Here is a 115,481-nt window from a genome sequence, read left to right on the forward strand (position 1 = left end):
AGAAGGTCAGCATCCCGGAATCGCCTCTTCACTGTTGACGTTGAGACTGGTGTTTTGCGGGTACTATTTAATGAAACTGCCAGTTGAGTCTGTTTCTCAAACTAGACACTCTAATGTATTTGTCCTCTTGCTCAGTTGTGCACCGGGGCCTCCCACTCCTCTTTCTATTGTTTCTGGCCATTTTGAGCCTGTAATCGAACCCACAATTGCTGATGCTCCAGATACTCAACTAGTCTCAATAAGGCCAGTTTTATTGCTTCTTTAATCAGCACAACAGTTTTCAGCTGTGCTAACATAATTGCAAAATGTTTTTTTTAATGATCAATTAGCCTTTTAAAATGATAACCTTGGATTAACAAACACAACGTGCCATTGGAACACAGGACTGATGGTTGCTGATAATGGGCCTCTGTACGCCTATGTAAATATTCCATTAAAATAATAATAATAATAATAATAATATGCCATTTAGCAGACGCTTTTATCCAAAGCGACTTACAGTCATGTGCGCATACATTTTTACGTATGGGTGGTCCCGGGGATCGAACCCACTACTCTGGCGTTACAAGCGCCATGCTCTACCAATTGATAATTGATAAATCAGCCATTTCCAGCTACAATAGCCATATACAACATTGACAATGTCTACACTGTATTTCTGATCAATTTGATGTTATTTTAATGGACAAAATAATTGCTTTCCTTTCAAAAACAAGGACATTTGTAAGTGACCCCTAGCTTTTGAATGGTAGTGTACATGTATGTGTATACACACACACAACAGAACAGGCTGTCTGAAGAAAAGTGTAGACAAACTTACTGTTTGAGTAAATCAAGCTCGTCCATTTAACACCGTGAGAACACTACAAATCATCAGAGCTGAAGGACGTCAAGTCATATGCTAATAGTCAAGCAAAAAAATGTGAACACTACAAACCCACTTTCACATACTGTAAACCAGGTGGGGGCCATTCTGGCCAATATTACCAGCAAAAAGCCAGTGTAGGTGACAGCTTTTGTCCCAGCCCAGCAGTAACAAATGTTATTCAACTAATCAAAGTTTTAATGAAAGACTATGACAAGTTGATCATTGAATCAGATGTGTTACAGCTAGGCTGGAACAAATACCTGCAACCCCACCGGCCCTTTGCGGATAAGTTTGGCCATCCCTTCTGTAAACAAACCTAGAGACTGACCATAGCGGACAGACGGAGAGACAACAGGGAAACAAATCCATTGATGGGACCCCAAAATGCAAAGGAATCTCTTATATCTCCCTCTACCCCTCCTCTCCTCTCCTCCCCATCTGTTCTGCTTCTCTTGGTGCAGAAGTTCCGCACTGCCGTTCTAACTCATGTTACCAAAGGAGGCGTGGCTTGCTTCGATGCATACAATACAGTTGAGTTTGGTGAGGGAGAAAATGGGGAAAGAGAGACAACATGAGTACAGCTTTGGTAGAAGAATCGTAGAGAACACTGAAGCGCACAAGAGCAGACATACAGACAGTAGACACAAAGGTGCTCGCTACATCATGTTATGTTACTGAGTTACAGCATAAAACTCATTTTACAAGACATCTTTTATGGATTGATAAGAATGGCCTTTCTTGTTTTACCCCTTAAACTTCATATCAGAATATGACATCCACTGAGTGTACAAAACATTAAGAATACCTTCCTAATATTGAGTTGCACCGCCCCCTTCTGTCCTCAGAACAGCCTCAATTTTTCGGGGCATGGACTCTACAAGGTGATGAAAGCTTTCCACAAGGTTGCTGGTCCATGTTGACTCCAATGCTTCCCACAATTGTGTCAAGTTGGCTGGATGTCCTTTGGGTGGTGGACCATTCTTGACAAGCACGGCAAACTGTTGAGCATGAAAAACCCAGCAGCGTAGCAGTTATTGACACAAACCAGTACGCCTGGGAACTACTACCACACCCTGTTCAAAGGCACTTAAATCTTTTGTCTTGCCCATTCACCCTCTGAATGGCACACACACAATCCATGTCTCAAGGCTGAAAAATCCTTCTTTGACCTGTCTCCTCCCCTTCATTTACACCGATTGAAGTGGATTTAACATGTGACATCAATAAGGGATCATAGCTTTCACCTGTATTCACCTGGCCAGTCTATGTCATGGAAAAAGCAGGTGTTCATAATGTTTCGTACACTCAGTGTATATACTTAATCGAAACTCAACAGACTGCAGGAGTGAGATTGTCTACTCAACCCGTCCAGGACCTTCACGACAAGAAGCACAACGACCAAAACAGCATGGTCAGAACACGGGGAAGCACACACACCACCACACCACTTACACAACCACAAAGAGAAACAATGGGCGAGAAAGCACCAGTCTCCTGCTGATGGGATGCGGCGAGAGAGAGAGACTACACATGCCAGGGGAAGAGCTTTATGGATGCATTAACTTAGGTTAAGGTTTTATGGGTTAGGCTTTGAGCACTTGAGCATTTCTGTGGTCATATTATGGCCATTGTAGTGAGTCCAGTCTTTAAACATTGTGTGTTGTTAGCCATTGCTTCTGTCTGTCTGTCTGTGTGTGTGTTTGTGTGTGTGTACGTGTGTACGCACGTGTTCGTGCACAACTAGGTTGTCAACTCGGCAGACAACAGAATCAGATTTTTTTTTATTGAGTATGAATGACAGAGCAACCAGGCTAGCAGCTAATTTGAGCAGTGTAATGTTATTGAGTCAAGCCTCAGGGGTTTTGGTGGGGGGGCATTTAAAAGGCTATAAAGTCTGCAATTCATTTATTAAGACCAAATTGGTTTCAGTGATAGTGTAATATGTAACTTATTAACAACGCTGCTTGCTCTACTTATACAGCAGCTTTAGATAAATTCAGTCAAGCAGTAACTTCAACATGTCTCCTTTTTCACTACCCATAATACTCCAGGAAATGTACACTGGATACAATGAGAGTGTCTGTGTCCCAAATGGCACCCTATTCCCTACGTAGTGCACTACTTTTGACAAGGGCATCCATAGGGTCAAAAGTAGTGCACTATATAGGGAATAGGGTGCCATTTGGGACACAGACACTCTCATTGTATCCAGTGTACATTTCCTGGAGTATTATGGGTGGTGAAAAAGGAGACATGTTGAAGTTACTGCTTGACTGAATTTACCTAAAGTTTCTGTATAAGTAGAGCAAGCAGCGTTGTTAATAAGTTATCCATTCATATCCCTAATTACTTACTGTACGTCTGTATAATTTCATATGAAAAGGAGCCCTAGCTAATGAGTAACCACTAGTATTATTTTTAACATGAATAAGACACTCCCTAATGAGGTAATGGGTGTTTTACTATTGGCACTGTATCAAATGATGGAGTGAGGTGGGTGAACACATAAGAGCTTGTGTGTCCCAATAGTTTTAATACGCTTTCTCTCCTTGTCTCCTTCCCTTCAAGAGGCTTTCTCTCCTGATGACCATTGATTTGAAAGGCCTTGGACAGGTTAAAATGGCAAGGTGATGGAAACCCATTAAGTGTACGTTTATCACCGGTCATGATGGAAAGAAGACAAACCAAGGAAGCCTTTTAAGAGAACCAGGACACGTCAAAGAGTCATCACAAGCAGATGATTTTGCATTGCTTCTTTGGTAGGTCGATGATACAGGATGATAGTGGAGGAGGTGGGCCGATGGGGGCTTGCAGTGGGTGTGTGTGCATGTGCCTGTCTGTGTCTGTCTGTGTCTGTATGTGTTTTGTGCATTTATTTAACCAGGTAAGTCATGACAAATGACAACACATTATCTTTTGCAATAACGACCTGACCAGCACAATGATTCCGTGCAGCAAAACAGTGTGTGTGTGTGTTGAGGGTGTGTGAGCATCGCCGTGTTCCACTAACCTTGGCTGGAGGCCAGACCTCGCTGACTCACCAATAGTGCCTCCTGATTGTCGGCCAGGGCCTGTTTGGCCAGGTAGCGCTCCCTCTTCACCTTCAGCTCCAGAGACTCAGGGACGTCCGGCACCATCCAGTCTATCGCTCGCAGGACAAAGAACACCACATGCTGAAGATAGGGAGGGAGGGAAAATAGAACACATTAGGGGTGACAGGAAGGTAGAGAATAGAGAGAGAGAGAGAGAGAGAGAGAGAGAGAGAGAGAGAGAGAGAGAGAGAGAGAGAGAGATACAGAGAGAGTCAGAGAGAGACAGAGAGAGTCAGAGAGAGACAGAGAGAGTCAGAGAGAGAGAGAGAGAGAGAGAGTCAGAGAGATGGAAAAGAGGACCGAGGGTGAAATTACAGAGAAACCTCAGTGGAAGAAGAGGAATTCTGAGAAGAGCAGTATCAACAAAGGTGCTAAAATATTAAAGACTAAAATATCATGTGAGGACTGAGAGGCAAAGATTAGCAGGGAGCAAGCAAGCTTCAAAGGATCACAGGTACACAATAACATACACAGGTAGTAGATAAGGGGGTAAGAACAGGACAAGACAAGTAATGAATAGAAAGGTGGACATGGCACAGTATAACAGAAATAATACAAAAGGCACATACAGACAGAGAGCTGGACAGAGAGATGGACAGAGCGACGGACAGAGCGACGGACAGAGAGACGGACAGAGAGATGGACAGAGAGACGGACAGAGAGACGGACAGAGAGATAGAAAGACAGATCCTTGCGTACCTCGAAAGCGATGATGAAGCCTAACCTAACAGCCAGGAGTTCCCAGTAAACCAGAGTGTAATTTCCATTGTTGTCCCTAAAGGCTTTATATCTACAGACAACACAGGGCACACAGCCAGGGTAAGAACAATAGGTCAGGGTTGTCAACATTAATTGTGCCATCTACTGGACAGACTTGGGCATTTACATTTACATTTTAGTCATTTAGCAGATGCTCTTATCCAGAGCGACTTACAGGAGCAATTAGGGTTAAGTGCCTTGCTCAAGGGCACATCGACAGATTTTTTACCTAGACGGCTTGGAGATTAGAACCAGCGACCTTTCGGTTACAGGCACAACGCTCTTAACCACTAAGCTACCTGCCGCATTACATTTAAAACATAATGAACATGGGAGTTTGACTTTCATGGAGTTTTGGTATGAAAATGCTTATAGCATTTGTTGGCAGTTGGCTAGTTTAAAGGGATAGTGCAAGATTTTGGCAATTAAGCCCTAAGTATGTAGATCAGGGATGGGCAAATGGAGGCCATGCAGTCTGCCCATGTTGTAGGCCCACAGATCAATTTCACATAAAAAGTCATATATTTTATGTACATTGAGTATAGAAAAAATTAAGAACACCTGACATAGATTGACCAGGTGAATCCAGGTGAAAGCTCCGAACCCTTATTGATGTCACTTGTTAAATCCACTTCAATCAGTGTAGATGAAGGGGAGGAAACAGGATAAAGAAGGATTTTTAAGCCTTGAAACAATTGAGATATGGATTGTGTATGTGTGCCATTCAGAGGCTGAATGGTCAAGACAAAATATTTAAGTGCCTTTGAACGGGGTATGGTAGTAGGTGCCAGGCGCACCAGTTTGTGTCAAGAACTGCAACGCTGGTGGGGGGTTTACGCTCAACAGTTTCCTGTATGTATCAAGAATGGTCCACCACCCAAAAGACATCCAGCTAACTTGTCACAACTGATGGAAGCATTGGAGTCAACATGGGCCAGAATCCCTGTGGAATGCTTTCGACACCTTTTAGAGTCCATGCCCTGACGAATTGAGACTGTTCTGAGGGCAAAATGGGGGGTGCAACTCAATATTAGGAAGGTGTTCCTAATGTTTGGAATACTCACTGCACAAAAATATAAACGCAACACGCAACAATTTAAAATATTTTACTGAGTTACTGTTCATATAAGGAAATCAGTCAATTGAAATAAATTCATTAGGGTCTAATCCTATGGATTTTACATGACTGGGAATACAGATATGCATCTGTTGATTACAGATACCTTTAAAAAAAAAGTAGGGGCGTGGATCAGAAAACCAGTCAGTATCTGGTGTGTCCACATTTGCCTAATTCAGCGCGACACATCTCCTTCGCATAGAGTTGATCAGGCTGTTGATTGTGGCCTGTGGAATGTTGTCCCACGCCTCTTCAATGGCTGTGCGAAGTTGCTGGATATTGGTGAGAACTGGAACACGCTGTCGTACACGTCGATCCAGAGCATCCCAAACATGCTCAATAGGTGACATGTCTGGTGAGTATGCAGGCCATGGAATAACTGGGACATTATCAGCTTCCAGGAATTGTTTACAGATCCTGGCAACATGGGGCCGTGCATGATCATGCTGAAACATGAGGTGATAGCGGCAGATGAATGGCACGAAAATGGGCCTCAAGATCTCTTCACGGAATCTCTGTGCATTCAAATTGCCACTGATAAAATGCAATTGTGTTCGTTGTCCATAGATTATGCATGCCCAAACTATAACCGCACTGCCACCGTCGGGCACACTGTTCACAACGTCGACATCAGCAAACCGCTCGCCCACACAACGCCATAAACGCTGTCTGCCATCTGCCCGGTATAGTTGAAACCGGGATTCATCCGTGAAGAGCACACTTCTCCAGCGTGCCAGTAGCAGTCAAAGGTGAGCATTTGCCCACAGAAGTCGGTTACGATGCCAAACTGCAGTCAGGTCAAGGGTGGTGAGGATGACGAGCACGCAGATAAGCTTCCCTGAAACGGTTTCTGACAGTTTGTGCAGAAATTATTCGGTTGTGCAAATCCACAGTTTCATCAGCTGTCTGGGTGGCTGGTCTCAGACGATCCCGCAGGTGAAGAAGCTGGATGTGGAGGTCCTGGACTGGTGTGGTTACATGTGGTCTGCGGTTGTAAGGCCAGTTGGTGCACCTGTGTAACGATCATGCTGTTTAATCAGCGTCTTGATATGCCACACCTGTCAGGTGGATGGATTATCTTGGCAAATGAGAAATGCTCACTAACAGCGATGTAAACAAATCTGTGCACATAATTTGAGAGAACTAAAATATTGTTGTGCGTATGGAACATTTCTGGGATCTTTTATTTCAGCTCATGAAACATGGGACCAACACTTTACATGTTGCGTTTATATTTTTGTTCAGTATATATTTTTGTTCAGTATATATATATATATATATATATATATATATATATATATATATATATACAGTGGGGAGAACAAGTATTTGATACACTGCCGATTTTGCAGTGTATCAAATATCCAGAAAATCACATTGTATGATTTTTAAGTAATTCATTTGCATTTTATTGCATGACATAAGTATTTGATCACCTACCAACCAGTAAGAATTCCAGCTCTCACAGACCTGTTAGTTTTTCTTTAAGAAGCCCTCCGGTTCTCCACTCATTACCTGTATTAACTGCACCTGTTTGAACTCGTTACCTGTATAAAAGACACCTGTCCACACACTCAATAAAACAGACTCCAACCTCTCCACAATGGCCAAGACCAGAGAGCTGTGTAAGGACATCAGGGATAAAATTGTATACCTGCACAAGGCTGGGATGGGCTACAGGACAATAGGCAAGCAGCTTGGTGAGAAGGCAACAACTGTTGGCGCAATTATTAGAAAATGGAAGAAGTTCAAGATGACGGTCAATCACCCTCGGTCTGGGGCTCCATGCAAGATCTCACCTCGTGGGGCATCAATGATCATGATGAAGGTGAGGGATCATCCCAGAACTACACGGCAGGACCTGGTCAATGACCTGAAGAGAGCAGGGACCACAGTCTCAAAGAAAACCATTAGTAACACACTACGCCGTCATGGATAAAAATCCTGCAGCACACGCAAGGTCCCCCTGCTCAAGCCAGCGCATGTCCAGTCCCGTCTGAAGTTTGCCAATGACCATCTGGATGATCCAGAGGAGGAATGGGAGAAGGTCATGTGGTCTGATGAGACATTAAATAGAGCTTTTTGGTCTAAACTCCTCTCGCCGTGTTTGGAGGAAGAAGAAGGATGAGTACAACCCCAAGAACACCATCCCAACCGTGAAGCATGGAGGTGGAAACATCATTCTTTGGGAATGCTTTTCTGCAAAGGGGACAGGACGACTGCACCGTATTGAGGGGAGGATGGATGGGGCCATGTATCGCGAGATCTTGGCCAACAACCTCCTTCCCTCAGTAAGAGCATTGAAGATGGGTCGTGGCTGGGTCTTCCAGCATGACAACGACCCGAAACACACAGCCAGGGCAACTAAGGAGTGGCTCCGTAAGAAGCATCTCAAGGTCCTGGAGTGGCCTAGCCAGTCTCCAGACCTGAACCCAATAGAAAATCTTTGGAGGGAGCTGAAAGTCCGTATTGCCCAGCGACAGCCCCGGAAACCTGAAGGATCTGGAGAAGGTCTGTATGGAGGAGTGGGCCAAAATCCCTGCTGCAGTGTGTGCAAACCTGGTCAAGACCTACAGGAAACGTATGATCTCTGTAATTGCAAACAAAGGTTTCTGTACCAAATATTAAGTTCTGCTTTTCTGATGTATCAAATACTTATGTCATGCAATAAAATGCAAATGAATTACTTAAAAATCATACAATGTGATTTTCTGGATTTTTGTTTTAGATTCCGTCTCTCACAGTTGAAGTGTACCTATGATAAAAATTACAGACCTCTACATGCTTTGTAAGTAGGAAAACCTGAAAAATCGGCAGTGTATCAAATACTTGTTCTCCCCACTGTATAATTGCAGGAAATGAACTCTTAAACTTCAAAATGTTCTCTCCGCTGCCAAGAGGGGGGGTCGGTAAAATGTTTTTCTCGCAAGGTGGGGATGGATGTGGGTACGCAGACCCACGAGCCACTGCGGCCCCTCATGATGAGTTCAGATGTTTTGTGTGTCATGAATCCCACTTCCTGAGTCTGTTTTTGCCTGAGTTGCCTGTTTTCTGTCTTGGAGTCTGTTTCCTGAAGGTTCCTGAACGCACCCTGTCTGGTTGCCGGGCGACGAAGCTAGGCGGGAGATCTCTCGATTACTCGCACCTGCATCTCATCAGCTGTCTGCACACCTGGTCCTGATCATCACCTCTTCATAAGCTCTGACCTGACATCCATTCCCTGCCGGATCGTTAGCCATGAACAGTATGTTGTGTCAGCGTATCAGCCTCAAAGTTACTAGAGTTAGTTTTGTTGTTTTGTACTTTTTGCTTGCCGTGTACTTACCTTCATTTACTCTGTCTACAGTCATTCTCCTGGAACATTCACCCAACCCCTGCCTGGTCGTCGGTGGCTTCTGTGCCATCATTGGATCTGCCTATTCACTCCCACCAACTCACCTCCGCTGCCCGCTCCGTCTCCTGGATTATTCTGCTTCTACATTTGAATCTGTAAATAAATACTCACCTTCGTTCTACTCACCTTGTCCTGGTCTGCTTCTGGGTTCTGCTTTAGAGAATCGTGACAGAACGATCCGGCCAAGGATGAACCCAGCGGACCTGGACTCTGTTCGCCATGCCATTACCCATCAGGAGAAGATGTTATGACAACACAGCACGGCGCTACAGGAGATAGCGTTGTTGGTTCGGAACTTTTCTGCCAGTCTGACGAGTATCCAGGCTCAGCTCAGTTTGCCGGCGGAGAATCCACCACCTGTTTCACCCCTCTCGCCTGCCGCTTCTGGAGCTGTTCCCTTCCGTGAGCCCAAGGTTCCGACGCCAGATAAGTACGAAGGGGATTTGGGAAGATGCCGTTCATTTCTTATGCAGTGTGGATTAGTGTTTGATCTGCAGCCCCACTCTTACGCTACAGACAAGGCTAGGATAGCATTTGCTATTGAACTGCTGCATGGTAGAGCTCTGGAGTGGGCTTCAGCCGTATGGGAACGACAGGACACCTAAATGGCGTCATACCAGGAGTTCACAGCAGAGATGAGGAAGCTGTTTGACCATCCAGTCCGAGGTAAGGACGCAGCTAAGCGTTTGTTTTCTCTTCGCCAAGGAGCTCGCAGTGTTGCCGACTTTGTTATTGAAATCAGGACATTGGCTGTGGAGAGTGGGTGGTATGAGGAGTCACTACAAGCGGTTTTTTATCAGGGGTTGTCGGAACAACTCAAGGATGAGTTGATCTTTTATCCTGAGCCTAGTGACCTGGACCGGTTGGTAGCATTATCTATTCGGGTGAATAACAGAGTCTGAGAGAGAAGGAGGGAGAAGCAATGGGGCCCGTCCAATCAATCAGCTACTCGGTTACCATTCGGGTCAGGAGTGGACCAGAACGAGTCGATCGTTATTCACCTCACGGGATTAGTGGAGGGGTCCTGCCTCCAGATTCTGAAACCATGCAAGTGGGGTGGCACGGGTTAACCAAGGAGGAGCGCCAACGTAGACGTGAGACCAACAGCTGCCTCTACAGTGGTAATTCGGGACATTAGCGAGTTTAGCGATTAACGCTTTTATCGATTCAGGTGCCGATGGCAGCTTTATGGATGCCGACTTGGTGGAACAGCTGGGGCTTTCAAAGGAGCAATTACCGGAAGCCATTGAAGCTACCCCTCTGAACGGCAGTAGTCTGGCACATATCACTATGAGGACTGAACCTGTTAAGATGCTGTTGTCAGGGAATCATTCAGAGGTTATCTCCTTCTTCATTCTGGCTTCTCCCCATGTTCATCTGGTTCTTGGATACCCCTGGCTGAGAGAACACAATCCCACGTTTGATTGGGTGACTGGCAAGGTAACTAGTTGGAGCATGGAATGTCATGCTAACTGCCTTAAGACTGCCTGTTCCCATTCTGTTCCCAGTCAGGTCATTGATCCTACCCCCCCAGATTTGTTCCTGGTTCCTGAAACATATCACGATTTGGGTGAAGTGTTCAGTAAACAGAAGGCTCTGTCACTTCCTCCCCACCGACCATATGATTGTGCGATTAACCTGTTCCCTGGAGCTGCCTATCTCAAGGGACATTTATACAGTATCTCTCGACCTGAACGTGAAGCTTTGGAGACCTACATAAAGGAGTCTCTAGCTGCTGGTCTCATTCGTCCTTCGTCATCACCCCTGGGAGCAGGTTTATTTTTTGTGAGTAAGAAGGATGGCTCTCTTCGACCGTGTATTGATTATCAGGGGTTGAATGATATTACGGTCAAGAACAAGTATCCCCTGCCTTTGATGAGCTCTGCTTTCGACTCCTTACAGGGTGCTACTGTGTTCACTAAGCTGGATCTACGCAATGCGTATCATCTGGTCCGGATCAGAGTGGGGGACGAGTGGTTGACTGGGTTCAATACACCTATGGGACACTTCGAGTACCAAGTGATGCCGTTTGGATTGACCAATGCTCCAGCAGTGTTCCAGAGCATGGTAAATGACGTTCTGAGAGATATGATCAGTCTATTTGTGTTCGTGTACCTGGATGACATTCTCATCTTCTCTAAGGAGCTTTCCAGCCACGTCCAGCATGTCAAGCAGGTTCTGCAGCGATTGTTGGAGAACCGCCTGTTTGTGAAGGCAGAGAAGTGTGATTTCCACGCCCACACTACATCCTTTCTCGGGTACATAATCTCCAGGGGAGAGATTAGGATGGACCAAGAGAAGGTTAGGGCGGTTCTGGATTGGGCCCAGCCCGGTACGAGATTGCAGCTCCAGAGGTTTCTGGGGTTTGCGAATTTCTATCGTAGATTTATCCGTGATTACAGCCGTGTGGTCGCTCCATTAACTGCCCTGACTTCTAGCACCAGAACCTTCTGTTGGAATCCTGAGGCAGACCGAGCATTTCTGGATTTGAAGAGTCGATTCACCAATGCCCCGATTCTCTCTCAACCTGACACTGCCCGTCAGTTTGTCGTTGAAGTGGACGCGTCTGATGTGGGGGTTGGCGCCATCCTGTCCCAGCGAAGCTCCACTGACGGAAAACTCCATCCCTGCGCCTTCTACTCTCGTCATCTCTCGTCTGCGGAGAGAAACTATGATGTGGGTAACCGGGAGCTTCTCGCGGTGAAACTTGCCTTGGAGGAGTGGCGTCACTGGTTGGAGGGGGCGGAGCAACCGTTTATTGTCTGGACTGACCACAAGAAACTTGCTTACGTGCAATCGGCTAGATGTCTCAACTCCCGTCAGGCCAGGTGGGCTTTGTTTTTTGGACGCTTTAATTTTTCCCTGACTTTCCGACCGGGTTCTAAGAACGGCAAGGCGGACGCCTTGTCCCGGATGTTCTCCAAGACGGAGGAGGGTGGGGCCAAGACTGAGACGATTCTTCCCCAGAACCTCGTTGTGGGAGCAGTTACGTGGAGGATTGAGGAGGAGGTTATGGCGGCCCTTCGGACGCAGCCCGGTCCCGGTAACGGTCCACCCGGTCGGTTGTTTGTGCCTGAGTCCGTCCATTCTGCTGTCCTCCAATGGTCTCACGCCAGCAAGATGGCTTGTCACCCTGGCGTGGCTCGGACGATGGCGTTACTACGCATACGATTTTGGTGGCCTGCCATGGGAGAAGATACCCGGAGGTTTGTTGCTGCCTGTCCAGTTTGTGCGCAGAATAAGAGTACCAATCGGCCCAGCTCTGGACTTCTTCACCCCCTACCTATTCCCCGGCGACCATGGTCGCATCTGGCCCTGGACTTTGTCACTGGGTTGCCCCCTTCTGATGGGAACACGGTCATTCTGCCGATTGTGGACAGATTCAGCAAGTTCGCCCACTTTGTGCCCGTCTCCAAGCTTCCCTCTGCCTCTGAGACATCCAAGATCCTTGTTAGGGAGGTTTTCAGGGTCCACGGGTTGCCCAGTGACGTAATTTCCGACCATGGTCCTCAGTTTACCTCTGCTGTCTGGAAATCCTTCTGTTTGGCCATTGGAGCTACAGTCAGTCTCACATCTGGATTTCACCCCCAATCTAATGGTCAGGCGGAGAGAGCCAACCAGAAGATGGAATCCACGCTGCGCTGCCTTGTCTCCTCCAACCCCACCTCTTGGGTCTCTCAGTTGCCATGGGTCGAGTATGCCCACAATACTCTCCCTACATCTGCCACTGGGATGTCTCCCTTCCAGTGCCTGTACGGCTACCAACCTCCCTTGTTTCCTTCTCAGGAGAAGGATCTCTCGGTTCCCTCTGTCCAGGCCACATTCGTCAATGCCACCGGACTTGGCATCGGGCCAGAAAGGCCCTCCTTAGAGTTTCTGACCGGTATCAGCTCCAGGTGAATCGTCACCGTATTCCAGCCCCCGCTTATGCCATCGGAGATAAGGTCTGGTTGGCTACACGGGATCTTCCTCTGCGGACTGAGTCGAAGAAGCTGTCACCGAAGTTCATTGGTCTGTTTGTGGTGGAGAGAGTGATTAATCCTGTTGTGGTTCGACTCAAATTGCCTAGGACGCTCAGAGTCCATCCCACCTTTCATGTCTCCTGCCTCAAGCCTGTTCTCCTCAGCCCTCTGCTGCCCCCTCCGCCTCCTGCTCCTCCTCGGATGATCGGAGGTGGTCCTGTCTACACGGTGCGCCGCATCATGGATTCCAGACGGCGGGGTCGGGGTTTCCAGTATCTCGTGGACTGGGAGGGGTATGGTCCTGAGGAGAGGAGTTGGTTTCCTCGGCGTCAGATCCTTGATGCTGACCTCCTTCGTGACTTCTACCTCCTCCATCCTGGCGCTCCGGGTAGTCCGCCCGGTGGTGTTCGTCGGAGGGGGGGTACTGTCATGAATCCCGCTTCCTGAGTCTGTTTCTGCCTGAGTTGCCTGTTTTCTGTCTTGGAGTCTGTTTCCTGAAGGTTCCTGAACGCACCCTGTCTGGTTGCCGGGCGACGAAGCTAGGCGGGAGATCTCTCGATTACCTGCATCTCATCAGCTGTCTGCACACCTGGTCCTGATCATCACCTCTTCATCCATTCCCTGCCGGATCGTTAGCCATGAACAGTATGTTGTGTCAGCGTATCAGCCTCAAAGTTACTAGAGTTAGTTTTGTTGTTTTGTACTTTTTGCTTGCCGTGTACTTACCTTCGTTTACTCTGTCTACAGTCATTCTCCCGGAACATTCACCCCACCCCTGCCTGGTCGTCGGTGGCTTCTGTGCCATCATTGGATCTGCCTATTCACTCCCACAAACTCACCTCCGCTGCCCGCTCCGTCTCCTGGATTATTCTGCTTCTACATTTGAATCTGTAAATAAATACTCACCTTCGTTCTACTCACCTTGTCCTGGTCTGCTTCTGGGTTCTGCTTTAGAGATTCGTGACATTGTGGCCCCCACCCCAATCAAAGTTGCCCATCTCTGATGTAGATAAAGGGCTGAATTGCAAGAATCTCGCACTATCCCTTTAACAAAACCAAAGTGTGGATTGCAGTCACTCCTTTTCCATAGACTGCTGCCAAGCTATGGAATCACATATCTAAACATGTTATTTCACTGAACTATGCCTTTAAGTTTGTACAACAGCTATACTGTATCCACTATATTGTGTTCCAGTGTGTATTTATGATCACAATTACCTGCACATGGGATGGCTGGTGTAGCTGGGAGGAGCATAGGCCAGAGTGAAATTAACATATCCGTTCAGATCGTTGTCAAACTTGTACTGGTAGAGCAGTCGTGGTAAGAAATCCGACGTGAAGGCGATCAAGAAAGCCTGAAAGGGGTAGATTGATATACAAAAGTATTTTATGGTACAGTAAATTAAAATGAACACAAATGATAAAAACTCTACATAATAATATTGGAATCATTTTAATATACTGCTTAAAGTGACATTACAAAATAAAAGTTGATCAGATTTTTGAATTTAAAAGAATACAGCACACGGGTAATGATGAGGTCATCACTGTGCGACTCACGTTGACGATGACGGACAGGTGCGACAGGGCCTCCAGGATGTTAAACCACACGCCGATGTTCTGGGCGCGCTCGGCCACAGGCCGCCGGTACTCACACACAAACTTGTGGGCGTCCAGGCGCACCTCGGCCCAGTTGTTGAGTAGGGCGAAGAGCGGCGCCAGAGGGAACGCTGCCACAAAGATTGTGATGAAGCCAAACTGGAGCACTGTGGGACGGATTGAGAAGGTCATACGTTAGCAACCCTACTGAGGAAGTTGGGGGATAAGGGTGGGGGGAGTAGACAGGGGAGAGATTGTTCTTTATTATTATGATAATATAAGACAAAGTAATGCATTCACAATACATCAACAATATCCACTTGTAAGAACAAAAAAGTCATGAAATATTGATAGCAAGATTTACTAATTTTTATGTAATCAACCCAATTTGGGTTTGTTCTTTGTTTGTGTAGTTTTGAGTTCTATTAACTTGATGGATTTGTTAACTTTTATAACACTTTATGTAATTAATTTCACTTTTAGCCTTCAAAGATTGTATTGCTTGTATGCAACAGAAATAAGTACAAATCCACTGAATCCATAAGGAATCTATTTCGGGTCGGAAAATGACTCCTACTGCTAACTCTCAGAGTGTTGTTGTTGTCTTACCGATCTCCAGGTACTCCTCAAACAGGCCCTCACACTCCACCAGCTGATAGTCCTCCTCCCACCGCCGAGGCTCCTGGCAAGCCTTCGTTCCCCGCACCTTATTCAGCGCCCTCTTCTGTTGCCACGCCTTCACCTTACTAAGGAGAGGAGGACAGGAGGAGAAGAGAGGAGAGAATGAGCAAGGAGGGGTGTAGAACAATGCAAATAGAGAGAGCATTTCTCAGCACCTACAGCACTCCCACCATAGCTCCTTTGCTGGCTGGGCCAATACTGCAGTACAGTATACTAAAGCCACACTGTACCACCCACACAGAGTTCCTATCATTATACAGAAACCATGCAGACTCTCACACGCTAGAAAAAAAAATCTGAGGCAAACACTACTAGACACATCTCTTTGTGCTTAAGACAACTCTTCATTGTAAATAATAAAATAATATGCCATTTAGCAGACGCTTTTATCCAAAGCGACTTACAGTCGTGCGTGCATACATTTTTGTGTATGGGTGGTCCCGGGGATCGAACCCACTACCTTGGCGTTACAAGCGCCGTGCTCTACCAGTCATGCTACAGTGCCTTCAGAAAGTATTCACACCACTTGAGTTTTTCCACATTTTGTTGTGTTACAAAGTGGGATTAAAATGGATTTAATTGTCATTTTTTGTCAACGATCTACACAAAATACTCTAATGTCAAAGTAGACAAAAGATTCAACATTTGTATAATTTTTTTAAAATAACACTAATATACTGTATCTTGATTAGGTACAGTAAGTATTCAACCCCCTGAGTCAATACATGTTAGAATCCCCTTTGGCAGGGATTACAGCTGTGAGTCTTTCTGGGTACGTCTCTAAGAGCTTTCCACACCTGGATTGTGAAACATTTGCCCATTATTCTTTAAAAAAAGTCTTCAAGCTCTGTCAAAGTTGATCACTGCTAGACAACCATTTTCAGGTCTTGCCATAGATTTTCAACCAGATTTAACTCAAAACTGTAACTCGGCCACTCAAGAACATTCACTGTCTTCTTGGTAAGCAACTCCAGTGTAGATTTGGCCTTGTATTTTAGGTTATTGTCTTGCTGAATGGTGAATTCATCTCCCAGTGTCTGGTGGAAAGCAGACTGAACCATGTTTTCCTCTAGGATTTTGCCTGTGCTTAGCTCCATTACGTTTCTTTTTTATCCTGAAAAACTCCCCAGTCCTTAATGATTACAAGCATTCCCATAACATGCTGCATCCACCATTATGCTTAAACATATGGAGAGTGGTACTCAGTAATGTGTTGTATTGGATTTGCCCCAAACATAACACTTTGTATTCAGGAAAAAACATTAATTGCTTTGCCACATTTTTTGCAGTATTACTTTACTGCCTTGTTGCAAACAGGATACATGTTTTGGAATATTTGTATTCTGTACAGGCTTCCTTCTTTTCACTCTGTCAATTAGGTTAGTATTGTGAAGTAACTACAATGTTGATCCATCCTCAGTTTTCTCCTATCACAGCCATTAAACTATGTAACTGTTTTAAAGTCACAATTGGCCTCATGGTGAAATCCCTGAGCGGTTTGCTTCCTCTCCGGCAACGGAGTTAGGAATGACGCCTGTATCTTTGTAGTGACTGGGTGTATTGATACACCATCCAAAGTGTAATTAATAACTTAATTTTTTTTTTTACCCATCTACCAATAGGTGCCCTTCTTTGCAAGGCATTGGAAAACCTCCCTGGATTTTGTGGTTTAATCTGTGTTTGAAATTCACTGCTCAACTGAGGGACCTTACAGATAATTGTATGTGTGGGGTACAGAGATTAGGTAGTGTTGGATTCTAACTTGAAATATACATATTAGAACTTATTGATTACATTACATGGGTGAATAGGAACTTTGTGTATGGAAAGTTACTGAGTGAGACGAGAGGCAATATTCCAAAACATGTTATTGTTGAATATTACATTCCTAAGGAAGGAGGTAAAGAGCAACAATCTAGTCAGTTCCTGATAAGGCAGGCCAGTTTTGGTGAAATTAGTACCAGGAGGGATGTGGAACTTAACTCGAGATAAGGTCAACAGTTGAAGAGAGAAGAAACCTCTGGGAGGGGGGCCAGAGAGGCCCGCTACAATGACCCTTTAACTATAGTCCACACACACACAATACCAATGAGAGGAACAGACTCAGTGTTCTTGCCTAGCAACACAGACAGATTGTTTATCCTAGTCATATAAGGAGGTGACTCCGCCTAGTCGGAAAAGTATAAATATATGCTTGTGTGACTTGTATGTGTGTCTGCAGCTAAAGCACCTAGTGGGTTGAATAGACTTGGTTTTAGCTTTTTCTAGTCGTCCGTTTGAGTTTTTACTCTATTTGTTCAGACCTAACAGTAGGCATTCAAAAATCATGTTAAACACTATTATTCCACACAGAGTGAGTTCATGCAACTTATTATGTGACTTGTTAAGCAAATGTTTACTCATGAACTTATTTAGGCTTGCCATAACAAAGGGGTTGAATACTTATTGACTCAAGACAGTTCAGCTTTTCATTTTGAATTAATTTGTAAAAATGTCTAACAACATAATTCCACTTTGACATTATGGGGTATTGTGTGTGGGCCAGTGACAAAATAATCTACATTTAATCAATTTTAAATTCAGGCTGTAACATAACTTAATGTGGAAAAAGTCAAGGTGTGTGAATACTTTCTGAAGGCACTGGTCGTGGTCAAAGGTTTTGAGTATTACACAAGTATTGGTCTTCACAAAGTTTGCTGCTTCAGTGTTATGAGATATTTTTGTCAGATGTTATTATGGTATACTGAAGTATAATTACAAGCATTCCATAAGTGTCAAATGCTTTTATTGACAATTACATTACGTTTATGCAAAGAGTCAATATTTGCAGTGTTGACCCTTCTTTTTCAAGACCTCTGCAATCCGCCCTGGCATATTGTCAATTAACTTCTGGGCCACATCCTGACTGATGGCAGCCCATTCTTGCATGATCAATGCTTGGAGTTTGTCAGAATTGGTGGGGTTCTGTTTGTCCACCCGCCTCTTGAAGATTGACCACAAGTTCTGGGGAGTTTCCTGGCCATGGACCCAAAATGTCGATGTTTTGTTCCCCGAGCCACTTAGTTATCACTTTTGCCTTATGGCAAGGTGCTCCATCATGCTGGAAAAGGCATTGGTCGTCACCAAACTGTTCTTGGATGGTTGGGAGAAGTTGCTCTCGGAGGATGTGTTGGTACCATTCTTTATTCTTGGCTGTGTTCTTAGGCAAAATTGTGAGTGAGCCCACTCTCTTGGCTGAGAAGCAACCCCACACATGAATGGTCTCAGGATGTTTTACTGTTGGAATGACACAGGACTGATGGTAGCGCTCACCTTGTCTTCTCCGGACAAGGTGTTTTCCAGATGCCCCAAACAATTGTTAAGGGAATTAATCAGAGAAAATGACTTTACCCCAGTCGTCAGCAGTCCAATCCCTGTACCTTTTGCAGAATATCAGTCTGTCCCTGATGTTTTTCCTGGAGAGAAGTGGCTTCTTTGCTGCCCTTCTTGACACCAGGCCATCCTCCAAAAGTCTTCGCCTCACTGTGCGTGCAGATGCACTCACTCCTGCCTGCTGCCATTCCTGAGCAAGCTCTGCACTGGTGGTGCCCCGATCCCACAGCTGAATAAAATTTAGGAGACGGTCCTGGCGCTTGCTGGACTTTCTTGGGCGCCCTGACGCCTTCTTCACAACAATTGAACCTCTCTCCTTGAAGTTCTTGATGATCCGATAAATGGTTGATTTAGGTGCGATCTTACTAGCAGCAATATCCTTGCCTGTGAAGCCCTTTTTGCGCAAAGCATTGATGACGGCACGTGTTTCCTTGCAGGTAACCATGGTTAACAGAGGAAGAACAATGATTTCAAGCACCACCCTCCTTTTAAAGCTTCCAGTCTGTTATTCTAACTCAATCAGCATGACAGAGTGATCTCCAGCCTTGTCCTCGTCAACACTCTCACCTGTGTTAACGAGAGAATCACTGACATGATGGCAGCTGGTCCTTTTGTGGCAGGGCTGAAATGCAGTGGAAATGTTTTTTTTGGGATTAAGTTCATTTTCATGGCAAAGAGGGACTTTGCAATTAATTGCAATTCATCTGATCACTCTTCATGACATTCTGGAGTATATGCAAATTGCCATAATCAAAACTGAGGCAGCAGACTTTGTGAAAATTAGTATTTGTGTCATTCTCAAAACTTTTGACCACGACTGTATATGGACAACAGAAGGGTTGGCTAAAGCAAAGCAGATCGTGCTGCCAAATAAATAGTACTTTCATGCCAAAAAAGTGAGACAAAGGATGACATAATCATAACTTCCAAATGTTCACTTAGTCATGCATTGATGTCAATGGTAGACTAAGAGAAAATTAGACTTAAAGCTGCAATATGTAACTTTTTGGGTGACTTGACCAAATTCACATAGAAATCATTTCAATGTCATTTTCATTGAATGCAAGTCTAAGAAGCGGTTGATCTGTTATATGTGTACTATTTCTATGCTTCCCGTTTTTGCATCTTTTACTTTCAGTTTTGTACACCAGCTTCAAACAGCTGAAAATACAACATTTTTGATTCTCTACCCTATACTTGATTGTTTTGTCACATAAACTGAAATTAATAGAATTATTAAGCGATTTCTGCATAGTGCATCTTTAAGTGGAAGTTAGGATTCGCCCCAGAGTTAGAAGTAGGAGAGTCAGGAATGAAACATACGGGATGACAAACTCCTGAACATTGCTGATGAGCTGTTTCCCCACCATGATGATGAAGAGCTGCTCAGCCAGTTCAATGAGACAACCCCCTGGACCACACTGAAACACACACACACACACACACACAAAGCAGAGACACACACAGAAATGCACAACATCAATATACTGGTACACACTTACATCAGGTAACATGAAAAGGTCTGTATGAGAACATAGCTCTTGGTATGCAAAATGGGTTGTAATTTCTGAAAACTTACATCTTCGTTTCTCATGCCAAGCAAGGTACCATAGTGTCCAGGATAACCCACAAACCTGCCAAATAGAATAGGGTTTTCAAACCAGTCAGATACATTACATTTACATTATTTAGCAGACACTCTTATCCAGAGTGACTTACAGTTAGTGAATGCATACATTTTCATACTGGCCCCCCGTGGGAAACGAACCCACAACCCTGGCGTTGCAAGTGCCATGCTCTATCAACTGAGCTACAGGGGACTATACCAGCTGCATCATCCAACAATAAACACTACCTTCCATTCTCACCTTCCCTTGAAGAATGCCACATAGAAGGGAGAGGAGTAGAAGTTGACAAACTGGAACACAAACACCTTGAAGGTAAACGCATCTTCGTACTGGGTCTGTGTTCTGTGCATCTCTGTCCAAACATCCCAAAACAATCAAATCAAACAATAACAAATCTTTAAACAAATATGAATCCATGAAAGTAAGAGAAAAACCTTTGAGGGTAAGATTATACATTAAATGCACTTTACAGGAACCCATTTGCATATACTGTACTGTAATGACACTACCACTTTCAATATACTACTTAATACTTAAATAGTCTTCACACTTATCTGATAGACAATGTTTTTTTTATTTTAGGCCACTGTGATTGATGCAGACCCTTAATCTAATTCCAAGGAAGTGGATTTCCCTGTGGGTAGATGTATTAGGTGGAAGTGTATTGACTGAGGCAGAGGGAGAGGTGGCTGAGGGCCGTGTTCTTACCCCATTTAGTGAGCTGCAGTGCCAACGCAGTATAGACCTGCCCCATCAGCAGAATCAGGGCCAGATTCACCATACTGCTGGAGATATTAGCAATGTTCCCTGCCTGAGGGAACACACACACATAAAATCTAAGCTAATGTATCCAAGCTAATGTATCAATCCGAGCTAATGTACAGCATCTGTTAGCATTAGCTAAATGCAGGATGTCAGCCATTATCAGGTGTTTTGAAGGGTATTCTGATCCAGTGTCAGCAGCTTTATTCATCAGAGCACAGTGTATTGTACTGTACCTGAGTGCGCAGCACAACGCTGCCTGTGCGGTACATCATCACACTCACTATCCCACGGTACATGATCACTGTCACCAGGAAAATCATCACCACACACAGCTGGGGACAGGGGTAGACAGAGGAAAGAGGAGTGAGGAGAATAAAATGAATATTAGTCCAAATACACCTTATTTACACACTCGTGTCTCAAATACAGTAAACTAAAATGGCATCCTTTCCTGGCCTTTTCCTCATCAGTAGGGTATGACGTTTTGCCAACTCCTTTAGTCATTGAAGCGCTTTGAGATTCTTTGAAAAGCGCTATATAAGTTGAATAAATTATTATTATTGTCATGTCAGTGACAGATCTGGGACCCGGCTACCCCTGGCGTACTCAAACACGTCAATAACCATAGAGCAAAGGACACGAAGAGAGTAAAACTCAGTCTTACCATGATGATGATGACCATGGAGCCAGTGAGCATGCGGGACAGCCGGGCCTTCTTTGGGAAGTAGGGCTCTTTCACTCCCGTCACTGGGTTGTGCTCTATAGAAGGAGCCATGGCCGCAAACTCAGGCCGCGGACGCTCCTAGATACACACACACGCACCAATGGGGGACATATGTTCAGTGGTGTAAAGTACTTAAGGAAAAATACTTTAAAGTACTTAAGTAGTTTTTTGGGGTATCTGTACTTTACTTTACTATTTATATTTTTGCCAACTTTTACTTTTACTCCACTACATTCCTAAAGGAAATAATGTACTTTTTACTCCATACATTTTCCCTGACACACAAAAGTACTCGTTACATTTACAATGCTTAGCAGGACAGAAAATGTGTCCAATTCAAGACAACATCCCTGGTCATCCCTACTATCTCTGATCTGGCAGACTCACCAAACACAAATGCTTCATTTGTAAGTGTGCAAAGCTGTCATCAAGGCAAAGGGGGGCTACTTTGAAGAATCTCAAATATAAAATATATTTTGATTTGTTTAACACTTTTTTGGTTACTACATGTTTCCATATGGGTTATTTATTACAATGTAGAAAATAGTAAAAATAATGAAAAACCCTGGAATGAGTAGGTGTGTCCAAACTTTTGACTGGTACTGTATTTGTTCAGTATAGTATTTTACTGGGTGACTTTCACTTTTACTTGAGTCATTTTCTATTAAGGTATTTTTACTTTTACTTAAGTATGACAATTGGGTACTTTTTCCATCACTGCATATGTTAACAAGCAGTCTCCATATCTGTGAACTATACTACAGTAAAACTGGATAAAGATGTGCCCTTTTTCAAGAACTGGGTTACTTTACAAATATGTGACCAATCATGTGAAATGAGGCTCAACAGTTTTGTTGATTCTCTGTTTTTATAGTATGTACAGTAACACATATCACAGAATTATGAAAGTATATAAATTGAAATGAATGAAAATCTTTTAATGAATTGGCTATTATCCAGACCTCTTCCTCCTGGAAGTCCATGCAGTCCCAGTGGTGAGCCAGGGTGGCCATTTTGCGTTTCCAGTACTCCAGGAAGGTGACAGACCAAAAGGACATGAACACACTGAAGAAGACTGTCCCGGGGTGGTCAAACAGGTAGCCCACCTGCCAACACACAACATGGGCCTGTCATCTATGGATTCATTATAGTGGGACGGCTAAGCTATCCATAATGATTGTTCATTATTGTGATAAAAGCAACACATTTGGCATAGTGGTGGATTTATGTATCCTGAAAAGATTTCAATAAGCACATCAAACAGTCATCCCCTTGTTACTGTAAATGTCCAGCATACAATACCTTAGCCATGGGGCAGATATCAGACATGTTCCAGGGCTTGCAGGTCTTACAGAGAGGACACATCAGGTAGCTGGCCCCACTATTACAGATCTCCTTGCTGTGGACAGCCAGACACACAATCACAGACACAGACTTCACTACTTTTAGTCCAGTCTGTGTCCGAAATGGCACCCTATTTCATATATACAGATGTTGGATCTTAATTTGACCCCTTTCGTCGCAGGAGGTAAATAATCCTGAAGCAGGAGGATTTTAATACCTGAAGAAATATTTAGAATCGATGCCAGGGGGCAGCTGGAAGCAGTGTTTGTATCCAATGCAGTACCGTACCTACATTGTTAACCTGGCGCATACGAAGATGGCGGCCTCGCGACTAGCTCTTAGGAAACTTTGCAGTATTTTGTTTTTTTATGTACAATTTTTTTACATTATTAGCTCAGAAAGTGTTTTGCATCATTACATACAGACGGGAAAAACTATTGGATATCAGAGCGGCGGTAACTCACCAGCATTACGACCAGGAATACGACTTTCCTGAAGCAGATCCTTTGTTTGCTCTCCCCAGGGCAACTGAACTGATTCCAGCGGCTGACCCAAAACATCGCCGGCGGTGGAGAGGCACTCGGAGCGGCCTGCTGGTTCGACTTAGGAGGCGAGCACACCACCCACCGCTTCCGAGTATATTACTCTCTAATGTTCAATCTTTGGTTAACAAGGTCGATGAACTACGAGCAAGGATTTATTTCCAGAGAGACATCAAGGCATGTAACATACTCTGCTTCACGGAAACATCGGTCCAGCCAGAGGGGTTCTCAGTTCATCGCGCAGACAGGAATAAATATCTCTCCGGGAAGCAGAAGGGCGGAGGTGTGTGTTTCATGATTAACGACTCATGGTGTAATTGTAGTAACATACAGGAACTCGAGTCCTTCTGTTCACCCGACCTAGAATTTCTCACAATCAAATGCCGACCGTATTATCTCCCAAGATAATTTTCTTCGGATATAGTCACGGCCGTGTATATCCCCCCTCAAGCCGATACCTCGACGGCCCTCAAAGAACTTCACTGGCCTTATGCAAACTGGAAACCACATATCCTGAGGCTGCATTTATTGTAGCCAGGGATTTTAACAAAGCAAATTTGAGGACTAGGCTGCCGAAGTTCTATCAACATTTTAAAAAACATTTTTTGTCATTTTTGCAGACGCTCTTATCCAGAGCGACTTACAGAAGCAATTAGGGTTAAGCACCTTGCTCAAGGGCACATCGACAGATTTTTCACCTAGTCGGCTGGGGGATTAGAACCAGCGACCTTTCGGTTACTGGCACTACGCTCTTAACCCCTAAGCTACCTGCCGCCCTATCGACTGTTGTACTCGCGCTGCCATAATCCTCAACCATTGCTATTCGAACTTCCGGGATGGTTATAAGGCCCTTCCCCGCCCTCCTTTCGGCAAATCTGACCACGACTCCATTTTGCTTCTCCCTTCCTATAGGCAGAAACTCATACAGGAAGTACCCGTGCTAAGGACTATTCAACGCTGGTCTGACCAATCGGAATCCACGCTTCAAGATTGTTTTGATCACGCATACTGGGATATGTTCAGGGTAGCTTCTGGAAATAATATAAAAACATCCCTAGCCACGTCCTCAGAGCATGCGCAGACCAGCTGGCTGGTGTGTTTTCGGACATATTCAATCTCTCCCTTTCCCAGTCTGCTGTTCCCAGATGCTTCAAGATGGACACCATTGTTCCTGTACCCAAGAAAGCAAAGGTATCTGAACTAAATGACTATCGCCCTGTAGCACTCACCTCTGTCATCATGAAGTGCTTTGAGAGACTAGTCAAGGATCATATCACCTCTACCTTACCTGTCACCCTAGACCCACTCCAATTTGCTTACCGCCCCAATAGATCCACAGACGATGCAATCGCCATCACACTGCACACTGCCCTATCCCATCTGGACAAGAGGAATACCTATGTAAGAATGTTGTTCATTGACTATAGCTCAGCATTCAATACCATAGTACCCTCCAAGCTCATCATTAAGCTCGAGGCCCTGGGTCTGAACCCCGCCCTGTGCAACTGGGTCCTGGATTTCCTGAGGGGCCGCCCCCAGGTGGTGAAGGTAGGAAACAACATCTCCACTTCGCTGATCCTCAACACTGGGGCCCCACAAGGGTGCATGCTCAGTCCCCTCCTGTACTCCCTGTTCACCCATGACTGCGTGGCCAAGCACGCCTCCAACTCAATCATCAAGTTCGCAGACGACACAACAGTAGTAGGCTTGATTACCAACAATGACGAGACCGGCCTACAGGGAGGAAGGAGGTGAGGACTCTGGGAGTGTGGTGCCAGGAAAATAACCTCTCACTCAACATTAACAAAACAAAGGAGATGATCGTGGACTTCAGGAAACAGCAGAGGGTGCACCCCCTATCCTCATCGACGGGACCGCAGTGGAGAGGGTGGAAAGCTTCAAGTTCCTTGGCGTACACATCACCGACGAACTGAAATGGTCCACCCACGCAGACAGTGTGGTGAAGAAGGCGCAACAGAGCCTCTTCAACCTCAGGAGGCTGAAGAAATTCGGCTTAGCACCTAAAACCCTCACAAACTTTTACAGATGCACAATTGAGAGCATCCTGTCGGGCTCTATCACTGCCTGGTACGGCAACTGCACCGCCCGCAACCGCAGGGCTCTCCAGAGGGTGGTGCGGTCTGCCGAACGCATTACCGGGGGCAAACTACCTGTCCTCCAAGACACATACAGCACCCGATGTCACAGGAAGGCCAAAAAGATCATCAAGGACATCAACCACCCGAGCCACTGCCTGTTCACCCCGCTATCATCCAGAAGGCGAGGTCAGTACAGGTGCATCAAAGCTGGGACCGAGAGAATGAAAAACAGCTTTTATCTCAAGGCCATCAGACTGTTAAATAGCCATCACTAGCACATTAGAGGCTGCTGCTGCCTATTGAAATCACTGGCCACTTTAAGAAATGGAACACTAGTCACTTTAATAATGTTTATATATCTTGCACTACTCATCTCATATGTATATACTGCATTCTATTCTATAATATTCCCTGTATTTTAGTCCATGCCGCTCTGTCATTGCTTGTCCATATATGTATATATTCTTAAATCCCATTCCTTACTAGTTTTGTGTGTTTTAGGTATATGTTGTGAAATTGTTAGATATTACTTGTTAGATATTACTGCACTGTCGGAGCTAGAAGCACAAGCATTTCGCTACACCCGCTATAACATCTGCTAAACACGTGTATGTGAAAAATAAAATTTGATTTGATTTGATTTGAACATTATGTAGGCTACGTGCAAACTACAGCACATCTCGTGTGAATTCTTATGTGGATTATAATAAATGGACATATTTGTAGGGGGTATATGTATTTTTCGTTAGGGAAAATCAGTTTTTTTAGATCAATCGTTTTATTATATGTTGAAGGCAAGCAATAGGCAGAATACATTATTGGTTACCTCAGTGGCTGATTGAACTCTTTGGCCTGAATGCCAAGCGTCACGTCTGGAGGAAACCTGGCACCATCCCTACGGTGAAGCATGGTAGTGGTAGCATCATGCTGTGGGGATGTTTTTCAGCGGCAGGGACTGGTAGACTAGTCAGGATTGAGGGAAAGATGAACGGAGCAAAGTACCGAGAGATCCTTGATGAAAACCTGATCCTGATCAAGTTAAGATCCGACATCTGTAGTGCACTAGTTAAGTATTAAGTAGTGCACTATAGTGATTAGAGTGCAATTTCAGACACAACCCCAGTCTGCATTTGCATGTAATGCAAAGATTATTATCACTTGATTTCCTGCTACACAGTACATTACCAGAGACTAAAGCTCTCTGGCTTGTATACAGTACAGTGATTGATAGCACTAATCCACAATGAACAGGAGGAATTACACTAATGTCCTTGGGCCTGTAAGAGGATCAATGGTATTCTTCCTTCTCTCTATTATAGCATCTTTAGTCTCACTTTCTCCATGTTCACTCTATCTTCATGTAAATCTTCTGTAATTCACCACCAAGCCATCAAACACTGGTGCCCGAGGAAGCAATGGTCAGCAGTTGCCATGGAAACACATTTGAGATACAGGAAACACTGACTACACACACACACACACGTCTTACTATACTTGTGAGGACTTTTTGGGGACCAACAATTGATTCCCATTCAAAATCCTATTTTCCCTAACCCATAACCCTAAATTTAACCCTAACCTTAACCCCTAATCCTAACCCTAAATCTAACTCCTAATCCTAATTCTAACCTTAACGCTAACCCCTAAAATAGCCTCTTTTTTTTTATTGAGGACCGGCAAAATGTCCTCACTTCTCTGAATTTTAGTTGGTTTAATATTCTTGTGAGGACTTCTGGTACTCACAAGTATAGTAAAATGTGCAACACACACACACACACACACACACACACACACACACACACACATACAGCACAGTGAAGCAATGCAACAGACTAAGTGCTGCATGAGTACACTGAAGAGGACTCTTGTGGGTCATGCATTATGTCTGAAGACTGGTACAGGCAGCCTGCGTGACATTTGCAGAACCCCAGACTGTGCCTTACACTAGGCCACTCTGTTGCACAAATTATACTGTAATTATACTGTTACAACATTTGATCTATCCTTTTGCCTCTATTCATAGTAAAGATGATTTATAATCTGAGCTCTATTCTGTACAGTTTCCAAACCATGAACCTTGATTACAGCCAAAGGAATGAATATGTTAGAAAAGCATTGTAAGTGAAGGAGTTTCAGGACTCACGCAGGAGTGTTGGTCCCCATGGACATGACTCCTGACACAAAGACAAAGGCCCCCACCACCGCCGCAGGGAGCAGCCAGGCTGTGTAGAACCCTACAGGAGGACCAGAGAGACAAAAACCTCCTCAACACCTCTCTATGTCATACAGTACAATGGGGGTTACTCACAAAACTGTACTGTTGTGGTAAATGTACTCACAAAACTGTACTGTTGTGGTAAATTGACTACATATCTTAACAAAAATGGACATGGTATAAGAGTGAAAAGATATTGATATCTCTTTCATCTAAGTCTTCTTAAGTATGATGCTTGCCTCTAAATCTCTGATTTTTCTGATATGTGTTCAGTTTCATAACCCCCCCCCCCCCAAAGTATAACCATAAAAGCATTACAGAACAAAATAATGGTACTGTATCAGATTTACTATATGAGGAATCCTGCTTACCCAGCCAGGCAAAGTAAAGGGCTATTTTCTCTCCAAAGTATTCTCTGATGTGGTCCAGTGGCTGGTACTTGTACCATTTAGACCAGCGGGCCCAATACTGGAACAAGACCTGCCTCTGGTTCAGCTCATCTGGATGCACCTCATGCTCTGGCAGCTCAAAGGGGCCCTGACAAACACACACACATGTAAACTCAGCAAAAAAAGAAACGTCCTCTCACTGCATTTATTTTCAGCAAACTTAACATGTGTAAATATTTGTATGAACATAACCAGATTCAACAACTGAGACAAACTGAACAAGTTCCACAGACATGTGACTAACATAAATTGAATAATGTGTCCCTGAACAAAGTGGGGGGGGGGGGGTCAAAAGTAACAGTCAGTATCTGGTGTGGCCACCAGCTGCATTAAGTCCTGCAGTGCATCTGCTCCTCTTGGACTGCACCAGATTTTCCAGTTCTTGCTGTGAGATGTTACCCCACTCTTCCACCAAGGCACCTGTACGTTCCCAGACATTTCTGGGGGGAATGGCCCTGACCCTCCGATCCAACAGGTCCCAGACATGCTCAATGGGATTGAGATTCGGGATCTTCGCTGGCCATGGCAGAACACTGACATTCCTGTCTTGCAGGAAATCACGCACACAACGAGCATTATGGCTGGTGGCATTGTCATGCTGGAGGGTCATGTCAGAATGAGCCTGCAGGAAGGGTACCACATGAGGGAGGAGGATGTCTTCCCTGTAACGCACAGCGTTGAGATTGCCTGCAATGACAACAAGCTCAGTCCGATGATGCTGTGACACACCGCCCCAGACCATGATGGACCCTCCACCTCCAAATCGATCCCGCTCCAGAGTACAGGCCTCAGTGTAACGCTCATTCCTTCGACGATAAACGCGAATCCGACTATCACCCCTTGTGAGACAAAACTGCGACTCGTCAGTGAAGAGGACTTTTTGCCAGTCCGGTCTGGTCCAGCGACGGTGGGTTTGTGCCCATAGGCAACGTTGTTGCCGGTGATGTCTGGTGAGGACCTGCATTACAACAGGCCTACAAGCCCTCAGTCCAGCCTCTCTCAGCCTATTGTGGACAGTCTGAGCACTGATGGAGGGATTGTGCGTTCCTGGTGTAACTCGGGCAGTTGTTGTTGCCATCCTGTACCTGTCCTGCAGGTGTGATGTTCGGATGTACCGATCCTGTGCAGGTGTTGTTACACGTGGTCTGCCACTGCAAGGACGATCAGCTGTCTCCCTGTAGCGCTGTCTTAGGCGTCTCACAGTACGGACATTGCAATATATTGCCCTGGCCACATCTGCAGTCCTCATGCCTCCTTGCAGCATGCCTAAGGCATGTTCACGCAGATGAGCAGGGACCCTGGGCATCTTTCTTTTGGTGTTTTTCAGAGTCAGTAGAAAGGCCTCTTTAGTGTCCTAAGTTTTCATAACTGTGACCTTAATTGCCTACCGTTTGTGTCTTAACAACATGCACCTTGAGAAATCTCAAATATTAAATATATTTTGATTTGTTTAACACTTTTTGGGTTACTAGATGATTCCATATGTGTTATTTCATAGTTTTGATGTCTTCACTATTATTCTACAATAATTGTAAAAATAAAGAAAAACCCTTGAATGAGTAGGTGTTCTAAAACTTTTGACCGGTAGTGTATATAGACAGACACACCCTATGTGTTTAAATAAAATCAACTACATATGCACTGAGCTTGTCTGATGGTTTAAGCACACTGTTTGGTTAAATAATGAAGACACACAAATGACTCAAGAAAGAGTTGTCTCGCTCTCCTCCCTACTGCAGCGAAAAGGCACCACAGCATAGCAAGTGTTTATTGCATTGTCCGTGCTGGAGCTGCAACATCATTTCAGCCATTTAGTATCTTACTTGTTTCTGACTGAAAAGTTCAGTTACCGAAATCCCTAATTTATTTAGGAAAAACATTCCCTATTCCCTCAACCCTTGCTCTCTTTACGTGAAACATGTAAGCATTGCATGCATGTGACCAATAGGGCCTGACCTATAGCCTATCATAATCATATCAATAAATTGGTTATAACAAATTCCGAACACAGTAGCACGTGACAGCAAAATGGATGCGAAGGACGCAAAAAATAAACTTGAAATGGGCGAATGTTCGCTGGTTGCTCAGGAGGGAAAGGGGAAGTCAGATCTGTGGAAGACATATGACTTAGTTGTGGAAACTACTGGAGATCAAGAAAAATAAGGGTATAGGAGCGTTGTGTTGCGTTGCGTGAGTATTATGTGCCAAACAGTTGCTCTAACTTTACAATATAATTTTTTCTGACCATTTGGAACAGTGTAAACAACACTAAATAAATACAGTGGGGTTAAAAAGTATTTAGTCAGCCACCAATTGTGCAAGTTCTCCCACTTAAAAAGATGAGAGAGGCCTGTAATTTTCATCATAGGTACATGTCAACTATGACAGACAAAATGAGAAAATAAATTCCTGAAAATCACATTGTAGGATTTTTAATGAATTTATTTGCAAATTATGGTGGAAAATAAGTATTTGGTCAATAACAAAAGTTTCTCAATACTTTGTTATATACCCTTTGTTGGCAATGACACAGGTCAAACGTTTTCTGTAAGTCTTCACAAGGTTTTCACACACTGTTGCTGGTATTTTGGCCCATTCCTCCATGCAGATCTCCTCTAGAGCATTGATGTTTTGGGGCTGTCGCTGGGCAACACGGACTTTCAACTCCCTCCAAAGATTTTCTATGGGGTTGAGATCTGGAGACTGGCTAGGCCACTCCAGGACCTTGAAATGCTTCTTACGAAGCCACTCCTTCGTTGCCCGGGCGGTGTGTTTGGGATCATTGTCATGCTGAAAGACCCAGCCACGTTTCATCTTCAATGCCCTTGCTGATGGAAGGAGGTTTTCACTCAAAATCTCACGATACATTGCCCCATTCATTCTTTACTTTACACGGATCAGTCGTCCTGGTCCCTTTGCAGAAAAACAGCCCCAAAGCATGATGTTTCTACCCCCATGGTTCACAGTAGGTATGGTGTTCTTTGGATGCAACTCAGCATTCTTTGTCCTCCAAACACGACGAGTTGAGTTTTTACCAAAAAGCTATATTTTGGTTTCATCTGACCATATGTCATTCTCCCAATCCTCTTCTGGATCATCCAAATGCACTCTAGCAAACTTCAGACGGGCCTGGACATGTACTGGCTTAACACGTCTTGCACTGCAGGATTTGAGTCCCTGGCGGCGTAGTGTGTTACTGATGGTAGGCTTTGTTACTTTGGTCCCAGCTCTCTGCAGGTCATTCACTAGGTCCCCCCGTGTGGTTCTGGGATTTTTGCTCACCGTTCTTGTGATCATTTTGACCGCACGCGGGGTGAGATCTTGCGTGGATCCCCAGATCGAGGGGAGATTATCAGTGGTCTTGTATGTCTTCCATTTCCTAATAATTGCTCCCACAGTTGATTTCTTCAAACCAAGCTGCTTACCTATTGCAGATTCAGTCTTCCCAGCCTAGTGCAGGTCTACAATTTTGTTTTTGGTGTCCTTTGACAGCTCTTTGGTCTTGGCCATAGTGGAGTTTGGAGTGTGACTGTTTGAGGTTGTGGACAGGTGTCTTTTATACTGATAACAAGTTCAAACAGGTGCCATTAATACAGGTAACGAGTGGAGGACAGAGGAGCCTCTTAAAGAAGAAGTTACAGGTCTGTGAGAGCCAGAAATCTTGCTTGTTTGTAGGTGACCAAATACTTATTTTCCACCATAATTTGCAAATAAATTCATTAAAAATCCTACAATGTGATTTTCTGGATTTTGTTTTCTCAATTTGTCTGTCATAGTTGACGTGTACTTATGATGAAAATTACAGGCCTCTCTCATCTTTTTAAGTGGGAGAACTTGCACAATTGGTGGCTGACTAAATACTTTTTTCCCCCACTGTAAGTGTACCAGAGAGTCTGTTCTAACGGAATATATATATATATAAAGCCTTTATTACAGCAGACTAAAAACTGTTTGTGAATTGTGAATTAAGGTTTAATTATTTGTTGGTTAGGCTAATTATTCAAAGCTCCCTTTGTTATTAAATTTTTATACTAAAATGCTTGATTGCATTTCAAAGCATGAATGTCTCGTATGCTGCGTGATGGCATGAACGAATGAATGATTGATACAGTAGCTTATATATTGAAATATAGGCTTAAGTAAGTTACGGTATTAAGACTAAACAGGACACACTCTTAGGCCTACAGCTCGATGGTGGTTATACAATCCTACTATACAAAGCCTACTAATGATAACATGACTTATTATTATAATAATTGTAATAATAACAATAAGAAGGAGATCAAGAAAAAGGAGGGTATAGTAGCGAGAGCTGTGTGCATATTATGTGTGACAAACAAGTGCTGTTAGATTACAACAACAACCAATTCTGCCTGTTTGGAACAATGTAAACAACACTAAATAAATTATAAGTAATACCAGTCTGTTCTAACATAAAGTATTGTAAAGCCTTTATTACAGCATAGCAAAGACTAAAAGTTCCTTTATCCGACATTTTGCCGTTGCATGAGGCTTGGTGCTCACGGAATCAGTAGGCTATTAAACAAGCATTCAAACAGGCAACAGAAGCAAGATCTGTCTTATTTCTGTAGATATATATGGATGATTTATAAAGCCAGACACATTTAACAGTTAGGCTATTGATTATAGACCTAATTAAATTGGGGTTTCCTCTCTCCTCAATTTTCTTAGACAATTAGGCTAAGGCAAGGGTTGTTTCCTCATCTCTGCTGCTGCTGCCTCCGCCACATTGTTCTCAATCCCAATATGCTGGTTAACTTTGCTATTAGGCACATAGCAACATAGGGAAAGGGGCCAATTCTACGGCGCACTGAAGATTATGTTTCAGAACCGCGGACATCGACCGTATCCAACACGGGAGAAAGCTAATTTGTTATACCATTATTTTTACATAATATAACTAATACAATTTCAGTATCACATGTCTTAGAGTGATGGACTGTGCCATCTCCGTGGCCTCCGCAATGGATTAGTTCACTGAGACAGGCGCGAATCAGACAGGTGTCTTGTGCACCATGAAAAAAATATACAAATTGCGACTGCTCGACTAAAGAAATCTCAGTCGACCAACAGCCTATTGACCAAACAATCGACCAGTCGACTAATGGGGTCTGCCCTACTGGCGGTACATTTAGAATGTGTCTGACCTCATGCAAGGGAAATGCTGCAGTGTATGCCCGCTCATTGAGCAGTCGAGCCACGCCAACCTCCGCTCTCTTCCTCTTGCCGTACACCGTCCTCGCCAGAATCTCATACACCTGCCATGGACAGCCAATTGACCATATGAGAATGACATAGTCTGAAGTAAAGCATTTCTGACCATATATACAGTACCAGTCAAAAGTTTGGACACACCTACTCATTCCAGTTTTTTTTTTTTTTTTACTATTTCTACATTGTAGAATAATAGTGAAGCCATCAAAACTATGAAATAACACATATGGAATCATGTAGTAACCAAACAAGTGTTAAACAAATCAAAATATATTTTATATTTGAGATTCTTCAAAGTAGCCACCCTTTGCCTTGATGACAGCTTTGCACACTCTTGGCATTCTCTCAACCAGCTTCATGAAGTAGTCACCTGGAATGCATTTCAATTAACAGGTGTGCCTTGTTAAAAGTTAATTTGTGGAATTTCTTTATTCTTAATGCGTTTGAGCCAATCAGTTGTGCTGTGACAAGGTAGGGTTGGTATACAGAAGATAGCCCTATTTGGTAAAAGACCAAGTCCATATTATGGCAAGAACAGCTCAAATAAGCAAAGAGAAACGACAGTCCATCATTACTTTAACTTACTATTTTTTTTCAATTATCGCCTAAAATGACATACCCAAATCTAACTGCCTGTAGCTCAGGACCTGAAGCAAGGATATGCATATTATTGGTATCATTTGAAAGGAAACACTTTAAAGTTTGTGGAAATGTGAAATGAATGTAGGAGAATATAACACATTAGACACATAAAAGATAATACAAACAAAAAAACGTGTTTTCTATTTATTTTTTTGTTGCATCAGCTTTGAATTGCAAGAGAAAGGCCAGAGAGTGATGTAGAAATTTAGATGGCATCATCGTGTGTGCAAAGTTTCAGACTGATCCAGCGAAGGATTACATCACTACACAATATTTTTTATCAAGTCTGCCAGGAGTTTTCCCAAATGTTGCGAATTGGTCAATTTATACCTTTTCAAGTACATAACTATAGAGAACAGACAAAAATCCTATGGTAATATTTAATTTTTGTTTACACACTTCCAGGAATGTCATACATGATGGATCATTAGCTTCCCTACAGAAAATACACTAACCTTCACACATCTAGATGGCCGGGGGTAATCGCTACTGTAAATTGGACACTGCAGTTAGATTAACAAGAATTTAAGCTTTCTGCCCATATAAGACATGTCTATGTCCCGGAAAGTTGGCTGTTGTTTACAACGCCATTCTAGTCACATATCGCATATTGAGCAGCAACTGTTCCGGTATAGGGACACCGATCCTGTAGAGGTTTAAGACATGAAGGTCAGTCAATCCGGAAAATGTTAAGAACTTTGAAAGTTTCTTCAAGTGCAGTCGCAAAAACCATCAAGCGCTATGATGAAACTGGCTCTCATGAGGATTGCCACAGGAAAGGAAAACACAGAGTTACCTCTGCTGCAGAGGATAAGTTCATTAGAGTTACCAGCCTCAGAAATCGGCAATTAACTGCACCTCAGATTGCAGCCCGAATAAATGCTTCACAGAGTTCAAGTAACAGACACATCTCAACATTAACTGTTCAGAGGAGACTACGTAAATCAGGCCTTCATGGTCGAATTGCTGCAAAGAAACCACTACTAAAGGACACCAATAAGAAGAAGAGACTTGCTTGGGCCAAGAAACACGAGCAAAGAACTTTAGACCGGTGGAAATCTGTCCTTTGGTCTAATGAGTCCAGATTAGAGATTTTTGGTTCCAACCGCCGTGTCTTTGTGAGACACAGAGTAGGTGAACCGATGATCTCCGCATGTGTGGTTCCCACCGTGAAGCATGGAGGAGGAGGTGTGATGGTGGGGGTGCTTTGCTGGTGACACTGTCTGTGATTTATTTAGAATTCAAGGCACACTTAACCAGCATGGCTACCACAGCATTCTGCAGCGATACGCCATCGCATCTGGTTTGGGCTTAGTGGGACTATCATTTGGTTTTCAACGGGACAATGACCCAACACACCTCCAGGCTGTGTAAGGGCTATTTGACCAAGAGGGAGAGTGATGGAGTGCTGCATCAGATGACCTGGCCTCCACAATCACCCGACCTTAACCCAATTGAGATGGTTTGGGATTAGTTGGACCGCAGAGTGAAGGAAAAGCAGCCAACAAGTGCTCAGCATATGTGGGACCTCCTTCAAGACTGTTGGAAAAGCATTCCAGGTGACTACTTCATGAAGCTGTTTGAGAGAATGCCAAGAGTGTGCAAAGCTGTCATCAAGGCAAAGGGTGACTACTTTGAAGAATCTCAAATATAAAATATATTTTGATTTGTTTAACACTTTATTGGTTACTACATGATTCCATATGTGTTATTTCATAGTTTTGATGTCTTCACTATTATTCTACAATGTAGAAAATAGTACAAATAAAGAAAAACCCTTGAATGAGTAGGTGTGCCCAAACTTCTGACTGGTACTGTAGGTAGGCCTATATACAGTATGTCCATCTATTCCTGGTGTACATCCATCGTTATCCAACAAATGGGTAAAGATGCAGAAAGTAAATGGATGCACTCACTATACGGTGTCTCTGTGTGTTAGTAAAGTAGGTGTCATGGTTCTCACAGCTGAGGAACCTGAGAAGTGACCAACAGAGCAAGGTTAAACCTGTAGTTATTTACACATGTACAGTAACAGAGTCTTTTATAAGGGTCAGGACACAATGTGGCTCAACTAAATGTTGAGGATACGCAATCAAAACTGATATCAGGAAGTTTCCGAGATCGATGTAGGGACTCACTTCTCCATCTTTGACTTGCGAAAGGCACAAGTGTAGTAGTCCAGTGGCCTGTTGGGCAAGGACTCCGCCATGATGTTGGGAATGTATAGTTTCTGAAGGATCCGGTCAGACGTGTTGAAGTCTGGGTTTGGTTGAGCCTGCGACACAAAAACAACATTCTGTAACATGCTGACCAGACCGCTCGTGTGCATGCGTCCGCCATCGCGCGCATGTTAATTATGTCCACCCACACCAGACACGATCAGGACACGCAGGTTGAAATATCAAAACGAACTCTGAACCAACTATATTAATTTGGGGACAGGTCGAAAAGCATTAAACATTTATGGCAATTTAGCTAGCTAGCTTGCTGTTGCTAGCTAATTTGTCCTGGGATATAAACATTCGGTTGTTAATTTACCTGAAATGCACAAGGTCCTCTACTCCGACAATTAATCTACAGATAAAAGGGTAAACCGAGTTTGTTTCTAGTAATCTCTCCTCCTCTTGGCTTCTTCTTCTTCTTTGGACTTTATGCTTTGCTTTATCTTGGCCAGGTCACAGTTGTAAATGAGAACTTGTTCTCAACTGGCTTACCTGGTTAAATAAAGGTGAAATAAAAAAAATAAAGTTGGTTGGCAACCAACTTTAAGGTGCATTACCACCACACACTGGACTAGAGTGTGGATCATCTTTCAATCACCCACGTGGGTATATGCTCCTAAAAACCAATGAGGAGATGGGAGAGGCTGGACTTGCAGAGCATCAAGTGTCACGAATAGAACCAAGTTCTATTTTAGCGCCTGGCTACGCAGACACTCGTTGATGCGCGCGAACAGAATGGGTGCAATGATTGAATAACATATATGTGTACATTTAATTTGCAACGCGAGCGGTGTGGTCAGCATGTAACACTCCACACCATAGTATCGGGTTTACCGTATTTTGCACTACTGTATTTTGCACTGTCATAAAGTAGTAATTAGCACTGACCTGTAGCGGTGCTCTTAGAATTAGCTCCTCTGCGTAATACACCAACACATCCCAGGGGGCGCTCAGTTTCAGATAATGGATGGTTTTTTTCTCGCTCGCTGTCTCCTCCTAGTGCCAAACATCAATCATTACAGAACATTCATAAAATTATGAATTATATGGTACAGTGTGCTGCCGCATATAAGCATTATTAGATCGACCAGTAAGACTGTCAACAGAGCTTTAGCATTAAGAAGGAACGATTGTTAGTGGGAAAGTAGAAACACTAGATCCAACCACTAAGTATTGTGGAGCTAGGTGAGTTAGTAGTGTATATTATATTACCTTTTCCAGCAGCAGGCCGGCATTCTGCAGGTTTTGGGTGAACTTGTCCCTCCATCGAGCCAGCTGAGCCTTTCTCCGCTCAGACCTGCTGCTCCCCTCCTCTGGCCCTGCTCCGACCTCCCCCGGACCGCTGGTCTCAGATCGGCCCCTCCCTCTGGAGCGATGCTTTCTCCGTTTCACCTCCCATACTAGAACAAAGTCTGATTCAGGATCAGTCAGACAAAGCCACAGGTTAGAGTTTGATTGGTGGCTTGTTCTTTATACTGTCTGTTACCAGGGATCTGCCACTCTGTTCGTGGAAAGCTACTGGGTGTGCAGGCTTTTATTCCAGCCCTGCACTAACACACCTGATTCAAATGATGAAGGTCCAAAGTGAAAACCATAATTATTTCATTATTTGAAAAAAGGTGTGTTAGTGCTGGGGTGGAAACATTCAAGTCAAAGCAACTTAAAGTAAAATGTAATACTGTATAGATATACAGAAAGCCTAAAAGCACCTATTTTGGTTCTTCCATCTCTAAAGTAGTTCCCCCCTAGGGGTTGTGCCGGTCGTCTACTCATTTTATCGCAGTGCATATAGACGGGGTCATCATCATCATCGTCATTATCGTCTGAAGCAGCCGCTGCAGCTGAAAGCTGAAAATATTTCCGTTATATAATGTATATCAATATAAAGACCATTTACATAGCAGATAAACAAATAGGACTGGAAAATGGCTGTAATGACATAGTAGTGAAATCTAACTATTGTGTCCTCTTGTGTTACTATTTTATTTGTATTATTATTTTTTAACTCTGCATCGCTGGGAAGGGCTCTTAATCAAGCATTTCACGGTAAAGTCTACACCAGTTGTATTAGACAAATAACATTTGACTTTGATTTAGAATGATCTGTAGCTACTGCAACAGGCAACAGCACAAAAGCTTATATTGGCAATATTGATTTTAGATTTCATCGCCATAAAATAATATTCTAGTCAAAATGAAAACACTGCTTTTAGTGAAAATGATTTTTCAGATCATATTGACATCAATACAACTATGAGGAGAAAGCTTGAAGTCAGCACTAACCCCCATTCAAGATGCTTAAGATGCACTGCAACATTCAACATTCTAGGTAAGTCATCATCAGAGAAGCAATAGGATGAGACCAAATCAGGGAGGGAGTGTGGGATACTTACATATCTAGGTGGGATGAAGCCCCCGTTCTGCAGACTCCCATAGCTGTCGGTGGTTTGGGGTTCGCCCCGATTGCCCGTCGCGTAGTCCAGATACAGCAGCACCTCCCTGTCACCTCCTGTGGCCAGGAGCAACTCCGAGCCCTTCCTCAGCATGGTGAAGAAGACGGGGAGGGTCTCTGTGTGTCAATCTGTAGTCAGTCTGTCTGTAGACAGTCAGTCTGCTTAGAAAACCACAGAACACAACATACATGCAAAAACATGCAAACTGTATGTCACATGTACCGTATATATACACTCATAAACTCTGGTATTCATGCAATGTTCTCATGCAGGTTCATCATTCAAATGAATCAAATCTGATCAAAATGAAGAGGAAGAATGGATACGGTATTCCAGCAAGAGATAGAGGAGTGGAGGGGGGAAAGGATGATACTTCTACCTCAGTGGAGAGGGGGCTGGGAATGGGAGAGAAGAACGGGTGGATCTGCAGTAATCTCTGCCTCTCTCGCTCTCTGCATTCCTCTAGCTCCTCCTCTCCACAGGGAGAGAGCCGAACAGAGTGGGATACCGTAATCCTCCCAGCAAAGAGGCAGCAGAGGAAACATGCACATGCCCCCATGCCAATAAATAATATAACACCCACTAAGGGAGACGACCAGCATTATCTTAGGGGTGGTGATGGATGTAGGGCATATGAGAGGGGAAGGGACTTATCCAATCTTCCTGTCGGAGTGTACTGCCCCAGTCTTAATTGAATTTAGAATTTTATTAGGATCCCCGTTAGCTGACGCCATAACATCAGCTAATCTTCCTGGGGTCCAACACAGAGCGGGAGAGGGGGAGACAGTGTCAGTGTATGTTCCACTCACGCTGGGACTCCTGCTTTTACAACAGACGAGGAAAGACAGATCCTTCGTGCTCATTAAAAAACAATGAGGTCATATTTTATACAGTAAGTAGTTACCATGACACCAACCACCAGCCAAGATTGAGGAAACTAGCCAAAGCATACACAGTGCAACTGCATTCTCATGCATTATTCTGCATTCTCGTGTCAGAAGAAGCTACTTGTTTCCAGTAAGTCTCAAACTGGTTCATGATTTATGAGTCCTGAATGTTGCTGCACTTCCTGAAAGGTAACGTTACAGTTGCTAAACTTTTTGCTGAACCGTTGTTATAAACCACAGTATTTATAATTTTTTATTCACTCTGACATAATTGCCTCTAAGCCATGGAAAAGGGAAGACATCAGCCTGACAGACCCTACAACTCATCCAAGTGGACACAACTTCTGCACCGACTGCATCAGCAAATGCTGGGATGAGAGTGGAAGCAGCAGCACTGAGGTTTCCTGCTGCCCCTACTGCCGGGAGACGTTCAACAGGCGCCCCACACTGACGAAGAACTTAATGCTGGAAAAGATGGTGGAGAAGCTAAGGAAGATGACTCTACTCGATAGCCCTCTTGGGTATCCGTACGCCGGGCCTGAAGACGTGGTGTGTGACATGTTTACTCTTCTAGGATCCAGGAGGAAGGCAAAGGCTGTCAGGGCCTGTCGGGAGTTTAAGTTGTCCTACTGCCAGTCTCAAGATGTCCCTCTGTTACATAAGCACACTCTGGTGGGTGTGGTGGTCAAGGAGCTGCAGCTGGAGAAGTTGTGTCCCCAGCATGACTGTCACGTCTCCTCCTGTTGCTCCCCTCCGGCGCTCTGATTTGCCGGTCTACTGAGCCACCGGTCTGAGTGCACCACCTCGGCAACACTGGAATGGAAACCCAACGTACCCTAATCACCTCCAGCGCACCTGCACTTCATCATCTCATCACCACCCCTATATAGCCCTGGACTGTTCAGTGTTGTGTTGTGGGTGATTGTTAGTGTCATGTCGTTTACTCTCTCTTTGTTGTTCTCTTGCTCAGTGTTAAGTAAACCTTTACATTGTTGATTCCTGCATCTGTGTCCTGCCTCTTCGTATCCACAGTACTCGTCACAGAATCACACACCAATCACGAAGATGGATGCAGCAGGTAATCCTCCTGGAGTTTCCCAGCGCCTCGACCAGCACCAACAGCAGATTGCACAGCTGAACACCGCCATGCAGGAAGTGCTCCAAACGCTGCATAAACTGACCATCGCTCCGGTTACCTCAGGGAGCAGCGAGTGCACCCAGTCCACCTCCTCCCGTGCTATCACCAACGTCTGAGGGACCCATCGCCCTGACGTAGCGCTATGATGGGAAAACGACGAAATGTAAAGGCTTCCTGCTACAGGTTTCACTGTATCTGGCGCGTCAGCATGGGGCATCTCCATCGGACCAAGCCAGGATAGTGCTGGTGATTTCGCTACTGAAGGGAAAGGCGCTGGATTGGGCCTCAGCAGTCTGGGAAGGAGGTGAGGCCGCGGTGCTTCCCTACTCCACCTTCCTCGCTCGGTTCAGGGCGGTGTTCGATCATCCCACGGAGGGAAATGATGGGGGTGAGCGTCTCCTCCGGCTACAACAGGGAGAGGGGGTCGCGTTCGAGTACGCCCTGAGCTTTTGCACGGTGGCGGCGTCTTCTGTCTGGAATGAGCGTGCTCTGCGCACGGCCTTCAGGAGAGGCTTACGGGAGGACATCACGACGGAACTCGCATGTCGGGACAACGAGATGGACCTTGATACCCTCATCGCCATGTCCATTCGTCTTTACGACATGTTGAGAGACCGACGGCGTTCCCAACACCTCCCGGAGCCTCGACGCTCACCCCATCTGAGCTATGGAAGCCACCCTGCCTCCAAGTCCTCACCCATGGAGGTGGGCAGCACCCCCTACACCACCACGGACCACAGATCTCCTGGCGGCTCCCTATCTAGGCGGTATGACTCCCATCGCCGCTCCGTGAGTGTTCCATCATCACCTGTCACCAAGCCATTGTTTTTAGTTCCCCTAACGGTGAATGGTTCTTCCTTCTCTTCGATTTCCACGACAATGATAGATTCCGGATCAGCGGGGAACCTTATAGATAGGGAGCTGGTCTCTGAATGGGGGTTGCCCACCGTGCCACTGCCTTCTCTGCCACAACATCTCAATTGGGATTAGGTCTGGACTTTGACTAGGCCATTCCAAAACTTCCAATTTGTTGCATTTTAGTAATTTTCATGTAGACTTGATTGTGTGTTTTGGATCATTGTCTTGCTGCATGACCCAGCTGCGCTTCAGCTTCAGCTCCAGCTCACAGACGGATGGTCTGACATTCTCCAGTAGAATTCTCTGATACAGAGCAGAAATCATGGTTCCTTCTATTAAGGCAAGTCGTCCATGTCCTGAGGCAGCAAAGCATCCCCAAACCATCACACCACCACCACCATGCTTGACCTTTGGTATGATGTTCTTACTGTGGAATGCAGTGTTTGGTTTTCGCCAGGCATAATGGGACCCATCTCGTCCAAAAAGTTGACTCAAGTTTGCCAAAAAGCACCTGGATGATCATCAAGACTCTTGGAAGAACGTTCTATGGACAGATGATTCAAAAGTATAACTTTTTGGACGACATGGTTCCAATAATGCCTGGCGAAAACCAAACTCTGCATTCCACAGTAAGAACATCATACCAAAGGTCAAGCATGGTGGTGGTGGTGTGATGGTTTGGGGATGCTTTGCTGCCTCAGGACCTGGACGACTTGCCTTAATAGAAGGAACCATGAATTCTGCTCTGTAGTAATTGGCAGAATCTACCACACACCCAAAACCGACTAAAGAAGGTGCTGGAGGCAAAATGCAAAACTTGGTTTTAGGGTTAAGGTACAATCCCCTTTGAAAATTGCCAATTGGAGAGAGAATGACAATTGAGAGGAGATAAACATTCCAATCACTCTTTCCAAGTGATTTGTGAAATGTTATTATTGTTATTACATGTTATTAGCCTATTTGTCATTCTAAACTATACTGAACAAAAATATAAACGCAACATGTAAAGTGTTGGACCCATGTTTCTGAAATAAAAGATAAAAGGGGGGGTAGAAGGATTAGTTTATCCTATCCCAGGTATTCCTTAAAGAGGTGGGGTTTCAAGTGTCTCCGGAAGGTGGTGAGTGACTCCGCTGTCCTGGCGTCGTGAGGGAGCTTGTTCCACCATTGGGGTGTCAGAGCAGCGAACAGTTTTGACTGGGCTGAGCGGGAACTGTGCTTCCGCAGAGGTAGGGGGGCCAGCAGGCCAGAGGTGGATGAACGCAATGCCCTCGTTTGGGTGTAGGGACTGATCAGAGCCTGAAGGTACGGAGGTGCCGTTCCCCTCACAGCTCCGTAGGCAAGCACCATGGTCTTGTAGCAGACGCGAGCTTCAACTGGAAGCCAGTGGAGTGTGCGGAGGAGCAGGGTGACATGAGAGAACTTGGGAAGGTTGAACACCAGACGGGCTGCTGCATTCTGGATGAGTTGTAGGGGTTTAATGGCACAGGCAGGGAGCCCAGCCAACAGCGAGTTGCAGTAATCCAGACGGGAGATGACAAGTGCCTGGATTAGGTCCTGTGCCACTTCCTGTGTAAGGCAGGGTCGTACTCTCCGAATGTTGTAGAGCATGAACCTACAGGATCGGGTCACCGCCTTGATGTTAGCGGAGAACAACAGGGTGTTGTCCAGGGTCACGCCAAGGCTCTTTGCACTCTGGGAGGAGGACACAACGGAGTTGTCAACCGTGATGGCGAGATCATGGAACGGGCAGTCCTTCCCCGGGAGGAAGAGCAGCTCCGTCTTGCCGAGGTTCAGCTTGAGGTGGTGATCCGTCATCCACACTGATATGTCTGCCAGACATGCAGAGATGAGATTCGCCACCTGGTTATCAGAAGGGGGAAAGGAGGAGATTAGTTGTGTGTTGTCTGCGTAGCAATGATAGGAGAGGCCATGTGAGGATATGACAGAGCCAAGTGACTTGGTGTATAGCGAGAATAGGAGAGGGCCTAGAACTGAGCCCTGGGGGACACCAGTGGTGAGAGCACGTGGTGCGGAGACAGATTCTCGCCACGCCACTTGGTAGGAGCGACCTGTCAGGTAGGACGCAATCCAAGAGTGAGCCGCGCCGGAGTTGCCCAACTCGGAGAGGGTGGAGAGGAGGATCTGATGGTTCACAGTTTCAAAGGCAGCAGACAGGTCTAGAAGGACAAGAGCAGAGGAGAGAGAGTTAGCTTTAGCAGTGCGGAGAGCCTCCGTGACACAGAGAAGAGCAGTCTCAGTTGAATGACCAGTCTTGAAACCTGACTGGTTTGGATCAAGAAGGTCATTCTGAGAGAGATAGCAAGAGAGTTGGCTAAAGACGGCACGCTCAAGAGTTTTGGAGAGAAAAGAAAGAAGGGATACTGGTCTGTAGTTGTTGACATCGGAGGGATCGAGTGTAGGTTTTTTGAGAAGGGGTGCAGCGCTCGCTCTCTTGAAGACGGAAGGGACGTAGCCAGCGGTCAAGGATGAGTTGATGAGCGAGGTGAGGTAAGGGAGAAGGTCTCCGGAAATGGTCTGGAGAAGAGAGGAGGGAATAGGGTCAAGCGGGCAGGTTGTTGGGCGGCCGGCCGTCACAAGTCGCAAGATTTCATCTGGAGAGAGAGGGGAGAAAGAAGTCAAAGCATAGTGTGAGCAGGACCAGCAGTGTCATTTGACTTAACAAACGAGGATCGGATGTCGTCAACCTTATATGAACTGAAATTTAGTAAAATCCTTGAAATTGTTGGGTTTATTTTTTTGTTCACTATACAATTATCCCAATCTGTAACGTAACAAAGTTGTTCTGTGCCATATACCTAGCTACCTAATCCTTCCTGATCTACAAGTGCCAATGGGGTGGGGCTTCTGTACACGATATCCCTCATGATGTAAGTCACGAGGGTGCTTAAGCACTAACGACTCAGTTAATCCTGTTACATACAGTGCCTTCAGAAAGTATTCACACCCCTTTGACTTTTTCCACATTTTGTTGTGCTACAAAGTGGGATTAAAATGGATTACAAATATATATATATATATACTTGATTAGATAAGTATTCAACCCCCTAAGTCAAAACATGTTAGAATCACTTTTGGCAGCGATTACATCTTTGAATCTTTCTGGATAAATCTCTAAGAGCTTTCCACACCTGGATTGTGCAACATTTGCACATTATTCTTTTCAACATTCTTCAAGCGCAGTCAAATTGGTTGTTGAGTATTGCTAGACAACCATTTTCAGGTCTTGCCATAGATTTGTAAGCAGATTTAAGTCAAAACTGTAACTTGGCCACTTAGGAACATTCCACTGTCTTCTTGGTAAGCAACTTCAGTGTACAGTGAGGGAAAAAAGTATTTGATCCCCTGCTGATTTTGTACATTTGCCCACTGACAAAGAAATGATCAGTCTATAATTTTAATGGTAGGTTTATTTGAACATCGAGAGACAGAATAACAACAAAAAAATCCAGAAAAACGCATGTCAAAAATGTTATAAATTGATTTGCATTTTAGTGAGGGAAATAAGAATTTCACCCCTCTGCAAAACACGACTTAGTACTTGGTGGCAAAACCCTTGTTGGCAATCACAGAGGTCAGACGTTTCTTGTAGTCGGCCACCAGGTTTGCACACATCTCAGGAGGGATTTTGTTCCACTCCTCTTTGCAGATCTTCTCCAAGTCATTAAGGTTTTAAGGCTGACGTTTGGCAACTCGAACCTTCAGCTCCCTCCACAGATTTTCTATGGGATTAAGGTCTGGAGACTGGCTAGGCCACTCCAGGATCTTAATGTACTTCTTCTTGAGCCACTCCTTTGTTGCCTTGGCCGTGTGTTTTGGGTCATTGTCATGCTGGAATACCCATCTACGACCCATTTTCAATGCCCTGGCTGAGGGAAGGAGGTTCTCACCCAAGATTTGACGGTACATGGCCCCGTCCATCGTCCCTTTGATGCGGTGAAGTTGTCCTGTCCCCTTAGCAGAAAAACACCCCCAAAGCATAATGTTTCCACCTCCATGTTTGACGGTGGGGATGGTGTTCTTGGGGTCATAGGCAGCATTCCTCCTCCTCCAAACATGGCGAGTTGAGTTGATGCCAAAGAGCTCCATTTTGGTCTCATCTGACCACAACACTTTCACCCAGTTCTCCTCTGAATCATTCAGATGTTCAATGGCAAACTTCAGACGGGCCTGTATATGTGCTTTCTTGAGCAGGGGGACCTTGCGGGCGCTGCAGGAATTCAGTCCTTCACGGCGTAGTGTGTTACCAATTTCTTGGTGACTATGGTCCCAGCTGCCTTGAGATCATTGACAAGATCCTCCTGTGTAATTCTGGGCTGATTCCGCACCGTTCTCATGATCATTGCAACTCCACGAGGTGAGATCTTGCATGGAGCCCCAGGCCGAGGGAGACTGACAGTTATTTTGTGTTTCTTCCATTTGCGAATAATCGCACCAACTGTTGTCACCTTCTCACCAAGCTGCTTGGTGATGGTCTTGTAGCCCATTCCAGCCTTGTGTAGGTCAACAGTCTTGTCCCTGACATCCTTGGAGAGCTCTTTGGTCTTGGCCATTGTGGAGAGCTTGGAATCTGATTGATTGATGGCTTCTGTGGACAGGTGTCTTTTATACAGGTAACAAGCTGAGATTAGGAGCACTCCCTTTAAGAGTGTGCTCCTAATCTCAGCTCGTTACCTGTATAAAAGACACCTGGGATTCAGAAATCTTTCTGATTGAGAGGGGGTGAAATACTTATTTCCCTCATTAAAATGCAAATCAATTTATAACATTTTTGACATGTGTTTTCTGGATTTTGTTGTTGATATTCTGTCTCTCACTGTTCAAATAAACCTACCATTAAAATTATAGACTGATCATTTCTTTGTCAGTGGGCAAACATACAAAATCAGCAGTGGATCAAATACTTTTTTCCCTCACTGTATATTTTTGCATTGTGATTTAGGTTATTGTCCTGCTGAACAGTGAATTAATCTCCCAGTGTCTGGTAGAAAGCAAACTAAACCAGGTTTTCCTATAGGATCTTGCCTGTGCTTAGCTTCATTCCATTTCTTTTTTAAACCTGAAAAACTCCCCAGTCTTTAACGATTACAAGCATACCCATAACATGATGCACCCACCACTATGCTTGAAAATATGGAGAGTGGTACTGTGTGCTTAATTTGAGCTGGATCCTGCTGGAACCCTTCCCCAGATCTGTGCCTCGACACAATCCTGTCTCAGAGCTTTAAGGACAATTCCTTCGACCTCATGGCTTGTTTTTTGCTGACATGCACTGTCAACTGTGGGACCTTATATAGACAGGTGTGTCTTTCCAGATCATATCAGAATACTTACAGTACCAGTCAAAAGTTTGGACACAACTACTCATTCAAGGGTTTTTCTTTATTTTTACTATTTTCTACATTGTAGAATAATAGTGAAGACATCAAAACTATGACATAACACACAGAATCATGTACTAACCAAAAAAGTGTTAAACAAATCAATATATATTTTATATTTGAGATTCTTCAAAGTAGCCAAACTTTGCCTTGATGACAGCTTTGCACACTCTTTTTTGGTTACTACATGATTCCATATGTGCTATTTCATAGTTTTGATGTCTTCACTATTATTCTACAATGTGGAAAATAGTACAAATAAAGAAAAACCCTTGAATGAGCAGGTGTCCAAACTTTTGACTGGTACTGTATGTAAATAAGGTATAAAATCTAAAAACCTGTTTATACTTTGTCATTATGGGGTATTGTGTGTAGATTGATGAAGAATGTAATCCATTTTACAATAATGCTGTAACGTAACAACAACAAAAAAAGTCAAGAGGTCTGAATACTTTCCAAATGCACTGTAGCCCGGGTAAGTGCTGCAAATCTGTCAGTGAACAGCATGCAGCCAGAACAAGCCTTTCGCAATATTTCAGATAAAATCACCGGAAAACGCAGGTTGGAAAGCAAATGGCTCCTACTTAAAAAGATTAGACTAATTTGAATAAAACAAGACAGATATCCTTTTGGCACGAGAGTATCGGCCATCGCCTGCGAGTGAACTGGCAACAATGTGCTTTAGGACCATGTGGACGCCTTCGAGCGGTCGGATAGGCTGTTTGGAGTGATTATCCGACTGCATACATAAAAAATAAATACAAATTATGTGCCCCCACTTCTAAAACCAAAGTTGAGCCTCTCGATTCAAGAGAAGGTAATTTCTATTGATCTCAGTTTGTCATTGTCAAATTAGCCTGTCATTTCGATCATTCGTGCGGTATTAAAAAATATTCTGCTTAAATCTCCAGACATATAAAGTGATGTACAGTGGGGAGAACAAGTATTTGATACACTGCCGATTTTGCAGGTTTTCCTACTTACAAAGCATGTAGAGGTCTGTAATTTTTATCATAGGTACACTTCAACTGTGAGAGACATAATCTAAAACAAAAATCCAGAAAATCACATTGTATGATTTTTAAGTAATTAATTTGCATTTTATTGCATGACATAAGTATTTGATCACCTACCAACCAGTAAGAATTCCGGCTCTCACAGACCTGTTAGTTTTTCTTTAAGAAGCCCTCCTGTTCTCCACTCATTACCTGTATTAACTGCACCTGTTTGAACTCCTTACCTGTATAAAAGACACCTGTCCACACACTCAATCAAACAGACTCCAACCTCTCCACAATGGCCAAGACCAGAAAGCTGTGTAAGGACATCAGGGATAAAATTGTAGACCTGCACAAGGCTGGGATGGGCTACAGGACAATAGGCAAGCAGCTTGGTGAGAAGGCAACAACTGTTGGCGCAATTATTAGAAAATGGAAGAAGTTCAAGATGACGGTCAATCACCCTCGGTCTGGGGCTCCATGCAAGATCTCACCTCGTGGGGCATCAATGATCATGAGGAAGGTGAGGGATCAGCCCAGAACTACACGGCAGGACCTGGTCAATGACCTGAAGAGAGCTGGGACCAGTCTCAAAGAAAACCATTAGTAACACTCTACGCCGTCATGGATTAAAATCCTGCAGCGCACGCAAGGTCCCCCTGCTCAAGCCAGCGCATGTCCAGGCCCGTCTGAAGTTTGCCAATGACCATCTGGATGATCCAGAGGAGGAATGGGAGAAGGTCATGTGGTCTGATGAGACAAAAATAGAGCTTTTTGGTCTAAACTCCACTCGCCGTGTTTGGAGAAAGAAGAAGGATGAGTACAACCCCAAGAACACCATCCCAACCGTGAAGCATGGAGGTGGAAACAGCATTCTTTGGGGATGATTTCTGCAAAGGGGACAGGACGACTGCACCGTATTGAGGGGAGGATGGATGGGGCCATGTATCGCGAGATCTTGGCCAACAACCTCCTTCCCTCAGTAAGAGCATTGAAGATGGGTCGTGACTGGGTCTTCCAGCATGACAACGACCCGAAACACACAGCCAGGGCAACTAAGGAGTGGCTCCGTAAGAAGCATCTCAAGGTCCTGGAGTGGCCTAGCCAGTCTCCAGACCTGAACCCAATAGAAAATCTTTGGAGGGAGCTGAAAGTCCATATTGCCCAGCGACAGCCCCGAAACCTGAAGGATCTGGAGAAGGTCTGTATGGAGGAGTGGGCCAAAATCCCTGCTGCAGTGTGTGCAAACCTGGTCAAGACCTACAGGAAACGTATGATCTCTGTAATTGCAAACAAAGGTTTCTGTACCAAATATTAAGTTTGCCGATGTCATATACTTATGTCATGCAATAAAATGCAAATGAATTACTTAAAAATCATACAATGTGATTTTCTGGATTTTTGTTTTAGATTCCGTCTCTCACAGTTGAAGTGTACCTATGATAAAAATGACAGACCTCTACATGCTTTGTAAGTAGGAAAACCTGCAAAATCGGCAGTGTATCAAATACTTGTTCTCCCCACTGTAAGTATTTGACCCCCTCTCAATCAGAAAGATTTCTGGCTCCCAGGTGTCTTTTATACAGGTAACGAGCTGAGATTAGGAGCTCACTCTTAAAGGGAGTGCTCCTAATCTCAGTTTGTTACCTGTATAAAAGACCCCTGTCCACAGAAGCAATCAATCAGATTCCAAACTCTCCACCATGGCCAAGACCAAAGAGCTCTCCAAGGATGTCAGGGACAAGATTGTAGACCTACACAAGGCTGGAATGGGCTACAAGACCATCGCCAAGCAGCTTGGTGAGAAGATGACAACAGCTGGTGCGATTATTCGCAAAAGGAAGAAACACAAAAGACCTGTCAATCTCCCTCGGCCTGGGGCTCCATGGGCTCCTGGGTGAAAGTGTTGTGGTCAGATGAGACCAAAATCGAGCTCTTTGGCATCAACTCAACTTGCCGTGTTTGGAGGAGGAGAAATGCTGCCTATGACCCCAAGAACACCATCCCCACCGTCAAACATGGAGGTGGAAACATTATGCTTTGGGGGTGATTTTCTGCTAAGGGGACAGGACAACTTCACCGCATCAAAGGGACGATGGACGGGGCCATGTACCGTCAAATCTTGATAAACCTCCTTCCCTCAGCCAGGGCATTGAAAATGGGTCGTGGATGGGTATTCCAGCATGACAATGACCCAAAACACACGGCCAAGGCAACAAAGGAGTGGCTCAAGAAGAAGCACATTAAGGTCCTGGAGTGGCCTAGCCAGTATCCAGACCTTAATCCCATTGAAAATCTGTAGAGGGAGCTGAAGGTTCGAGTCGCCAAACGTCAGCCTCGAAACCTTAATGACTTGGAGAAGATCTGCAAAGAGGAGTGGAACAAAATCCCTCCTGAGATGTGTACAAATCTGGTGGCCAACTACAAGAAACGTCTGACCTCTGTGATTGCCAACAAGGGTTTTGCCACCAAGTACCAAGTCATGTTTTGCAGAGGGGTCAAATACTTATTTCCCTCATTAAAATGTAAATCAATTTATAACAATTTTGACATGCGTTTTTCTGGATTTTTTGGTTGTTATTCTGTCTCTCACTGTTCAAATAAACCTACCATTAAAATTATAGACTGATCATGTCATTGTTAGTGGGCAAACGTACAAAATCAGCAGGGGATCAAATACTTTTTTCCCTCTCTGTATGTATGTATGTATGTATGTATGTATGTATGTATGTATATATGTGTGTTACTGCTTGACTAAAACAATCTCGGTAGACCAACAGTTTAGCGACCAAACAATTGACCAGTCGACTAATTGGGGTCAGCCCTAATTGATACACCATCCAAAGTGTAATTACTAACTTCACCATGCTCAAAGGGATATTCAATATCTGTTTGTTTTTTTACCAATCTACCAGTAGATGCTCTTCTTTGCGAGGCATTGGAAAACCTCTATGGTGTTTGTGGTTGAATCTGTTTGAAAAATAATTGTATGTGGGGGGTACAGCGATAAGGTAGTCATAAAAGAAACATGTTAAACACTATTACTGCACACAGAGTCCATGCAACTTATTAAGCATATGTTTACTGCTGAACTTATTTAAGCTTGCCATAACAAAGTGGTTGAATACTTATTGACTCAAGACATTTCAGCTTTTCATTTTTAATTAATTTGTAAATATGTCAAAAAACATAATTCCACTGACATAATGGGGTATTGTGTGTAGGCCAGTGACAAAAAACATCTCAATTTAACCCATTAAAAAAAATTCAGGCTGTAATACAACACATTATGGAAAAAGTCAAGGGGTGTGAAATACCTTCTGAAGACATACATACATTCATACATGTGATTTACATAGCGCTTTCCAAAGACACCTCTTACATTAATTTTAAAGAAACAACAAAAATACTAAACAGAAGCAAAACAGGAAATAAAATCAAATAGAAGGCTGTTGAGGGAATAGCCTAGTCCTTACTATCCATAGTCTCTGTTGCAATAAGCCATCCATCGACAAACGGGAGGGACTTTGTTCAATAACTTTGCTTAGAACACCTGTAATCAGGTCATTAAAACAATAAAGTAACTAAGACTTGTTGTTGAAAGGTTATGGTTTGAATTATTTTATTAATGTAGTCCTATTCACAAGCCTTTTTTAGCACATTCGTTATCATATGTACAATATAAAAACATTCAATACATGCAGGTTTTAGTGTGATCATGGGTTTGCATACAACAGATTCATCCCATTACCGTTGATATAAAAAATAAATTAAAAAAATGCCAAAACAATAGACATAAAAACATATGTAAAAACTAGTCAAAAGATGTAATCCACCATTGGCCAGCAACGTCCAACATTCAAATTACCGTTCATAACGACAAACTTCACTTAACTCTGCCTACGATTCCAAGATGTTTCATATTTCCTTTCCTCAATCAAATATTGACAAACTTTTCAAATACATATATGTATCGCAATTGTAAATTTCTCTAGGATAGACTTTTCATATGCTCTCACCATAAATCCACTGCTTAGAAAACGAACAGATAGGTACCAACAAAAGACAAAAGAAAGGGGATATAAAATGACAAGTCAGTTGAAACTCAAATGTAGGACACGGTTACCCTGGCTTGAGGTGTCTTTTCTGCATGGGTTCTAGGCTACTACATTTAAATTATTTGTACCATTTCTAACCTGAGATGCAAAATGCTAGGATGTTGGCTTCCCACGCCTACAGAAACAGTAGAATAGAGGCAAGACCACAACGCTCAAAGCAGAGAATATGTTTACTACTATTACTATAATGCAAATGGTTAGACACGGAACACATATACACTGTGTGCACAATTATTAGGCAAGTCAGTATTTTGACCATATCATCATTATTATGCATATTTCCCAACTCCAAGCTGTATAAACTGGAATGCTTATTGGATTGAAGCATATCAGGTGATGTGTATTTGTGTAATGAGGGAGGGTTTGGCCTAAGGAGATCAACACCCTATATCAAGGTGTGTATAATTATTAGGCAGCTTATTTTCCTCAGGCAAAATGGGCCAAAAAATATATTTAACGGACTCTGAAAAGTCAAAATTTTTAAAAAGTATTTCAGAGGGACGCAGCACTCTTGAAATTGCCAAGATATTGGTGCGTGATCACAGAACCATCAAACGTTTTGTTGCAAATAGTCAACAGGGTCGCAAGAACCGTGTTGAGAAAAAAAGACGCAAATTAACTGCCAAAGATTTGAGAAGAATCAAACGTGAAGCTACCAGGAACCCATTATTCTCCAGTGCTGTCATATTCCAGAACTGCAACCTACCTGGAGTGCCCAGAAGTACAAGGTGTTCAGTGCTCAGAGACATGGCCAAGGTAAGGAAGGCTGAAACCCGACCACCACTGAACAAGACACATAAGTTGAAACGTCAAGACTGGGCCAAGAAATATCTGAAGAGAGATTTTTCAAAGGTTTTATGGACTGATGAGATGAGAGTGACTCTTGACGGACCAGATGGATGGGCCCGTGGCTGGATCAGTAACAGGCACGGAGCTCCACTTCGACTCAGACGCCAGCAAGGTGGAGGTGGAGTACTGGTATGGGCTGGTATTATTAAAAATGAGCTAGTTGGACCTTTTCGGGTTGAAGATGGACTCAAACTCAACTCCCAAACCTACTGCCAGTTTTTAGAAGACACTTTCTTCAAGCAGTGGTACAGGAAAAAGTCTGCATCGTTCAAGAAGACCATGATTTTATGGTTGCTGCTGCACAAAAAGTTGATCGTCAACAGATCAAGAAACTGACACACTCCATGGATGGAAGGCTTATGACTGTTATTGAAAAGAAGGGTGGCTATATTGGTCACTGATTTATTTTGGTGGAAATGTCAGAAATGTTTATTTGTAAATTTTGAGTTGTTTGTTTATTATTCTCACTTTAACAGATGAAAATAAACAAGTGAGATGGGGAACTTTTCGTTTTTCATTTAGTTGCATAATAATTCTGCACACTAGTAGTTGCCCAATAATTGTGCACACATAGATATTCTCCAAAGAAAGCCAAAACCTCACTTCTACTTTCTTAAATATTCAGGTTTGAGGTTTATTAACATTTTGGATTGACCGAGAGCACTGTAGTTGTTCAATAAAAAAATGTATCCTCAAAAATACAACTTGACTAATAATTGTGCACACAGTGTAGGTCTTCTACTGACACTTAAACAGAGTGTGTATTATTGTCAGAAGCCCAATTCTCAACAGCAATATAAGGCCACATTCAAGAGTAATGCTTTATTTGGTAAAAACAGGGCCTGAGGCCATTATCGCCAATCAAATTAAGGTAATGAAAAAGGCCACATGATTATTAGGAGCAACTGGCAATGAAGCTGAAAGCCTCCAGAAACCTTCTCCTGATGGGAGACATTCCAGGATAGGAATGGCATTCGCTAAATTCCCCTCTCGTCAATAGCAACACAAAAATCTAGTAATTATCTACATTGTCAAAATAATGATTGTGAGGATGATTTGCTTTTACTTATGCATGAAGAGAAGATGAGGTGGGGGATACATTTCTTTACAGGTAAATTGGATTAATGCAATGACAAATCATATGAATAAAGTAGTATAATCTCTAGTCAACTAGATTTTTTCCCTAATGCATATGGACTGATTGTAGAATAACTACTGGACTACACGCAATGGTCTGTTGTGGCTCAACAGCGATATTACCACTTCATTGTGTGTTCTCCCAATGGGACATGATAACTATTGACTACCTTCTCTCCTGAGCTTTCAGAGCAACGTTAAAACTTCAGGGTGTATAATAAAGTAGGGATGCACTAACACCTCCACCAGTCGTAGAACATACTGACATTGACATTTCCCACATCTTGACCAGGCCACTCTCAACATCTAAAATGCAATGACAGACACTCGCCATATAAGGAGTACTCACTCAAAATAACAAAGACTAGAACAAAAAAATTAAGTAAACATATCCCCTTTATAAATTGCACACAATTAGACTCCCATAACAAGTCGTGATACGAATGAACAACTTAAAAGCAAGGCGCAATCTCGCATTCGATGGCAAGTTAGTCTCTCCTCTCATCCTTCTTGTTAAAAGTGTATCAATGCTAGGTTAGCCCATTCCCAGCTCTGATACTCCAATACTGACTTTGAACTGCCAAACCATCATAACCTAAAGTGGAAAACCCAATGGTAAACCAAAATGGCTGACAAAGGCAATAGATGAGTGCTGTTACTTTAACAGTCCAAGTGGTAAAATCTCCATAGACATCCTTCATAGTTTTGGCCACTTCAAGTGACTGTCGATCCTTGAGCAAAATAACTATCACAACCTGTGCATCGGAGAGAACGATTTAGTTTTGTGAGGTATTTCTCAATAGACAAACCTATATAAAGAGGAAACCAATGTAGGTCTGGATTCATGGAGAGATGGGCAATGTACATTTGGGTAGTGATTGATTATAATATAAGTCAATACTATACTGCGCTGTACATACGCACTATAAATGTAGTGCAGTCGTTACGGTTCAAAATAACACCTTAAAGCTGTTAGCGAACAATGTCTTATTCTATAGAGTAAGGAGTGCACTTATAATAATAATATGCCATTTAGCAGACGCTTTTATCCAATGCGACTTACAGTCATGCGTGCATACATTTGTTTGTGTATGGGTGGTCCCGGGGATCGAACCCACTACCTTGGCGTTACAAGCGCCGTGCTCTACCAGCTGAGCTACAGAGGACCACTACCCTAACATCCGTCTCAACGACAAGAGAAAAGACAAGCAGAACATACATACATATTTGTGAAGGCCAGGAGTGTGAACTGAGATTCAAACTGATGTTCGTCTCGCAACATCCCGTGATGACGCGTCCCCTCGTATACTTAACTTACACTCTTCATAATGTACACAAAACTGAGTGTTTCCCTCTATCTATTTGGCTATTGTCATAATTATATGTAACAAGTTTGGTGTGAATGCCATTAAAACTCTGTCTCCCAATCAAATTCAATTCAACGATTGAAATCAATCCTCATTGAAAATAATTGTTCATTTTCTATCCACTTCCAGAATTGACAAAATTTGAATGACCAGTCTTTAGAGTAGGAAGAAGAGTGCTAGTGAAAGCCTTTTGTCCTATATGTCCGTCCACCTGTCTGTCGCTCTGCTGTCTGTTTGTCCGTCAGCACCAGGGCTCTCTCTGGGCGCGTCCCCGGGCAAGGCTGTCACTCCTCTGCCAGGCGCTCCTCATCAGAGCCAGGGCATCGCCACAACGCTTCTGCACCGACAGCTCTGATACCCTCCTACGAGGCAGACACACCTGGATCATCACAAGAAAATAAAAGAGGGGTGAAAAAAAAGTGTGAGAGAAAGAGAGTGAGAATGCGACAGAGGAAATCATGTTATTGATATAATGCTTTTACTGTCACAACAAATCCTTTCCTTGCATGTCTCAAATCCTTTCCTCTTCCATTCTTCTCTACCTTACCTGGAAAATGTCTCTCCAGGCACTCTCTAGCGCCTCCAGCAGGCGGTCTCTCTCTTCACAGCCACTGAAGTACAGCACCCAGGGAGGCAGGAACTGAGCACGGTCCAATGCAAACTCCTACATAAAGAAAGAGAGATGGGGAGAGAGAGGGAGAGATTGTGAGCGAGAGGTCAAGACAAGAGACATACAGAGAGAGAGAGTGAGAGAAGAGAAAAAGAAAGAAAGGGAGATTAAAGAATGTTAGAGAAAAAGAGAGTATGGGGCAAGATAAACAGTCAACTCCAATGCCTGTCAATGCCTTTCTAATTTCCCCTCAGGGATGAATAAAGTCATATTGAATTGAGAAGAAAAAAGGATGGGAAGCACATCTTTGCAATTTGAAGGTGCTCTTTGGTTAAGTGGTTAGTTGATCATCGAAACTCAAGGAGGACCCAAGGCATTCTTCATATATCAGAGAAACAGGAAAAAGTATCTGCACACTTCCAGTCAGATGCACATTTATTTTAATTATAGCTGAGCTTTTGCTCAGTCGACCATCATAGCTCATCTACTTTTAAAATACATTTCCATTGGACTGGAAGTACAGTGGGGGGAAAAAGTATTTAGTCAGCCACCAATTGTGCAAGTTCTCCCACTTAAAAAGATGAGAAAGGCCTGTAATTTTCATCATAGGTACACGTCAACTATGACAGACAAATTGAGAAAAAAAATCCAGATAATCACATTGTAGGATTTTTAATGAATTTATTTGCAAATTATGGTGGAAAATAAGTATTTGGTCACCTACAAACAAGCAAGATTTCTGGCTCTCACAGACCTGTAACTTCTTCTTTAAGAGGCTCCTCTGTCCTCCACTCGTTACCTGTATTAATGGCACCTGTTTGAACTTGTTATCAGTATAAAAGACACCTGTCCACAACCTCAAACAGTCACACTCCAAACTCCACTATGGCCAAGACCAAAGAGCTGTCAAAGGACACCAGAAACAAAATTGTAGACCTGCACCAGGCTGGGAAGACTGAATCTGCAATAGGTAAGCAGCTTGGTTTGAAGAATTCAACTGTGGGAGCAATTATTAGGAAATGGAAGACATACAAGACCACTGATAATCTCCCTCGATCTGGGGCTCCACGCAAGATCTCACCCCGTGGGGTCAAAATGATCACAAGAACGGTGAGCAAAAATCCCAGAACCACACGGGGGGACCTAGTGAATGACCTGCAGAGAGCTGGGACCAAAGTAACAAAGCCTACCATCAGTAACACACTACGCCGCCAGGGACTCAAATCCTGCAGTGGCAGACGTGTCCCCCTGCTTAAGCCAGTACATGTCCAGGCCCGTCTGAAGTGCATTTGGATGATCCAGAAGAGGATTGGGAGAATGTCATATGGTCAGATGAAACCAAAATAGAACTTTTTGGTAAAAACTCAACTCGTCGTGTTTGGAGGACAAAGAATGCTGAGTTGCATCCAAAGAACACCATACCTACTGTGAAGCATGGGGGTGGAAACATCATGCTTTGGGGCTGTTTTTCTGCAAAGGGACCAGGACGACTGATCCGTGTAAAGGAAAGAATGAATGGGGCCATGTATCGTGAGATTTTGAGTGAAAACCTCCTTCCATCAGCAAGGGCATTGAAGATGAAACGTGGCTGGGTCTTTTAGCATGACAATGATCCCAAACCCACCGCCCGGGCAACGAAGGAGTGGCTTTGTAAGAAGCATTTCAAGGTCCTGGAGTGGCCTAGCCAGTCTCCAGATCTCAACCCCATAGAAAATCTTTGGAGGGAGTTGAAAGTCTGTGTTACCCAGCGACAGCCCCAAAACATCACTGCTCTAGAGATCTGCATGGAGGAATGGGCCAAAATACCAGCAACAGTGTGTGAAAACCTTGTGAAGACTTACAGAAAACGTTTGACCTGTGTCATTGCCAACAAAGGGTATATAACAAAGTATTGAGAAAATTTTGTTATTGACCAAATACTTATTTTCCACCATAATTTGCAAATAAATTCATTAAAAATCCTACAATGTGATTTTCTGGAAAAAAAAATCTTATTTTGTCTGTCATAGGTTAGGCAGGCGTGAGGTCACTCACAACAACACAGTACTCCTTGTCGTTCTCCAGGCTGACAGCACTGACGTCAGAGAGCTCAGCTCCGCCCAGCGAGCGGAAGAAGCTGGTCTGGCAGTCCTGGTGGCATGTCAGCAGCTCCCTGTCCGTCACCACCAGGCAACAGGGGATACACGGCGTAGGCGCCACTCCCTGGGGGATCACCTGCAGACACAGAGAGAGAGGGTTTAAAGAATAAAAACATCTATGGGGGGGGGGATCTAGGGAAACCAGTCTACTTTAATGATAAAATACAGACGTATTTAGCCTATGTACTTTAGAGCTGCTTTTAAACAATAATCTAGAATTCCTGATTTAAAATCATGGAAAGATCCCTTTTCTGCAGTGAATCTTCGATTTAACCTGGAGGAACTGTACTCAAAGTTGGGAGAGAAGGAACGACATGGTGTGGGACAGTTCATGCAAACAGAGGTTTTGAATACTACTAGGGTATTCCACTCCTCATGGCAATAGTATGGCAAAATCTGCATGGACAGCCATGCATGCTCACAAATCTTTCTCACGGGGCTGTGAGCAAAGCCAAGCAGCCATGAGGTGAGATTTTAACATGTGCTGGGAAGTATGTAGGTGATATGTGAGTGTGTGTGTGTCTACGTGCAGTATGTGTGTACACGGTGTGTGTGTGAGTCAAAGTGCAACGTGCATCTGTGTCAGAGTGCAGCGTGTGTGTGTGCGCATGCGTGTAGGTGTGTGTGTGTGTATGCCCTCACCCTCACCCCTTTGGAGACTGACTGGCAAAGCACCAGCATCCAGTCGGCCATGTCTGCCTCATTGTCTGCGCTCAGCTCCAGAGGAGGCCTCTCTGTCAGGATCACCTGGAAGGCATGAGGCAGCTCTGTACTGTTGGAGCGCCGGCAACCTCCGCAGTGCTCACCCCTCAGACAGAGATGGATGAAGAGAGAGAGCACACATAGAAGATGGTCAAGCAACAATTAAAATATGAAAAGTCAATCATAGCCTACTATTTCCATTGAAATAAGAAAGGGTAAAACATATTTTCATAGCGATAGATACAGTATCTACGGGTATTTCATTAAATAATGACTTTGGATGATTCAGCAAAATAAGTGTGATCAACTATGTTCGAACCCAGTCCACTTGTCACACATGAGGATGAGCAGTAACACAGCATGCATGCCTTACCCCATAGTGATGGACATCAGTGGTGTCGCATCAGTCTTTTCTGTATACTGGTACAGATTCCCATTGCTGAACAAGACCAAGAGGATCACATATTGAAATATATTATTGTATGAAATGTATGAAAGAACTATTCATATGAAATGTATGATTATCATTATATTATTACATTTAATATTGCAGTTGCATTAAAATAAGAACAACCTGTTAAATGGGTACAGTAGCCATAATTCAACCTGTTAAAGTAAAGTTACGCAACATTCTATAACAAATGTAAGAGGCAGATATATAAAATCAGTAACACTTTACTTAAAGCATCCAGGTGTAATGCTTTATTACTTGTTATAAGCATGTATGAGCCTTTATCATGTCTAATAACAAGGTGTTGTCTCCATACTGCTGTACTGTTTGTTGATATTAGGCTACCTGCCAAACCTTTTTGCTTCTTACTCTTAATAACTATTTAATCAAACTCTGTATTTAACAAGTTTACCAAAGTCTTAGTTTTGTCCTCACACAACTTTTTTAATTCAACTTTATCTGGACATAGATCTGCAGGACCTCCTCCGGCCGAAAAAAAGCTAAGCAACATTATGCCTTCTCATTGCAGTCGCTGTACTCATAATATACAGGATAACTATCACCTTAGCAGAGTTGCAAGCTCGGCATCAGACGCAAAACGTTAGGCAAGGGCAATTTAAGTGTAGGAAAGAATGATACAGCATCTGTGCCACCAGTAAATACAGGTAGTAGTGTTAATCCCCCTGCACAGTCCCAGCAGCCGGATAATTTTCTCATGGCTTCTGGAAATAAATGGTGTCGGCATGCTCAACTGTTGTTGCTCACTAAGGCGATAGAAATGGTCAACCGATTTTCCACACTAAGCAACGAGTCAGAGTCAGAGCCCGAGCCTTCTCAGATCTCTCCTCCACCGTTACGGAGTCTGAGCCGCCGAAGCCTCCCACCATTAGCTCTGACAAATTGAAAACCCTAGTCATTGGAGACTCCATTATCCGCAATATTAGACTTAAAAAATAATAATCCAGCGATCATACATTGTTTACCGGGGGCAGGGCTACCGCGGTAAAGGCCAATCTGAAGATGGTGCTGGCTGAGGCTGAAACTGGCGCGTGTAGATGGCATAGGGGTATGGTTATCCACGTCGGCACCAACGATGTTAGGATGAAACAGTCAGGTCAACAAGCACAACATAACTTCAGCTTGTAACTTAGCTAGAAAGATGTGTTGGCATCGAGTAATTGTCTCTGGCCCTCTCCCAGTTAAGGGGACTGATGAGCTCTATAGCAGACTCGCACAACTCAATCGCTGGTTGAAAACTGTATCTGCCCCTCCTAAAATATATAATTTGTAGATAACAGGCCCTCTTTCTAGGACTCCCCCAAAAACAGGACCAAGCCTGGCCTGCTGAGGAGTGACGGACTCCATTCAAGTTGGAGGGGTGCTCTCATCTTATCTATCAACATAGACAGGGTTCTAACTCCACAATGAGATAGGGTGCAGGCCAGGCAGCAGGCTGTTAGCCAGCCTGACAGCTTAGTGGAGTCTGCCACTAGCACAGTCAGTGTAGTCAGCACAGCTATACCCATTGAGACTGTGTCTGTGCCTCGATCTAGAAAAAATAAATGACCGCGTTTTCTTCTAGTCATGAAATCTATGGAGCCTACTCAATCACTTTTTATAGCTACTGTTTACAGGACTCCTGGGCCGTATACAGCGTTCCTCACTGAGTTCCCTGAATTTCTAATCGGATCTTGTAATCATGGCAGATAATATTCAAATTTTTGGTCACTTCAACATTCACCTGGAAAAGTCCACAGACCCACTCCAAAAGGCTTTCGGAGCAATCATTGACTCAGTAGGTTTTGTCCAACTTGCGTTAAGTTTACATTGGAACAGAAATGTCGCTCCACCAAACTGGAAGATTTCCGACTAGCTTGGAAAGACACTACCGTGCAATATCAAAGAGCCCTCACTGCTGCTCAATCAGCCTAATTTTCCAACCTGATTGAAGAGAATAAAAACACCCCCCCCAAAAAAAAAAAGCTAACTAAAAAAGCAGCATTCAACGAAACTTCAACGAAAAGGTCTTGATCATTAGAAAGAAAATTAAGGACTCCTCTTTGAATATGCGTATTTCTCTAAAACTCAGTTGTCCTGAGTCTGCACAGAACTGCCAGGACCTAGGATCAATGGAGACACTCGTTTTATAAAATCCTGTATTTATCCTGTATCCAACTAAACTACTGAAATAACTACTTACATTTACATTACATTTTAGTCATTTAGCAGACGCTCTTATCCAGAGCGACTTACAGGAGCAATTAGGGTTAAGTGCCTTGCTCAAGGGCACATCGACAGATTTTTTCACCTAGTCGGCTCGGGGATTAGAACCAGCGACCTTTCGGTTACTTGCACAACGCTTTTACCCACTAAGCTACCTGCCGCCCCAACTTCCTGTGTTGAACGTAATAAACATCTCCCTGTTCTCCGGATGTGTACCAAACTCACTAAAAGTGGCAGTAATAAAGCCTCTCCTGAAAAAGCCAAACCTTGACCTGGAATTTTTTTTTAATAATAATATTTATTTTACTTACAAAAAAAATTACTATACAAATATTTTAAAAATATGTAAAAAATTAAAAAGACAAAAACTTTGGCCTACATCGAATCTCCGATTCCTCTCAACAATTGTAGAGAAATCTGTGGCGCAGCAACTCACTGCCTTCCTGAAGACAAATAATGTATACGAAAGGATCCAGTCTGTTTTAGACCCCATCATAGTACTGAGACCACACTCGTGAAGGTGTTAAATTACCTTTTAATGGCGTCAGACCAAGGCTTTGCATCTGTCCTTGTGCTCCTAGACCTTAGTGCTGCTTTTGACACCATCGATCACAACATTCTTTTGGAGAGATTGGAAACCCTATGTTACGGATACAGGTATCCTGTGTCTTTTTGTGTTTTTCCTCTCCTTCTGCCCTAATCACAGGTGTCCTGTATGTTCCTGATTGGTGGTCGTTGGGGTGTCTGCTGATTGCTAAGGTGGACCAATCAGTGAACATTCCTCTGCATTGCACCACCTGTTGCTGGTTTTTCAATCACACATCCCATTGTTTAAAAGCCGGTCAGTTGTGTTTGTTGTTGGAGACTATTTCCGTATGTGAGTATGGATACTGTGGTGTCCTGTGTTTTGTTTACTCACTAAGTTGCTGGTTACTCTGTTTGGTAACTTTGTTAGACTACTTTTCGTATGTGAGTATGGATACTGTGGTGTCCTGTGTTTTTGTGTACTCACTCATTTGCTGGTTACTCTGTTTGGTAACTTTGTGTGTTTCTGGGAAAAGGGGAATTTGAGCAAGTTGCCCTTGGGCGTACATTACCCGTAGGAAGAAATCTGTCTAAAAACATTAGTTAGACCTGAGCGGACCACCCACTGTACTTTTGTATGATTAGCAGTAGCTTAGCGGTTCTTGAGGCAGGCAAGATCAGTTTAGGGGTGTTTTACACTATTGTTTCATTTCTTGGGTCCTGCTCAGCCCTTTTTCCCAAACCTTTACCGTGTGTTTAAAAATAAACCTTTTATGTTTGACGGTAGTTTATGGTTGTTGTGTAGTTTTTGTTCTCACTGTTCCATGTCATCATTCTAATTTGCATGAATTATGTTACGGGTCTCTTCTCCATCCACCCTAGACGTTTAAAGCCACGGGGTTCGTAACACCCTAATTGGTCTACACGGGCAAGTTCTTGCCTGGTTTAGATCTTATCAGTCGGAAAGATATCGGTTCGTCTCGGAGTGTTTGTCCTCTTACAAATCCTCTGTAGCTCAGCTGGTAGAGCACGGCGCTTGTAACGCCAAGGTAGTGGGTTCGATCCCCGGGACCACCCATACACAAAGATGTATGCACGCATGACTGTAAGTCGCTTTGGATAAAAGCGTCTGCTAAATGGCTTATTATTATTATAAATCAATCGTAAGTTTCAGTGTTCCTCAAGGTTCCGTTTTAGGACCACTATTGTTTTCACTATATATTCTACCTCTTGGAGATGTCATTCGGAAACAGAATGTCAATTTTCACTAATATGCAGATGATACACAGCTTTACATTTCGATGAAACATGGTGAAGCCCCAAAATTGCCTACCCTGGAAGACTGTGTTTCAGACATAAGGAACAGAGATGCTAGTTCTAGGTCCCAAGAAACAAAGAGATCTACAGTTTGATCTGACAATTAATATTGATGGTTGTACAGTCATCTCAAATAAAACTTTAGGACCTTGGTGTTACTCTGGACCCTGATCTCTCTTTTGATGAACATATCAAGAATATTTCAAGGGCAGCTTTTTTTCCATTTTTGTAACATTGCAAATTCAGAAACGTTTTGCCAAAAAATGATGCAAAAAACCTAATCCATGCTTTTGTCACTTCTAAATTAGACTACTGCAATGCTCTACTCTCTGACTACCCGGATAAAGCCCTAAATAGACTTCAGTTAGTGTTAAATACGGCTGCAAGAATCTTGACTAGAACAAAAAAATTGATCATATTACTCCAGTGGCTTCCTGTTAAGGCTAGGTCTGATTTCAAGGTTTTACTGCTAACCTACAAAGCATTACATGGACTTGCTCCTACCTATCTCTCCGATTTGGACCTGCCGTACATACCTACACGTATGATACGGTCATAAGACAAAGACCTCCTTATTATCCCTAGAAATTCTAAGCAAACAGCTGGAGACAGGGCTTTCTCCTATAGACCTACATTATTATGAAATGGTCTGCCTATCCATGTGAGACTCGGTTTTGACCTTTGTTAAATTTGTATTTATTAGGGATCCCCATTAGCTGCTGCCAAGGGAGCAGCTACTCTTCCTGGGGTCCAAACACATTAAGACACTTACATCACACATAAAACAAAATATAAAACAATACATCATATAACATTATCACGCCACTACATATCTACAATACAAAATGTATAATACCACCATACAACAATATTACAATGTACGTCTGTGTAGAGTTTGTGTGTTAGCGTGTGTGTGCGTATGTGTTTCTCTGTACCTGTGTGTGTGTGTCTCTTCACAGTCCCTGCTGTTCCATAAGGTGTATTAAAAAAATATATATCTGATTCTACTGCTGGTATCAGTTACCTGATGTGGAATATAGTTCCATGTAGTCATGGCTCTATGTAGTACTGTCCGCCTCCCATAGTCTGTTCTGGACTTGGGGATTGTGAAGAGACCTCTGGTGGCATGTCTTGTGGGGTATGCATGGGTGTCCGAGCTGTGTGCTAGTAGTTCAAACAGACACCTCGGTGCATTCAGCTTGTCAACACTTCTTACAAAAACAAGTAGTGATGAAGTCAACCTCTCCTTCACTTTGAGCCATGATAGATAGACATATATAACATATTAAATGTTAGCTCTCAGTGTACATTTAAGGGATAGCTGTGCTGCCCTGTTCTGACCAACTGTAATTTTCCCTCTTTTGGCACCTGACCACATGACCGAACATTAGTCCAGGTGAGACAAAAGTAGGGACTGTAGGACATGCCTGATGTTGATAAGAAGGTAGAGCAGCGCTTTATTATGGACAAACCTCTCCCCATCTTAGCTACTGTTGTATCAACATGTATTGACCACGACAGTTTACAATCCAGGGTTGCTCCAAGCAGTTTAGTCACCTCAATTTGCTTGATTTCGACATTATTCATTACAAGATTTAGTTGAGGTTTAGTGAATGATTTGTCCCATGGGCAAGTTGCAGCGGAGGGTGCAGAGCTGGTGCCCGGGGTAGTGGTAGCCAGGTGGAAAGCATGGCCAGCCGTAGCAAAATGCTTGTTGAAATTCTCGATTATTGTAGATTTGTCGGTGAGTGTTTCCTAGCCTCAGTGCAGTGGGCAGCTGGGAGGAGGTGCTCTTATTCTATAAGCTTACTGAAAGTCTGATGTCAATTTGTTTACTGTAAAATAGCATTGTATCTGGTCAAACACCATTTTTCCCAAAAGTTTACTAAGGGTTGGTAACAGGCTGATTTGTTGGCTATTTGAGCCAGTAAAGGGGGCTTTACTATTATTGGGTAGCGGAATGACTTTTGGTTCCCTTCCATCCAGGCCTGAGGGCACACACTTTCTAGTAGGCTTAGATTGAAGAAATGGCAAATAGGAGTGGCAATATCCTCCGTTATTATCCTCAGTAATTGTCCATCCAAGTTGTCAGACCCCGGTGGCTTGTCATTGTTGATAGACCATTTTTTCACCTCTTCCACACTTACTTTACGGAATTCAAAATGACAATGCTTGTCATTCATACTTTGGTCAGATATACTTGGATGTGTAGTGTCAGCGTTTGTTGCTGGCATGTCATGCCTAAATCTGTTAATCTTGCCAATGAAAAAAGTACCCGCAAAACACCAGTCTCAACATCAACAGTGAAGAGGCGACTCCGGGATGCTGACCTTCTAGGCAGAGTTGCAAAGAAAAAGCCATATCTCAGACTGCCCATCTTAATCTTTACTTTTTATTGGCCAGTCTGAGATATGGCTTTTTCTTTGCAACTCTGCCTAGAAGGTCAGCATCCCGGAGTCGCCTCTTCACTGTTGATGTTGAGACTGGTGTTTTGCGGGTACTATTTAATGAAGCTGCCAGTTGTGGACCTGTGAGGTGTTTGTTTCTCAAACTAGACACTAATGTATTTGTCCTCTTGCTCAGTTGTGCACCGGGGCCTCCCACTCCTCTTTCTATTCTGGTTAGAGCCAGTTTGCGCTGTTCTGTGAAGGGAGTAGTACACAGCGTTGTACGAGATCTTCAGTTTCTTGGCAATTTCTCGCATGGAATGGCCTTCATTTCTCAGAACAAGAATAAACTGACGAGTTTCAGAAGAAAGGTTTTTGTTTCTGGCCATTTTGAGCCTGTAATCGAACCCACAATTGCTGATGCTCCAGATACTCAACTAGTCTCAAGGCCAGTTTTATTGCTTCTTTAATCAGCACAACAGTTTTCAGCTGTTGCAAAAGGGTTTTCTAATCAATTAGCCTTTTAAAATGATAAACTTGGATTAGCAAACACAATGTGCCATTGGAACACAGGACTGATGGTTGCTGATAATTGGCCTCTGTAACGGTTGTGCAGCCAGACTTATTTGCCATTCCTTTTGCCTCATCCCTCTCAACCATACATTTCTCAACAATCCAAGGGGATTTAACAGTTTTTACAGTCCTTTGCTTAATGGATGTATGCTTATTAGTAACTGGAATAAGCAATTTCATAAAAGTGCAGCGTCTGGTTGCTCATCATTACATACCACAGACCAGCAAATATTCTTCACATCATCAACATACAGTGGGGAAAAAAATTATTTAGTCAGCCACTAATTGTGCAAGTTCTCCCACTTAAAAAGATGAGAGAGGCCTGTAATTTTCATCATAGGTACACGTCAACTATGACAGACAAATTAAGGAAAAAAAATCCAGAAAATCACATTGTAGGATTTTTTATGAATTTATTTGCAAATTATGGTGGAAAATAAGTATTTGGTCACCTACAAACAAGCAAGATTTCTGGCTCTCACAGACCTACAACTTCTTCTTTAAGAGGCTCCTCTGTCCTCCACTCGTTACCTGTATTAATGGCACCTGTTTGAACTTGTTATCAGTATAAAAGACACCTGTCCACAACCTCAAACAGTCACACTCCAAACTCCACGACCAAAGAGCTGTCAAAGGACACCAGAAACAAATTTGTAGACCTGCACCAGGCTGGGAAGACTGAATCTGCAATAGGTAAGCAGCTTGGTTTGAAGAAATCAACTGTATGAGCAATTATTAGGAAATGGAAGACATACAAGACCACTGATAATCTCCCTCGATCTGGGGCTCCTCACCCCGTGGGGTCAAAATCATCACAAGAACGGTGAGCAAAAATCCCAGAACCACACGGGGGGACCTAGTGAATGACCTGCAGAGAGCTGGGACCAAAGTAACAAAGCCTACCATCAGTAACACACTACGCCGCCAGGGACTCAAATCCTGCAGTGCCAGACGCGTCCCCCTGCTTAAGCCAGTACATGTCCAGGCCATATGGTCAGATGAAACCAAAATATAACTTTTTGGTAAAAACTCAACTCGTCGTGTTTGGAGGACAAAGAATGCTGAGTTGCATCCAAAGAACACCATACCTACTGTGAAGCATGGGGGTGGAAACATCATGCTTTGGGGCTGTTTTTCTACAAAGGGACAAGGATGACTGATCCGTGTAAAGGAAAGAATGAATGGGGCCATGTATCGTGAGATTTTGAGTGAAAACCTCCTTCCATCAGCAAGGGCATTGAAGATGAAACGTGGCTGGGTCTTTCAGCATGACAATGATCCCAAACACACCGCCCGGGCAACGAAGGAGTGGCTTCGTAAGAAGCATTTCAAGGTCCTGGAGTGGCCTAGCCAGTCTCCAGATCTCAACACCATAGAAAATCTTTGGAGGGAGTTGAAAGTCTGTGTTGCCCAGCGACAGCCCCAAAACATCAATGCTCTAGAGGAGATCTGCATGGAGGAATGGCCCAAATACCAGCAACAGTGTGTGAAAACCTTGTGAAGACTTACAGAAAACGTTTGACCTGTGTCATTGCCAACAAAGGGTATATAACAAAGTATTGAGAAACCAAATACTTATTTTCCACCATAATTTGCAAATAAATTCATTAAAAATCCTACAATGTGATTTTCTGGATTTTTTTTCTCATTTAGTCTGTCATAGTTGACGTGTACCTATGATGAAAATTACAGGCCTCATCTTTTTAAGTGGGAGAATTGGTGGCTGACTAAATATTTTTTTCCCCCACTGTAGGAATCACTACAAAACTTATTGTATGACCACTTATACACTATATTAGGCTCAGCCTTTGGAACTTTGGTTTTCCTAGATATGGCTACTATATTGTGATCACTACATCCGATGGATTTGGATACTACTTTAAAGCAAATTACTGCAGTATCAGTAAAGATGTGATTAATACATGTTGATGATTTCATTCCTGTGCTGTTTGTAACTACCCTGGTAGTTTGACAAATAACGTGAACCAGGTTGCACTGGTTTCAGTTTGAAGCTGACTGTTAGCACTTGGTGGTCTATAGCAGCTTCCCACAAGAATGGGCTTTAGGTGAGGCAGATTAACCTGTAGCCATATTACACTGAAGAAAAATATAAATGCAACATGTAAAGTGTTGGTCCCGTGTTTCATGAGCTGAAATAAAATATCCTAGAAATTTCCCATACGCACAAAAAGCTTATTTCTCTCAAATTTTGTGCACACATTTATTTACATTCCTGTTAGTGAGCATTTCTCCTTTGCCAAGATAATCCATCTTCTTACAGGTGTGGCATATTAAGAAGCTGATTAAAGAGCATGGTCATTACACAGGTGCACCTTGTGCTGGGGACAATAAAAGGCCACTCTAAAATGTGCAGTTGTGTCACACAACATAATGCCACAATGTCTCAAGTTTTGAGGGAGCGTGCAATTGGCATGCTGACTCCAGTAATGTCCACCAGAGCTGTTGCCAGAGAACGTAATGTTCATTTCTCTACCATAAGCCACCTCCAATGTCGTTTTAGAGAATTTGGCAGTACGTCCAACCAGCCTCACAACCGCAGACCATGTGTATGGCCTCGTGTGGGCGAGCGGTTTGCTGATGTCAACGTTGTGAACAGAGTGCCTCATGGTGGTGGTAGGGTTATGGTATGGGCAGGTATAAGCTACGGACAACGAACACAATTGTGTTTTATTGATGGCAATTTCAATGCACAGAAATACAGTGACAAGATCCTGAGGCCCATTTTTTTCTAAGCTATCTGTGACCAACAGATGCATATCTGTATTCCCAGTCATGTGAAATCCATAGCTAGGGTCTAATTAATTTATTTCAATTGACTGATTTCCTCATATGAACTGTAACTCAGCACAATATTTGAAATTGTTGCATGTTGCGTTTATATTTTTGTTCAGTATACTTCCACAGTATTTAACATCAGATCCTCTCTAAGCTTTACAGGAATGTGGTTCTGAACATAGACCGCAACACCGCCCCATTGGCATTTCTGTCTTTTCTGTAGATGTTATAATCATGTATTGCTACCACTGTCTCAAAGGTATTATCTAAGTGAGTTTCAGAGAAAGTAATCTTTTACTAGCAAGTTATTAATTTCATGAACCTTGTTTCTTAGGCTACATATGTTAATGTGGGCTATTTTTAGCACTTTTCTGGGATGCTTGATTGTTTTCATTGCTTTACTGGGAAGGTTATCAGAAGTAGATGTTAGTTATGTTTGAGTTGATAGTGCAGGATGAGATGCACACAGTGGACTTCCTACTAGGGCACACCGCCTCAGTGCTAACAGTATAACGCTGGTTCACAGGGACATGATTACTGCATACAATAGCTGTAGGATCAACAGAGGCATTTAGGGCAGTGAGAGGGACATAAATTAAGTTACTTACATTGTGTCTACCAACACCGCTAGGATAATGTAAATTTGCTGTAGCATTATGACAACTCAGCAGCACAACGGTAGGGATTAACTGAGCTGGTATTGGGTCATTGATAAGTCATTTCTCAACGCAGCCTTGAAATGCGTGGACAGAATCCAGGAGCCAAGATTATTTGGATGGACTCAGTCATTCCTATAGAGCATATTCTGTTTCCAGAAGGTGTCAAATTTATCTATAAAAGTGATTCCAACAGAGCTACAGTAATATTTTAGCCAGGTGTGTATTCTTTCACACCCATGGCCCAACGATGGTACCGGACCTGAAATAATTGTCCGCTTCTTCCATTTTCAGAAGTTCCGAGTCCTACCGATCTCGTTTGACCCCACATGGACGATGACAGCATCAGCTCCCGGCATCTGTCGTAGAACGGTAGGAAGCAGCCCTCTAATGTCCTGTACTCATGCTCCAGGATAGCACAGGGTTTTTGCCCTGGGAACCAAGATGTTTCTTACAATAGAACTGACGATGACGACAGCTGGTGCAATGGCTGAGGAGGTCTGGCCATTCTTTTGTCTCGAGTGGTTTCGCAAACCCCTCGAGGACCGAAGGGCGGTGGGGCCCGATGGACCCGAGCCAGCTGTAGTATACATCGTGGATGATGAATGGGCCGGAGTCTCAGACAGCCTGAGACAGGTCTGATGAGGGTGGGAGCTCTGAGGATCTGAACCCGAGGTAGAAGCCACCGGAGAGGGAGACAGAACAGAGGACAAAAGCGCAGGTACCTCCGGATCCGATCTCGAATCGGAAGCCCCCAGGGAAGAAGGCGCCAGAACCTCTGGATCCATGGCGGTGAAGCAGTTTCTGGTCTGTGTCTGGTCCAGGCTTAACATCTCCAAGGAGGCCCCCGTTGCCAGGGGGCGCTGTTTCGACTTCCACGGCGAGTGACATATCTCCATGGCTGGTTGGTACAATTAGGAACATCCACCAAGTCATCCAGCCAGAAGCATCCTGCTAGCTCCATTCTCCAGGGAAGGGGGAGACCCCTTCGGGGAGAGATCAGCACAGAGTACCGGCTAGTCGGCTGTGGAGAGCCGATATGGCAGCGACACTTCCACCAGGCCAGAGCAGCGTCCGGCTACTGGAGTAGAAGCGAAAGAAGAAATAGGCGGGCGTGGATTCCCCAGTAGCTTGTGTAGCTTCTCTACTTGTTTGCTAAGAGTAGCCACCTCGCCCCTGTAGCCCTCTGCAAGCAAACAGTTGCTACATTGAAAGTCAGGGCGGTCCACATTGTCCCAGAAAAATTCTAAATAAACACAGCTCCTGCAGCATTGAAAACGTTTGTTAGCGTCCTCCATTTGAGGCTCCAGGCTAGCTAAGCCAGCCGGACCTCCGTGTCTCTCCTCTTGACAGTGAACTCCCAACATGTCCGAGAGAGAACCACACGGCTATCAAAAACGTCAGGCCAAGGGTAAGCCTACACCAATCACACAATTAGAATTTGTAAAATTCACAATGTAAAAATGAATGGCGGTGTAGAGTATTATAACTCAGGCTAGTAACACAAATTTCGTCAACACACTCAGTGGCGAACTGACCGTGGCACTATCTACACCTGTTAGCATTCTTCACAAAGACACATAAACTGACATCATCAGAAAACAATGCAAACGTCAGTCTTTACTGAAGACTCATCTCTTCAATAGGTCCTATGATTGAGTGTAGTCTGGCCCAGGGGTGCGTAGGTGAACGGCAAGGCACTGAAGTGACGAACTGCCCTTGCTGTCTTTACCTGGCTGGCTCCCCTCTCTCCATTGGGATTATCTGACCCTATTACAGGGGCTGAGTCACTGGCTTACTAGTGCTCTCCCCATGCTGTCCCTAGGAGGGGTGCGTCAAGTCGTGCCACGCTTTTTTTGCTGTACTCGACTTGAGTGGGTTAAGTCACTGACGTGATCTTCCTGTTCGGTTTTGCGCCCCCTCGGGCTTGTGCGGTGGGGGAGATCTTTGTGGGCTATACTCAGCCTTGTCTCAGGGTAGTAAGTTGGTTGTCTGTTGATATCCCTCTAGTGGTGTGGGGGCTGTGCTTTGGCAAAGTGGGTGGGGTTATATCCTGCCTGGTTGGCCCTGTCCGGGGGTATCGTCGGACGGGGCCACAGTGTCCCCCCCCCGTCTCAATCTCCAGTATCTATGCTGCAATAGTCTATGTGCCAGGGGGCTAGGGTCAGTCTGTCCTCTCTGGTGTAATTCTCTTGTTTTATCTGGTGTCCTGTGTGAACTTAAGTATGCTCCCTTTAATTCTCTCCCTCTCTCGACCTTTGAATGCTCGGCTATGAAAGCCAACTGACATTTACTGACCTGTTGCACCCTCTACAACCACTGTGATTATTATTTGACCCTGCTAGTCATCTATGAACGTTTGAACATCTTGACGAACGATCTGGCCTTAATGGCCATGTACTCGTATAATCTCCACCCGGCACAGCCAGAAGAGGACTGGCCACCCCTCAGAGCCTGGCTCCTCTCTAGGTTTCTTCCTAGGTTCCTGCCTTTCTAAGGAGTTTTTCCTAGCCACCGTGCTTCTACATCTGCATTGCTTGCTCTTTGGGGTTTTAGGCTGGGTTTCTGTATAAGCACTTTGTGACATCTGCTGATGTAAAAAAGGGCTTTATAAATACATTTGATTGATTGAAATTTGATTGCTTATATTAAAGGCGCAATCTGTAGCTTTGTGGGCAACCCAAACAAATTCACATAGAAATGTGAGTTATAGATGTATCATTCTGAACGAAAGAGAGTCTGATAAGTGGTAGATCCGTTCAATGTGCGCTATTTCTATGCTTCCCGTCCTTAAGTTTTGTACACCGGCTTCAAATAGCTGAAAATACTATATTTTTGGCTATTGAAAATATATTTCACAGCAGTTTAGATGGTACAATGATTCTCTACACTATACATTACTTGTTTTGTCACATAAACTAAAATAAGGGAAACCAGGCAACTGCGGAGCAATTTCTGAATATTGCGCCACTAAAAGCCTATGACTGCCCATACATACCTCAGTACGAGGTAACAGCTCTTCCACAGCTCCTTGCCCAGGTAGGTGGTGCCTGCTCTGTAGAGTAGGGGGCCCTCTTTTGTGCTGGAGGAGTCCCCAGCACCCACCAAGGCTGTCTGGGGGGCCAGAGTCACATCCATGGGGTCCTCCCAGTGGACCAAAGAATACATGCGGATGACCACTTCAGACACCTACAGAGACACACAGTGTCAATAAACAATTCTATAATTTGTCTATTACTCATTGTTGTACATGTGTTGAGTATATATACTGTAGAACACATATGACTGAGCTAGTGATGTCTACGGCTGGTCATGGCTATGCCTATGACTGATGCATATAACCACTCCATCAGATGTAATCCATAATTGATGAGGGTTAAGTGCCTATTGTAATTTTATTCCAATCAAAATAAGACTTCACTTCTTAGCATAAATCAGTATCCAGGCATTTTTCAACATGACATTTGTCTTTCATTTTACATGACTGCGCCTGAGAAATTATGGAAGTGTGCAGGCCTAGCTAGATCTCTGTGTTCCTCACCTTACAATGAGACTCCTGGGAGACAAACTTAGTGAGGGCTAGTTTCTCCATGGTGGCGTCGGTCAGCACTGAGGGGTAAGGAGGCTCCCTGCACCCCTTTATCATGGCTGACTTCAGGGCTGCCAGGAACCAGCTGGAGGATCGAGAGATAAAGAAAAAGAGAGCATGCTGGATTAGAAAAGAGAGGGAGGGATAAAGAGTGACTTCTTCTACTGGTCTCCTCTCCTTCATCCATTCTGATATGAAAACATGAGGTAAGTGAGAGCATGCCAACTAGGAACTTGCTTTCCCGGTCCAGCACTTTAGTGTCAGAGCAGATGGAGGAAAGGAAATGGGAGAAGATGCCACTTTAGACTATGGAGATGCCGCCAGGGAGAAGGAGAGCAGGGCAGAGGAGAGGAAGCACTCACATAGTCAACGAGGAGTCGGCTGTGTCCAGGAGAAACTGGCGTCGTCTGTTGGTGCAGACCAGCATGATCGTCTGCTGGTCCACGCCCACCTGAGAGACGGACAGGGACAATATCACAGCACAACTGAGCGGACTGGACATTGACAATAACTCTTCCTTCTTGTTGTTTTCCTTCTTCTGTCAATCAGCTTTTTAGGTGATGGTCTTGAAGCAAATGTGCTATATAAAAGCCAACTTTTAAATTGTTAAGGCTTCTTTCATGCACTTCCATTATACAGCCCAAAGTGCTTCATAGCCTAAAATTATATGGTGGCATCCACACTATTTGGAAAATCAATTCCATAACTGTAATCCATAAAATAAGAATTGGGCTTTTACTTTGTTAAATTGCAGCCGCTACACATTTGTCCATATAAGACCGACAATTTGTTTTTGAACATGTTGAAGTTGAATGACAGACAGTCACAGAGACAATGGCTTTCAAATTGGTTGCGTGATTGTTGGCCATGTTGGAATTCACATAAACAACGACTAGAACGACCTGAACCTAGTAAACTCATGAACCATCTAACCTCATGAACCTTGTGATTTAAGGATCTAGCATTACCCTGAAGCTAAACATTGACCAAGACAACCTTCAAGCTAACCTTGAAGAAAAACTATAGCGCCCTTGCAGAAAAGACAACTATGTGACATTACAAGAAACAACAATGACAATCACTAGACAAGATATCCCAGCAGTATAGACAACTCACAGATACATAGTCCAACTCATTGTAAAAGATGGCATCCTCTACTGTATAGGGTTTTTCCGCAGCACCTGAAAGAGCGAGAGACACAGCATGACAAGCAAAGTCAAAAGCCATCACCAAATGTAAATCTAATACTTACAGAGACTTACAGTAAGTAGAGAGTGCATACATTTTTGTACTGGTCCCACTGTGGGAATTGAACCCACAAACCTGGCATTGCAAGCACCATGCTCTACCTACTGAGCCACACGGGACCCACCATTAGAGAGATACAGAAATAAAGAGTATCTGAGAGCGTGGTGAGCAGTAAACGCTCACCTTTCCTCAGCAGGTAGATGTAACAGTCAGTCAGCAGCAGGTAGAGAGGCTGCAGGTCCCCCTCCATGTGACCCGTGCTCATCCTCACCATCTGGGAACAGACAAAAATAACTAAAGACTCAGGACTGCACCTTTTCATATACACTGCAACACATACTAATCACACTCATTTACTTACCAATACATTTGAAATCAATTTGTTCCAGATATACACAGTGTACAAAAAATTAAGAACACCTTCCTAATATTGCGTTGCACCCCTCCTCTTTAGCCCTCAGAACAGCCTCAATTCGTCGGTGCATGGACTCTACAAGGTGTCGAAACGTTATACATGGATGCTGGCCCATGTTGACTCCAATACTTCACACAGTTGTGTCAAGTTCGCTGGATGTCCTTTGGGTGGGGTTGCCATTCTTGATACACACGGGAAACTGTTGAGCGTTAAAAACCCAGCAGCGTTGCAGTTCTTGACACAAACCGGTGCGCCTGGCACCTACTACCATATCCCGTTCAAAGGCACTTTTATCTTTTGTCTTACCCATTCACCTTCTGAATGGCACACATACACAATCCATGTCTCAATAGTCTCAAGCTTAAAAATCCTTCTTTAACCTGTCTCCCCTCCTCTTCATTTACACTGATTGAATTGGATTTAACAAGTGACATCAATAAGGGATCATAGCTTTCACCTGCATTCATCTGGTCAGTTTACTTCAGACACCCGACAAGGCCCAAATCCCCGGTCATTCGCAGGAGAAAAAGACAGATATCGGGGACGTAGGTCGGGGTGCCTTGTAAGGATCCATCAGCGAGTGGGTAATCCGCTTCTTCCATCAGTCCTATTAGCCAACGAACAATCAACAAAATTGACGAGCTACGATCACGAATATCCTACCAACGGGACATTAAAAACTGTAAAATCTTATGTTTCACCGAGTTGTGGCTGAAAGACGACATGAATAACATACAGCTGGCGGGGTTTACGCAGCATCGGCAAGATAGAACAACGGCCTCTGGTAAGACAAGGGGTGGCGGTCTGTGTATATTTGTAAACAGCTGGTGCACGAAATCTAATATTAAGGAAGTCTTGAGGTTTTGATCGCCTGAGGTAGAGTAGACCACACTATGATAAGCTGTAGACCACACTATTTACCATTAGAGTTTTCATCTAAATTTTTCATAGCTGTCTATTTACCACCACAAACCGATGCTGGCACTAAGACCGCACTCAATGAGCTGTATAAGGCCATAAGCAAACAGGAAAACGCTCATCCAGGTGTCGCTCCTAGTGGCCGGGGACTTTAATGCAGGGAAACTTAAATCAGTTTTACCTAATTTCTCCCAGCATGTTAAATGTGCAACCAGAAGAAAAAAACTCTAGACCACCTTTACTCCACACACAGAGACGCGTTCAAAGCTCTCCCACGCCCTCCATTTGGCAAATCTGACCATAATTCTATCCTCCTGATTCCTGCTTACAAGCAAAAACTAAAGCAGGAAGCACCAGTGACTTGGTCAATAAAGAAGTGGTCAGATGAAGCAGATGCTAAGCTACTGGACTGTTTTGCTATCACAGACTGGAATACAGTGGGGGAAAAAAGTATTTAGTCAGCCACCAATTGTGCAAGTTCTCCCACTTAAAAAGATGAGAGAGGCCTGTAATTTTCATCATAGGTACACGTCAACTATGACAGACAAAATGAGAATTTTTTTCTCCAGAAAATCACATTGTAGGATTTTTTATGAATTTATTTGCAAATTATGGTGGAAAATAAGTATTTGGTCACCTACAAACAAGCAAGATTTCTGGCTCTCACAGACCTGTAATTTCTTCTTTAAGAGGCTCCTCTGTCCTCCACTCGTTACCTGTATTAATGGCACCTGTTTGAACTTGTTATCAATATAAAAGACACCTGTCCACAACCTCAAACAGTCACACTCCAAACTCCACGACCAAAGAGCTGTCAAAGGACACCAGAAACAAAATTGTAGACCTGCACCAGGCTGGGAAGACTGAATCTGCAATAGGTAAGCAGCTTGGTTTGAAGAAATCAACTGTGGGAGCAATTATTAGGAAATGGAAGACATACAAGACCACTGATAATCTCCCTCGATCTGGGGCTCCACGCAAGATCTCACCCCGTGGGGTCAAAATGATCACAAGAACGGTGAGCAAAAATCCCAGAACCACACAGGGGGACCTAGTGAATGACCTGCAGAGAGCTGGGACCAAAGTAACAAAGCCTACCATCAGTAACACACTACGCCGCCAGGGACTCAAATCCTGCAGTGCCAGACGTGTCCCCCTGCTTAAGCCAGTACATGTCCAGGCCCGTCTGAAGTTTGCTAGAGTGCATTTGGATGATCCAGAAGAGGATTGGGAGAATGTCATATGGTCAGATGAAACCAAAATATAACTTTTTGGTAAAAACTCAACTCGTCGTGTTTGGAGGACAAAGAATGCTGAGTTGCATCCAAAGAACACCATACCTACTGTCAAGCATGGGGGTGGAAACATCATGCTTTGGGGCTGTTTTTCTGCAAAGGGACCAGGACGACTGATCCGTGTAAAGGAAAGAATGAATGGGGCCATGTATCGTGAGATTTTGAGTGAAAACCTACTTCCATCAGCAAGGGCTTTGAAGATGAAACGTGGCTGGGTCTTTCAGCATGACAATGATCCCAAACCCACCGCCCGGGCAACGAAGGAGTGGCTTCGTAAGAAGCATTTCAAGGTCCTGGAGTGGCCTAGCCAGTCTCCAGATCTCAACCCCATAGAAATCTTTGGAGGGAGTTGAAAGTCCGTGTTGCCCAGCGACAGCCCCAAAACATCACTGCTCTAGAGGAGATCTGCATGGAGGAATGGGCCAAAATACCAGCAACAGTGTGTGAAAACCTTGTGAAGACTTACAGAAAACGTTTGACCTGTGTCGTTGCCAACAAAGGGTATATAACAAAGTATTGAGAAACTTTTGTTATTGACCAAATACTTATTTTCCACCATAATTAGCAAATAAATTCATTAAAAATCCTACAATGTGATTTTCTGGAGAAAAAAAATCCTCATTTTGTCTGTCATAGTTGACGTGTACCTATGATGAAAATTACAGACGCTCGTCGGATGTGGCAGGGCTTGCAAACTATTACAGATTACAAAGGGAAGCACAGCAGCGAGCTGCCCAGTGACACGAGCCTACCAGACGAGCTAAATCACTCTTCTATGCTCACTTCGAGGCAAGCAACATGAAGCATGCATGAGAGCATCAGCTGTTCCGGACGACTGTGTGATCACGCTCTCCGTAGCCGACGTGTGTAAGACCTTTAAACAGGTCAACATTCACAATTAAGACGGATTACCAGGACGTGTACTCCGAGCATGCGCTGACCAACTGGCAAGTGTCTTCACTGACATTTTCAACCTGTCCCTGAATTTGTCTAATACCAACATGTTTCAAGCAGACCAGCATAGTCCCTGTGCCCAAGAACAAAGGTAACCTGCCTAAATAACTACAGACCCGTAGCACTCACATCTATAGCCATGAAGTGCTTTGAAAGGCTGGTCATGGCTCACAACACCATTATCCCAGAAAACCTAGACCCACTCCAATTTGCATATCACCCCAACAGATCCACAGATGATGCAATCTCTATTGCACTCCACACTGCCCTTTCCCACCTGGACAAAAATAACACCTATGTGAGAATGCTGTTCATTGACTACAGCTCAGCGTTCAACACCATAGTGCCCACAAAGCTCATCACTAAGCTAAGGACCCTGGGACTAATGGCAGGCAACAACACATCTGCCACACTGATCCTCAACACGGGGGCCCCTCAGGGGTGCATGCTCAGTCCCCTCCTGTACTCCCTGTTCACCCATGACTGCATGGCCAGGCACGACTCCAACACCATCATTAAGTTTGCTGACAACATAACAGTGGTAGGCCTGATCACCGACAACGATGAGACAGCCTATAGGGAGGAGGTCAGAGACCTGGCCGTGTGGTGCCAGGATAAAAACCTCTCCCTCAACATGATCAAGAGAAAAGGAGATGATTGTGGACTACAGGAAAAGAAAGTTCGAGCACGCCCCCATTCTCATTGACGGGGCTGTAGTGGAGCAGGTTGAGAGCTTCAAGTTCCTTGGTGTCCACATCACCAACAAACTATCATGGTCCAAACACACCAAGACAGTCTTGAAGAGGGCACGACAAAGCCTATTCCCCCTCAGGAGACTGAAAAGATTTGACATGGGTCCACAGATCCTCCAAAAGTTATACAGCTGCACCATCGAGAACATCCTGACTGGTTGCATCACTGCCTGGTATGGCAACTGCTCGGCCTCCGACCGCAAGGCACTACAGAGGGTAGCGCGTATGGCCCAGTACATCACTGGGGCCAAGCTTCCTGCCATCCAGGACCTCTATACCAGGTGGTGTCAGAGGAAGGCCCAAAAAATGGTCAAAGATTCCAGCCACCCTAGTCAGACTGTTCTCTCTGCTACCGCACGGCAAGCGGTACCGGAGAGCCAAGTCTAGGTCCAAAAGGCTTCTTAACAGCTTCTAACCCCAAGCCATAAGAACAGCTAATCAAATGGCTACCCGGACTATTTGCAAATTTGATTTGTCATGGAAAGAGCAAGTGTTCTTAATGTTTTGAACACTCAGTGTATGTGCATAAAGATGCATAAGATGCATTCATAATGGACACGGTTGTGAGGCTGTGGCAGCGTCCCGATTATCCATGCTTCTCCTAAAGTGTGCGCTTGCACACTCCCTGTCATGGATTTAAATGCATTAGATTTAATGAAAGCATTGGCTGGAGGGAATTTCCACCATTGTAAAATCCATAACGGGGAGAGTTTAAATGTACACTTCAGAATTAGACTGTTAGAACTGATAAGGCCCCGTGGATTGATTAGGAATTGAAAAGCTGTATGGTTGAGAAGCACGAGGCAAAAGGAGTGGCAAAAAAGTCTGTCCCCACATTCGATTGGCAAACTTACTGTAAATTGAGAAATTACGTGACTAAACTGAACAAAAAGAAGAAGAAATTGTATTAATGAAACCAAGATAAATGACAATGTATGATGGAAAAAAGCTTTGGTATACTATAAATGAAATTATGGGGCAGAAAGACTAATTCAACTCCATCTTTCATTTAATCAGATTTTATCATTTATCACAAAACCTTTTGATGTTGCCAATCACTTCATTGAGTATTTAATTGGCAAAGTAAGCAAACTTAGGCATTAAATGCCAACAACTATGAGCCATCATATTCATGCATAAAATACCTAATAATGAAGGGAAAGCATTGTAATTAAAAATGTTTGTGTGGGTGAGGTGGAAAAGCTACTGTTGTCCATCAATAATGAGAAACCACCTGGTATTGACAACATAGAATGGAAAGCTACTGAGGATGGTAGCGGACTATATTGCCACTCCTATTTGTCATATTTAGGAGTAGAAGAAAATAAATAATTGTCCTCGAACCTAGAGGGAAGCCAGTCATTCCGTTACCCAAGAACGGGAAAGCACCCTTTACTGGTTCTAACAGCCAACCAATCAGCTTGCTGTCGACTCGTTCATGTCGTCGTTCAGCCACAACAAAAAAATTGTTTGACCAGATACAATGCTATTTCTCTGTAAACAAATTAACAACAGACTTTTAACATGCTTATAGAGATGGGCACTCAACATGTACTGCACTGACACAAATGACTTATGATTGGTTGAAATAAATTGACAATAAGAAAATTGTGGGAGCTGTACTGTTAGATTTCAGAGCAGCCTTTGATATTATTGACCATAACCTGTTGTTAAAAAAAACTTGTGTTATGGCTTTTCAACCTCTGCCATATCGTAGATTTAGAGCCATCTATCTAATAGAACAGGGGGTTTTCTTTAATGGAAGCTTCTCTAATGTTAAAAATGTAAAGTGCGGTGTACCGCAGGGCAGCTCTCTTGGCCCTCTACTCTTTTGTATTTTTACCACTGACCTGACACTGGCATTAAAACAAAGCCTGTGTGTCTATGTATGCTGATGATTCAACCCTATATGCGTCAGCAACCACAGCTAGTGAAATCACTGCAACCCTAAATAGAGAGTTGCAGTCAATTTTAGAATGGGTGGCTAGAAATAAACTAGTTCTGAACATCTCTAAAACTAAGAGCATTGTATTTGGTACAAATTATTCCCTAAGTTCTAGACCTCAGCTGAATCTGATAATGAATAATGTGGCAGTTAAACAACTTGATTATTGCCCAGTCATATGGTCAGGTGCTGAAAAGGACCTAGAAAAACTGAAGTTGGCCCAGAACAGAGCAGCACGTCTGGCTCTTCAATGTAATCAGAGGGCTTATATCAATACTAGGGCTGTCCCAGACCCAAAAAATATTGGTCGACCAAGAGTCGTCCGTTTTTTCGACCAATCGATTAGTGGACATTTTTAAACGTGTACTTCTGCATTTATAGACACACCCTATGTGTTTGAATAAAATCAACTATATGCAAGTATTTGTCGCACTTTCCGTGCTGAAGCTGCAACGTAATTACAGCCATTTTGTTTCTTACTTGTTTTTCTGACTGAAACGTTCTGTTACCGAAATAACAAAATCTTTGGGGAAAAACATTACCTATTCCCTCAACCCTAGCTCTCTTTACGTGAAACATGTATGCTCACGAAATCAGTAGGCTATTAAACACTCAAACTCGCAACAGAAGCAGGATCGGTCTTATTTCTGTAGACTAGACTAGACTGTACACTACCGGCCAAAAGTTTTAGAACACCTACTCATTCAAGGGCTTTTCTTTATTTTAAAAATGTTTTACATTGTAGAATAATAGTGAAGACATCAAAACGATGAAATAACACATATGGAATCATGTAGTAACCAAAAAAGTGTTAAACAAATCAAAATATATTTTATATTCTATATTCTTCAAATAGCCACCCTTTGCCTTGATGACAGCTTTGCTCACTCTTGGCATTCTCTCAACCAGCTACACCTGGAATGCTTTTCCAACAGTCTTGAAGGAGTTCCCACATATGCTGAGCACTTGTTGGCTCCTTTTCCTTCACTCTGCCGTCCAACTCATCCCAAACCATCTCAATTTGGTTGAGGTCGGGGGATTGTGGAGGCCAGGTCATCTGATGCAGCACTCCATCACTCTCCTTCTTGGTAAAATAGCCCTTAAACCCTTGAATGAGTAGGTGTTCTAAAGGTTTTGACCGGTAGTGTATATGGATGATTTATAAAGCCAGGCACGCTTAACAGTTAGACTATTACTTATAGACCTAATTAAGTTGGGGTTTACTCTCTCCTCAATGTTCTTAGACAATTAAGGCAAGGGCTGTTTCCTCGTCTCCTCACTCCGCTGCTGCCTCCGCCGCATTGTTCTCATCACCAATATGCTTGTTAAGTTCGCTATTATGCACATAGCAACATACAGGGAAAGGCACCAATTCAATGGCATACTCTAGATTATGTTTCAGAACCGCGAACAGCAACCGCTATCCATCGCAGGAGAAAGCATGTTTGTTATAAAATAATATTACATTTATTAGTGTTGCACCATTATTCTTACATAATATAACCATTTACAATTTCAGTAGCACATGTCTTAGAGTGATGACTGTGCCAACCCTGTGGCCTCCGCAATGGATTAGTCCACTGAGACAGGTGTGAATCAGACAGGTGTATTATGGACCAGTTAAATCAATTTGTGACGGCTCGACTAACCAACAGCCTATCGACCAAACAATCGAACAGTCGACTAAATGGGGTCAGCCCTAATCAATACTATGCATGCCAGTCTATCTTGGCTAAAAGTAGAGGAGAAACTGATTGCATCAATTCTTGTTATTATAAGAAACAATGTGTTGGAAATTCCAAATTGTTTGCATAGTCAACTTACACACAGCACTAACACACACACTTACCCCAACAGACATGCCACCAGGGGTCTTTTCACAGTCCCCAAATCCATAACAAACTCAAGAAAATGTACAGTATTATTATATAGCCATGAAGATTGCATGGAACTCCCATCAGAGATTCCTGAAGTGAACAACAAACCTGGTTTAAAAAAACAGATAAAGCAACACCTCACAATGCCTCTCCCCTATTTGACCTAGATATTGTGTGTATGTACTGATATGTAGGCTGTGTGTGACATTTTAAATGTACGTAGTTCTGTCCTTGTCTATTTTTTTTTTTTTACTCTGAGACACGAAATTGAGCTCAGGTGCATCCTGTTTCCATTGATCATCCTTGAGATGTTTCTACAACTTGATTGGAGTCCACGTGGTAAATTCAATTAATTAGACATGATTTGGAAAGGCACACCTGTCTATATAAAGGTCCTACAGTTGACAGTGTATGTCAGAGCAAAAACCAAGCCATGACGTCGAAGGAATTGTCCGTAGAGCTCCGAGACAGGATTGTGTCAAGGCACAGATCTGGGGAAGGGTCTCCAAAAAATTTACGCAGCATTGAAGGTCCCCAAGAACACAGCGGCCTACATCATTCTTAAATGGAAGAAGTTTGGAACCACAAAGACTCTCCTAGAGCTGGCCGCCCGGCCAAACTGAGCAATTGGGGGAGAAGGGCCTTGGTCAGCGAGGTGACCAAAAACCCAATGGTCACTTTGACAGCGCTCCAGAGTACCCCTGTGGAGATGGGAGAACCTTCCAGAAGGACAACCATCTCTGCAGCACTCCACCAATAAGGCCTTTATGGTAGAGTGGCCAGACGGAAGCCACTCCTCAGTAAAAGGCACGTCAGCCCGCATGGAGTTTGCCAAAAGGCACCCAAAGGACTCTCAGACCATGAGAAACAAGATTCTCTGGTCTGATGAAACCAAGATTGAACTCTGGCCTGAATGCAGAGCGTCACGTCTGGAGGAAACCTGGCACATTTACATTTACGTCATTTAGCAGACGCTCTTATCCAGAGCGACTTACAAATGGCACCATCCCTACGGTGAAGCATGGTGGTGGGAGCATCATGCTGTGGGGATGTTTTTCAGCGGCAGGGACTGGGAGACTAGTCAGGATCGAGGGAAAGATTAACGGAGAAAAGTACAGAGAGATCCTTGATGAAAACCTGCTTCAGAGTGCTCAGGACCTCAGACTGGGGCGAAGGTTGACCTTCCAACAGGACAACAACCCTAAGCACACAGCCAAGACAACGCAGGAGTGGCTTCGGGACAAGCCTCAATGTCCTTGAGTGGCCCAGCCAGAGCCCGGAATTGAACCCTATCAAACATCTCTGGAGAGACCTGAACATAGCTGTGCAGAACCGCTCCGCACCTAACCTGACAGAGCTTGAGAGGATCTGCAGAGAAGAATGGAAGAAACTCCCCAAATACAGGTGTGTCAAGCTTGTAGCGTCATACCCAAGAAGACTCAATGCTGTAATCGCTGCCAAAGGTGCTTCAACAAAGTACTGAGTAAAGGGTCTGAATACTTATGTAAATGTGATATTTACATTTATTTTTTTCTAAAAACCTGTTTTTGCTTTCTCATTATGGGGTATTGTGTGTAGATTGATTAGGGAAACAAATTTAATCAATTTTAGAATAAGGCTGTAACGTAACAAAATGTGGAAAAAGTCAAGGGGTCTGAATACTTTCCGAATGCACTGTACGACCTTTTAGAAACGACAAAGCTCTCAGTATAGTGATGCAGGTCTTTAGATGTTGTACACATGAAATTGTTTAATTCAGAACTTTATCCGCAATGTTATATTCCCTTTTGCGCGACTCTAGCCGTTTCCCCTATCCAGCTGTTTGATTCTCCGTGTAGCCTGCTGCTACAGGTAACTGCCCAAAAAAAGGAAACACAGTGTCTTAATAGGGCGTTCCTGTGTGGGAGTACCCCCATGCTTCAATATACATTTTATCCCTCATTTACTCAAGTTTTTCCTTTATTTTGGCAGTTACCTGTAGAATGGACGGAGAGGTATCTCTCGAGTCGCAACCAAATGGAATATAACGTTGCGGATAAAGTTTGGAATGACACAATTTAATGTGTACAACATCTAAAGACCTGCATCACTATACTGAGAGCGTTGCCATTTCTAAAATGATATATTTGGGGGGGTTTTGGAGCCTTTGTTCATGTTTTTTCTACACAACGAGGATGACGAAGGATTTGCTGTTTGGGGTAAGTTTCTCAAAAACGTGAAATCACAAAAAAGTTGTATATAACATGTCATTTACATCAAAAATATAGATTTGGTTGTAAAAAACAACATATCCTTAAATGTTTGTTATTATCTCATGTTTTGTATCGCAATATATGCCCTTACAACCCCCCTCCACCCAACATAATATACTAGGCTTACCTTGAAGAGCTGCTCCTCAGTCTCTCTGAAGACGTGGATCATGAGCAGTAGCAGGTGATTGTTGTCCACCCTGAAAAAGCCACACAGAATCACAATTGCCTCAAAAAAGGCTTAAAAGTCCATTATGTAATTGTGTACGATCCGACTGCTAGTTATAGATCTGTAATTCTGATTGCTTCCCTTCAGTAAGTTTAATTTATTATTTATTTTTACATTCAGTTTTGTACATAAAACTCATACAGCTAAACTAGATATAGGCCAATATATATTTTTTGTTATTGAAAAAGATGGTACAATGATTCTCTACAATGCTTGTTATGTTACAAACTGAAATCAGGCGGACATTCAAGAAAAACATATTTCCAAGACATTGTGCCTTTAAAACCCACCAGAGTCGATTTCCGCGCCCCATGAGGAAATCGAATTAGCATAATAACAAAAATCACCATCAAAATCAGTCTTTATTTTTTTTGCATGGGCTTTTTGCATGGGCAGTTTGGGATACACACTAATATGACCCCTCTATGGAAAGGTGAGACTCTCACTAACACGTACAGTGGGGAAAAAAAGTATTTAGTCAGCCACCAATTGTGCAAGTTCTCCCACTTAAAAAGATGAGAGAGGCCTGTAATTTTCATCATAGGTACACGTCAACTATGACAGACAAAATGAGAAAAAAATATCCAGAAAATCACATTGTAGGATTTTTAATGAATTTATTTGCAAATTATGGTGGAAAATAAGTATTTGGTCAATAACAAAAGTTTCTCAATACTTTGTTATATACCCTTTGTTGGCAACGGACACAGGTCAAACGTTTTCTGTAAGTCTTCACAAGGTTTTCACACACTGTTGCTGGTATTTTGGCCCATTCCTCCATGCAGATCTCCTCTAGAGCAGTGATGTTTTGGGGCTGTCGCTGGGCAACACAGACTTTCAACTCCCTCCAAAGATTTTCTATGGGGTTGAGATCTGGAGACTGGCTAGGCCACTCCAGGACCTTGAAATGCTTCTTACGAAGCCACTCCTTCGTTGCCCGGGCAGTGTGTTTGGGATCATTGTCATGCTGAAAGACCCAGCCACGTTTCATCTTCAATGCCCTTGCTGATGGAAGGAGGTTTTCACTCAAAATCTCACGATACATGGCCCCATTCATTCATTCTTTCCTTTACACGGATCAGTCGTCCTGGTCCCTTTGCAGAAAAACAGCCACAAAGCATGATGTTTCCACCCCCATGCTTCACAGTAGGTATGGTGTTCTTTGGATGCAACTCAGCATTCTTTGTCCTCCAAACACGACGAGTTGAGTTTTTACCAAAAGGTTCTATTTTGGTTTCATCTGACCATATGACATTCTCCCAATCCTCTTCTGGATCATCCAAATGCACTCTAGCAAACTTCAGACGGGCCTGGACATGTACTGGCTTAAGCAGGGGGACACGTCTGGCACTGCAGGATTTGAGTCCCTGGCGGCGTAGTGTGTTACTGATGGTAGGCTTTGTTACTTTGGTCCCAGCTCTCTGCAGGTCATTCACTAGGTCCCCCCGTGTGGTTCTGGGATTTTTGCTCACCGTTCTTGTGATCATTTTGACCCCACGGGGGTGAGATCTTGCGTGGAGCCCCAGATCGAGGGAGATTATCAGTGGTCTTGTATGTCTTCCATTTCCTAATCATTGCTCCCACAGTTGATTTCTTCAAACCAAGCTGCTTACCTATTGCAGATTCAGTCTTCCCAGCCTGGTGCAGGTCTACAATTTTGTTTCTGGTGTCCTTTGACAGCTCTTTGGTCTTGGCCATAGTGGAGTTTGGAGTGTGACTGTTTGAGGTTGTGGACAGGTGTCTTTTATACTGATAACAAGTTCAAACAGGTGCCATTAATACAGGTAACGAGTGGAGGACAGAGGAGCCTCTTAAAGAAGAAGTTACAGGTCTGTGAGAGCCAGAAATCTTGCTTGTTTGGAGGTGACCAAATACTTATTTTCCACCATAATTTGCAAATAAATTCATAAAAAATCCTACAATGTGATTATCTGGATTTTTTTTCTCAATTTGTCTGTCATAGTTGACGTGTACCTATGATGAAAATTACAGGCCTCTCTCATCTTTTTAAGTGGGAGAACTTGCACAATTGGTGGCTGACTAAATACTTTTTTTCCCCACTGTATATCAGGCGGTGTGGAAGGAAGGCCTGGAAAATCGTTAAAGACTCCAACCACCCAAGCCATTGACTATTCTCTCTGCTTCCGCACGGCAAGCGGTACCGGTTCATCAAGTCTGACACCAACAGGCTCTTGAAAAGCTTCTATCCCCAAGCAATAAGACTGATAAATAGCTAACAAAATAGCTACACGGACTGAGTTAACCTTGTATCTTTATTGACCTTTTATTTTTACACTGTCTATACGCACACTCACAGGCCCTACACACTCACTCCATCATCTGCTCACTAACACATAATATGCACATACAATTATACACCCACTCACATACAAGCTGCTGCTACTCTGTTTATCTTATATCCTGTTGCCTAGTCACCTTACCCCTATCCATACTGTATCTACCCTCCATCACTCCAGTATCCCTACACCTTATAAATATGGTATTGGAACTGACCATGTATATAGTATGCTTACTTAGTTATTGTGTTCTTCATATTTCTTCTTATTTCTCGTGTGTTTTACTAGTATTACATTATTATTGATTGTTGCATTGTTGGGTTTTGAGTTCGCAAGAAAGGCATTTCACTGTACTTGAAACATACACAGTCCATGTCTCAAGTCTTAAAAACTCTTCTTTAACCTGTCTCCTCCCCTTCATCTACACTGATTGAAGTGGATTTAACAAGTGACATCAATAAGGGATCATAGCTTTCACATGGATTCCCCTGGTCAAGAGCAGGTGTTCCTAATGTTTTGTTCACTCAGTGTATTATGGAAGTAGTTTAGTGCCCCAAAACATTTGTTAAATATTGGTAAAAAATTATATAAAATAATCTAGATTTTTCGTATAAATCGCTCAGATATAGGACAGACCATCTGTTTTTCCATGTATTAATCTGATATTCAATGTGTTTCTATGGGCTAATAACACTAAGACCAAATTCAATGTTTCAAATAAAAAAAGTATATATTTTTTTGATACCTAAATAGGTCCTACAATTCTAAATGAAATAGCTCAATTATCCTTGGTATGACCATCTTAAAACAATTCTATATGTTAGCTTAGTAGACCCCCCCCCCTCCCCCCCAGCTTAGACTCTTAAGTATTAAAAAGGTTTCATTCATGTTTCACCCAAACATGTGTTCATTAACCACCAACTCACTTGAATTCTGCAGAATGGCAGTTTTCTTTTGGACTGAGCCTGTCCTCTTCCGCCTCCTTTTCAGTTTCTCCAGCAGCCAATCCATTCTCGACCACCACTGCCTCCTCTTCCTCCTCTAAGAAGGGGTCCTGTCCTGGTGGTGCCTCTGCCTCTCCCTCATCTTCATGGCCACCAGGAAGAGCCTGCGGCTGGCCATGCCCTGCAGCGTCATGGTGGCCACCACGAGTGGTACCAGCATCTGGACTGTTGGGGATAAAGCAGTAAAAGTCTGCAGGGGCCGGAGGGGCCTGCAGGAAGTTTGGGCTCGAGGCCAGAGCAGGGCGCAGCAGGGGGGGGGGCCCGGCTTCCGGATCAGGCGGCTCAACAATCGAATCCCCTCGAAAAGGCTTCTGCCCCGGGGGATAGGAGTTGGCCTCAGGACTGGCGGAGGAGGACCTTCTTGGGAGGGATCTCTGACGGGTCTTCTCCCCCTCTTCTTCCTCTTTGTCTGGTTGCCACCAGGCCCCCCCCCCGTCCAGAGCTCCGTTGAGCAGGTCCATAACGTCATGTAGGGGCTGGCCCACACTGTCCATGGAGGTGTCCGTCATCTCCGGCAGCCGCAGGAGACCCTCTGACTCCTCCTCCTCCTGGCCTTCCTTCTCACCCGTCCCTCTCCTGCTCCTTCTCTTCACCGTCTCGGCCCCTGAGCCCTGCGGCGGCCCCACAGAGGGGCTCCAGGAGTCTCCATCCAGCCCCTCTCCCTCACACCCAGCCTGGGTTCCGTCGTCTACCTCCGCTTGCTCGGAGGCCACTGTGTTCTGTTCACCGCACACCGTGGAGTCACTGGAGCCCTTCACAACACGGCGCTTCTTGGCTGGCTTCCTTCGTCTGGCCATCCTGGTGGAATGGAAAGCAGCATGTCATAATGGTTAGTCCATGTGTACTCCTCCTAGGTCCATTGTATAAATTCATAACATTTCACAAGCCAAAAAGCTAGGGGACATGTTGACCTGTATGAGTGTGCCAATAAATGAGGGCTTCGCTTGATCTGATAACCTCGATGTCTGTGAGCTAAAATTAAGTTGGAACTCCAAGCTCTGTGTGTTGAGGCTGAGAAAAAGTGAGGGCAACCTAAACCTGATAACCAGTTAGTGGCTAAATATCATGGGGTTTTAGCCAGAGGCTAATGTTAGGAGTGTGTGCTGTGCTGTACCTGATAACCTCCAGCTCGTTGCTGGTGCTCTCCGTGTCATCCACGGTGGTGGTGGTGTCGTGGTGGTGGCGGCTGGCCGTGTGGACGGGCGTGATGTCGGCCGAGGTGTTGGTGTCCGAGTCCTCGTTGAAGGGGTTGAGTCTGAAGGTGGGGCAGCGGGGCAGGGGCGTTCCCCTCACTGGGATGACGGCAGCGGCCGCCCGGAGAATCACAGAGTCGTTGAAGACCGTCTGAGAGTCTGAGGCGCTGGAGCGAGGACAGATGACCGGGTCGGTGAGATCACCCTCTGTGGCAGGACGGGAGAAACACACACGGTAATCAAAATAGCAGAACAATCACACATATAGTATGCCACAAATACTGTACACACTGTGTCCAAATAAATGAGAATGGATACTGGTGGTCCTTTGACTGGGACAGGGGTGAGGGCTAACCACACATTTCCCACAGGATGCACAGGACAAAGACAGGCAGGCAGAAAAAAAGACAAGCTTGTTGAGTGACATACGCCTTGGTTCAACCTTCCTACCATAGCTTACACGTTCATATAGGGCACACAGTCTGTCAAATTGTTTAAGGATTTGTTATTAATTATCTGTTCGAACAGGTGCTTTATTGGTGTTGTTGAAGTCTATCAACACGACATATCAGCAGTACATTAAACTATGTCAAATGAATGCAGTGACAGTGCTACAGTACATGCTACAGTTGGTGACAGAAGCTATAAAGGCAGGGTTGAACCTTGAACAAAGCCATGCAATCCAATGGTTCCAAAGAGAAATAGAGGACATTCCACATATATGCCAGCAGACACCAAACAGAGTGAGTACTAACTATCAGGCATTGCAGTTCTCTAGTTTTATTCCATATCAATGCTGCGTGAGCTTTAGGATCATGTCTCCAAAGAGAAACATGTTGCGTGGTTCATTAAAACATGATTGACAACATTAACAATTCACCAGTGCATAGAAATGTCTGCTTAGAAAATACAGTGGGGGAAAAAAGTATTTAGTCAGCCACCAATTGTGCAAGTTCTCCCACTTAAAAAGATGAGAGAGGCCTGTAATTTTCATCATAGGTACACGTCAACTATGACAGACAAAATGAGGGAAAAAAATCCAGAAAATCACATTGTAGGATTTTTAATGAATTTATTTGCAAATTATGGTGGAAAATAAGTATTTGGTCACCTACAAACAAGCAAGATATCTGGCTCTCACAGACCTGTAACTTCTTCTTTAAGAGGCTCCTCTGTCCTCCACTCGTTACCCGTATTAATGGCACCTGTTTGAACTTGTTATCAGTATAAAAGACACCTGTCCACAACCTCAAACAGTCACACTCCAAACTCCACTATGGCCAAGACCAAAGAGCTGTCAAAGGACACCAGAAACAAAATTGTAGACCTGCACCAGGCTGGGAAGACTGAATCTGCAATAGGTAAGCAGCTTGGTTTGAAGAAATCAACTCTGTGAGCAATTATTAGGAAATGGAAGACATACAAGACCACTGATAATCTCCCTCGATCTGGGACTCCTCACCCCGTGGGGTCAAAATCATCACAAGAACGGTGAGCAAAAATCCCAGAACCACACGGGGGGACCTAGTGAATGACCTGCAGAGAGCTGGGACCAAAGTAACAAAGCCTACCATCAGTAACACACTACGCCGCCAGGGACTCAAATCCTGCAGTGCAAGACGTGTCCCCCCTGCTTAAGCCAGTACATGTCCAGGCCCGTCTGAAGTTTGCTAGAGTGCATTTGGATGATCCAGAAGAGGATTGGGAGAATGTCATATGGTCAGATGAAACCAAAATAGAACCTTTTGGTAAAAACTCAACTCGTCGTGTTTGGAGGACAAAGAATGCTGAGTTGCATCCAAAGAACACCATACCTACTGTGAAGCATGGGGGTGGAAACATCATGCTTTGGGGCTGTTTTTCTGCAAAGGGACCAGGACGACTGATCCGTGTAAACGAAAGAATGAATGGGGCCATGTATCGTGAGATTTTGTGTGAAAACCTCCTTCCATCAGCAAGGGCATTGAAGATGAAACGTGGCTGGGTCTTTCAGCATGACAATGATCCCAAACACACTGCCCGGGCAACGAAGGAGTGGCTTCGTAAGAAGCATTTTAAGGTCCTGGAGTGGCCTAGCCAGTCTCCAGATCTCAACCCCATAGAAAATTGAAAGTCTGTGTTGCCCAGCGACAGCCCCAAAACATCACTGCTCTAGAGGAGATCTGCATGGAGGAATGGGCCAAAATACCAGCAACAGTGTGTGAAAACCTTGTGAAGACTTACAGAAAACGTTTGACCTGTGTCATTGCCAACAAAGGGTATATAACAAAGTATTGAGAAACTTTTGTTATTGACAAAATACTTATTTTCCACCATAATTTGCAAATAAATTCATAAAAAATCCTAGAATGTGATTTTCTGGATTTTTTTTCCTCATTTTGTCTGTCATAGTTGACGTGTACCTATGATGAAAATTATAGGCCTCTCATCTTTTTAAGTGGGAGAACTTGCACAATTGGTGACTGACTAAATACTTTTTTCCCCCACTGTAACTTACCTGTCAATAAAATCGCATGAAATGTTGGCAATAGTGCCACATCATATTTTCTTGCATAGTGAGCCAAAAATGCCCCTAAAATTAAATATTTTTTACAACTAAGCATCATTATGCAATGTATCCCTTAATACTCTACACATGTAATATTGAGGACAATTGACGTTTGATTCAGTAGTGTCTTAAAAGATAAGTGTAAAAGCGCAGCGACAGTGGATTTTAATATTATTACAAATCCATCTAGCCTACTTCCCAATAAACTAAAGTGCATAAATCAGAAGCCCTTTGATTGCCTTCTCTACCATTTCCCTCTTAGCATTAGCTAGCTGCTTGTTCTTTATCAGTATTGATATTGCAATTAAGATACTCAAATTAAACCACTGACTACACACAGAGGACCAGCATGCATTCAGCACACACTGTGGGATGGAGGACATGCATGATGCTGTGAGCGGGGAGGGAGGGTGGAGAAGAGTTGAGAACGGAGGAAGGGAGGATAGGGGAGGGGTACCATGTCCCACCTTCCCAGTCTGCAGTTGGCTGCAACACGGGGAAGATGTCACCGAAATCATAATCTAAAAAAGGAGGGATAAGACTCAACGTTAGAACGGGAAGGCCCGAGACATACATGGAAAATGTGACATATGAGAGAAATATGATACACATGATGAGAACAGTTACTGGTATGGCAAGGCAGACAGAAAACTACACATAAATGGGGGCTCAATGTGGCTCAATGGTTTATGGAAAGTGACAGGAGATAAAGCATTCACACAATGGAGCTCATATACTGTGCTATGTGCTCAATGAACAGCACTTCAACGTGAGTGCTAGGCTATTATTTCTACATAATAACCCATGAGCCACAAGTGTCTTCCTGATCGATCCAACTTTAGCATCAATACTCCATTACTTGACAAACCAGCCTATGAATTAAGCTAGTGACACAGCATAAAACAGAGAAGAGGTGGAGCCTCTGACCTTCGCTGGAAGGGGCGATGGCGCTGTCGTCCCACTCCAGGTTGGTAGAGGTGAGGGAGGTGAAGGAGTGCAGAGAAAGGCTGTCCGAGCTGGGGAGGCACTCCTCAAAGTCCAGCAGATTCTGGGGCTTGTAGTACTCCGGCATGTAGGGTGCCACATCCAAGTAGGGGACATCCTAACACCCAGAAAACAATGGGGGTTTGAGAGTGTTGTTGATGTTACATTACATATCTCTTTTTGACTGAATTATTTATTGGTTTTACACACAATCCAAAGACTGTTTAGATTCTTTGATTGAGCATGATGGTACTTTTTTTTAAATTTTCTTACATTTTCTTGTTGGACTTTTGTAAATGAAGTGATTTAATATGAATTCTAATTGTTTCAAAGCACTGTCTAATACTGACCAACTCCAGATCAAAGCGAATGAACTCCAGTCCCGAAATCAACGTGAGGAAGAGTGTGAGGTGATCATGGCTGCAAACCAATGCATTTCTGGGGGAGAGATTCAAAGCAGATGGTTTATTTACAATAAGGGGACTAGTTACACGCATTAGTCATACACACTTTCACACTCATCATATGCTGCTGCTACTCTGTTCTTTATCTTACTCTTTTTATGAACTATCCTTACGCCTAGTCACCCTGCTTTTATGTACACTACCGTTGAAAAGTTTGGGGTCACTTAAAAATGTCCTTTTTGAAAGAAAAGCAATTTTTTTGTCCATTAAAATAACATCAAATTGATCAGAAATACAGTGTAGACATTGTTAATGTTGTAAATGGCTATTGTAGCTGGAAACGGCAGATTTTTTTATGGAACATCTACATCGGCCAATTATCAGCAACCATCAGTCCTGTGTTCCAATGGCACGTTGTGTTTGCTAATCCAAGTTTACCATTTTAAAAGGCTAATTGATCATTAGAAAACCCTTTTACAATTATGTTAGCACAGCTGAAAACTGTTGTGCTGATTAAAGAAGCAATAAAACTGGCCTTCTTGAGACTAGTTGTGTATCTGGAGCATCAGCAATTGTGGGTTCGATTACAGGCTCAAAATGGCCAGAAACAAATACTTTTCTTCTGAAACTCGTCAGTCTATTCTTGTTCTGAGAAATTAGACTATTCCATGTGAGAAATTGCAAAGAAACTGAAGATCTCGTACAACGCTGTGTACTACTCCCTTCACAGAACAGCGCAAACTGGCTCTAACCAAAATAGAAAGAGGAGTGGGAGGCCCCGGTGCACAACTGAGCAAGAGGACAAATACATTAGTGTCTAGTTTGAGAAACAGGCGCCTCACAGGTCCTCAACTGGCAGGTCCTCAATAGTACCCGCAAAACACCAGTCTCAACGTCAACAGTGAAGAGGCGACTCCGGGATGCTGACCTTCTAGGCAGAGTTGCAAAGAAAAAGCCATATCTCAGACTGCCCATCTCAATCTTTTCTTTTTATTGGCCAGTCTGAGATATGGCTTTTTCTTTGCAACTCTGCCTAGAAGGTCAGCATCCCGGAGTCGCCTCTTCACTGTTGACGTTGAGACTGGTGTTTTGCGGGTACTATTGAGGACCTGCCAGTTGAGGACCTGTGAGGCGCCTGTTTCTCTAGAATGGGAAGGCCCGATAGCTGCAGTTGTGGTGCCCCGATCTAACGCCAGACTGAACCCCGCTCAGTATGTTATTTTCAATTAAGACGTTTTTTACTGTGAGTTCACTAGGGATTCATAGACTTTGGCCAGGATAGGGAGTTTGGAGATCGGACGACAGTTATTAGCATCTGAGGGATCTCCACCCTTTAGCAGTGGGAGGACATAAGCTGATTTCCATATGCTGGGTATGGAATTGGTCAAGAGACTCAAGTTGAAAATGTGAGCTACAAGTTCAGTATTAATACCAGCTGCTGTCTTTAAAAGAGGTAGGGATCCAAGTTGTCTGGGCCTGCAGACCTTTTAGTGTCTATTGCCTTTAGTGCTTTATAGACCTTAGCATAAGAAACAGGCTCAAAGTTAAAATGGTTCACATGAGGGCCTATATCATAGTTTACTGTAACAGCGCTTACATTAGAGGCCTGGGCCCCACCATTATCAAAAACTGAACCAGCAGACATGAAGTGCTTGTTAAATACCCCTACAATATCAGCTTTATCCTTCACTTCATTAGAATCCATTATTAAATGGTCAGGAAGGCCAGAGAATACATTATGACCTGACACTGATTTGAATAGCTTCCAGAACTTGGTAAGGTTGTTTAGGTTCTCTGTGACTGCATTTAGATAGAAATCTGATTTAGACTTCCTGATCAATCCTGTACATTTGTTTCTTAGCGCTCTGAAGGAGGCCCAGTCAACAGGAGCATTTGTATGTTTAGCTTGAGCCCAAGAGACATTTCTCTTTCTAATTAATTCTGTCAAGTTATCTGAAAACCAGGGACTGTCCCTTCCACCGATTCCACATTTCTTCACAGGGTCATACTTATCACAAATGGACACAAATCTCATATAAAATAGTCCAAGGCAGTGTCAACATCGGGAATCAGACTTACTCTGTCAATATTATGGTACAGATCATGTAAGAACGCCTGCTCATCAAACTGTCTAAAATGTAATTAAAAAATATAACTGGGTATGCCTTTTGTCATTTTTGTATTTCTAACACAAGCAATTGCAGTGATCACTGACATCCTTACAGAATATCCCAGTCGATCCGGTACTGTATACTCCCTGCATATGTATGTAATGATGCATTCGGAAAGTTCAGACCCCTTCCCTTTTTCCACTTTTTTACGTTACAGCCTTATTCTAAAATGAATTATTAAATAATCCTCAATCTACACACAATACCCCATTATGACAAAGTGAAAACAGGTTGAAAAAAAACACAAAACACCTTATTTACATAAGTATTAAGACCCTTTGCCAGGAGACTCGAAATTGACCTCAGGTGCATCCTGTTTACATTGATCATCCTTGAGATGTTTCTACAACTTGATTGGAGTCCACCTGTGGTAAATTCAGTTGATCGGACATGATTTGGGAAGGCACACACCGGTCTATATAAGGTCCCACAGTTGACAGTGATTGCCAGAGCAAAAACCAAGCCATGAGGTCGAAGGAATTGTCCGTAGAGCTCCGAGACAGGATTGTGTTGAGGCACAGATCTGGGGAATGGCACCAGAAAATGTCTGCAGCATTGAAGGTCCCAAGAACACAGTGGCCTCCATCATTCTTAAATGGAAGAAGTTTGGAACCACCAAGGCACTTCCTAGAGCTGGACACCCGGCCAAACTGAACAATTGGGGGAGAAGGGCCTTGGTCAGGGTGGTGACCAAGAACACGATGGTCACTCTGACAGAGCTCCAGAGTTCCTCCGTGGAGATGGGAGAACCTTTCAGAAGGACAACCATCTCTGCAGCACTCCACCAATCAGGCCTTTATGGTAGAGTGGCCAGACAGAAGCCCCTCCTCAGTAAAAGGCACATGATAGCCTGCATTGGAGTTTGCCAAAAGGCACATAAAGGACTCTCAGACCATGAGAAACAAGATTCTCTGGTCTGATGAAACCAAGACTGAACTCTTTGGCCTGAATGCCAAGCGTCACGTCTGGAGGAAACCTGGCTCCAGAGCGCTCAGAACCTCAGACTCGGGCAAATGTTCACCTTCCAACAGGACAACGACCCTAACCACACAGCCAAGACAACGCAGGAGTCGTTTTGGGACAAGTCTCTGAATGTCCTTGAGTGGCCCAGCCAGAGCCCGGGCTTGAATCCGATCGAATATCTCTGAAGAGACCTGAAAAGAGCTGTGCAGCGACGCTCCCCATCCAACCTGACAGAGGACCTGCAGAGAAGAATGGGAGAAACTCCCCAAATACAGGTGTGCCAAGCTTGTAGCGTCATACCCAAGAAGACTCGAGGCTGTAATCATTTTACATTTAGCAGACGCTCTTATCCAGAGCGACTTACAGTTAGTGAGTGCATACATTTTCATACTGGCCCCCCGTGGGAAACAAACCCACAACCCTGGCGTTGCAAGCGCCATGCTCTACCAACTGAGTCCTAATCAGTGCCAAAGTGTTTCTACAAAGTACTGAGTAAAGGGTCTGAATACTTATGTAAATGTGATATTTCCAGTTTTTTTCTTTTGCTTTGTCATTGTGGGGTATTTTGTGTAGATTGATAAGGGAAAAACCTAATTTAATCAATTTTAGAATAAGGCTGTAATGTTAACAAAATGTAGGAAAAATCAAGGGGTCTGAATACTTTCAGAATGCACTGTACGTATGCATGCATATGCATATATATACACACTACCAGTCAAAAGTTGACACACCTACTCATTCAAGGGTTTTTCTTTATTTTTATTGTTTTCTACATTGTACAATAGTAGTGAAGACATCAAAACAATGAAATAACAGATATGGAACCAAAAAATATATTTGAGATTTGAGATTCTTCAAAGTAGCCATCCTTTGCCTTGATGACAGCTTTGCACACTCTTGGCATTCTCTCAACCAGTTTCACCTGGAATGCTTTTTCCACAGTCTTGAAGGAGTTCCCACATATGCTGAGCACTTTGTTGGCTGCTTTTCCTTCACTCTGCAGTCCAACTCATCCCAAACCATCTCAATTGGGTTGAGGTCGGGTGATTGTGGAGGCCAGTTCATCTGATGCAGCACTCCATCACTCTCCTTCTTGATCAAATAGCCCTTACACAGCCTGGAGGTGTGTTGGGTCATTGTCCTGTTGAAAAACAAATGATAGTCCCATTAAGCCCAAATCAGATGGGATGGCGACACAGAGCACGCAGATGAGCTTCCCTGAGACGATTTGTGCAGAAATGTAAGCGCAAACCAGATGGGATGGCGTATCACTGCAGAATGCTGTGGTAGCCATGCTGGTTAAGTGTGCCTTGAATTCTAAATAAATCACTGACAGTGTCACATGCAAAGCACCCCCACACCATCACACATCCTCCTCCATGCTTCACGTTGGGAACCACACATGCGGCGATCATCCGTTCACCTACTCTGAGTCTCACAAAGACATGGCAGTTGGAACCAATAATCTCAAATTTGGACTCATCAGACCGAAGGACAGATTTCCACCGGTCTAATGTCCATTGCTCATGTTTCTTGGCCCAAGCAAGTCTCTTCTTCTTATTGGTGTCCTTTAGTAGTGGTTTCTTTGTAGCAATTCAACCATGAAGGCCTGATTCACGCAGTCTCCTCTGTACAGTTGATGTTTAGATGTGTCTGTTACTTGAACTCTGAAGCATTTATTTGGGCTGCAATTTCTGAGGCTGGTAACTCTAATGAACTTATCCTCTGCAGCAGAGGTAACTCGGGGTCTTCCTTTCCTGTGGCGGTCCTCATGAGAGCCAGTTCCATCATAGCGCTTGGTTTTTGCGACTGCACTTGAAGAAACTTTCCGGATTGACTGACCTTCATGTCTTAAAGTAATGATAGACTGTCATTTCTCTTTGCTTATTTGAGCTGTTCTTGCCATAATATGGACTTGGTCTTTTACCAAATAGGGCTATCATCTGTATACCACCCCTACCTTGTCACAACACAACTGATTGGCTCAAACGCATTAAGAAGGAAAGAAATTCCACAAATTAACTTAAGAATGCACACCTGTTAATTGAAATGCATTCCAGGTGACTATCTCATGAAGCTGGTTGAGAGAATGCCAAGCGTGTGCAAAGCTGTCATCAAGGCAAATGGTGGCAACTTTGAAGATTCTCAAATATAAAATATATTTGTTTAACACTTTTTTGGTTACTACATGATTCCATATGTGTTATTTCATAGTTTGATGTCTTCACTATTATTCTACAATGTAAAAAATAGTAAAAATAAACAAAAACCCTTGAATGAGTAGGTTTGTCTAAACTTTTGACTGGTAGTGTATGTATATATATATATATATATATATATATATATATATATATATATATATATATATATATATATACATCATATTGTATTCGGCACGTGACAGAATTTGATTCGATTTTAGTCTAAATGCATAATATAGCGCTCTTTGGGTAAGAACACTCACTTTAAGTAATACTTCTGCAGCAATCCTTGGTTCTCTTGGAAGAGACGGAGGTAGCTTTCTAAGGAGCTCTCACTTAGTGCTAGGTATAGCCAGGCACGACCTGCACAGAAAATAAATAGAAACAAACGTGGGCATATTTACTTGTACCATGTATTATTTATTTCCTGCCTGAACTTGCAAATAAGTAGGCCTGCAAAGAAACCTCTCTGTAAAAGGAGAAACATACATGTGCAAACCCCAATGGTAATTACTGTAATCCTGACCTCAAACAACAACATTCTCTTGTGCTACATTTCTGGCATGTTACACAAGAGGAACTTACATTTGCCAAACCACTGGCTAACAATTGTAATTCACTTTATCACAGTAAATGGAGGTGTATGAATTGATTGACAGAAATGGCATGTATGCGTGTATTAGGGTTTACTGCTGTGAAACGTTTGTCTCTCAGGTTGCCCACAAGACTGACCATGTATGTTGATGTGTGCGCGTAAGAAAGCTGTAAAAAATTATGTTGTTCTAACTTCGCCCAAGGTTGGTTGCTATGTGCTGGAGCTCGTCGACCTGCCGGACCGCTTCCCTGCGGGTGAAGTGTAGGACCAGTACCCAGTAACCTGAGGAGATATCCTGCAGCCTGCAATGTACAGAACATGATAGTTCAGAGTTAGGATGTATTAAAGCACTGTGCAGATTTGGCTCTCAGTCTTCTTACCCATAGAGAAGAGCATGGTCAAGGTGCTCGCACAGTCGCTGTAGGACCCGGTCGTGATTCTGGATGGCTGGAGTTTCATCCTCACAGGCAGCAAAGTAGCTCTGCAACTGCAGTCGGGGCACAAAACATGTGGCGCTGATAAGAGTACTAGGCCCACAGCCGAACTAGAAATATGGGGATATCTTCTTCATGAGATGTTGAGAGGAGTACCTCATGCATCAAATATTGACAGATCTCGACAAGCATGGAGCCTGAAATTGGATAAATGCTACAGTACATCTGATCCACTAAATGGTATTACTATGACTGACTTAAAAGCATTAAATCAGACTTTTGTTCGTAACCTCTGAAAATACTAGTTTAACAGCACTGACTGAATATACAGGAATGTGGAATCTTAATAAATTCCAGTCACCTGATGATGATCATGTGACCATTAGACTGAGAACAGGAACAAACAGAATATAAGTAAGAGAGGACTAGAAAATCACACCAGGCAAGGTCTATTAAGCACTGTCAGTCTGCACAGTGCAAATACTTTGGAAGGATGGGACTGAACGTTAACACCGCACAGGTTTATGCAAAGGATGAATGTCAACATTCAAACAGGGTTTAGCCTAATTTATTAAGTAACCCATAAGTCAAATGCTATGTGTTCACAGTATACTTAACTATGCCTATCTTAAGCAAGCATATTGAAATGTGTTTGGAAAATAAGCAACAAAAGTTATTTTGGCCTTCAAATAGACCTAGCTACCCGAGGGTTGCTGAATTGGCCGTGACTCAGAATGTTAGTAGCAAGAAATAGTGTTTGTTTACATGACAGCATTGGCCAACACAACAGTGTCAGCTAGCTAGATAACGTTAGCTAGTAAACAAAACACCCATGACAATACAAACGTAATCCATGTGTTTAACGTTAGCTAAACAACAAACAATATTCAAGGACCTTACAGATAGTCAGCAACTGTTTTCTACCATGAGTCAGGCCCACTTATCATGGCAAGCAGAGTAATACTCATGTTTACTATCTTCAAATAAGTTAGCGCTAGCTGATCTTACTAACATGAAGAGGAGCTAACTAGCTATGTGCATAGACTTGATATCAGTCTTACCTTCTTGACAGACAAATTAATGTTTTCCAATATTCGGTCCATGACTTTCAGTTGATCCATCACTGGTCTCCTTGGCTGCCTGCAGCTGTCAGCTGATTTCCAGAGGTCTCAATGTTGTCTGCTGTTGATGTTCCCAAAGCTAGCCATCCATATATTTTCAACATAACATCAAACAAGCAGCTGGCTAGGTAATGTAACGACAACTAGCACAAGACAACAATGGCCATGGCTACTAACGTTGACTAGCAACGTCGTCCTCCCGCATACTAGTCCTCCTACGCTTCGAATGGCTAACGTTAGTCAACTGAACTGGCTAGCACGTTAGCTAGCGTCAGCGCAAGTAGAGAATAAATATCCTGCTGTCGTCGTAGCCGGTAGCTTTTACTTTCGGTGTAGTTAGCTAGTACTTTAATAGCCGAATTGTCAACTTGTTCAAACTTACTTTTGTTGTAGTTCAACTTTTCGTTGTAAAATGTAGAAACCATGACAAAGTTTTAATAAACTCAATGTTTAGTCCGGAGGAATAAATTCCACACAATGCTAAGCCAGTTTCTAAACCCAGAGGTGCAACATCGCGAGACTTCTGGGAACGCTTGCGAAACAGAGCAAGCAGATCAGACCGGGTTTTAAGAAGTCAATGAGAGAAGTGAAAAACTATTCCTTAGTTGTTACTTTTCTAGATATCTAGACACAACCTAGATTTGAGCCAATCTCTTAAGTAATTGAACACGTTATTACTCCAACCTCGTGAAATTCACAAACTGACACGTTTTCATTTTTATCAAAAAGTACTTGATATCGAAGGAGTGCCTTTGAGTTGACGGCCTGTACATGCGCATTTCGGCGTGAGACGAACGTTCGAGCCGAAGACGTGTTTCTGTGCATGAGCTTAGCTAGCCAACGTCGCCATGACATGGCCTACTAGCGTGATCGGGTATCTCTATTGGAGAAGCAGTTACTGCCCATCTTCATACTGTACTGTCTTTGGCTAAATTTAGCAGCTAGCCATATGAAGTTATTTAATTGACTGATACGTCACTAAATGCCTGTCAACGAGCTCGTGACCCACTAATATTACCGCCTTCAAAAAATGTGAGTAACATTTTTTTTTGCTGTAGTTTTACGCCCCCCCCAAAAAAAGTATATATATATATATATATATAGTAGTAGCTACATTTTCTCTACCCTATCCAGCTCAATGATTTATATATACACAATCGATCCAGCTGCAGGTTACTCAATTATATTAAGGAGACTTATAAGACTTCTACAGAGTGGAATGTCAACATTTTATTGGTAGTTTTCAAGGAGTTGTGTAACTCTTAGCAAATATGTTAGTCTTACCAATAGAAACACTATTTGATCAGACAAAACAAAAATATTCAGTGCATGTACCACATCAAGATGTTTTTATCCTCATACAAGTGGGTGGGAAAAAACATAAATTCATGGGAGTTTTCCAAACAAGTGCTCCATCTGATATTGAAATCTCGAAGCAACCATATCCAATTCCTGACTGATTTTTTTTAGAAGTACAAAAAATCTCAGCCACAGCTGAGTTAGTTTGCCTGCAAAGCCCTCATTTAATGCCCCCAGAACCAATAGAGAAGGAACATATTAAATTCTCACCAACTGTTCTTGCAGGCTCTGCCAGACGATTTAAGCAACCAAGAACCTTCACGATTCACACCAATAAGGCAAATTCTTAATCTACCACCTCTCCCTCCTAATTTAATAAGCTTTTCTCTAAACGTTTTATCTCCCTAGTCTGACTTTTCCTTTTCTTTCATGTGAAGGAAGACTATGCTGAAGACAAAGAGTCCTCCCATCATGGAGAAGACGCTGGCGTAGTAAGGGAACGCTGAGGGGATGAAGCGCTCATACTGGGTGTGCTGCAGAGGACGCACCGACACCTATGGGAGAGGACATGTACACATTAGCAATTGAGTACTATACTGTGTTTGCTTATAATGTGACACGTACAATGAATTAGCTGGTGTAGCCCTTGATATACTCAAGAGCCTTCCATTTCAAAACAAATGAAAACATGAAACAGTTCTCTCACCTGAGTAGAGGAGTACAGGTGTGTGTAGCCTAGCCTGTTGTAGTCCACCTTGAACTGGAACACTCCATACACGTCAGGCAACTTGAACTGGACGCTGTATTTATCTCCTATTAAGGGAAATACAACTCTTTGATTTGGTTGACATGGAAAACTGTTCTCCCTTATTATGAGGCTTACAACAATCAATTTCACCAATGTAAATAATCATGAAAAAATAGTAATCTCTGAAATGTTCATACCATTTTTCTTGAGGTACGTCCTGACGAAGGGGTCGATTCTCACAAACTCCAACTGGATGTCTTCCCCATCAAAGGGAACCCAGCTGCCCTTAGACAGCATCTCAATAACAACACTGTACTCCTGTGTCGGAGGAAAAGGACAGAAACAACATAATGGCCACAGTTCATGAGTGAAGAAAAAACAAATATCTTCATGCCTTTTTTCATTCACAAGCTCAATTGGCATATTTTCACATTTGAATGTTTTGTTAAATAAGCAGAAAAATGGCTAAATACTGTCATAATGGATCAAATAATGTCTCACCACGAGATGTTGATGGATTAAATAGTGACTCACCACAAGGTCTGTGATGGTGTAGGCTGCAGGAGGGGCGCTCTCCCCCACAGGATGATGTGTAACGGCTCCCACCCGGAGTACACCAGCTTCCTTGAACACCCAACGGGACAGAGCCTCGGCCAATTCCATGTTCCCTGTCTGAGCGTACCTGCAAGAGATCCAAGACTGGAATTAAAACACAGTTATTCCGTTTCTTAAAATATAAGGGTGATTATTGGACAATGAAAATCAGGATAAAAATAGGGCCGGCAACTGCAGAGCAGAATATGAAAAGCATTATGAGAGAGAGTGTTACCTCTGGGAGCCAGGTGTGGCCTTCTGAACAGCGGCGTTGAAGAAGGCATCGCTGAAAAAGTGCAGTGAGCCACTGAATACCACTCGGGCGTTGTTCCTGGCCTGGAGCCCAGCGATCAGAAGAGTGTTCTTTCCAACAGCATGGGGGTACTGTCCAGAAAGTTTCAGTTATAAACACCTTATACACACACATAAGTTAGTCCATTTTCAAAGGAGAATGATTGATAAGGAAGGAAACAGTGATAGTATTACCTGAGAGATGGGTCGGTCAGGGAAGTAGGAGTAGGAGGTGGAGGAGCCAGTCAGAATGTCCAGGACCAGGGGGTTATCTGGGTCTGCCACCATGCTGGGAGAAGGTGAGAAGATGATAACAATCCTTTACCATAGATAACTTTGTACATAGGGGAATAACAACCCAATACCAGTGTAGTAACTCCCTTGTTTAGAAGTGACAATACTTGTTCTCAACTGTATGGTAGACTCACCCAACACCCTTGAAGAGGATGGGTTTGTCACTGGGGTTCCCGACAATAGTGGGAGCCTTCAGAAGATTTTCTGGATCAGCAACAATCAGGGTATGCTAGGGGAAGGAAGAGGGGAAAGAAAAGATGAGGAAGAAAGTTGACCTCTTATGATTCACCTCATCCACCCACCTCAAGTGCTCTGCAATTCAAAATGGTCACTCAAGACCCATTTCACGCCTTTTCTTGAGACTAAACTTGGGATATAATGGCGCCGGCGGGGATGGCTGCCGTTTTACAGGCTCCTAACCAACTGTGCTATTTTGTTAGTTTTTTCGCGTTGTTTAACTTATTTATTTTACTTATTGTGTACATAATGTTGCTGCTACCGTCTCTTATGTCCAAAAATAACTTCTGGACATCAGAATAGCGATTACTCACCTCGCACTGGACAAAGATTTTTTCTTTAACGAGTCCGACGCAAAGGATATACTGCTTTCTCGCGAACTGGCCCAAATCCCTGTCATTTGCGTGAAGAAAAGACAGAGAAAAAGGGGGCGGAGGTCGGGATGCCTTCTGAGAATTTATAGGCGAGAGAGTAAACTTCCACTACCATCCGTTCTATTGGCCAACGTCCAATCATTGGAAAACAAAATGGATGATCTACGATCAAGAATATCCTACCAACGGGACATTAAAAACGGTAATATCTTATGTTTCACTGAGTTGTGGCTGAATGACGACACGGATAATATAAAGCTGGGGGGGTTTTCCATGCATCGGCAGGACAGAGAAGCTACGTCTGGTAAGATGAGGGGCAGGGGTGTGTGTCTATTTGTCAATAACAGCTGGTTCGCGATGTCCAATATTAAAGAAGTCTCGAGGTATTGCTCACCTGAGGTAGAGTACCTTCTGATAAGCTGTAGACCACACTATCTACCAAGAGATTTCTCATCTTTTACCTCATTTCTACCAGCATGTCACATGTGCAACCAGAGGGGAAAAAACTCTAGACCACCTTCACTCCACACACAGAGACGCATACAATGTTCTCCCTCGCCCTCCATTTGGCAAATCTGCCCATAATTCTATCCTCCTGATTCCTGCTTACAAGCAAAAACTAAAGCAGGAAGTACCAGTGACTCGCTCAATACGGAAGTGGTCAGATTACGCAGATGCTACGCTACAGGACTGTTTTGCTAGCACAGACTGGAATATGTTCCGGGATTCATCCAATGGCATTGAGGAGTATACCACCTCAGTCACCGGCTTCATCAATAAGTGCATCGACGACATCATCCCCATTGATCGTATGTACATATCAGAACCAAAAGCCTTGGATTACAGGCAACATCCGCACCAAGCTAAAGGCTAGAGCTGCCGCTTTCAAGGAGCGGGACACAAATCCAGACGCTTATAAGAAATCCTGCTACGCCCTCAGACTAACCATCAAACAGGCAAAGCGTCAATACAGGATTAAGATTGAATCCTACAACACCGGCTCCGACGCTCGTCGGATGTGGCAGGGCTTGAAAACTATTAAACTATTACGGACTACAAAGGGAAACCCAGCCGCGAGCTGCCCAGTGACGCAAGCCTACCAGACGAGCTAAATGCCTTTTATGCTCGCTTCGAGGCAAGCAACACTGAAGCATGCATGAGAGCACCAGCTGTTCCGGAAAACTGTGTGATAACGCTCTCGGTAGCCGATGTGAGCAAGACCTTTAAACAGGTCAACATTCACAAAGCCGCAGGGCCAGATGGATTACCAGGACGTGTACTCAAAGCATGCGCAGACCAACTGGCAAGTTTCTTCACTGACATTTTCAACCTCTCCCTGACCGATTCTGTAATACCTACATGTTTCAAGCAGACCACCATAGTCCCTGTGCCCAAGGAAGCGAAGGTAACCTGCCTAAATGATTACCGCCCCATAGCACTCACGTCGGTAGCAATGAAGTGCTTTGAAAGGCTGGTCATGGCTCACATCAACAGCATCATCCCGGATACCCTAGACCCACTCCAATTCGCATACCGCCCCAACAGATCCACAGATGACGCAACCTCAATCGCACTCCACACTGCCCTTTCCCACCTGGACAAAAGGAACACCTATGTGGGAATGCTGTTCATTGACTACAGCTCAGCGTTCAACACCATAGTGCCCACAAAGCTCATCACTAAACTAAGGACCCTGGGACTAAACACCTCCCTCTGCAACTGGATCCTGGACTTCCTGACGGGCCACCCCCAGGTGGTAAGGGTAGGCAACAACACATCTGCCATGCTGATCCTCAACACTGAGGCCCCTCAGGGGTGTGTGCTTAGTCCCCTCCTGTGCTCCCTGTTTACCCACGACTGCGTGGCCAAACACGACTCCAACACCATCATTGAGTTTGCTGACGCCACAACAGTGGTAGGCCTGATCACCGACAACGATGAGACAGCCTATAGGGAGGAGGTCAGAGACCTGGCAGTGTGGTGCCAGGCCAACAACCTCTCCCTCAACGTGAGCAAGACAAAGGAGCTGATCGTGGACTACAGGAAAAGGCGGGCCGAACAGGCCCCATTAACATCGACACGGCTGTAGTGGAGCGGGTCGAGAGTTTCAAGTTCCTTGGTGTCCACATCACCAACAAACTATCATGGTCCAAACACACCATGAAAGTTGTATAGAGGGCACGACAACACCTTTTCCCCCCTCAGGAGACTGAAAAGATTTGGCATGGGTCCCCAGATCCTCAAAAAGTTATACAGCTGCACCATCGAGAGCATCCTGACCAGTTGCATCACCACCTGGTATGGCAACTGCTCGGCATCTGACATAAGGCGCTACAGAAGGTAGTGCGTACGGCCCAGTACATCAGTGGGGCCAAGCTTCCTGCCATCCAGGACCTATATACTAGGCGGTGTCAGAGGAAAGCCCAAAAAATGGTCAAAGACTCCAGTCACCCATGTCTTAGACTGTTCTTTCTGCTACCGCACGGCAAGCGGTACCGGAGCACCAAGTCTAGGACCAAAAGGCTCCTTAACAGCTTCTACCCCCAAGCCATAAGATTTCTGAACAATTAATAAAATGGCCACCCGGACTATTTACTTTGACCCCCCACCCCACCCCCATTTGTTTTTACACTGCTGCTACCCGCTGTCTATTATCTATGCAGTCCCTTTACCCCTACCTACATGTAGAAATTACCTCGACTAACCTGTACCCCTGCACATTAACTCAGTACCTATATAGCCTCGTTATTTTATTGTGTTACTTTTTACTTTAGTTTATTTGGTAAATATTTTCTTAACTCTTTCTTGAACTGCATTGTTGGTTAAGGGTTTGTAAGCATGCATTTCACGGTAAGGTCTACACCTGTTGTATTCGGCGCATGTGACAAATAAAGTTAGATTTGATTTGAATTCTACATTATTAGACAGAAGTGCATTGACACATGCCTCTGTAAGCAATTGCAAAAACTAAAGCTAAAAGGTTCACATTAGAATGTTCTCTCCTCTTCTGCTTACCTCACCGGGGTCTGACACATCGTAATGGTGATGATCAATGACAGCAGTCTTCTCCTCATCAAACTCAATCCCACATTCACTGCCTATCTCTCTCAGAGGGTCACCTAGGGCAAAGGAGATTACAGGACAATGGCATTAGTTATTGTGTAACATGCTGACCAAACCAACTCAGTGCACAAATGTTTTGCCTATCCCCACCAGACGTGCTCATGACACACAGGTTAAAATACCATAACCAACTGTGAACCAACTATATTCATTTGGGGACAGGTCGAAACACACATGAAACATTCATGGACATTTAGCTAGCTTGCTGTTGCTAGCTAATTTGTCCTGGGAGATAAAGATTGGGTTGTTATTTTACCTGAAATGCATATGGTCCTTTTTCTGCTGCATCTTTGTAGAATTTTGACCCATTTTGAGTCACACAAAATCGTGTGTTCTCTACTCTGACAATTAATCCACAGATAAAAGGGGAAACCTAGTTAGTTTTTAGTTTTCTTTGATTAATCTCTCCTCGTTCATTCTTATTCTTCTGTGGATTTTATATGGCGGTTGGCAACCAACTTTAAGGTGAATTACCGCCACCAACTGGACTGGAGTGTGGACCTTGTTCATCTTTCAATCACCCACGTGGGTTAGTATGCTCCTAAACACCAATGAATACATGGGAGAGGCGGGACTTGTAGCGGGTCAAGCAACTAAAATAGAACCAAGTTTGTTGATGTGTGCAAGCAGTTTTTATTAAATGATTAAATAACATGTGTACATTTATTTTGCAACGTTTTGGTCAGTTTGGTCTGCATGTAAATGTAGTAGAAACCAAGTCTGTGGTTTTTACACGAGTAAGAATAATCTATTTTGCACTTACCAATATCAGAGCTTGCAGCAACCAGGACATTGCCTCCACCATCGATGAAGGAAGTGATTGTCTCAACATTAATGTTGCCACCAAAGTCTTAAAAGGATAAAAGTTGCATTAAATATTTAGTACTTTGTTGTAACAAAAATTACTGATGCAAGATAAGAAATGTAAAAAATTATAACTGCAATGTTAGGTAACTAACCTTCCACAGATGGGGAGAAGATGATGAGGTGGTCATAGAGAAATTGGCCATATTTGATCAGGGAAAGAGAAGGATCATCTGCAGTCTTGAATGAAAGGTCAAAGCCACGATCTGCAAAAAGGAACATAAAGCTACATCAGCCTGGTGGAAATTGATGTGGAAATAAGTCGGCTAAGTTACTTTGTTTTACACTATTTTGATGCCCTAGGATGGGTTAACACAGCATTTCTAGAGCGTACAAACAATACACACTTATGCATTAACTGTAAGTCGCTCTGGATAAGAGCGTCTGCTAAATGACTAAAATGTTAAATGTAATGCATCATTTTGGGTTATACACCATGTAACAGCACATGCGCAGTAGGGTCTGATAAATGTGTAGGAAGAACAGTAGTAAAATCACAATGCAAAAGCTAACATTCTAATGTGCCCCAGGCACGTAGATGTGCAAGTGGGCTGATAAGACCTTTCTTCGCCTTCAACATTGACAATGATAGCTAGCTAGCTTCTATTTTTGACCAAAAGCAATGCCACACGCCCCAGGAGTGACACCTATTACTATGCAACGTTGCGTTGGCAACCTAGCTAGCTAAGATTAGCTAACGTTAGTGGTTGACAGTTACGAGCGCTAACTAAGCTAACATTAGCTTACTAACTGAACGAAAACAAATGAATGAAAACACATTTTTGTTATGGATAAAATTAAACGTATAATTGTAAATATGCTAGCTAGCTAGCCAATGACTGAGAAAAGAACACGTATTCCTTCCACCTGCCAGACTGCGGAAGAAGATTGAATGGGTGTCTCTGATGTTGAGGTTGTCCAACAAAACGAGTGTCTTTCCGTCAGCCAATGCCATGTGCATCATGGACGATATCATCAAGAATAAAATAAAATTGTTCCCCAACAATCTGGATTTTGTCTGAGCCATGCTGCTTACTGTCCGTTTTTTTAACAATAACGTAGAACTGCACCAATTCATTTGCATGTCTGGTGTCCACTTCGCCATTTTCAGGAAGAAGTCGACGTCAGCGTTCTTCTTCTTCTTTTTAAAATAAATGTGTATTGGCGGATCGCAACCAACTGAAAGGTGCACACACCGCCATCTACTATACTGGAGTGTGTGAGGCCCTATTAATCAATTTCTCTTCTCTAGCCCTGTGTTTTCCGCCTACTGTTATAGAGCGTGAATTCATTACACTTTGTGACACAAAAGGGACAGGAAAAATTGCCCTACCAACTAACCCTACACCCATTAAAACCTCACCACTATTCCACTACTTGGCCCTATCTGATCCGACACTATCATTCAACACACCTTGTAACTCCTCTGCAGTAAAATCTCGTACACCCAAGTACTTCTCTGCAGCTGCCAAAACAACATATATTTTCTGTGATTTGCGTTCCATTTCTGCAGTACAGTTGATAACCATGGCTATGAAAGCTAAGAAGCCAACCTTTATGAAACACATTTTATTCCTATCACTCTCTATTGGCCTCAGCCTACTCACAGGGAGCTTCTTAGGATCCCTTGCCCTGGACACATCTTCCTCTACTACTCTCTTCACTGCCTCAGCATACGACACCTTCTGAACTACTCTGATCCTGGCAACCTCGACCTGCCTTTCTCTCACCGGACACTTCTTATCTCCAGGACCATGGGTACCCTTACAGTTAACACACACAGCTTTTTCCACCAATACTACACATTCCTTTGTCTCATGCCCTCCTGCACACTTCTCACATCTAGGAATCTCCCTCCTACACACTGTTGCAACATGACCATAAGCTTGGCACCTAAAGAACCGTAATGGGTTCAGCATAAAAGCTCTCACGGGATAAGTGACATCCCAACTTGACTTTGTCAGGTAAACACTCTGCATCAAAACTCAACAGGACAGACAGTGTCTTCTCTGTTTCACCACACTCTCCACCGGGTCTGTGTCGCACCAAACGGCGAGCGTTACAGACACCGGGAATCTTCCATTTCAGTTGGTCCTCCTCAACACTTAACATCACTCCAGTTATCACTCCTTTCAATGGCACCCTGCTCCAGAGAGCAGAGCAAGTCACAGGTCTTGTCCCGAGGCACGTGGTGCAGAGCGCCTGATCCCTCTGGATGGAAGACACCAAAGAAATCTTCACAAGTCCACTTCAAGTTACTTTCACAGATTCAACAGTCCCCAACCTCTTCTTCACCCATCCTGACACCACATATGGATCAGCCAGAAGGCAAGGGTCCATTCTCTCCAATGTTGTTTCAATCCTATAAAATCATCTACCAAAAGCTATGGTTACCTGCAGATTGACGTGGTCAATGCTTGATCGCCTCGTTCTGTCCTTTGTCTTCCTGACTATGTTCCCGATGTCTCTATCTAGGGGGTAAAACCTCCTCCTTGTTGGTGGAGGGGGGACCCTCTCCTCTGAACATTTCAAGATACAAAGATGGAGATGTGTCTGACTTCACTCACTTTCCTAGCACCAGCCAATACACGTTTTTCAATGTGTCTCTCTATGGTTGGGTCCACTGGCTCACGGATCTGAGCTGCCTATAAAGTGAGCAATAAGATAATTACACAACAGATCTCTGTAAACAGAACATATCTCTCAGTCAGTCCTAAAAGTACATTATGTAGGCTGATTGCTCCTGATCTCTCCTACCACAGGATGGTGCTTGTGCTACTTGATCTCAGGGAAATGTGCAACATATTTTTGGTCCCATGTTTCATGAGATGAATTAAAAGATCCCAGAAATGGTCTATATGCACAAAAAGCTTATTTCTCTCTAATCTTGTGCACAAATTTGTTTACATCCCTGTTAGTGAGCATTTCTCCTTTGCCAAGATAATCCATTCACCTGACAGGTGTGGCATATCAAGAAGCTGATTAAACAGCATGATCATTACACAGGTGCACCTTGTGATGGGGACAGTAAAAGGCCACTCTAAAATGGGCCGTTTTGTCACACAACACAATGCCACAGATGTCTAAAGTTTTGAGGGAGCATGCAATTGGCATGCTGACTGCAACGTCGCTTTAGAGAATTTGGCAGTACGTCCAACTGGCCTCACAACCGCAGACCACGTGTAACCACGCCTGCCCAGGACCCCCACATCTGGCTTCTTCACCTGTGGGATTGTCTGAGATCAGCCACCTGGACAGCTGATAAACCTGTGGGTTTGCACAACCAAAGACTTTCTGCGCAAACTGTCAGAAACCATCTCAGTGAAGGTCATTTGCGTGCTCGTCGTCCTCACCAGGGTCTTGACCTGACTGCAGTTCGTCGTCGTAACCGACTTCAGTGGGAAAATGCTCACCTTCGATGAACACTGGCATGCTGTAGAAGTATGCCCTTCACGGATGAATCCCAGTTTCAACTGTACCGGGCAGATGGCAGACAGTGTGTATGGCATCCTGTGGGCGAGCAGTTTGCTGATGCCAACGTTGTGAACAGAGTGCCCCATGGTGGCAGTGGGGTTATGGTATGGGCAGGCATAAGCTACGGACAATGAACAAAATTGCATTTTATCAATGGCAATTTGAATGCACAGAGATACCGTGACGAGATCCTGGAGCCCATTGTCGTGCCATTCATCCGCCGCCATCACCTCATGTTTCAGCATGAAAATGTCCCAGTTCTTCCATGGCCTGCATACCAGATATGTCACCCATGGAGCATGTTTGGGATGCTCTGGATCGACGTGTATAACAGCGTGTTCCAGTTCCCGCCAATATCCATCAACTTCGCATAGCCATTGAAAAGGAGTGGGGCAACATTCCACAGGCCACAATCAACAACCTGATCAACTCTGTGCGAAGGAGATGTGGTCAAAAGGTGGTCACACCAGATACTGACTGGTTTTCTGATCCACGCCCCTACTTAAAAAAAAAAAAAGTATCTGTGACTAACAGATGCATATCTGTATTCCCAGTCATGTGAAATCCATAGATTAGGGCCTAATGTATTTATTTCAATTGACTGATTTCCTTATATGAATTGTAACTCAGTAAAATCTTCCTGACGGGCCGCCCCAAGGTGGTAAGCGTAGGTAACAACACATCTGCCACGCTGATCCTCAACACGGGGGCCCCTCAGGGGTGCATGCTCAGTCCCCTCCTGTACTCCCTGTTCACCCATGACTGCATGGCCAGGCACGACTCCAACACCATCATTAAGTTTGCAGATGACACAACAGTGGTAGGCCTGATCACCGACAACGACGAGACAGCCTATAGGGAGGAGGTCAGAGACATGGTTGTGTGGTGCCAGGACAACAACCTCTCCCTCAACGTGATCAAGACAAAGGAGATGATTGTGGACTACAGGAAAAAGAAGAGGACCGAGCACGCCCCCATTCTCATCGACGGGGCTGTAGTGGAGCAGGTTGAGAGCTTCAAGTTCCTTGGTGTCCACATCATCAACAAACTAACATGGTCCAAGCACACCAAGACAGTCGTGAAGAGGGCACAACAAAACCTATTCCCCCTAAGGAGACTGAAAAGATTTGGCATGGGTCCTCAGATCCTCAAAAGGTTCCACAGCTGCACAATCGAAAGCATCCTGACTGGTTGCATCACTGCCTGGTATGGCAACTGCTCGGCCTCCGACCGCAAGGCACTACAGAGGGTAGTGCGTACGGCCCAGTACATCACTGGGGCCAAGCTTCCTGCCATCCAGGACCTCTATACCAGCCAGAGGAAGGCCCTAAAAATGGTCAAAGACTCCAGCCACTCTAGTCATAGACTGTTCTCTCTGCTACCGCATGGCAAGCGGTACCGGAGCGCCAAGTCTAGGTCCAAGAGGCTTCTAAACAGCTTCTACCCCCAAGCCATAAGACTCCTGAACATCTAATCAAATGGCTACCCAGAATATTTGCATTGCCCCCCACCCCTCTTTTACGCTGCTGCTACTCTCTGTTTATTATCTATGCATAGTTACTTTAATAACTCTACCTACATGTACATATTACCCCAATTACCTCGACTAACAGGTGCCCCCGCACATTGACTCGGTACCGGTAGCCTCGCTATTGTTATTTTTACTGCTGCTCTTTAAGTTTTTGTTATTTTTTAGTTTCTGTTATTTTACTTCGTATTATTTTATATTGTATTTTTTTGTGATTATTTTTGGTATTCTTTCTTAAAACTACATTGTTGGTTAAGGGCTTGTAAGTAAGCATTTCACTGTAATACCTGTTGTATTCAGCGCATGTGACAAATAAAATGTGATTTGATTTTAAAACACTCTTTCTGTTAGTTAACTTCAACTAATCACGACCCGCCATAGGATATCAACAGTGACAATGGTTGGCTGCTATTTAAGTGATAGTGTGACTGTCAAATCAGTGCATTGTTGTGTGGCCAGCGAATTGTATAGAGAGACCACCCCAAATTATCTGTGCTATTTGAGAAAGAAAATTATAGCTGCATTCAGGGCTCTACTTTTATGTATTTATATATTGGTAGCACTGGTGCTCCCTTCTTTAAGAAGGTTAGGAGCCCCACATGAAATTTAGGAGCACCAGAAATTACGATTTTTCTTTAGAGATACAGCCTATTTTGGGACTCTATGAATTCTAGCTACTTTTGAAGCACATGTTGTGCCCTAGAAACAAATATGTAACACTGTAAATACATCAGCTTATTATAAAGGCCAAAATGTTGATACGAATAACTGTTATTTAAATTACAAAATCATTTGTGGAATTTTAGGTTTCTACATTTTATTAAAGCACTATATTATTATTGAGATGCATTACACAGAACATTGTACACTGTCTCTTTAAAAATGTCAGGTTTGGGATGACAATGTGCAAGAAACCTCACTCATTCACCGCTATCTGTTGGCGCTTTTAATGCCTTGTTCAAAACAAATGGGAAC

At 43.7% G+C, this 115,481-nt stretch overlaps 3 protein-coding genes across 9 annotated transcripts; all 3 read right to left on the reverse strand.

Moving 5' to 3' along the window:
* Positions 1 to 721: 721 nt before the first annotated feature.
* LOC121538431 (anoctamin-7) lies at positions 722 to 39,613 on the reverse strand. Of its 4 annotated transcripts, XM_041846421.2 has the most exons (24): positions 39,542 to 39,613; positions 39,103 to 39,301; positions 38,419 to 38,557; positions 37,922 to 38,121; positions 37,598 to 37,705; positions 36,626 to 36,762; positions 36,404 to 36,461; positions 33,779 to 33,889; positions 28,533 to 28,698; positions 28,090 to 28,180; positions 23,264 to 23,360; positions 22,924 to 23,067; positions 21,902 to 22,039; positions 21,471 to 21,569; positions 21,181 to 21,283; positions 20,713 to 20,824; positions 20,424 to 20,478; positions 20,168 to 20,265; positions 15,401 to 15,537; positions 14,753 to 14,958; positions 14,411 to 14,547; positions 4,660 to 4,750; positions 3,879 to 4,041; positions 722 to 1,379 (listed from the first exon to the last, which is right to left on the reverse strand). In XM_041846421.2, exons 2-24 carry the CDS (start codon positions 39,253 to 39,255, stop codon positions 1,348 to 1,350), a joined length of 2,775 nt encoding a protein of 924 aa, XP_041702355.1. In that variant the 5' UTR covers positions 39,256 to 39,301; positions 39,542 to 39,613; the 3' UTR covers positions 722 to 1,347. The 4 variants fall into 4 exon arrangements, with proteins under 4 accessions (XP_041702355.1, XP_041702356.1, XP_041702354.1 ...); XM_041846422.2 differs by having other exon boundaries at positions 3,910 to 4,041; positions 39,103 to 39,575; XM_041846420.2 differs by having other exon boundaries at positions 39,103 to 39,575.
* A 16,032-nt stretch (positions 39,614 to 55,645) lies between these two features.
* Positions 55,646 to 102,707, reverse strand: LOC121538430 (pleckstrin homology domain-containing family M member 2). Of its 4 annotated transcripts, none has more exons than XM_041846416.2 (20): positions 101,621 to 102,707; positions 100,506 to 100,612; positions 100,318 to 100,427; positions 99,794 to 99,893; positions 94,142 to 94,229; positions 93,735 to 93,909; positions 93,275 to 93,328; positions 90,181 to 90,466; positions 88,989 to 89,864; positions 85,667 to 85,736; positions 75,315 to 75,405; positions 75,000 to 75,064; positions 74,246 to 74,334; positions 73,836 to 73,968; positions 73,293 to 73,483; positions 59,740 to 59,805; positions 59,313 to 59,472; positions 58,561 to 58,740; positions 56,464 to 56,580; positions 55,646 to 56,295 (listed from the first exon to the last, which is right to left on the reverse strand). In XM_041846416.2, exons 1-20 carry the CDS (start codon positions 101,678 to 101,680, stop codon positions 56,158 to 56,160), a joined length of 3,156 nt encoding a protein of 1,051 aa, XP_041702350.1. In that variant the 5' UTR covers positions 101,681 to 102,707; the 3' UTR covers positions 55,646 to 56,157. The 4 variants fall into 4 exon arrangements, with proteins under 4 accessions (XP_041702350.1, XP_041702349.1, XP_041702351.1 ...); XM_041846415.2 differs by having other exon boundaries at positions 59,307 to 59,472; XM_041846417.2 differs by lacking the exon at positions 93,275 to 93,328 and having other exon boundaries at positions 59,307 to 59,472.
* A 190-nt stretch (positions 102,708 to 102,897) lies between these two features.
* Positions 102,898 to 110,628, reverse strand: LOC121538428 (dolichyl-diphosphooligosaccharide--protein glycosyltransferase 48 kDa subunit-like). The gene is made up of 11 exons (XM_041846413.1): positions 110,372 to 110,628; positions 109,600 to 109,710; positions 109,404 to 109,490; positions 108,533 to 108,636; positions 105,041 to 105,135; positions 104,808 to 104,901; positions 104,557 to 104,705; positions 104,262 to 104,409; positions 103,925 to 104,045; positions 103,686 to 103,792; positions 102,898 to 103,533 (listed from the first exon to the last, which is right to left on the reverse strand). The coding sequence occupies exons 1-11, from the start codon at positions 110,607 to 110,609 to the stop codon at positions 103,384 to 103,386; spliced, it is 1,404 nt and encodes a 467-aa protein (XP_041702347.1). The 5' UTR covers positions 110,610 to 110,628; the 3' UTR covers positions 102,898 to 103,383.
* Between the last annotated feature and the right edge of the window lie 4,853 nt (positions 110,629 to 115,481).

Source organism: Coregonus clupeaformis, chromosome 24 (genome assembly GCF_020615455.1).
Source record: "Coregonus clupeaformis isolate EN_2021a chromosome 24, ASM2061545v1, whole genome shotgun sequence".
NCBI classification, from domain to species: Eukaryota; Metazoa; Chordata; class Actinopteri; order Salmoniformes; family Salmonidae; genus Coregonus; species Coregonus clupeaformis.

What these genes read in the sequence shown, in the direction of transcription:
- LOC121538430 (XM_041846415.2), bottom strand. Translation starts at nt 101,680, where the DNA reads ATGGATCAACTGAAAGTCATGGACCGAATATTGGAAAACATTAATTTG. An exon ending in CTGCAGAAGTATTACTTAAA is followed by an intron (nt 94,230 to 99,793) that starts GTGAGTGTTCTT and finishes TCTCTCCCCCAG; the next exon opens with AAATGCATTGGTTTGCAGCC. An exon ending in AGCTGTTACCTCGTACTGAG is followed by an intron (nt 59,806 to 73,292) that starts GTATGTATGGGC and finishes GGTCTTGTTCAG; the next exon opens with CAATGGGAATCTGTACCAGT.
- LOC121538428 (XM_041846413.1), bottom strand. Translation starts at nt 110,609, where the DNA reads ATGGCGAAGTGGACACCAGACATGCAAATGAATTGGTGCAGTTCTACG. An exon ending in CTTCTTCCGCAGTCTGGCAG is followed by an intron (nt 109,711 to 110,371) that starts GTGGAAGGAATA and finishes TCCTTTTTGCAG; the next exon opens with ATCGTGGCTTTGACCTTTCA. An exon ending in CTGACCGACCCATCTCTCAG is followed by an intron (nt 104,706 to 104,807) that starts GTAATACTATCA and finishes CTTTCTGGACAG; the next exon opens with TACCCCCATGCTGTTGGAAA.
- LOC121538431 (XM_041846421.2), bottom strand. Translation starts at nt 39,255, where the DNA reads ATGCTGAGGAAGGGCTCGGAGTTGCTCCTGGCCACAGGAGGTGACAGG. An exon ending in GCTTCATCCCACCTAGATAT is followed by an intron (nt 38,558 to 39,102) that starts GTAAGTATCCCA and finishes AAATATTTTCAG; the next exon opens with CTTTCAGCTGCAGCGGCTGC. An exon ending in ACCTGTCCGTCATCGTCAAC is followed by an intron (nt 14,548 to 14,752) that starts GTGAGTCGCACA and finishes TACCCCTTTCAG; the next exon opens with GCTTTCTTGATCGCCTTCAC.